The sequence below is a fragment of the Scatophagus argus genome, chromosome 10 (genome assembly GCF_020382885.2).
Source record: "Scatophagus argus isolate fScaArg1 chromosome 10, fScaArg1.pri, whole genome shotgun sequence".
Classification (NCBI taxonomy): domain Eukaryota; kingdom Metazoa; phylum Chordata; class Actinopteri; family Scatophagidae; genus Scatophagus; species Scatophagus argus.
The window spans coordinates 9827798-9969263 of NC_058502.1; the positions used below are offsets into that span (position 1 = coordinate 9827798).

A 141466-nucleotide genomic window follows, 5' to 3' on the forward strand; every position below is an offset into this window, starting at 1 on the left:
TGTGACCTTTTCGGTTAATATGGTAGATTACAGTTAACTATAGACACATCCAGCAAATACAACAACATCATCATTAATTTTTAATCATGTTTCTGACCACTTGGCAAATGTAAGTTCCATATTCAATTCCTGATGGAATACTCGCAACTGCTAAATGCTAATGAAGCATTTAGCAGTTGCTAACTAAATGTTTACTGTGAGATTTGTATGAACAGCAAGATTCAACATGATCTTTTAGCTTTATTGGGTCTAATAAACACCAAAATAAACAACTCTGATAAATGACACAATCATACAATCAAAATAGCCGTCATGGACATAACTCGAAGTGAAAAGGCTAGCCAGCCCGACAGTTGCTGTCCACTGGTGTGAATGTGCAGTGAGCATTTGATTTATTGACTTCTGTTTGGATGAGAGATTATAAGATTATTGTTATTATAAGAGATTTTCACAAATATAACAAAAATGCTTGTGAAATACCACCAACCTGATACTTTTAATGCGAAAATATTGATTACAGCTCATTTTCAGAGCCTACATTATGTGGAATCAGACTTGTCTTGGCTGCCGAAAACATTTCTTTCACAAAATAATCTACAAATACCGTGATAATGTATATTCTGAAATAGTGAATAGTGAGTGAAAAGTGAATAAACATACAAACCATCATAATGTTATCCTACCATCTGTGTGATGTTTTATTCAACAACTGGAAAGATAAACAATGCAATTGTTTTCCTTTCCTGAAGTGAAAAACGTGTATTCTTTCTGCTCAGTTCTTTCTGTAAATCTCCTTACAAATGACACATAAACCCGAGGTTGTGCCAAAGCTTAACATCAATATGGGGGAAAGTGTCATATTATTAATGGTCTCTTGGAAAAACAATCTGCCCTTGCAGCCTGTAGCAGTTCAGTTCTCTCACCGTTTTCCTTGCAAACAGCAGTGGAAGTGCAGTGAGAGGAAAGGTACCACCTGCTTTGTTATTCAAAGCATATTCCGAATATAAATTTGCTTTAATTGGAAAAGAAAAACAACTGTGCAGGCAAAGATTATGCATAATCACAATAATTATTTCCCTGTGTGTATTACTTATTTCGAGGTGAGTATTCTGTGCTGCCTAATGAATGCACCACCTAGGAGGGAATAAAAGGACATGCATATTAACGTCAGAGATGAATCACTTTCAGTGCGAGAGAAAGGAAGAAAAAACTTTCAGTCTGATTTGATTAATTACCAATTTCTCATTCTGACATTGAAGGGAGCAACAGAAAATAATAGCCTATCTGTATTCTAACATGTGGATCTAAAGAGATATTTCAAAATTATGCTGTTTTCTTGTTGGTTGTGCTCATTACAGAAAGTTTTATTGAATTTGTGACTCTGAAATTACAGGGACTTCTGAACTGGATCCTATCGTTTTGCACTTTTCTTTGTCTACATATGGTGTAGAGTATCTTCATTCAAAAGGTCTCTGGTTTCCCTGTTTGCTGCTATCGAAACTTGTCAAAGCAATAACCCAAGCTGCAGTAAGTTTGCTGTTCCTGAAACATCATCACATTGGCAAAAACATTGTTTTGATCTTGAGTTTTAGGTGGCAAAGTACCACATTGTCTGGATTTTATTTTGAGCAGAACCCATTTACTAGCAGCTACCACTCTGTGTCACATAATGGGATGATTTGTCAAAAGCGCAACAGTGATCAGCTAAATGATAGGAGAGGATGCTTTAGAGTTTACAGCAAGTTTGTGGATGAGCAGTTCTCATCTCTGAGGCAAGCATTTACACCCAGCATGTGTTTCAAAATCATGTTGGTGTATGACTGCAGTGGTTTAATTGCCATTGCTAAGTGTATCGTGTGCCCCCTTCCACCATTCCAGAATCAAATACCTCAAACACATTTGCCACTGATGTTAATTTTTCTAATCAAGCCTCCTGAGCTGGACCTAGTCCTACTCACATCACTGCCAACCTTTCCATTTCATATGCTCATTAAGTCTTCAGCAAAGTCAGCCACCTCCAGTCTGATGTCTGAGCTACTATTAGTTTCAGTGGGGCTGTGACGTTTGACGATGCACTGTTTAAAACTGCATGCCTCTTTAAGAGTCTGATGAGACAGCCTGACCTTTAAGGCACAATGGGAAATAATCACCATGTAACTAAGGTCACCGTCACAGACGCTGTTGAACTTGATGTCCTCAATCTGGACATACATGCGCAGCAAAACTGGACGCATTGTAGGGGTCATCCTTGATTGATTTTCCTTTTTGGCAAAAATCTACACCAGGACTACATATGTCAGAAAGAGTTAAATGCTCAACTTCAGCTCATCAGCTTCAGATATGTGCCTGTTTTGCTAAAGTGCCTGTACCTACAAACAGGAGGCAGGCCAAGTGACCTTGGCAGGATATGATGGCACTGGGACTGTGACATGCAAACAGCATAAACAGCATTCACAGCAGTCTCTGTGTGTGGGCTCTGATGCTCTTTCCATTTTAAAAGGACATTAGAGCTAATGGTAATGGTATCTCAGAGGTTTCCAAGCATCTTTCCAGTCCTGTCCTATATGCCGGCAGCCAAAGAGCATAGTCCATTAAGAAAGCAAACAATGGATATTTTTCATAGGCCACAAAGGGCACAGGGTAAACAGGACTGTGCCACAAACAATTAGTGACCTACCATATGCTTTAGCCACTCAGCAATCCTCAAAGTTCCACCATTATAATTTAATAACACAAACAGACAGCCAGGAACGAATGAATGAAAGAGTATTTTCTGAGGAACAGGGTGATAATGAGTAAACATGTCCATGAATCTAAACACAAAGTCTTTAACGCAATCACTTGACATTTAAGCATCAGTTACTGTGAACAAAGGTGACAATGGATACGGAGAAATGCTTTGTTAAAAAAGCAATCTATTGTACTTGTGCATGTGCATTATGCATGCGCATGAGCCTGTTATTCCACGTGGCTCTCTTTCTGATTATGTCCTTCGTACATTAACAGTGTGCACACAAGCTCCAGCTTGGACTCTCATGGAAACATGGGAGTTTGACACCTTTCATCAGAGTCTTAACACAGATGTGAGAACCTGCAGAGCTTGATCCAGTCCTGGATTAACGATGGCCACAGTCTCTTCCTTTCTCAGTAGTTGCCCGACTTGACAGCAGCTAAGTGATAAGCCTGCCATTCTGCCTACTGACTGTGAAGCCAGTAAAGCTAATTAGCAGTTCTGTCCTGTCCTGATTAATTTATTCCGTGTAGCTCCATTTATTTGAGGAAAGCTAATTCATTTGCATATAGTTTCACTGTTTTCAACCCTAGCCAAGTTGTATTAGACATGATTAAAAGCTGTTCACTTCATTATAACCAGTCAACCTTGCAGTGTCTTGCAATACTTGCTTCAACACCCTCACAGGTTCATCATGCCATTGTAAAAACAGGCAGCGGAGCAAATTGTGTAAATAAACCCTGCACTGGCCGCTCCTGGAGGGTCAATAAAACTACAAGCTGAAATGCATTTAGAGATCCTCATTGAGAATCTCATTGTTCATTCTGCCTCTGCAATTTGTGAGGATACCCCAACCAATCAATACAAGGACCATTAGGCTTAACAAACCTGGCTCGTCTATAAACTGCCCACAGCCTCTTTAGAGCAAGAACATGTACTCCAGGACAGCCTGCTCACCTGTTACGGCTCAAAGGCAGGTGATTTGTACAAAATAGGATGTAATTTTATGCCATACTGTATTCTGATGCTCATTTGTCATTCTCAGGTTAATCTACATGCGGTGATGTAGATAACACCTGACCACATGCAGTAATTCCTCTAATGTATGTGTGTGCATGCTCTGTTCGTACCACAGTTTGCCAAGATTTGACATTTAGCAAATGAGTGATACATGACCATTTTTTCCATAATGAGAAGTTCTATTACAGCAATTTTTTATATCACCGTCGGTCATGTCACTCTCTGGCTACAAGCTTTGGGTGGCTGCAAGACTGAGATATGGAACTTTAAAGAAGAGGGACTAAACCTAATAGACGAAGCACGCACGGCCATATGCAGTATGGTGGCACATCAAAATTTGACACTGAAAATGAGTGCTGCTATGCTGGAAGGATAATATGAATAATAATTGAGTAATAATAATTCAATAAAGTTGCTATTCTTAATAACAGCAGAGCAGATATAAAGTTTATTGTTATTAAATCAGTATTCAGTGAATATTATTTATTGAGCTTGAAATGAGCCATTTAAGGCAGTTCTTCCCATTTCTGCAAAATAAAGCCAATTCGATATAAAATATTTTTTCAACAATTTAAATTATGTTGCTTTTTATTTCACTAAACAACATGGGTGTATGGTTGGTGCTGCCAAAGTCACAAAACCAATGCACATAAATGCAAGATTGGTATCATCAGCAGTTTGTTTTATCCAGAAGGCATGGACAGGAAGCACAACACAGAAAATGTTCTTTTATAAAACTCCTCACAGGAACATTTTGCTATGTGTTCGCCCGCATACGTATGTGAGTGGAAACACACAGAAATCCTGCAACACACAGTTTTTTTTTTCAGCACTTAATTGCCTTACTTAACCTCACTGCTTTTGTAATGGGTAATTGGTTGTCATGACAAACACTCAGTCTATTCATAGCTTGGAGATTTGTGCAAAAAAAACCCTCTGCAAAAAACACTGGAAGACAGGATGTAGAAGATTTCTGAGGAAGATTTTCCAAGACTCTCTAAGGACTAGAGGGAATGATAATCTGTTATTCCTCTTTCCCCCAAATAATCTGCTGGCCCGTCATATTTAGATTCCTCAGAACAAAATGAAGCCCACCTTTTGGTTATATACAAGAGAACAGTCATTCGGTATGACTAATAGCCCATACAGCATGCTTTGACACTGAGAGAGGACTAAAGCATCTACTGAGAGAAGCTAAATAACTTCTGCAGAATTTGTATACTGAAAGAAAACAAAGAGATCATTTCATTAGAGTCATGCTGATATAATGCAGCTGAAAAGCATGCCTCCACTGGGACTTCAAGTGTTTTTCTTTTTGAGGTATAACGTCGTGACATGTAAGCATCAAACAAAGCAGACAGCAGACCTCCAGCCATGTCTTACCTAAACACATGCATTATTTATGTTACCAGGCAAGACAGTGATGTATCTGTGACCTCATGCAACTAAAAGTTGATTTTCAATTTTCTATCAAGTTTTTCCATCAAACACCCTAACACTTTTATGAGTGCTTGAAACTGCACCATTTGGAGTGCTTACTCAGATGTATCCATTATGCTTCACTGTGTTAGAAATCTGATAATATATACATCTAATTATTTCAAGGCGGACTGCATCTGTTACACATCATATCAACATTTTTTTAAAAAAAATCTTAAATCCAGATATTTGATCTTACATGATCAACATTTATAAGGGTGCCATTTATCGAGCAACAAGGTGAAATATGTGCTCGTGAGAACACAAAAAATCAAATCACCCATGGAAGGAGTCTGACTGATAGAAAATATGTAATCCACTGATGACTGGCTGATTTCTCTACACCTAGAGACAACAGTCGCTGCCATTTTATCATTAGAGTTGGTCCTTTAATTATGCTTTTATCATTTAATATGTCTGTAACTATTGTGTCAAACTCAGAATGAGGTCTCTTGCCTTTTCTATTTGTTAAAAATGACAAGCTGATGGCTGCACCTAATTTCCTTACGGTATCATTCATTTCCTGCCTTTTTCTTTTAGCTTTATGACCTTTTGACCTGAAAGAACTTCAGTAGCCTGTCAGAGTTTTGGTTAGACGCTTTATATAAATCATGTCTTAGATCATAATTGAAGGTCTTCTGACTCACTGCTAACCCAAACATTCACACCCATTGTCTCTCTCTCTCTCTCTCTCTGTATCTCTCTCTCTCTCACACACACACACACACACACACACACAGAGCGAGTGAGTGAGAGTAACGTTTCCCTGAATATTTTTGGTAACCACAGCGATTGGCAAAACAAAGGGAAAAAGATTATGGAAGGAAGTTGGTTTCCATGGATGGGGAAGGCGAGGAGAGGGTTGTCTTGCAGAAAGGGGTTTATTCAGGTGTGACAGAAATGTAGGTGACCTTTGCAATGAGGAGGAAAAGTGGAACAAAATGAAAATCATCAATACTTCACTCACTTACAATCTGGAAAAGGCTAACTGTTTCACACAGTCTCTCTCCTTCATGCCCGTTGAGCCAATCCTCCTCCACACACACACACATACACACAGACGCACACAAACACACATTAACACTGTCCATTAGTGGAGTGTATAAGTACATTGATTTCCTGAAGAGGTGATTGTACAATGAACAAATGGACTCTCTGTGAAGATTAACTTATTTTACCATTTAACAATTGTTTATTCACTCCAAAAACATAGGTTCATATGCCTTCTCTTTCTTCCTCTTCACCAGAATCGAGCAGTAGATATGAGTCCTGTGTCGTGTGGAGGGTTGAACACACAAGAAATGAAATCAATGGTTTCTTTGTGTAGTTGTGTGACAGAGAAAATGGGTGGAATTACACTAGCTTGTGCAATTACATGAGTCAGAGATATAACACAGTCACACAGTGAGGGGGGAGAGAACAAAACAGTAAGACAGATAAATACTGAAAGAAAGCAAATATTGTTGAGGCTGCACTTTATTCTCAATTGAACACTTCTATTGTCACTTTATCCTTGAAGTATGGCAGCAACACACATGATGTGGCCAGCTGGTGGTGACACGTTCTTGACAGAAAACTAGACTGACAGATGCATTTTTGAATCTGAAGGATATTAATCAAGTGAGAAGGACACCTCTGATCCTGAGGCCTTAGCAGTGATTGATTTGTGCTGACTGACTGATTGGTTTAGTGCAAACAAGCAGTGAGCCGGCATTTTCTGACACTCTTGAGGGAAATCTGTGACGACAAACCCTATCATTCAAGCACCTAGAAGACGCATCTAATTAATTCAGTCACTACAGGCAGTGTTCTCCTCACGTCATGAGTACATATATGCATACATAAAGCACAGAGTGCTTTAGAGGACAGGAAATGAAGTTTCATCAAAAAAACATTCACCTTGAGTCATCCACTGTTTGAAGGCCAGTCTGTTTGCCTGTCAAATGTTCTTCTAACCTCAATCTTTTTTTTCCATTTCCACTTCAATCCAAGGTTCTTTTTTAGAGCTTGACAAACCATTCTACCAGTACAGTGCTCTGGAGCACTTTGTAATGTGTATCCAGGAACTATTCATTAAAAAAAAATGATTGGGCCTTGAAAATTGAAATCTCTTTGTCAGAGCACATTTGTTTCACAGCATCATGACTTGTTCAATCACACAGAGATTTCCAGACATGAGTTTTTGGGATGTAAAAACAAAGAAAAACTCCTGTTTCCCTGCTGTAAAATGTCACACTCAGATGCTAACCTGACCTGAAGCGGTTGATTTCTCAGCTCTACAGGGTGCTGTGCTGCTGATGGGCGTAAACGTGTGGGTGTGACACCAGATGGGAAAAAGCGTATCTACTGTAGCCTGCGTTTGGCAGCTGCTCCTTTAAGCTCACACGCAGGAGACACAAAAGCATGCACATGCATCAATCTCATCTGTCACAGTATCCCTGCCTGTCACCATGGTAACACCCTAAAACTATAGCTGTCTGATGGAAGAGTGACTTTAGACAGGAGTGACTTGCTGTGATTTGCAAAGGCCTACATGTACACACACGCACAAATACAAATACAAAGGACATTCACCTGAAAAGATGCTGAGCTTCTGACCTCTTTGTGACAATTGGCAGTAATAACTACTGGATACAGCATCCACTTTCACTGTACATACTGCGTAATGATGGCAATTTCACTCAAATATGACCACATACATAGAAGGATGCTATTTTCCTCAACTGAGATTATATTCAAAACTGCTCCAGGAAATATTTCAGACTCTTTTTCTTTTGTGAAATTGTCGCCGCTATGACAAAACCCCTCAGACATGCCCGAGGTATGTTTTTGCTGAGTGACATTTTGTGGTAGATGTGCCCGTTTGAAACAGGTTTGTATTGATCTGGGCTAGGAAAGGGAACGGAGATTGATTGTAATGTGTGACAGCCCTATTCCCTAACCTCGTATGCCTGCATTTCTAAGAATGCCTCAGGTCAGGCAGAAATAAACTAATGAAAATGACCTGTTTGTAGTGGCTTCACAAATCAATGCATGCGGCAGTAAGAGACTTCCTCAGATGTTAGAGACATTAACTGGCAACTGAACAACACTGACCAAATCACTGAGGCTTTCTTTCTTTGATTCTGACAATCCGCCTTTGTAAATGGAGAATATTTGATTGAGATGTTTCATTCAGTCATTCAGTACTATATCTGGATGGGTGCTATGATGCATTGAACAGAGATACTGATGATTCAAAACCAATTAAAAAGAGATTCGAATCATCCCTTAGAAAGAGTCTTAACTGTGACTTTAAGTCTCGATGTTTAATCACGGTATCTTGCTGGAAGTTGTGTGAGGTGCGAAGGGAATTTAAGAAACAGACAGACAGGGGTTAACCATAACCCCAACCATTAGACAAGCTAGACAGGATTTAGACTAATTGTGGGTACAAGGTGATGTAATAACACTTAAAAGAAAAATAAAATGACTTTATTACAGGCAAAGTTACAAAGGTCAAATTAATCTTAAGTGGCAGTAAGCAGCCTTTGTGAGCTGTTTTTATAGAGATGTGACGTGGGGCACTGTGATATATTTCAAAGCAACGTCAGAAAGGGCTTTCAGCAAAGCTGACCAGTCACTGTCACTTGTCACTGTGTGGTCAAACACAGAGTTCATCAACAGGGAACAGTTGTCATTGGTCATGCAGTATTATATGTAATAGTATGCATACATGTGATGTTGATAGTTAAATTTAAATATCTTTTTTTATGTTTATTAACGAGAATGAGAATATTATTAATGAGAGTCATTTAATAAAGCGGTTCCCAACCTTGTATCCAGTTACTTGTGCCAGCAGAAATTTACAATAAAATTCACTAATTCTGAAGAACCAAAGTAGCAATCTAGACAACAAATTCTTATCTTTTCAAATAATCAACATTTTGAATAGACATGAAAACTGCTTTATTGAACAATGCATCTTGTCAAGATCAAGCAAGAGAGAAAGGACTAGCTGACCCGACAGCAGGGGTGTCAGACTGTGGGCGATGGAGAACTGAGTGTCTGGGTTTCATTCTGCTATAGAGACAATATCACAGGGTGTAATGGCATATAGTCAGACACAATGGCTTGAGAGAAAAACTGTCAACTCTCCTTTATAAAAATCAGAGTGAGTAAAGACTTGAGCAGAGAGAGCCTTCAGTCTGTCTTCCTTAATCACAATAGAAATCCATTTCCTGCAAAAGACAAAATTAAATAAGAAAATGAATGTTGACCGCCACATTTTGCTGTTTATTTCAGATGGTCAGAAAAGAGGTAAATACTCACAGTTGTGGGGATCTTAACTGTGTCTTGCACAAACTTATATGTCTCCTTCACGACAGTTGCAGGAAAGTATCCGATGATGCCCATCTGGTCCACATACCGTTCACTGTAAACCTGCCAGTGAAAACAACATGGCCTCTCTAATAAATTACCATACACAACATTAGATATGCTGTAGGCATTTAACCATCGGCACCAATTTTGATGTCATTTAAATTTCAAATGCAATGCACTGCAAACCTAATGACATTCTTCACATTTTGCTCAGAAAGGTGAGAAAGTTCACATTTGTTTGCCACAGTTTTGCCTTCTGTAAGTAATTGTAATAAGTATGCACATACGCTTCCAGACCAGAAGACTCCGGCGCCCTCCTCTGGTGCAAGTTTAGAATACACATAAACCATCTGACCCTTCTTGATGTTGATGAATCTACAGTCAGGAGATATGAAGTCATCCAAGGCCGTGGCCATAGAGAGAACATCTAATGAAGCACAGAAAACAAACAAAGAAGAGAAAATATATAAGAAAAGTCTGCCGATTTCAAAAACCTATTAAACACATGCATTCAACTGAATGATTAGAATACGTAATATTTTTCAGGATACACCACGTCACACCTCTTCTCTTTAATGCTCTGACTTACATGAGCATTCTGAATCTCCACAAATCTTGTTGTCTGCTAGTTTATCCATGATGACAGCCCTCACAGTCTGGTGCAGTAGTCCCACACAGAGAAGAATCGCCACTGGGTACTTCATACTGACCGAAAAAGCAGAACCAAGGGAGCTGGTTGTTTGGATGTGCGGGTGTGAATGTGAATGTTTGAAGGAACATAAGCCTATAAAAATCCCAAAACACTTCTCTCAGCCAGGACTGAATGGGCTGAACCCCTGCATCAGAGGTTGTCCGACCAATCAGTGTTGAGTTTCAGAAATGCCACACTCCCTAGAACTATTCATTTTCCCACAGGGGAGTTGGCTGACTTTTCTCAAATCTCAGTCTCCTTGCAGGAACGAGCACACACAATTCATGCCAACTTTGTGTTTTTACCTGTGTTAAAAAAAAAACCCAAAAAAACAAACAAAAAAAAAGTTGTTCATGTGTTAAATTCCAACAGGTCTTTCACTAAGTGCCATATTTTTGATCAAACTAAAATCTTGTGTGAAAAACTTCTAATAACTTTTAAGGTATTTTGTGTAAGTGCGAAAAGATAATCCTGAGTAAAAGAACAACTGATTTAAAATTTAGAAAATGTTTAGCCAGGTTAGCTCTTTGTCTAATTTCCATTCAGCTCTGATTGTAAAATGTTTTTTTGTGTGTGTCTGAGAAGCAGTGAAATACAGGTCAAATTTAATTGCTGCATGGAAAAGAAAAAGTCAATTGGAAAATAAAGAGTCAAAAATAAATTCACTCAGGTCTAGTGAGCTGAATGTAATAAATACACTACTTGAACCTCAACAGCTTAAGAATTATATTACTTCTAGTTACCTATGTAAGTAATTGCAACACCTGGAGCACATGTAATATAATGGAGCTTGCTGGCAACAGCTGGTCCGTCTAACATACTTGTCATTCTTAACTTCCTCTGAATTAGTAACATCTGAGGTCCGTGGAGCTTCAAGTACATGGAGGTGTCATGTTTTCAACCAAACACCTGATGGCACTCTTGTCCGCGAGCAATGCTCAAAAATTTGCGCTTCTCAAGAATCTTTCTGTTTGTTTATTTGTATGCTTTTGCCAGGGGAAAAAAAAAACAATTTCATATCACAGTACTGTAATGCTGCATGACAGAGTGTTATGTGGTATTCACCAGTGTTAAGCTTTACAATTGTAAAGTACAAAATACAATTGTAAAATAGTGAATGCAACCATGTGTATTACTTGTCGTTGGTTGCATTATGGTTTTCCGTTTCTGTTTTTTTATGCGTCTCACCATGTCATTCTTGAATATGAATACACAACAACAAATGCCAACGTATGATCAAATTCAATGCAACAATCTTTATGTCTAAGTTGATGACATTGTCGACCCTGTTTCATCATATTTACAAGCTCTCTGATGTATCTGTAAACAAGTGTAATTGTTTCCTTTTTCGTCTGATGCAAAAGCTCTGCAAAACGTTGTGCGCCTGCGTGCGCATGCTCTTAGAACCGAGGTAGCGAGGCGGGCGGGGTTTAAATGACATATACACTTGCACAAGTCAGGAACCACTCGCTCGCGCTGTCCATGTGTGGAATACCAGTACACCTCTTGACGTTCATGACTGTGACGTACGCCCACTGTAAACTCTAAAGGACGAGCTCGAACTGTGTTGTTATTGTTCGGTTTGAAGAGTGTGGGGGTGGTCGGTGCCTTTGTTTTTATTTTGGGGGCTGTAAGCTACCATTAGCAGGCTAGGACCAGTCAAGTACAAACACCTGCATGTCGGGGTCAAGATCTATTTAATAGTATAGCGTTGTATTTATCCAGGTAGTGGTACGCTGACAAGTCAACTTAAGTTAGGTCCCAAAGTAGCTGATGGATGCGCGGGTATCTGAGTTATTTTGCTCAGGAAATGGACATGGCTCTGGATCTCAGGGTGGTGCGTCCAACGTCAAACCGGGAAATGGCTTTGGGGTAGCCCCTAAAAAAGCTTGTGTTAAGAACAACAAGAAATCCAAGGCTCGATTTTCTCGCAACTTCAAACCAAGTAATAACACCCCGTATCTACCTCCAGAGGTAAGCCCGAAATTACCTCTGTCTTAACTAATAAAGCTAGCGCTGTGTACTACCCACATTAAAGTCTGCTGATCACAACTGTAATGGGGTTTATGTGCATGCTGTGATGTGTAACACCAATAACCGTGCATTTTTGTTTCTCACACCAGTTAGCCATTCTGCCCGGACGTGTCTTTGAACCCGCAGTGACACGTAGATAGTCGGTAACCTTAAGGAAAATGAATGGGATTGTTGTACCCGGCTAACACTATAGTAGCAATCTAAAATTAATATTCTAACGTTACCTTACATTTCGCCACATTGGTTCAACAGCTCTAAGCCAAATGCGTTTTTAATGAAAATCACTTCCTTTAGCCGGCTAGCATTTAGCTAGCTAGCTAGCAGAAGAGGAACAGCTGTGTTTGTAAATATCTAACAGGGGGCGGGTGTGCACTCGAACTATATCTAGCTAATGTTACTATTATAGTCCCTGACATTCACTCAGCCAAGCACTACACAGTAACGAAATATTACTTTAATCATTAGTTTTTAGTTACTTAGCAAGTTGATGTTTGTGACTAGTTGCCATGGTCATAAACTCTCAATGGGGCAAGTCTCAACATATTCCATGGTTTCAGTTGTTGTTACAGCTGAACCCCAGCATGGATCCAACTCCACTGCTCTGCACTGATCATAATTCCTAGTGCGCATTTCAGATATTTGTCCCACATGTAGGGATGTTGACCGGTTAACCTCTAATCTTCCTTCACTTTTTATACATTTGTGTCTTTTGTCTAGTAATTCATTAAGTATCTGTATATTAAGTCTGGCTAAGCAGTTAGTTTGTTTAGCTCTCGTTGACTGCCTATTCACAGTTAGTGCACTGACAGCTCATTCAGTCAAATAGGTTTTTCATTGTGTTTTTTAACAAATCAATAGCCTGTTTGTCTCACTTCTCTACAGTCGTGACAGCTGTTGTTCTTGTTCTGTCTCTGTCCGTCTCTTTTTGTTTCTCTTCCTGTCTCTTAGGCTGAAGAGGGAAATATAGAGTACAAGGTAAGCAAATGGGCTGTCATGCTGTGTTGCGTTCAAAATATTTCCTTCAAAGTGAGCTAGCTGCATCATACAGTCTGCCATGGCAAACTAACACCTCAGTGGATTAGCAAGAGCATTTTTAGTATCTGGACAGCTGCCTTCCCCACCACATCAACACAGACTTTATTTCAGATTTTGATTGCCTCATCCCCAAAGTAATTTGTAATATCAATTTGAATTGTTAAATCACTGAGTGGACCTGTTTGACTTTCCACAGTCTAGGTTTAAGTTCAGCCCTGATTTAGAGTCTTTCCTTTGTGTAGCTGAAGCTGGTGAACCCCACGCAATACCGCTTCGAACACCTGGCAACACAAATGAAATGGCGACTGCAGGAGGGCCGAGGCGAAGCTGTCTATCAAATAGGTGTTGAGGATAATGGCATGCTGGTGGGACTGTCAGAGGAAGATATGAGGGCGTCACTGAAAACGCTTCACAAACTTGCTGAGAAGTAAGTCATTACCTAATTCACTTTTTATTCAAACCATAGTGTATTCACTGTTTGCCATGAAGTTAAAACCCTAACCAAGCAACTGGTAAATAAAATTGTACAATTATAAACAAAGGCATTTTCTAACTAGCATAAATATCTTTTAAATAACAAATGACCATTTTGTAATTATACGATTAAAATACCCTACTTTATTTATTTACATATTTGTTTTTCTTATTTCGGTCAGAGTTGGAGCTGACATCACTGTTCTCAGAGAGCGAGAGGTGGACTACGACTCTGATGTGCCTCATAAGATTGCTGAGGTTCTCATTCGAAAGGTGCCAGATGACCAGCAGGTTAGTAGGGCTACTCTAACGGCATGCTGCTTATTGGTTGTTGTTTATTGTTGCTGATAAATTTATCCTTTTGAATCCCTGCCCCTTCTTTGTGTTTTTGCTGCAGTTTTTGGACCTCAGAGTAGCTGTGCTGGGTAATGTGGACTCTGGCAAGTCCACTCTTTTGGGTGTTTTGACACAGGGTGAGCTGGACAATGGACGGGGAAGAGCGAGGCTCAACCTCTTCAGACATTTGCATGAGATTCAGACTGGACGAACTTCAAGCATCAGCTTTGAGATCCTTGGCTTCAATAGTAAAGGAGAGGTGAGAAGTACCAGACACCAGCACCCAAGAATGAACGATGTGTACCATTATCATTTACATATTTGTCATAAATTGTACCACAAGTTAAATACATTATATTATGGTTATCATGTGGTTTCCTTACTAAGTTGTTCAAATAGTTCAGATAAAACAATATCGTTGTGATTATAGTGATATAAAGAGGAAAGAAAGTTCAGTGTAACATTAATATAGCCATGCATTACTCATCAAACTACTGCTTCTGCAAATTATCTTATTGAACTGACATCTAGCCTGACTGTTTCTATTATTACTACTTTCCCCAGGTTGTGAATTACAGCGAATCTCGGACAGCCGAGGAGATTTGTGAGAATGCCTCTAAAATGATCACATTCATTGATCTGGCGGGTCACCACAAGTACCTGAAGACCACCATCTTTGGCCTCACCAGTTACTGCCCGGATTTCGCTATGCTGGTCGTCAGCGCAAATACTGGCATTGGTGAGTGTCAATTGATTCATCATATTCTTTTAGATAATTTAATTAAACTTGGAGCATCATTGTAAGTGATTTAAAATGCACTTGGGTCTGTCTGTGTGCACGTCACCAGTCACTTTACTATTCAGATAAGTCAAGCTGAAAGTAGATCTGTCACAGGGACACAGGCCGGTAATAGACACTTGCAGGGCCAGTCTGACGGATAGAGTATGTTTGTGTATACCACACCTCAAGACTGTAGTGTTTCCCAGCTGTGGCTTAGCACTTTGCAAACATGTGATATGTGAGCTTATGCAACCGACCACCATTCCTGCACAATCGCTGTACTCCTCGTGTCTGCCTGACATTACTAGTCCCAAAATATCTCAAATGCCACCCATTCATGTCAGAGTCCTCTGACCTATTGGAGGTAGCTCATAACACTTAAAAGTTAGACCCCAAGTACTTTGCTCATCATTTTTGTGATGAAATACATAGATTATTTAAAAGAAATAGATGACTTTAGACTGACCACCTCACATGAAAATGTTGTTGTTTCTTGCCACAAGACACTGATTTGTTTCTGCAGTTGACAAGGTAAACGAGCTCCTCTTATACCAGGCAACAGCTCAGAATATTCTCCTGAATGATTCTTTAGCACATTCATTCTTCGGTAAAATACTGCACCCTTGGTTGTAAAGTTGACAGTTATGTTGTATGTCAGGATGGCCGAGCGGTCTAAGGCGCTGCGTTCAGGTCGCAGTCTCCTCTGGAGGCGTGGGTTCGAATCCCACTTCTGACAACATTAATTTTTTTTATTTATTTAAAGAAATCCAAATGGGGTTTTATTGTTAGCAAGAACTTTCAAATAAAAGTAAAAACTAGTAATATGGACTCTGTTGGGTCTTTACTGTTACTTAACATTACAGTTGAAAAACTAGTTTTATTGATTGATTCTGTAGCAGAGCATTATGTACTTTCAGCACAACAGCAAGTGAGACTGTATACATATTTGAAACTTAAGTTGCCGGAAAAGCCTTTGTAGTTCATTGCCTTTAATTGGGAAGACATGTTTGTTTTGTTTTTTTCTTTTTCGTGTGTTTGTTTTTCTTGCCTTGACAGTAGAACACTCTTTGATTATTAAGTATTTGTTGGTCAAAAAGGACTTACTGTCAGAAGTGGGATTCGAACCCACGCCTCCAGGGGAGACTGCGACCTGAACGCAGCGCCTTAGACCGCTCGGCCATCCTGACACATGTTGGGTTGTGTTAACTCTGCCTCCCAGATGACTGGGAGGAGGAGGGGCTTTGACGGGGACAGCATGTACCCCCAGATAAGAATACTCTGTTTGTGACCATGTGTAAAGACTGTGCTTTTGAAACTGTAAAAAACACAGGGTTATTAAGAAATCTGTTTTGTTTTATTTCAAATGACAATAAAGGTGTAGATGACGACACTCAAAAGCTAGCACTTAAGCTCACAGCCAGCTACAAAAATATATTATTATTATTTTTAATTCAAATGTATTTATGCTTGAATTTCTGTACTTGTTGCACTGTAGGTGTTGATGTGTTTGTATGGGTGTCTGCTTTAAAATAGGGTATGCTGGGGAAATGGGGTCAAGAATGAGGGCCACCTTAGCTATGCAACAGGCAGAAAGAGGACACAGTGTCTGCAACCGAAGAGCTGCAGCTTTAATTATGAAACAGTGTAATTGATCTGTGTAATGCATAGGGTTCGTCTTAGGTTGTATCTGTGCCAAACCAAAAAGCCAATGACGGGGGGGGCATTTAGGGGTGTTTAGGAGTCATCTTATATAATTTCATGATGCTTTACCAGATATTTTGGAAAGTTCACTTTACTCATTACCTTCACATAGGATGAAGAAGTTTGCTTTTTCCTATGCATCTTTACCTTGGATACACTAAAAGTAACACGTCGCTAGCAAAACAACTTGCCGCTCAGCTGACAAGGGGGTCAGTGTATTTTGAGTCTATGTGTCTCTGTCTTTTTAAATATGTGTTACGGGTGAGTATCCTTGAACTCCTCAGTGACGCAGGTGGAATTGAGACCTATATCCAAACTCAGACATAACCTGCTATACATATCCCTTTCTCTCTCATGCCAGCTTTGTTTAAAAGAAACAAGATCCACCCAGCATTCCTCTTGATTCTTCTGCCCACTATTGCTTCTAAAGTTTAAAAAAGTTTGTCTTGGGCTTACAGACAATCAAGACCTTAATCATGCTAACATTACTATATATGGTCAAATATTCCTACACCGTTATTGTGTTTATTAGCTTAGATGGCATAACAGTCATACGTCATGGTAAATTCTACCCATCTTATCACTTTGTACTCGTGATCTCTTGACCGTCAGACTCAGTGCCTCAGATAAGCAGTGTTATCTAAGGTCTCAGCAGTCCTTTCCCTCAAGGATATGAATTTCCTTAGGAGCAAGAGCAAGAGGGCCACCTGAACGAGTAGATTTAGTCTATAACTTAATCCCTTCCTCCTTTTCCTTTTTCTTTCCCAGCTGGAACGACACGGGAGCATCTTGGACTTGCCATGGCCCTGAAGGTTCCCATCTTCATCGTCATCAGTAAGGTGGACCTCTGCACGCGGGCTACAGTGGAGCGCACTGTGCGCCAGTTGGAGCGTGTCCTGAAGCAGCCGGGCTGCAATAAGGTGCCCATGGTCATAGGCAGCAAAGATGATGCGGTCACAGCAGCACAGCAGTTCGCCCATTCACCTAAGTATGAAACGACTACATATAAATAATGCGTACACCATTTAAAATTTACTTTTTAATGTTTTGTTGGTATATGTGTGCTTCTGTTGCTTCAGTCTGTGTTTTCTGATTATGTGATTGTGTTATCCCTGGCAGTATCACACCCATCTTCACCTTGTCCAGCGTGTCTGGAGAGAGTCTAGACTTGCTTAAGGTCTTCTTCAACATCATCCCTCCTCTCAGCAACAGCAAGGAGCAGGAGGAGCTTATGCAACAGCTAACTGAGTTTCAGGTAGGTCTGAGATGAATCAGTCAGCTGGCACATGCGCACAGTATAAACACATGTATATCACATACACGTGATTTTGATGTGATTGACCACAGTGTGCCTCATTACAGGTGGATGAGATCTACACAGTGCCAGAGGTGGGGACTGTGGTGGGGGGTACTCTGTACAGGTCAGTGTGTTCAACACTCATGTTCTTCCATTCCTCTTTGTTTTTGTGTAGCATGGACTGACCCACTCTTCTCTCTGACTATGCAGTGGTATTTGCCGTGAGGGAGATCATCTTGTGGTAGGCCCCACTGACTCTGGCCACTTCCACAAGTTGACCATTGGGAGCATCCAAAGAAATCGCTCGGCGTGCAGAGTACTCAGGGCAGGTCAGGCTGCCACACTCGCCTTGGGCAACTTTGACCGGTCACTGCTGCGCAAGGTCAGGAACTTGATGTTTATGCCAAATTTGTCAGCCTCTCACCCTTTCCCTAAAACTTTTTGTCTGTCTAATCTATCTGTGTATGACATTCATGTATTTTTCACTTACAGGGCATGGTGATGGTTAGTCCAGAGATGGATCCTACCATATGCTGGATGTTTGAGGCTGAGATTGTGCTACTCTTTCATGCCAAGACTTTTCACAAGGGCTTCCAAGTTACTGTGCACATTGGCAATGTGAGACAGACCGCTACTGTGGAAGCTGTGTATGGCAAGGTTAGTTCGTCCACTGACCTGCAGCCGCTTCTGTCTGAATGTTGTCTTCTACTTCTAGAACCTGGGCTTGTTACAGTATGTCTCAGTGTGTTACCTTAAGCAGATGATGTCCGACCAGTCTTACATTTGGTTTATTTGTAATGCCGTCTCTCCTTTCTTCCTGCTGTTGTGATGCATCGATGTACCACAGGAGGAGCTGAGGACTGGGGAAAAAGCAGTGGTTCTCTTCAAGTTCATCAAGCACCCGGAATACCTAAAGGTGGGAGCTAAGGTGCTCTTCAGACAGGGTGTGACTAAAGGTATCGGACACGTCACCAAATTGCAACCCATCGTCCAGTACCGGCCATCCCAAAGCGAGGATGATGAAGCCTAAAATTTTTTGGAGAGCTCCAACAGGAAACACCGTCCCAGCCGAAAACAAGGTGCTTTAAAAACAAGATCCTGCTGTCTCCAAAAGCCTCTGTGCCCCGTTACCTGTGCAGTCAATCCCTTTCACAGGATTTTATTGTTTCATCGCCCTTTTCCAAAGCCTTGTTTTTCACCAACCTTTTTGTTTGTCCTCGTCAACCTTTTAAATAACTGCTGATATTTTAGTTTGCTTTCTGGTGGTGAGGTATAGAGTATTGCTTTTTTGTGCCACTGAAAAGAGAATCCCCTCAGCCACTTCTTTAACATGTTCTCTTAGCTCTACCAAAGTAATATTGACTGCCAAGAACACATTGTTGGAATGCACAAGTCAGTGGCAACTAGGAGATTCTTTTCTCGCACCCACATTGAAGTGCTACTTCCATATTTTACACCTAAATGCACTCCTAACACACACACTTTGGGAAAAAATAAAAGATGCAGACACACACTTGCACTGAAACGTAAATCCCAGTGTTGATATGTCTTTGGAAGATATTCATTTACTTGATTGTTGCTAGTATGAGATGCTTGAACATTAGTGTGTAACCTTTATCACCAGTGTCACTGTTGTCATCGCCCCACATCAACTTGTCTGTGTCACCAACCTCGTGCCTGACTGATAAGGACAAGCGTCTGAGCTCACTGTATTTGAATGTAAAATCACACTCTTTTCTTAGTAACCACTAATGATTAATGTGAGATTTTTGTGAAAGCAGTGAGGTATTTTAGTGATTCTCAGACACAGCTTGTTAGGTGTATATAAGCTAAACCATCTCCAAGCTATATTACTGACAAGGGCACTTTATGGAGGTGAAGGAGAGCATTACGATGTATGCAAAGTCAGAACCTGACCCAGTTTGTATGTCAGTCTGCCAAAATAACTCACACTGGCAACCACCTAGTAACGTCACATATGTCTGTGTGATTTTATTTTATTTTATTTTTTTCGTTCACAAATAATGCCTCACAATAGTGCAGCGAGATGACGATAGTCTTGCTGCCTATCTTTCAAGTGCTTTAGTTACTCAGGTCAGTTTTAGATATCGTAGTAGACAGCATTCCACTCTCACAGAACTACTTCTTTGGAGGTTTCTGTTGCTGACTTTGGGGAGGGGAGGGATGTTGCAAGGAGAAAAAGACAAGAATTGTTTCTCCCAAAGAGATGTGTTTGATTATGGATTCTACAGTATGTGAAGCTGCCTACTGATGCAGCTTTGTTCAGAAGCAATTATGTTTGAGGTACTTGATGTCATCTGTCCACTCAAGTTACTGATGTCACTAACTTTGAAGGGGTTTAACACAGTGCCTGATGGAGCTACTGTTTGAGTAGCTTTCCATTACACCCCAAAGTTTTGCAACTATATCTAAACGAAGTTGGTGCTACTCCTTGAAACAGCTTTTGATATTTAGAAGACGACTTTGGAAATGAATGTTAAATGCTACTCTGATTGAGGCTGCTGCTGGCCTTGTTATCTGTCTTATTATAGCATGTTGATGTGACTTATACATAGGTTGTTGTTCCACTGACTTCAGTGATAGGGGGGACAACTGAAACATATGTCCCATTATGTTGCACCCATGTTGTTGTTGTAATACACAGTTTGTGTGCACTCAAAGAGAAGAAAACTAAAACTGCATTTCTACCAAAATATTTTATAGCCTTTATTAAGAGTTAAATCAGGTGTTTGTTTTAATGTATCGGAGAAGCATTTTATAGATTTCTAATAGTTCCAGATTTTACAGTTCACATTTTCACAGTTTCAATCTTCTTATTGCCACCAACTTATCTTTACTTTTTTGAGATCACATTTAAGGCCTGTTTTCCTTTTAATCAAAATTGTAGTATTTTGATCATTATTTGGGTGAAATGCAATATTTATGTACAGATCCAATTTGTGCATCATGATGTACACAAATAAAAACTTTTATTATCTCTTCAGCAGCTGTTTTGTCATCTTTTAAATGAAACAGAAAATTGCCTCCTGTTGTCAGCTTGTGTTTTGCCTGTTGGATCATATGTCATAGAGCCATGAGTCAGAGAATTGAGTTTTGAAAGGTTTGGTTTCATTTTCCTGGGAGTGCTCTTCTTAATCTGATTCCCCAGCTGATGTAAGACAGTGCAAGAGAAATTTCCTCATTCAACAATGCTCTACAGAACAACAGGTTCAACACTGTAGAACTATGTCAACAAACTGGGATGACTCAGCTCATGGTGCAATTTCTTTGATCTTTATGGTAATCACAATTTCAAATACTGTGTGCATACTCTCTTCTCTGATAAAAGACTTGCATTTCCTGTTCACAAGAAAACTTAGACCCCCAAGTATGGATTCCTGCTTTATATTCAGCTGATTAGTGCCATCTGCTGGCATGTCAGTATACTGCAACATAATGTACACTGGTACAAAATGTAAACCATATCTTTAATATACACTGGCTTTAAAATATTGAAGTATTGCATTTGTCTTTTTAATAAAAAGCAAAATACATTAAAATTTCTGAAATCCGAACATATAAAGCACAACACCACTGACTGATTTGGACATCATGATACAGTTGTGCACCACATCTTCAGTTCCTCTTGAAAAAAGAATCCAGAGTACCCGTGCTTCCACCTTGGGAGCGATGTCTTTTTGGTTGGGGTCCTGACTGGCCTCTGGTTTTTGTCTTGCCCCTGGAGGACTGGGTGACGCCTGCAGCTGCTACTCCAAGAGATGACAGCGAAGAAGAGACAGAGGAAGAGGAGGGGGAGGAGGTGTTTGCTGAACCTGTGGATGAAGAGATTGAATTCTGGAGGTCCAGGGCAAAGTGGTAGTCACTGTGTTCAGGCATTTCCCAAACCAACACATCCTGGCCACAGCGTTCACAGTTTAACAGGTCTTCTCTGGCAACGCTGGGAAGATGGTGACCTACCGCTGGATCGATGTCCAGTTCATCCCTCAACTCTTCACGTGGCGACTGATGAGATGTAAACTCTGAGCTACGTTCTGCTTGCAGGTCAGGCACAGCAGCCACAGTGTCTTCAGAGTCTTCTTTATTGGCAGGTCCAGGCCTCTGTCCCCTATCAGGCTTGTTCAGTGCTGAGGTCTCTAAGCTTCTTTCAAAAGTCTTCTTGTGGAAGAAAGAGGAAATGCCTGAATGAGGGCTCAAGGAACTATTTTCAGAGTGAGAAACTGGTACCTCGCAACTGTTATCTGTCTCTAACTGAGCATCAGCAGCAGAGATTGTGTGAGACGATGAAGATGGGAGGATTCCTGTGGAGCCTATGTTGTCATCTTCCTCATCTTTTGTCACCTTCTGTCTTTGTTTTTCAGCTGCCTTTTGAAAAAAGGACTGGATGGTGCCGGGCTGTTTGCAGGTGGAGTTTTTCAATTCAGAAGGTGCCTTGGTGCAAGACTGAGAGGTGGCGACACTCTGGGTTGAAGTGACATCACTGGAAAGAAAGCCAGCAATCCTCCCCGCTGATGGAGCATCACTGAATTTGCTAGCTGAGAGGTGCAGCAGGGTGAGGGGTGGAGTCCTACGGACACAAAGTAAGAAAATCATCACACAGAATTCCTCTGACCAATGACTTTATTTCAAAGTATAATTTTATTATAAATACCACGTTGTCTGTTGGGTTCCTGCCGTATTGAGACTCTTGATGATAGCAAAGCTGTCACTGGATAGTTTGGATGCTTCATAGCGCACCAGAGCACAACAGCGTGAGAAGCTATTTGGCCTTTTGTCCCCGAGCTGACGTACACCAACTGTCAACAACTTGGCCACTCGTCCATTCTGTCAGGTGGAGAGAAATAACCAGCACTGATGTGAAACCCAGTTATATTTATATAACCACAGTGAAACCCAGTCAAGGAAATAGGTAGTTCTGCTGAAATAAGGGAAAATAAAAATATCTCACCGCTTCTCTGTCCTTGGTCAGCCTTTCCTCCAGCTCAAGGGCCAGCTGATGAAGCCAATACTGTACCTACACAGGGGTTATTAATAATTAACGTAAATCATAAAAAAACAGAAGTGATGAGTATTTGCAAATTTGCAAATTACTTTCGGTCTCAGTCAATCAAGACTAAAAATAAAAGACAGACTTGGCGGTAACTTTCCACTTCCTGGTGTAACACAGTTTAAACAGACACTGATGGGCTCTACCTGCTCTTTAGTAGCCAGCGATGTCTTCCCGGGGAAGTTTTTACTGCAGCCGATGGACTTGGGAAGCTGTCTGGGTTTCACTGCTTCAAACTCAATCCCCCGGCACAAGTCATACAGCCACTGGCTGCGAAGCAGAAAGATTTGCTCCTCAATGCAGTTGGTAATCAAGCATAAATGAAATTTGCAACGTTCACATTCATTTATTTCTTTGTGCACTTTTAATCGAACAGGTCTGTCTGATCTCAGAGAGACTACCTGTTTAAATAAAGGATTAAATAAAAAACAATTCATGGTGTCTGATGTAATAAATGCAAAAACTAAACAAGACTTTTGATCTTTAGTCATCTTGTGACGCTAGACCTTTAATGGAATATCTGGCTTTTCTTACCCCGTCTTTTCTCCAAAGTGCTGTTCCAGATGGGCCCGAGAGAAGCGAGTCACATCTCCCATGTTCTCTATTCCCAGAGTTTCTGCAATGGATGCACCCAGCTTACCCCCCAGGTTACGGCTACATGGAGTAAGCAAATCAAGAGTGCAGCATATTGTTAGTCAGCTGCTACATTCACACCTCTATGTCAGAATATGACTGTAATTTATGATGAGTGTAGTCTTCGTGTTGTAGCACTTTGGACTCACATCTTGCCGATGGGTAGAGATGTGAAGAGTTCTGTCACAGAGTCCAACGGCATAATGGTTTGTCGATTAGGTTTGTTCAGACCACATGCTAGTTTGGCTAATACCTGGAAAATGTAAGCAGTAAACTATGACCACAGCAAAGACTGCTTTTTAAAGTAGTGCAACAGCTTTCCATTTAGAACAATAGAACTTGAGAGGTTTCCTTACCTTATTGTGTGATATCCCTGCTGAACAGCGGTAACCTGTGTGTTTTTCCACAGCTGCCCTCATTTCCTCTACGATGACTGCCCCCACAGTGAGCTGCAAGTCTGCAGAGTTCTGCGCCCCTGATGGGAGGACAGGTAAGGAGGCCAGCCACTGCTGGACACCTCTGGACCTTTGCTCCTCTGGGAACAAACATAACACTATTAGAGGGACATACTCTATCACGGTTTTTGCAGTTTTGCTAAGTGTCACTTTTCAACAACAGCTTTCTGTGCCTAGTGCTGAAACATTTAGCTGAGTACGCATAAGTTTGGTTATAGATTACCTTTGTCCATGGCAACATCCTCTGCAGGTGCTTCCTGTTCAGGTGAATTTTTTGGGTATCCCTGGATGTAGGTTGTCTTCAGCATTTGAGGCTCAATTTGTCCTTTGTCGTTCATGTTTTTCAGCCGTTGCTGGACAGCTGCAGTCAGATCCATGTAGGCCTCATCAATGCTGGCTCTCTCAATCACAGCAAAGCGAGACATTACCTCAATCACCTCCACACTCGCCTCCCTGTAACTACACAAACGTGAGTGGCTTAGCTTGTTTAGTTTATAGCTGCTCACAGAAGGCGAAGTATTTAAATCTCATCAGTTGCCAGGTAAAAAAACCCCAAAAAAACAGCTTATGGCACAATTCCAGGAACTGTGAACAGCTGCAGAGTTTACATAGTGTCACCAGCACTTACTGTGTCAGGTCTGCCTTGCCATGAGACTCACGCACTCTTGCCACCTGGAGATCTGGACACAGTTTCTTTGCATCTTCCACCCACATGTTCCTTGTGACACCATGGGCCCGAGCCTCATAGCTCACAGCTATGATACTAACAGAAGATGACATTTAGTTGAGAATCACATTTTTAAGTCATGTTCAGACCACGAGACAACCCCGATTCCATAAAGGTTGGGACACTCTGTATAGCATGAATAAAACAAGATGTGACAAAGTGATTTTCCTTTTTGACATATGCACAACTGAAAATGGTGCAAAACAATATATTAAATGTTTGACCTCATCAGTTTCATTTATTTTTGGGGATATCCTTAAAAGGCTCAGTGGGTCACAGGATGGGGCTAGGTTCACCACTTTGCAAAACACATGAATATGAATGATATGAATGAATATTATACATGACTGTATAAAGTATATTACCAAAAGGGCTCAGGAAAGCTTCATTAAACTGCTGTCACCAAACAAGTCATGATTACATTCTGTTTTTACATTTTACACAGTATCCCAACTCTTTTGGAATCAAGAGTGTAGTACGGTCCAAGGGAGATGAAGGCGGGTGAGTTTCCAACACAGAGACAGCAATTTAAATGGTCCACACAACTAAGTCAACGCCAGCTGAGTGTGGTGCCCCTCGTGTAAATGCAAAGTGTGCGGTTGGAAAGAAAAAAATGTTCACAGGCACTGTCAAGGCTCATGCTGTCAGGTCACAGCATCGACCCAAAAGGAGGCAAAGTCACCTACCAAAAGTCTGAGGTCATCCAAAGCTTATAAAACTCATCGACATTCTCCTACAACCTTTTAATACAATCAGGTTGCTTTGGTAATATGATGAAGACAGTAAGGCCTCAGTGAACTGGAGATTTGTGTTGTCGTTTGACTCAGCAGCACTGCTGCCTCAAAAAGCATAAAAAAGGCTAACTGGACAACAGCACTGAGGAGGTCTAAACACAGAGATAGCTTTTGCATCATTCAGTGATATTAGGGAATGAGAAATTTTACTAAATGCTGTTATGCAGAAGGCAAAACACTCCAGTTTTGAGAGACAGTCTCCTCGCAAGCAGCCTCAGTTGCACTGATCATGAAAACAAAGTCTCTGTGTCAGAAACTCACCTGCCTCCTTTCCACGTCTTGTACTGGGCAACCACACAGGGAGTGTTCCTCAGAGCTGGATTGAGCCGCTGTTCCACCTGTACGTAAAAGCAATCCATGTCTACTAACGCCACCACCCTCTCTTTTCCGTACTCCATCACTGAAGAGGAGAGTCGGCGAGTGAGGGTGAAATAAGCTTGGTGGAGCTGTTAATGAACAGGGCCCGTCAGCTCCGGCTCTTCACTGAAATCAAAGAAGGCGCCGAAATTCGCTTCTCTTCCTGACTGTCGTTTTGTAATTTGCGGAACCTACCGAAGTTACGTAAATACGTCATCAAAAGGCGACGAAGACAACTAAACGAAAACCACAGAAATCTCTTTGACGAAAGCAAAGAAGGGCTGTGACGAAATAAAATTCATAGACCTAATAAAGAGCGGACGCCGCATCGACCATAGACAAAAAAATAAAAAATATATGTCTATGGGCTGATCCAAGAGCGGATTGGTTTAGAAGTCGACTCGAACAGTATGACGTATTATACATGCTTTCCTTTTTTTGTTGAATAGGAGGGATTTTAACTCCATTAAATGATATCGAAGGTTTATTTTGTGAACATAATACATGTTGGGTGGCTGACGGTAAGATTTATTATACACGCCTGTGCGTACAACTGTGATATATTGTATATAGATTAAAATATGAATGTATTTATTCTCTCTACTACTGCTGACTATATAACATTGGACTAGTTTAACGTTGAAGTGTTTACAAACAGATAAACTTGTGGCACTTGGGGTGTGAGGATGTGAGAAATTGCAAGACAACTGTTTTCATTATTGATTATCTGTCACATATTTAGAGTTTGTGTAATTTGGGAATAAGGTCTGCTCAGCTGGTTTATATACAGGTGCAATATAATATGATTCAGATTTACATATATTCATGTAAAATGGAGGTTAAACCATAAACTTTAATGTCACAGATGGCTCACATAATATTTTAGTAGGCTAGGAGTTGCAGACAATCAAATCAAAAGTACAGTGTTAAAAAATAACTTTTTGAATTACCCACTGTAATGTAGAAAGAGCTCATTCACTGTCCACATTCATGCATAATGCAGTCAGGAATGACATGACTTTTTCACTCAATACTTGCAATTAAGAATACAATTCTTCAAAAGAAAGCTATGCATAAATGATAATCAGTTTTCTAATTAACAGAATATTGCTGGTACTGATGTAGTGACAATGAGCCACCAATATTATTCATTAATAATGTCTTTTCATAAAATTCAGAATAAAGTCACAATATTCACTTGTAACAGATTTGTTATGTTGCTGTGTAACTGACTTATCTGTAACTGATAGAGAAAAACACAATGCATCTGAAGGCACCACTATGAAATAACACTGTTTTTTTTTTTTTGTCAGGAAGTAAAAATGATTACAGTGAGTGAAGTTTCAGTCAAGCCTTAGATTCTGTCTCTATCTCATGTCTCTGTGAGCTCCCCTATAGAAACCATGTAATATAAAAAGGAAACAAAGGAAAAACCTTTTGGCCCTTCGGTCCATATGTAGTCAAAGCAAACCAGCTACAGATGACACAGACAAAAGAATTTCACTGTGACTGATAATCTGATGGATGACGTGGACATTCAATACTGGTGTGCTGTGGGGATTGAAAATAAGGTGGATGTCAGCCGTCAGTCACAACCGTTAAAGGTTTTTAAAGACATCAAAATTCTTTTTGAGAAGTTGTAAGTTGTATTTTTACCTACATTTCCCAGATAATAAAATTAGAGTGTGCTATTTTGTATTGTGCTTTTTTTAAGATGTGCCAAGTCTGTTCATAGACCGACAGGAAATTTCATCATTTGAAGGAGGAAGTATGACTGTTAGCGGTGACCACTGATGTAAGTGTCCCAAAATAAATACATTTTTTGAATGAATGAAATAAATACATTTTTTGAATGAATGAATTTTTTATTTTTCATGAAATGTTCCTTTGATCTGCATTTATCTCCTAGTTCCACTAAGGTGACGATTCTTATCACCACCCTTCCCATGCAGCTGTTGTTTGATCTTGCTGCCTTTTTTGGATGGAGAATGTTGAGTCGTAGTAAGTCTTGTAAACTCTGCTAAAACAAAGTCAGGAATAAGCTATCTGCTATATTAAAATATCTATATAATATGTGTTTCAGGTAAGAAAAGTACTTAGGGGTCTGACATTGCTGTGGTAAGACAGAGCCATGTATCCCCTATTATTAATAAATAAATAATATGGCTATCACTGGCATATTCCATCTATGATTTGTAAATGACAGAGCATTTGAAGCCATTTTTAAGTTATTCAGATCTACACTTTAATGGTAGGATGTTTTTGTACTTCATTTTGGATGAATAAATCAATTCTGCGGTCTGTTTTAAAGACATGCAATTTAGAGAATCTGGGTTACTGGTGTTATTTTGTTCAAAACTTCAAGCAAGAGTGGGAAAGTGGTGTTATTCTGAGCAAGACCAACAGTTGAAATATGGTCCAAAAGCAGCCAAATGGCTTTTTAATTAAAATGGTTTAACTCATTCCATTGATTGTTTCTGCAGCTTCTCCAATCCTGAGCCACTGAATACTATGGGGGAGCACCTTAATTTAATTAATGAGGTTACTACATGCGATTATCTATTTTTAATTAATAGTCTCCGGTGTATGTAGTGTTTGATCTAATAGGGCAACCATGGGCTTAGCTTATAATGTGGTATGATACTGGGCACAATTAAGTAAACAGTGAGACAAATGTGTGTTTTAACGTTCACAGCACACTTCTCAAGTGTTCACAAATTTGAAAGCACACATCATCATGACTGTTATTTTTGCTTAAAGTATTTGTTTGATTTTTGATTTGTAAGGCACTGTAACTTTAAAGGTGCAATAAGCAATTCTGTAGAAAGGAAGTGAATTCTTCAGTCATCTTTCCCCAGACTCATTTACTGCACCTTTACTGAAACTGTCCTAAAAAGAGCAGGAAGAGAAATTTTAACAGTTGGTATTGCAGGTTTAAGAAATCAGGAAGTAGAAATTGCCTCAGTGTATTTGTGTTGCATGATGCTTTATATGACCCTATTCTGTCTGCGACATGGCTGCTTATCTCAAAATCCTCCTCATCCTCACCGGGCTAACAGGTCAGTCTAACGGGTCACTTTATATTTGCAGATGTTTAGTCTTGTGTTTGAGCTGGTTGTGGCGGATGTACAAGGTATGAATTACTAGGTACACAATTCTGTAATTCTTTAAATGTCAGTCAGATCAGTGGGATGAGTAACACCGGTTTTTATATTATATTATACTCCTTTTGGAGACAATTAAGTATGAGCTAAACAGTAACTAATAATTTTCATTGGGCAGGTAAAACAAAAGAAAATATTTTTATTTATATACTCAGTAAAATGTTGTATTTGTTCTTGTTACAGGTATTCGCAGTATAACTACAGTCAGTGAAGTGTCAGTGAAGGCTGGATATTCAGTCTCTATCCCATGTCTCTACGACTCACAATACAGAGACAACGTGAAATACTTGTGTAAAGGATATTACTTTAACTCCTGCTCATATGCGATTAGAACAAATCAACCAAATTCAAGAAAGTTTTCAATCTCTGATGACAAAACCCAAAGAATTTTCACTGTGACTATAAAAGATCTGACATATCAGGACAGTGATTACTGGTGTGCTGTGGAGATTAACGATGGGAAAGATGTCAGAAAATATTTTCACCTGTCAGTCACCAGAGGTAAGAGCCTTTTAGGCATCTTTATTTAAATTCCTTCGTGAAGGTTTAACAATGTGGAAGAAAAACACTATTGCTATGGAGACAAGTGTAAAATACTACCTGAAAATTTCTATTGAAATTGTTTTCCGTTAAGGTTTCCCCAGTCTTCCTGTGGCTCAGCAGGAGATTACAGGATTTAATGGAGAAAACATAAACTTCAATTGTTACCATCACAACCCTGGAGAAATGAAGTGGTGCAGGCTGGGCAGCTCCTGTGTGACGGGGTCGTCTGGATCAATAGATGGAACAACAGTAACCATCAATGCAAGCATCTCAAATGTTTTCACTGTGACTATGAGTGGACTGAGGACACAGAGCAGTGGCTGGTATATGTGTGTCAAAGGAGACTTACAGATGCCAGTGCATTTAACTGTTAGTGAGAGACCTACAACTAGTAAGTACTATATTTATAAATACTTGTCAAGTACAGCCCTTTGGTAGATTGTTAGATACAATATAGAAGGGATATTAGGAATAAATATTGTCATTTTACGTTAATCATTGTCTTGTTTTGGATTCCAGCCACTTCTGAACCTGTGAGTCTCACCACTGCTTCTGAGCCTGGGAATCTCAACACTTCTTTTACAGAAAAAGCACCTAACGTAGCTCATGGTGAACAGCACAGGTCAGATGCCATTGCATGCAGTCTTTTTTAAAACTCTGGACAGTTTAAAGTTTTGCCTATACATATCTGAAAAGACTGATTGGTGATAAAGTACGATAAGATGTAGAGATGTAATTTGTAACATACTGTAGGTCCTGAGTAGAATTTGCCTTACAGAAGTATTCTGTACATCTTAATTGCCTTGCAAGTATTTTATTTTATTTATGTATTTACGCTGCAGAGTTTCAGTTGACCTAAAGAGCTTCATGATCCCTTTGTGCTTGTTGATCCTCATTGTAATGGTAACCTTGTTCATCTGGTTTCGATTGAAAAAGCGCAGTAAGTCTTGATGAATCCAGTTCATGCCAAATATATTTGTGATTTTTTAATATTTATTTGTAATAGAAATTGTTATGTATTTAGAGTAATAGGAGTTCTTACTCTTCCACTTTTAGAGCAGATCAAAGATGTGTCAACACCAGCCAAGACAGAAGTAAGATGCAGTAATTTTTTCACATATAAGGTTATGAGGATGTGAGAGTGTTAACTTGTTTACTGGTCCTTTACACTGCAGTGTAGAGGTGGAAACTGAAGTGTTATCAGAGAACATATTTGGACTTTACAGAAATTATCCAGAACTACACATACTACTTCAGATGGAAATCTAATAAGTGAGATTAAATAGAGATTACATAACCATTATCAGGCACTGTATGTGATCACAAAATGTTACAATTAGGACGAATCCTGTTAACATGATTTTTATTGAAAAGCTATTTGTAAATATGCCTCATTTGAATGAACAAGTGTGGTTGTGCCATAAATTAGAATTGTTGTATTTCTGTTGGTATTGTAAACTGAGTGTTGTTGAAAATGGATGAAAGTAAAACTGGGTGAGAAAAGGAATGACCACATTTTCAGTGATCTGACATTTGATTCCCTCAACACAGGCTGATGAGCAAGCAATGTACAGCACTGTTGACATAAGAAAAAAATCATCGGGGCAGGTAATCCAAAACTGGAGAGATTAAGAAAAAAATATAAATGCGCAAAATGTTTTTTTGTCATTGAATGTCAGGCCAGGTAACCTAAAAAAAACAAAATTTATATGGCACAATACAAATATAGATAGCTAGATACAAAGTGATTGTCTCATTCATAACTGTCTCTCATTCCTCATACAGCCGTCATATACTGAAAGTGATGTGGACATTATTTATAGTTCTGTGGTAACCACAAGGCAAAAACGTGCTCGGAGGGTAAGAGAACCGAATCTCGCTCTGACCGTTGTTGCACAACATGTCACCTTTTCATTTCTCACTCTTTTTTTCCCCAGACAGGCACATTTTATTTCTGTTCTTCCTTCCAAGTTGTAATTTGTTCCGTCTTTTTTCCCTCAACAGGTGGAAGCAAATGATGAGAATGTCACATACAGCACACTGGCTTAGCATCAGCACCGCTGAGCACATGTTATGTCTTTTTGGTTAAGTTTTAATCTGTTTGGTTACTGCTGGAGAACCTTTTTTGTTTATGATAGTGTCATAATGTGTTGTCTGTTGTTTTTGAGCAGGAACTTCTCTCTTTCTTTTACACATTATGCCTACTTTCCTCCTGCGCACTTCAAAGAAGCATTGCCCTGTATGTTTACCAGGTGTTTGACCAACGCACTGCTAACAAAAATCATGGGGTCACTGTCATATTATTTATTAGTCCCAAAGCTTACCTTAGTAACTTAAGTTCACACAAGTTATGTAGTCATGGAGATGAATATACTGTAATGTATCCATTTAGTCATGTTCTCAAACCATGATTGATTGCTTCGCAGATGTTTTTTTAGAGGCAGGTGAAGCACATGCCAGGGCTGCTTGCTGAAGATTTTTATAGGTTTCTGTGGCAAAATGATAGCCATTCATCCCTGGCTTCTTTCCTACTGTCTGTGATAAGGGAATAAAAAGGATAAAGAGGAAATGTTTTAGTTCAGTAAACATGAAGGCTATGCATATTACTGATATAAAAGGTGCAAGAATATTAGCATTTTTGTTTAGCTAAATTGCCAACTTTGTTTTTTATTTTTGTTTTGTTGCAGGCATTCTCTACAGTATTAATATTACTGATATTAAAACAGTAACTCTAATAAATAAACACAAATTAGATTTGCCCCTAAAATTTCAATATAAAATCAATTGACTCATTTTAGTTATATCCTTTAGAAACTGTGTTACAACTAGCTAATAATATTTAGTAAATGATGGTAAAAAACCCACTGGAAGTGGTCAAGTAGCACCATGGAGCCATTTTCAGTATTTTTTCTAATCACCATGGAACTTCCAGGGCAATTACATCCGTATTTGCACAAAATGAAAATTTTACAGATTTCACAATCTCGCCTTTTCAAAGCTGCTTGGTCAGTTCCACATCTCCAGCTTTCCTACAGTGTTGTGAGAGAACAGAAAGTTTATCAGTCACACTTCATGCAGAAAATACACACATTTTGCAACACTGCATAGACCTTATCATTTTCTATTCACCAAGAGCGGTTTAGACCAGATGGAGGAAGTGTTTTTTGTTTTGTTTCGTTTATTTTTGTTTTTTTGCAGTTTTTTTTTTTTTGCAGTTTTTTTTTAGCCAACCACTGGGTTGACATCCTGCTCTTTAAGATGAAGAACCGCAGAACAGCAATGTTCCCATAATGTCAGATAACGTGGAGAAAGCATGCACTTTTTTATTTCATCAAGCAACCTAGGTAATGCGACTGCCTCACTTAGCCAAATTGCACATTGTAACAGATATATTTGCTTTGTTTTTCTTTTAACATTAGAACCTGTCTATGACCCCCTTCACTTTCAGTAACACCACTCACTCCATGTCTCTTTATGAGGTTGATATTTTGTCATTTTTCAGTAAGTTCCCAATTTTTAAACTTTATCGACCAAACACTCAGAAAATAATTTCACTTTGTGAGAATACTCTGATACAGGTGAAGGTCTTACATTCAAGAACAAAATGTATTTGAAGTATTTAAATGTACCTGTTGGGCAGAATGGTCATTTTCAGAGGTTTGTATTATTGAAACATTATTACTGATGCTTATATGTAATGTTTAATGCAGTGTTTAATGTAACAACTGGTGGAGATGGAGCACATTATCTTAATCAATAGCACAATGTCATCTTTTATAAACCGACCATGTCTTGTTTGTAAAATCTAGATGTGTGTTGTAAATTCTAACTTCTGCTGTCACACATGAGTTCCCTATGGACCAAAGACCTTCATTAGTGCATTGACATGGACACTGGGACATAATGTGATCTTCAATTGCTGATACTCCCGACCAGATAATACAGTTCATGCAGTTGATATTTTGGTGTTTCTGCATGCTTGTGCTCCCTTTCACTTTGTTTATTTAATAAAATGTTCTTTTAAAAAAAAACATGTAATTGCATATTAAAAACATTAGGTAAATTAAGTCGAAAATCCATATCAGTGTCTTAGTTCAGACTGAAGGAGTGACACTGTTTAACACAAGAGCAATCCTACAGTAATGAGGAAATAAGAGACTGCTGATCTCCGCTCTGCTTTGAGCCCTTTTACAAAGGTTCTGTAATGTGGTGAGTATTATTCAAATGCTTTTATTGATTCAGTTGACATATTTTAAACTACATTTGTATGATATTGCTACCAGTTTCTGAAATATTTATCCTTAACATTTTGCAGACTGTGTGCTAAAATTGAAAAATATACATAAATAAGACCACAACCCAAGCTAAAATTAATCTAGCAACTAATCTAATTAGTCTAGCAGTAAATCCACCTTCGTGAAAGATTTGATGTTCAGTGTTTGTTAAAACTGTTTTTAGGCATGTTTAGTCTAACCAGGCTGTTCTAAATGGGTTGTACTTAAAATTGGAAATTTATCTCAGTATATCCCAAATTAATTAATATAATTTTTATTACAAACTGAACATTAGAACCTATGTGAAGAAGGATTACTACAGGACTAGTGGATTAAACATGATGTTCATGATGTATCTGAGGGTATTGTGCTGACTTACTGCTTAGCATCAATGATCTCAAAGAACTTATTTACATTAGATGGCCTGAATAAAACTATATTGACTTTTCCCTATAAATGGTCAGACTAAACCAGTTTTGGGCTGCTAGTACCAGAAAATGAGCCAGCATGGCAAGTGTTGGATTTAAAGGATATTGTTGAGTTGTTGATCCTATGCACACTGATGAATCCATCTAAGTCCTTGAAAGCAAAAGAGTGGAGCTCAGACAGAGGTACCAGGAGTTTCTCCCTGGTGTCAGACTCCTACCTAAGCACCATTATCTTGAGCACTATCCTCAGACGATAAGGTGTTGTGGCCCCCTTGTTGCCCTGTGGACAATGCGATTCAAAGCCAAGCAGTGAGTGAGTGGTGAGTATAATTATTAAGTTTCAGAACTTTTAAGTTAGTACTTTTATTTTTTAATATTTTTTGAGCTCTAAAGCTTCCCATCTCATACTTAAGTATTGATTTTTAAGTTTCTGAAATGCACTTGAGCACATTGTGAAGTCTCACAATTTTCTGAAAAACTAGTTATTTTTAGCTGGTCATGAAAGACTGTCACAATAAATGTGACTAAACACATGGAGTGTAAGAAAGGGATGGAAAGGGAAAGTGTACAGGATAAATAATCACTTTTATTACATACCTGCAATACTAAACACTACCAGCCATAACAGAGACAAGACACTTAGCAGATGGAGTGAAGCTGGGCCAACAGGTATCCTGTATCACTTGGATCTGATTAGAACACTGCTTAAGGAGGAGTCAGGCTAAGGGCTGCATTCACCACCACTACATCATACTATTCACCCATAAGGGAACATGTCTCACTATATATGCTATGCTGTTCTTTTTAATTCCATTAACCAGTGCATCCAGTCTACAGTGAATTATGTTCTGAAAGTACACTGTCGTTGCCTAGATATTTATAAACTTTATGAAAATAACCAATGTAAGTCAACTTCCCTACAGTGAGAGGAAATTATTGCAATTTGGAAAACTAGGAAGTACTCTTAAACTACTCTATTTGGTGTTGTTTTCTCTGCTCACTCAGAGACATGGCTGTTCAGCTCAGCTTTCTTATCCTCACTGGACTTACAGGTCAGTCACAAGAATCATTTTATAATTGTGTCTATGTCTTATGCTTCTAAAGGTCCTGTCAGAAGACAATATCCTCCACATTTTATTTCATAGATTTTGACGACTAGAATGAGCTAGTATGTGAAACAACAGTATGAACATCTACAACAGGCAGGTCTATAGAGGAATAATATTTTGAATGTATTTGTTGAAATGTTGTATTTGTTCTTGTTACAGGAATTCACAGTATAACTACAGTCAGTGAAGTGTCGGTGAAAGCTGGAGATTTAATCTCTATCCCATGTCTCTATGACTCACAATACAGAGACAACGTGAAATACTTGTGTAAAGGATATTACTATAACTACTGCTCATATGCGATTAGAACAAACCAACCAAATTCAGAAAAGTTTTCAATCTCTGATGACAAAACCCGAAGAATTTTCACTGTGACTATGAGAAACTGGACGAATCAGGGGAGTGATTACTGGTGTGCTGTGGAGGTTAATGGACGGCCAGATGTCAGAAAATATTTTCACCTGTCAGTCACCGGAGGTAAGAGCCTTTAAAGCATCTTTATTTAAATCCCTAGTGGAGAATGTATCAGTTTGTAGGAAAATCACTGAGGGTATCAGTATTTGATATGAAACGGCTTGTGATCGGAGGGTCACCAGTTCAATTCCCCCACCGGATGGACAGGAAAAATTTGGGTGTGGTTGCCGGCTGAGGTGCCCTTGAGCAAGGCACTTAACCCCCCAATATGCTCCCCGGGCGCTTGATGCTGCCCACTACTGTGTGTTTCACTGCATGTAATTTGTAGGGTGTTGCATGTGTGTTCGACTAAGGATAGGTCAAATGCAGAAGTCAAATTCAGTATGTGTGTATGTAAAAATATATATACTGCCAATAAAGCTGATTCTTCTTCTTCTTCGTGACTTGCATAGCCCTAATGCGTTAACGCGTTAGCGTTTGACTTCCCTACTATTGTTATCAGGTTACCCAGAATTTTGTGTTGAAATTCTTTCCGTTAAGGTTCGCCCAGTCTTTATGTGGATCGTCAAGAGATTACAGGATTTAATGGAGAAAACATAACAATCAGTTGTTACCATCACAACCCTGGCGAAATGAAGTGGTGCAGGCTGGGCAGTTCCTGTGTGACGGGGTCATCTGGATCAATAGATGGAACAACAGTAACCATCAATGCAAGCATCTCAAATGTTTTCACTGTGACTATGAGTGGACTGAGGACACAGAGCAGCGGCTGGTATATGTGTGTCAAAGGAGACTTACAGATGCCAGTGCATTTAACTGTCAGTGAGCGACCAACGACCAGTAAGTACTATAAATAATTATACAATCTAAATATGACATATATTTTATAACAGTAATTATTTGTCAAGTGCAGTCATCTGTAAGTTTTACTTAATATAGATGAGATATTAGGATGCATTGTTGTCTGTATTACTTTAGTAGTCATTGTATTACATTCACAATTTCAGTAGCAGACAATTTAACCGCCTCATCACCCAGTCCCGAGGCCGTGAAACACTCCTTTGGTTTAGCGAGCTTCATCATCCCTTTGAGTCTGCTGGCCCTTGCTCTAGTGGTGATCATGTTCACCTGGTTTAACTTAAAAAGACACAGTAAGTCGTTGCTAAAATTTGATGAATATTATTCATGCCAGAACTGTTTATAAATATTTATAATTAAATTGTAAACTACTCTGCATATTTCATTTTAGATCAAACCAAAAAAGAATCATCAGCTACCACGACAGTAAGATGCTAATTCATTTTCTAGTCCAAAGAAGGAGGGGTGTCATTATGACCACTGGCTCAACTTGTCACTGCAGTTATGAAATAATGTCATAACCTGGTAGAGGGCAGCACGGTGGTGCAGTGGTTAGCACTGTCGCCTCATAGCAAGAGGGTTCCAGGTTCAAATCTGGTCTGGGCCCTTCTGTGTGAAGTTTACATGTTCTCTCTGTGCCTGCGTGGATTTTCTCTGGGTTCTCTGGCTTCCTCCCACAATCCCAAAAAACATGCACATTAGGTTAATTGGCTACTCTACACTGCCCATAGGTGTGAGTGTGTGGCTGTCTGTCTTTGTGTGTCAGTCAGAGTGTACCAGTGCAGGGTGTACCCAAGCCCGAGCTCCCTGCGACCCTGACGAATAAGAGATATAGAAAATGAATGAATGAATGAATGCCTGGTAGAGTCTAGTAAAACATAAATATCGCATTTATGTAAAAGATATTTGGTTTGCTTTTTCATCAGGCTGAAGAGGAAGTAACATACAGTGATGTTCAGCATGTGAGAAAAACTTCCAGCAAGGTAATCCATAACTTGTATTACTCAGTATAATTTCACTGTAAGACCCATGAGTGCACTCAAATTGAATTTAATATTATAGTAGTATTATTATTAGTAGTAGTAGTACACACTTGTAACTGAGCAAAGCAGCGAGCAAACAAAACAGAAACTGTTCAACTGTTCTCTGTATGTCTGTGTTCTCTTGCTGTTCATTCAGAGGTCAGGTCTTGATATAAAGAGCAATGTGGACATCATGTACAGCTCTGTGATTACTGCACAAGTACCAACTGTACAAATGGTAAATGTTAAGAGAAGCCAGCCTCATACTGTTTCTCAGCGTGAAGCTTCTTTCATCTTACTAAATATAGAATTTATCTTCCTTCCTAATTGTCATTTTTTTCTTCTGTTTGCCAACAGGTTGACGCTGAGAATGTAACATATAGCGCATTGGTTCAGGCAGAATAGAATGAGAGACAATAACTGTCTCTGAAAAGAGGCTGTTCAAAGTTAATGTGAGCTTGTTTGGAATGAAATACGACTGAAACAAACAAATATGTTGGTTACATTGTGGAGTTAAAAAAAATTAGATGATGACATGACACAGATGAAGAAAGAAATAAAATAAAGAAAGTATGAATTTGTTTTTATATCAAACCAGATACTGTCCTGATGCCACCTTGGTTTTGTTGTTCTTTGCTTTAGCAATAAAACCTAATCTACACTGAACTCTGAGATGACTCGTCGCATTTATGAAATTGCACCGAAGATCATATGTGGAAGAAAACCTAAACTCTCTGGCCCAAACTAGGTTTTTTCAAATTCCACATCACTAACATATTGGTGACAGAAAGACTTGACCGACATTTTTTCCATTGGTTTTGCAGATGTTGCTACTGCTGTAAGTGAGTACTTCTAGAGGTGTTCTTTTGAAATTTTGGGTCTACTGACTTTACACCCAGTATACATTACATGTACATTTTTTTGCAGTGATTTTCCAGCTACTTTGAAATTGTAGCTGCTTAAGCTGAAAGCTACTCTTCACTGGAAGTAGTTATTGTAAAAAAAAATCCTGCTGAAAGCAGCAAGATATAGCAAACATCTCATAATATGTAACATAAAACATTAAAGCTATTTTAGGAAACAGTTATAGCTGGGTATGATAATGCATTTTATTTAGTGCATGTATTACCACATGAAATAAATTGATAAATGCAGCACGTCACTCTTTAAAGCATCTATTTATTTGACTTAGTGTCATAGGCTCCACAATCGCCTTTCACAAGACTTTTTTTTAAAAGCTAAACAATAAGATAGATATAAGAAAACAAGGCATTACTGGTGTGTGCTCACTACTGCAAATGATGCTGAGTCACAGCACTGTGTTTTTGGCTTACTTAACACCAACCATACCTTATGTGATTACATTTGACCAATCAACATTTAGTCATTGATAAATACAGTTTATGAGGTCGGGTTGATTGTGGTGATACAGCCCAACTGGTAGGCCAAGCTAGGACAAGTTAACAGGGCAGCAGCAGGCTAAGTTAGGTCTCTGAGCCAGCACATTGCAAAGCAACTGTGTCCAATTGTGTGCAAAGAGCCAGAAGGACCTACAGTTAGGTCCGTATAAATTGGATATATTGATGGTGTACAGAGGCCAAAAGCCAAAAAACTTAGACTTGTTCAAATATATACGGACCTAACCATTTCTTTGTAAGTACTTTTTTATGAGCATGTTAATAAAAACACCTTAAATTAGAATGTTTCTATAACTTTCATATTGCCATATGCTTTGCTTTGGGCCACTCACTTGGCCCACACTGTATTTTCACAGTATATCATGACCTGTTGTGAACTATTGCTTAAGTAAGCAAGACAACGTGAATGTTGCAACAGGATGTCTTTTCCTTGTCGATTGTAACTGTAGCCTAAGTTAGATAAATATACACTAAAATACCCTGTTTAGGATATAATTTATAAAGATACACAGGTTTGGCCATGTTTAATGTTAGCTGACACTACTTATTTTCATAGAATCATCTTAAAAATAGCAGAAAATCTCACAAAAACATTGAAATAGTAATAAACACAATGAATACTGATCAATATCATCTATGGCTGAGGAACTCCATATTGTTCAGGCAGATTAATGGAGAATGCAAAGCTCCTCGGTACTGGGCATGGTGTCAATCTCTTTCTAAAAGTCAGGGGAATTAAATTGGTGGTGTCAGTACTTTAATATGACCACTAGATGATGACAAAAGCAACAGACTCCACACATTTCCACCATACTGATTCAGAGTCCAAGAGACAAGTGTGGCTCCTGAAGCATACATGAGAACTTGGCTGAGGTTACTGCTGATCTAAAAGTCATGGTCGAAACAAAACAAAAAAAAAAAACAAAACTGAAATGAATTGTAGGTTTACATTATTTTCTTAAAAGATGAAATGAAATTAGACACACACACAAACCTCATCATGCTCATGTCCATCTTGTTTAACATATTCATTGCATATAGCTGAAATGACACTTTCCTGATGTCATTTTTTTGTCTGTTTTCATGTCTTCTCTTTGCTTTTAATTAATACAGAAATGATAACATTCATGATGGATATCGTGCAAGTCTCTTAAAACACTATTACATTCTTAGATAGACAGTGTTTAATAAGTTCACCGACAACATGAATCCTGGTTTCACTCATGTGTGTATTAAGCCTCACAGTCTAATTAGGACTTAAGTTTTTGGAATGTTTAAGAACTTAGACTGTTATTTTTTCTCTCTGTTATAACTCATTTATTTTTCAATATATGCATCTTCCTATCTGCTTATGCATTTTGTAAATTGTTGTAATTGAAGGATAAAAGAACAAACTTCCTGTGTCCTTCTTTAAGAAAAAAGGAGAAATTTTAACTGTTGCATTTGCATATTGAAGAACAGGAAGTGAAAAATCACAACACCAGCCACACAGCCAACAACCAACCAACACCTTGGTCAACATAGTGCCATCTTACTCTGTCAACATGACTGTTCAACTCAGCTTTCTGCTTATCCTCACTGGTGAGTGGCAAAGCCCATGTTACAATTTGTATATATGATGATTTTTTTATGTTTGTAATGATTATGGCAAATGCTGATTTATATTATTATTTAAAAGTCAGTTGGATAAGCAATACCTGTTTTATATAGTATGAAACATGTGAAACAACAGCTAATATGAATGCCTATATTAGCAACTCAGACGAGGAAAGATTATTGCTAGTGACAATGGCCATTCAAATGCTGTATTTCTTGTTTTTGCAGGAATTCACAGTATAACTACAGTCAGTGACGTGTCAGTGAAGGCTGGAGATTCCATCTCTATCCCATGTCTGTATGACTCACAATACAGAGACAATGTGAAATACTTATGTAAAGGATATTATTGGTTCTCCTGCTCACTTACAGTTAAAGCAAACCAACAAAATTCTGAAAAGTTTTCAATCTCTGATGACAAAACCCAAAGAATCTTCACTGTGACTATAAAAAATCTGACAGATCAGGACAGTGATTACTGGTGTGCTGTGGACGTTACTGGAGCTTTAGATGTTTTAAATTATTTTCACCTGTCAGTCACTGGTGGTAAGAGCCTTTAAAGCATCTTTGTTTTAACTCTTTGTGAAATTATAACAATTTGGAGGAAAGGGAGGATCTTGACATTGTTTTCCATTAAGGTTCACCCGGTCTTTATGTGGATCGTCAAGAGATTACAGGAGTTATTGTAGAAAACATAACAATCAATTGTTACCATCACAACCCTGGAGAAATGAAGTGGTGCAGGCGGGGCAGCTCCTGTGTGACGGGGTCATCTGGATCAATAGATGGAACAACAGTGGCCATCAATGCAAGCATCTCAAATGTTTTCACTGTGACTATGAGTGGACTGAGGACACAGAGCCGCGGCTGGTATATGTGTGTCAAAGGAGACTTTCAGATGCCAGTGCATTTAACTGTCAGTGAACGACCAACGACCAGTAAGTACTATAAATAATTATACAATCTAAATATGACATATATTTTATAACAGTAATTATTTGTCAAGTGCAGTCATCTGTAAGTTTTACTTAATATAGATAGATAGATATAGGAGATATTAGGATGCATTGTTGTCTGTATTACTTTAGTAGTCATTGTATTACATTCACAATTTCAGCAGCAGACAATTTAACCGCTAGTGAGAGACCTACGACTGATTTGAATTCCAAGTACCTGCCAGGTAAAACAATTTCTAAATGTATTAATTAATACAAAAGTGACTTTTATCATATAACTCTGGTAATCATGGGGTGATTTTGAATTATTCACCCACAGCGACAACCACCTCGACAACCACTTCTGACTGGATGAATCAGACCTCCGTCTTTGCAAGTGAAGCACCTACAGCTCAGGGTGGATCGAGGTTAGTGGCCTCTGCTTTAAGATGCAGTAATCAGAAAGTCTGAAACTAATTAGGAATAACATATAGGATTTAGGATTTAGTAAAATTGTAGTAGAGTGTATGGCCAAGATGATGATTACATGTTAGACTATATCATGTGACTAGTTCAATAGCACTGTTGTGTTTCCTCTTCTTCTTTACTTGGTTATTTTTATTAATATGCATCGTGTACTTAATTTCATGCTGCATTTCTTCCAATGCTGTAACAAGTTTCACCATCCGTCTGAGCTTGGTTGTCTCCTTTATAATGGTGACCTTATTCATCTGGTTTATGGTCAAAATACACAGTAAGTATATGGTGAAATTTATATTCATATACTGAAATGTTTAGTTTGAAAAAGCTAAAAAAGTACTGCGTGTTATTGAACATTCAGAGTCAATGATGTTGTTATCTCTTTCAGAACAGACCAAAGACTCATCAGCCATGACAACGGTGAAATATGCTTACTCATTTGCCAATATGATTTTTGCTTGGTTTGCCTGACATTACATGTTTCATGCTGCTGAGAACAGGCCACGTGTTCTACAAAAATACTCTCAGAACTTATTACTACAATGGTGGTCGTGGTGATCGTTTCATTATACAGTGGCCTAGTTGGCTGCAGTGAGGGAGCTGGCAGATAATGCGAATGAAATGACTAATTAATATGTCCCGATAATTGCCATTGGCATGTGCTTTGCCATGCCAGCTCACAGAAAAGGCTGTTTATTAAAGGAGTACCACATAATGTGCCTCCTATGTTGTCAATAAGATACACTTACCACAATCAGAACTCAACCAAGCAGTGAAGTTGGTTGCAGTTGAGTTTATCGCATCAAATAAAGCGGTGCAATCTTCCTGTCAATTACGCTTATTTTTCTCTTTTAACACAGGAACAACAAGAGGAAGTAAGATGCACGAGAAAAACAACAGGACATGTACAATGCGTGACTTTTAAAACCAATAAGTAATATATGCAACAGAATCATATAAAAATGTAAGTATTACAATCCATGCCAGTGACTGAAACAAATCTGAAATTAATAAACAGAAACTTTAATATTTGTCTCACCATCTTTATTCACAGGGACATTGCAGAGAGTGATGTGGAAGAAACGTACATCTCTGTGGTTAAAGCAACAGATATAAACTACATACTGTGGTTCAGTATCTTCTGCAGACCACAGGGTCAAGTCAAAGTGTAGACCTTTAACTGAGTTTTTATCTTTTCCTTTTTTCCAAACTTACATTATGTTTGCATTCCAAAAGTTATGTATTTATATTTATTTTTATCACTAGCATATTATTGACAGAAATAATCAGTCAACAGTGGTTTTTTGTCAGTTGCAGTTGTTGCTACTGATATAGGTCAGTACTTCTAGAGGTGTTCTCTTGAAATTTTGGGTCTACTGACTTTACACCCAGTATACATAACATGCATATTATTTGCAGTGATTTTCAGTTGCAGTTGTTGCAAAATTGATTTTTGAATTTTGGGTCTTCTGACTTTACACACAATACACATAACATGCATATTATTTGCAGTGATTTTCCAGCTACTTTGAAATTGTAGCTGCTTAAGCTGAAAGCTACTCTTCGTTTGGGGAAGTAGTTAAATTTGTGTCGAAAGCAGCAAGCAACACAGAAAGCTTCTAAGAATATGTAACTGAAAACATTATTTTTAATCCAGTTATCGCTGGGTATATGTTTTATTTAGTGCATGTATTGCCATAAAAACAAATGAATAAATGCTATATGTAGCTCTTTAAAGCAGTAGACTATTCATTTGGCTTCGTGCCCTGGACGCCGCAATCGCCTTTCATAAGACTTTTTTAAAAAAAAGGTAAACAATAAGACATGTATATCCGATAAATACATTAAAGGAAAGTAAATAAATAATTGAGGACTAGAGACGACTAGCACTACCACTCAACCCTGTCGTGATGGGAACCATTTCTACTCAGGCATTAATCTGGTCGTCCCGGGTCCTGAGTCGTGATGTGATAGGTCTGGATTTCAGTGCAGTGCAGTCTCCTTCAGCTCGCCCTCCAACCGGTGACGCCTGGCTCGGCCGTGCGTTGTGAGAAACATCTCTGATAAAGTCACTTTATTTTACCGCTAGCCCCATCTCCTACTGGTAAGATGGCCATTTATTCAATGTGTCACGGTTAATGAACTTCATAGCTAGCAAGAATTAGTTTTAAACGTGATCTACTCACACCGGTACGCTGCAGGCTAGCAAAGTTAGCTAAGCTAGCATACTCGGCATGCTCCGTCTGACACATGTCAAGTAGTAACAGGGGAGTTTTGCTTGGTATTACACGTCTTATCCTGTCTATAACGCGCCAGGTGTTCTACAAAAGTACTCTCAGGAAGTGTTCTGACTTAGTGCTACAACGTTAGCGACCGTTTCGTTAGACAGGGAGGTTCCTGTGGCCTAGTTGGCTGCAGTGAGGGAGCTGGCAGATAATGCAAGTGAAATGACTAATTAACACGTCCCGCTAATTGCCACTGGCATGTGCTTTGCCACGCCTAACTGCGCCTGCCAGTTCACGTGGTGGAGTAGTTTAATGAAGGCCAGGCCTGAAGTAGGCACTCCACTACAGCAAAATGGCTCCTCTCTTACTCAGTAACCTTGTCCATCGGCTGTCGGGGACTTGGACTGCTGTGACTACCTGCAGCACTGCAACTGTTCCAAAGGTGTTAAAATCAAAGTGAAACTACCTTTGTGGTTGGTATAGTCAGCAGTTACACCCTTTAACTTAGTAGTGTAAATGTATCTCATCAGAGAGTCTCTGTTAGTGTGCAGCTGAGGCTGTGTATGCCACAGTGTAAGCTGTTCAGTACAATAGATGACAAATCTGGTCATCTGAAAGAAAGTTGTGAGAGGAAGGTTATAAGTGCTCACTAATGCAAGGTGCTTGCTTTCCTCTCAGCAGGTGTGGCAGCAACAGGAAGGGAGTTACTGTAGCAACCAGTCCCAAAGCCCAAATATTGTCCCCCTTTATATAATACAAAGACATTTTCCTGACGACTTGCTACTTAACAGTTTCAGTGACTAGTTATGTACTAGTCATGTGTTTTCATATGTTAAATCAGTCGTGCATATGTCATATTTATTTTTGGGCATGTTAGGTGGAGGTACTAAAGAATTCATTTGAGCTTTGTGTTTTGCTTCTGTCATGCAGATACAATGGCTGTGCCTCCCTGCTATGCTGACCTGGGCAAGTCTGCCAAAGACATCTTCAACAAAGGCTATGGTAATGTACTGTGATGTTAACATCTGTACTGCCATGTCTGGTTGATGTTGGAACTAAGTTTTGAAATGATTTGAACAAAGCAATCGTTTTCCTCAGGCTTTGGCTTGGTGAAGCTCGATGTCAAGACGAAGTCAGCCAGTGGAGTGGTAAGGTCATTTGTTTGTGAATGAAAAATAGAAACCTGGCATAAAGTCACATGGGATAGTGCACTTTTTGCATTGTGGAAGTTAAGTTTGCAATAATGTATGTTTATGACTCTTCTTTGCTCTGTGTATAAGCAGATTTTTTTTCTTTCTTTTTTTTCTATTTAACTGTTAAAATGCATTTCATAACTTCCTAGAATCCAAGGAGAGATCTTCAAATAGTCAGTTTACAGCAACACCAAAAATAAATGCACAGACCCACATTTGATGAAACCTGCAACTTAATGGCTTGAAGTTGCTGTTTCATTTTCTTCCAAAATGAGAGATTATCTCTGCTTTTACGATTATGCACACTTAATTTTGATGTGACACATGGGATCTTTGGTTTTAAAACCCAAAAAATGACTGACTGAGTTTCTTTCCATTAGTAGTCATTTCAAGCGTTTGTTTCTTGCTTTTCTTATAGGAATTCAAAACATCTGGTTCCTCCAATACTGATACCAGCAAAGTTGCAGGCAGTCTGGAAACTAAATACAAGAGGTCAGAATACGGCCTGACGTTCACTGAGAAGTGGAACACTGACAACACCTTGGGAACAGAAATCACTATTGAAGATCAGGTTGGGAAAATATCCAAACATTTTATTATTTTAAAAGGTGTCAAAAGTAAATATCTAGCCAGTGAGAATGACAGGCTGAGATTAATTACGTTTTAATGTCAAGTATTTTCTGTTGTTTCTCACAGATTGCCAAGGGACTGAAGTTGACTTTTGACACCACCTTCTCGCCAAACACTGGGTAAGATTGTGCTTATAGTTTATCACCAATTAATGGGAAAATGAGGTTCACATGGACTTATCTCCAAGTCACTGGTCAACATACTTAACATAGTTTGCTCTGCCTGTTACTTCACTACATGGGTACTTTTGGCAACCTGATCTGTGCCACACATGCTTGTGACAAGTGTCGTTGCCGGCAGTATGACCGTAGTTGCAATACGGAACTGATCTATTGTAACACATCACTTTGTTTGGCTGTCAGGTTAAGCACTTGCCTCAATGATTTTTTTGATAGTTTGTGCTCTGGAGGGATTAAAAGTGTGTCCAAATGCTCAGGCAATCCTTGTTGAGCAAACATGTTTGCTTTCTGTGAGGTGTTAAATCACACGAGGGATATGGCACATGGCCCAGAGGAAGCGTGTCCTGTTTCATGTCAGGTGTTGGAAGGGTTGATGGTGGAGTAATGTGGCTAAGGGGTGGGAAATAAACACCAACACTAAGTCAAATACTAGTTGTAAAAAGGGGGTAGGGACGATGTCATGGCAAACAGCAAACTGGACTTCTAAATCAATTATGACTCAAATGTCCTAATTCAAAGCTGGTATGTGTGTTGAAGAGGTTAATAGCTGTTTTTAACAGTGACCTGAAGAAAAACTATTTTCTTCTTTTCTTTCTACTTGAGGAGGCTGCCAGCAAAATGCATAGGTTTAGAATTATCTCTGGGGGATCATAAGTGTACAGCAGTGGTGTCTGAAGTGGGTTATGCAACACTCTGGGGTGCTTTGTGTTTGAGCCAAATGGGCCACAAGATTTGTTCTTTTTTTTTTTTTTTTTTTTTTTTTTTTTTAAAAACAAGCCCTGTTGGGTCTCAAAACCTGACTGCCTGAACAATTAGCAATCTAGCTCTTGAATGATTAGGTGGATTTCTAGCATGTCAGAAATTTTGGTTGACTGTCTAGCAGTTTGGCAGTTTCATGGTCTGGTTTCTTACATGGCTGTAATGAGCTATTTCAGTATCACAGTGTTTCACGTGATACAGATTGTGGTCTTGTCACTGCTGTGCTATGAAACTGAACTTGCCGCACCACATGCTGTATTTGTCTGGTTTTTCCAGCCATCCATGGCCCCATAATGTTTTCATTCTTTTTCAGTTTGTGTTAACAACTATGCAAGAGTATTTCTTTATATTTGCATCAGGTAAACTGTCAATATTTTAAAGTCCTTGGAGCACCATGTTAAATGTGCTAAAAGCTTACTGCTGGAAAAGTAACCTGACTCTACTCCGGTGCATGCTGCTTTTTTTTTTTTTTTTTTTAAATACCCAGTCTGACATGACGGAGATTTCAGTTGCCGTTAACTAAAGCAGCATTTCTCATCAACAGCAAGAAGAGTGGGAAAGTCAAGACTGCCTACAAGCGTGAGTACGTTAACTTGGGCTGTGATGTTGACTTTGACTTCGCTGGCCCCACCATCCATGGAGCTGCTGTCGTTGGCTATGAGGGGTGGCTCGCCGGTTACCAGATGTCATTTGACACTGCCAAATCCAAGATGACTCAGAATAACTTTGCCATTGGCTACAAGACAGGCGACTTTCAGTTGCATACCAATGTGTAAGTAGAAGACCTTATAAAGATTTTAGAATCTGGTTGCACTTTATTCTCCAATTCTGTATTTACTTAGCTTGATCTAGAATTCATTTTCCCCCTAATCTGTAGGTTAAACATGTTTACACTCAATGGGTGAATGATTGAAAACACTGCTGTGTGTAATTAAGCTGCAGGCGAGGCAATGTGTGCAATAATTTAGCACAGAAGATATTAAATGTCATTTTCCAGCCAAATCTGCACTTAAGATGTGTGGTAGGTGTTTGATTAATCCAAAACAACCTTATGCTATGACTGTCCTGTTGAAAAACTCAACTGTTGCTACACTCATCAAAATAAAACAATGGAATAATTTCACTAAAGCTTGTAGTATCAGTCTCACCCAGTAACGGTTCATTTCCAGCTTAAATGTGCAATGCAAAAAATTACAAAAACTATCACATGAAAGACCGATTTCTTTAATGATTTCATGTACAGCTCAACATTACAGAGATGAACATGTCACAGTTTCTCTCAGGAATACTTGGCTTGGCTAGTTTGCAAATAAAAGAAAGTTTCTAGGGAAAGCAGTGTTTGCGAGCTCTTCCCATTTGTGATGAAACGGTCCGGAACTGGGAAACCGAACGCTAAATCGAAAGCAAAGGAAAGTGTGTGAATGTGCTGAGTGAGACCTCCAACATGGCAAACACCCTTTTTAGTTATAAATACCACATCTTGTTTCCTGTAGCATGAGAATCTCTCCTATGCTTATGATCTTTAAAGCAATGACGGCGCAGAGTTCGGAGGCTCCATCTACCAGAAAGTGAGCGACAAGCTGGAGACGGCAGTCAACCTGGCCTGGACCGCTGGCAGTAACAGCACACGCTTTGGTATTGCAGCTAAATACCAGCTTGACAAGGATGCCTCCATCAGTGTAAGCAGTTCAGCCGAGCCTGTCGGAGTGAGATGAAAGATGCAAAGGAAATGTGACTCTTAATTGACGGCAACTGACTTTTGTGCTTTCTCCCTCCCCCTCACAGGCTAAAGTGAACAACAATAGCCTTGTTGGTGTTGGGTACACCCAGACACTTAGACCAGGTAAGTTGATTTCCTACAGGTGCATGGACAGCTGAAAGATGTTTACACAATGCTTGTCAATAAAATCAAGAAGTTCAGTTCAGTGCCTCCGTTTTTTAAGTACGCACTTTTAGACTTTACACAAGAGTGCTTGCACACAGCACTTCACTTTTAGCAAATGCTCTATAAATGACTTGACCTAGAATAAAGTCAATTAACAGCACCACTTTTGACAGCCTGCTTTTCCCTATTAGCCCTCACTCTAAAAATTCTCAAAATGCAACTTTCGAGGAATAAATTTTGGGTTTGTGCAAGTAATGGCTAATGTTGGTTCCTGTTGCCTGCAGGTGTGAAACTCACCCTGTCCGGTCTGGTTGACGGAAAGAACATCAACGCAGGAGGCCACAAGCTGGGCCTGGGCTTGGAACTGGAAGCCTAAGTTTTCTTCATACTGCAAGGGACTAGGGAATATCAGAAGAATCTGGCCTTAAATGTATGTCCAACTCAAACCAGCAAGGGGGATATCTTTGGAGAGATTGTTTCAAAGGCTACGACAACAAACTCTTAACTTGTTGAGTACCAAGCTTCCAAGTTGGTGCTTCTATCATTGGTATATTTTACCTTTGTTGCTTTTTACTTTGTAGTTGCATCTATTCAAGAGAAAGTTGGTGGCATGTTATTTATAAATTATGTCATTCTGCCTGACCAGTACTGCCATAATAATGAAATCCAATACAATCCCTTTGCTGTCATCATGTCTGTGTGGCTTTGTTGTGTTAATCCCAGACACATTTTTTTTTTCTGTGAGAACCTTCTGATTTTTCAGCCGCAACTATCTGATATTCCTTTGTCATCTACAGTTTCAAAATCATATTAAGTACTCAATGCTTTTTTTTCTGCTATTATTTAAATATTGCTCACCCCTCCTGTTCATGCACACAAGGACATACAAAAGTTCTAATATTTTGTTTTGCGTCAGCCGTCAGGGTTTGTGATGTTCTGTTAAAGCTCCCTTTAAACTGGGCAGTTTTTGGGTTGCTTCAGGTTGGGTCTGGAAGTATGAGAGAAGCCTGTACACTTGGCCGACCAAGCAGAATTACTTTTTGTTCATTCTGTACTAAAATACAGCGGGGTGACACACATAATTAATTTTCATAGTAATGCCAAACTATCATTGTCTGGAAGAGGTGCAACTTGAAGTCGCTTCTGTGTATTCAGAAAGTTCCTCCCTGTACTGTCAGTGACGGAGCCCACAGGAAGTGTTGGAGGTCCTTATGTGTATGTATGAGTTTTCAATAAAGTCTTTGAACTCCACAAATTGTATTTTTAATGTGATCTTGAAGCCACACTAACAGCTCATGAAACAAACTAGTTTGGTTGATTAAAGTATTCAACCGTAGGAACAATAAGAAAAGCACATTTTTTTGAGTGGAGGTGCAGTTTGGTTCTTGCAAACTATTAAAAGCTCTGTCAGATGTACTGAACATCAAAAATGTCTTTCAAGTTTGTCTGAATTATTTTCAACAATGTGCCTTGAAGCCAAGGTCCTTGCTATGTGCTTGAGTGTTAATGGATGTGTTATGCAAGCTGTAAAAGAAACAAAGCTAAATGTGAACCAACGGAGACCATTTCTTACCAAACAGAAATGTTGAAGTTAAGGCACTTGCTTGTTGTAGCAACATTAATTGTTTTAGTCCTTGTTGCACAGGCCTTGAAGTGTTTCATCAGAGTGTGAAGCAACAAGTTGATGAACTGTATTATGCGTGGAATGGCACTGCCTGTCTAATATGATGGTTATTGTGATTAATTCAATTGTCTGATATTGATCAACTGCACCTACAGCAGCCCTTTACAAGTCTTCAGTTGACCTGAACATCTGATGGATAGAAGTTACTTGCATACATGGATACCTTTTGATTTAGATTGCCCAGAGACATAAGTGTGTAATCCGCAACAGCAAAATATTTAGAGGCTTTTTTTTAATATTGCATTTATTTGTGAGCACACACACATTCAAATTAACTTCTTTCTTTTACATTCATGAATACCTAAGTAAGTCAAAAGGTTTGAGTACATCACAAGTTGAGTTATAGTTTAAAGGCAAAGCTGCTGCAAACATTTGAGGAATCATGCTCTCTCCTTTAAAATGGTCATTCTGAAAGGAGATTACAGCTATGAGCTCTGTTCTCTTTGCTTGGCTCAGCCTGTGTCTTAAATTTGCGGTTATCAAGCCATTTTCTGTTTTCAGCTTCGATGTCCCCGATATTTGCCTATGAAGTGAGGGTTCATTCAATCTAAGGTAGAAATGTCCTCCCTTCCTCCTCCCTGGGGTTAGGGTTCAGGTTATATTCCCCTCTGTTTTGCTTGTGGTACGTCGTCTTCTTTCTTCTCAGAATTGCTGCTTTGTCAGTTTTAGCTTGAGGATCATTTACTCTTCTCTGAAAATCTCAGACAGCATTGACTTTTTAACCTGGCTGCTCTCTGGTTCCCCCTGATGTAACCCTTTGATTTCTACATTTCCAGTTGTCTTCTCCTTTGGCAGCTCACTTTGGGCTGTTTGGGTTTTATCACCGCTGTTTGGCTTCTGATCGATTGCATTAGGTTGATGAGTTGACTCTTTATCTTGGTCTTTATTGCTATGATGTTTAGCATCTTGAATGCTTTTTGCTACTTTATCCTGACTTTTCGCGGCTTCAGATTTAAGGATGTCCTTTGGCTCTGTATGACTGCTGTCCTTTTCCTCACTCTTGGTTATTGAACTTGAGGGCACTTGGGGCTTTTGTAAAAGCTTCTCTGTGTCGGCGGACAGAGCACTCTTTGTCTCTGCTGTGAAATCTCTGGATTTCTCAGCACTTTCTGAAGCCACAATGCCGACCTTATTTTGCACTTGAACAACACAGCTTAGCTCCGGAGTTTGGTCTGATTCTTTGGACAGCTGGGATGAGGTCTTGTCAACAGACTCCTTCTCTTGAGCCGAGATGAAGATGTTTTTCTCAGCGTCCCCTTTTTTAGCATCAGATCTTTTCAGATGTTCCTCCACCACAGGAACCTCGGGCTTTAGGTCATCTCCCTTTGAAGGCAGGCTTTTCTGATCTGTTAGAGTTGTCACTGCAGTTTCTTTCTCTGATTTTGTGTTTTTGGCTGTTTTTTTATGTTGCTCATCTTCTTCCTCATCAGGGATCTCACTTAATAAAACTTTACTTTGAGCATCTATACCACTGTCCCCGTCATTGTCAACTCTCTCAGTCTCCTCTGTCTCTTCTTTTCTTTTCTGACCTTTCTCACCATCATCCGTCCCACCTCCAATCACTGAACTTCCTGCCGATGCTACTTGATTCTGCTGACTATGAGACATCTGCTCACCATCTTCCTCTCGACCGTCTTTATGATCCTTCTCTTCCTCACTGCCCCCTCCATCTCTTTTGGTATTCTCATGCTCATCTTCTGCCAACTCTGTCTCCTCCTCTGGTCTTGTCTCCTCAAACTCTGACATCTCAATTTCTCTGGTGGTCTCTGTTATGATCTCCTCTACAAACTTGTATTGGGGCTCAGCTCGCCTGCGGGGGCCTCCGGGGCGGTTGGGGCAAGACAGGGTGTAAACGGGGGACTGGTGGTAGATGTAGGGCAGCGAAATGTGGTTGTCTGACACTGTGGAGAGCCGAGCCTCCTCACCACAGAGGAGTTTCCTGCAAGACAGTAGGCACAGTGACTGATGTACATTACTTATTTTAATCCTGATTAATGAGAAACACAGGTGCAATAGACTACTAAAAGGTACAGGCCTTAAAACCAGTTGGCGATATGAGGGGATGCCCATCAAAATGTCAAAATGTTAACCTGCCATCCACAGACTGTCTGTCATTCTGAAGTAGCGGAGAGATTTCTAATCGTGCCATTTTCTCTTAGTCCCACCCATCTGTCAGTTTCATGTTGGATCTATTATATACTCTTAATTATATACTATAACTACATAATTCTATACTATATGGTAGCCTAAAGAGTAGTAGTAGTAACATGTCATCGTAGCACGTAAAAATTAACATGTCACCAATTGTTAATAATGTGAAAATATGAAATGTAAAATTTAGAGAATTTTGTGTCTTTAAATGTATTTTTTTTTTTTGTATTGTATTTCCTTAAATGTATAGGCAATGCAAGGCAATGATAATATCTGTAATGTTATTAGTGCAACATTGTGACTGTTTGAGTTAAACACTGTACTTCGTTAAACTGTTTTGTACTTAAATGCAGCATTCGTGATAGATGATGAAAGCTGCGGGCAATAAGGAAAAATATGGAAAACTGGAGTCCAAGGTGGATTTAGCACACCTTACCTGTAAGACAGTATCTCCACATCCAAAGCCATCTTCACATTGAGCAGGTCCTGGTATTCCCGCAGGTAACCAGACATGTCAAATTTGCAGTTTATGAGCTCGTTTTCAAGTTCTTTGATTGTGTTCTGGAATGAGAGAACACGTGTTGTTGGACACGATGTGGACGTAAACGCTTAACATGGTTTGACTTTTTAATAAAAAAAAGTCTTACCTGGTAGTGAATCACTTCTTCATTGCGGCGATCTTCCACGTCACGAAGTTGCTTCTCCAGCGCTTCCCTGGTGCCTTTAGCGCAGTCTAGTTCGATGTTTTTGGCCTGCAGGCTCCTCCTGTACTCCTCAATCTCTTGTTGGATCGCTTTTAACGCCTCCCTTTTGGTCTCAGCCTCCTCTGTTAATCTCACAAACTGAGACTGGAAAGTTTCTCCGGCCTGCTGGAAGTCGGACACGGTGTGACCTTCCAGTTGAGCCCTGATGTCCCTGAGTGCCGCAGTGACGCCAGGGTTGCCAAATTCACGCGCCTTGACTCTCACCTGCACATCCTGGATTTGGTCAAACATCTCTGACAGCCCGGCCTCGTGATTTCTCTTCAGGGCGTGGATCTCGTCCGCGAGAGCCTGTGCTTTCATGTCCAGCTGTAGTTTCGCCCGATACGCGTCACTGATGTCCTTCTTGAGGAGCGCGATGTTGCTCTCGGCATCAGATTTGCCACGCGCTTCCTGTTCATACTTTCTTGTCAAGCTGGACAGCTCGTCCTCTAAGTTAGCATGCTCGATTTCAATCTGGTGCTTCTGATGCGTAATTCCCTGAACCAGCTGCCTCAGTTCCCTGAGCTCCGGTCCGTACTCCTCCTCCAAACAGGATGCGGCTTTCGCTTTCCCTCGGATCTCCTCGATCTCTCTCTCTAGCAGATGGTTCTGGTACTCCAGATGGTGCACCTTCTCTATGAATCCCGCAAGACGACCGTTCAGGTCACGCATCAGCTCTTTGTCTTTAAACTTTCCAGGTAACGATTGAGTCAAAATCGCGCCCGAGGACGTCCCCCTAATCTCGACGCCGGTTTCCAATGTCGAACGTTTCGGCTTGCATTGCAAATACTCATCTGGAGTGATTCTGCGTGGAAAGCTGAATCTGTCCTCCATGCTGTAACTCGTGCTGTCGCGGTCAGTCTCCGCTGCAGAGTCGCTCCATACGGGCTTTTATAAGCGTCGCCATCTGCTCGGTATGCAGAATGGAGCTGTCCGCGGTGCTGAAAAGGTGTAGCATCAGCTGCTGCTTAATGAGAGCTTACGCTTCAGTTTGTCGCAGGCTGCAGTGGACCGACAGTAGATGTCAGTCTGAAAACAATCAACCCACTGCCCATCATCATCACCATCATCATTATTAATAGCATCATCAATAACAGGCCGCGGTGTTTCACGATCAAACTGCTTTACTGCATTTAGCAGATGACGTCATTTAAACATTACAGGCCAGTCCACACTTAGTCACACTTATACTCTCATCTCTTATGATGAAAATATAGACTGGAATCAAATGACTGGGTTGCTTCTAGCAGTGCAGGATTGCAGGATTTACCTTTTAAAACATATGCATTGTTCACTTTCATACGCTCAAATTCTCCACTTTGTGACACTTTTGGCTTCAACTCACTTCCACTTCAGTTCTTCATGTTAGAGGGGTGTGTTGTGCTGTTGGACTCCAGTGTGTCTACTTCACATGAATTTTACTTGCCTGCACTTTAACACAAGTAGCATTTAGAATGCAGGGCGTTTACTTGTGACTGAATACTGCTTTACTGCTCCTCCACTTTTTATGACGACTGCAGTGTCTGAATACTGGGCTCAAACTTGCTTTGTTTTCTCTGACAGATGTTCATTGTCACTTTCAGGAGTAACAGAATATTTCTACACAGTTAAACTTTTTGTTTTTCACAGTTAAGAGCTTCTACAGTCCTAACTGTTCCGTGTTAACCTCATTGCATCATAAAGTCATATAAAAACAGCAAATTCAATGCAAAACTCATATGGGGCTCCTGTGTGTTTTTCCATATGCCTAATATACTTACACACTGTGACGGCAGGGAGTCCTGTTTGTACTATAGCAAGAATGTTTTACAGTTGTAGTAAAAATAGGATGTTTTACGATTTTCAACCCAAGGACAAAGAAAATGTAACACAAAAAGTGTCAACAATGTTTAATGTAATGATTGTTGCAGCTGTGCAGATGTGTTGCACTTATGTTCTTTTATATTTTTTGCAGAACTTTTTAACTGCAGCGATTTAGCGTTTGATGGCAATGGTCAGCCCGTCGCCCACAGTGAGCATGCTCAGATCAATCCTCTGGTCTTTGTGTAGCTTCTTATTGAGAGCATCCAGACTCCACGAGGTGACGTCATTGGGAGCAGGATTCACGACCCTTCCGCTCCACAGCACCTACAAATACAGTAACAACTGAGCTGTTTCATTCTGTCTGTGGTCAATAATGCTGTACGACTTTCCAACAGAGGTTCAGTATTTCTTGTGTACTTGATGTACTTACATTGTCAATTGCGATGATACCCCCTTCTCGTATGAGCTGAAGGGACTTCTCATAGTACTTGTCGTAGTTGAATTTGTCAGCATCGATGAACACAAAGTCGTATGTCCCAGCCTCCCCGGCTGCTATCAGTGCGTCTGATGACAGAGAGGTTAAAATGAAATACAAAAAAGATTTTTATCATAAATCATGGCTGAGATTAAAAGCACTTACCCAGTGTCTTCATGGCTATTTGATGCTGTACATCTATCTTATTTTCAACTCCAGCCTGTAGAAAAGGTTAAATTGTAAGAATAGAGATTTGTGCAGCGATTTTAAGTGCTTTCTTTCTTCTTTGTTGAACTGTTTTCTACACAGAATGTCAGGCAAAAAAAGAGAATCATTTCTCCGCTTGACTCTGCATCTTAACGCGACACACTTTCCTGAGCAGACACCCTTTTGCTGACAGCATTTTGTGAAGACATATTGACAGAAGGTAGACATACAGTATGCTGTTTGCTGCACAATCTCACTCTGACTGAAGCAACAATCAATCTTACAAAACTTGCAAAATGCAGCGTTCCAGTATTGCAAAAGTGCAAAGCTACGTAATGCAACCTGTACTATTATGGATTTAAGCCCGAAGCTTTCAAGAGCTAATCCCAATTTTTTTCAGTATCTTCTTTTATCTTGTATAGACAATGTTTTTATGGATGCTGTTTAGAAGCAAATTCTCTCACCTCTTTAAAAAATGGTTTGGCAATGTTCACATAGGTTTCTTCTATTTCACAAGCCACCACAATTCCATTCTCTGGCATGGCCAAAGCCATGCTCAGTGCGTTGTATCCTGTGTACATCCCTGCAGAACAAACACAGTATTAACTCAGTCACTCAAGAATTTGAGTTTTAATTCTTTGAAGACAACTAAAAGATAAGAGAGCAATAAAAGGTCAGGTTTGAATCTCATAAGCAACCAAATACTCAACTTCTCACATGTAATCTATACTTAATGTTGAAATGTGAATACCTATTACAGTAAAAGAGCAGTAAAATGTTAAATAGGACATTTAAGGGAATTACAGGCTGTGGGATTTCAGAAGCTTTTAAAGAATTTGTGTTGGTGTCCAGTCATAAAATACTATACTTGCTCAAGCTTAACTTTTCAGAATTCAGTTTGGCTCATATCACATCTCAGTCCTGTCAGATCATGTAAAAATATTCCAGTGCTTTATCTGGCAAGTTAGCTGTATTTGATTTTCAACCACTTGTACTGATTGCTTTTGAAATTCAGTTTATTATAGCTCTTTTTTTGCTTCCGTAATCTTTTATTTCATCTCACCGATTTCAATAGCTTTAGTTGCATTTATCAGTCTAATGAGATTTGCCATAAACTGGGCTTGTTCACTGGCAACCATCATAATACTCCATGGGTCTTCAAGGGTTCTCTGAAAATAAAATATATTTCAAAAATATTTTTTAAAATGAAAATATAGAATATAAAAGACATCTAATACATACTAATATATTTCCTGACTTCACAGATTCTCTAGTACTCTTATGTGGATTTCATGTAGTGGGTGTAATGAGCTCTGACGCTGTGGCGCCCTCTAATGGTCAATAATTATACTGCTTAGATTCTGAATGATAAAGTTGTGATTATGTATTCGTTCTAAGTTTGATGCAGCTGTATAGAACGTAAAGGTGATCAAATTTAAATGTAAGACAAATTAACAAAATAAATTCTAAGCAGGCGTGTCCTCAGCTGCTTTTTGCAGTTTCCAGAGTGTCCACTGATGTTACATTCAGTGGAAGTGAGATCCAAACTTTAGAAGGGACAACTTCAAAGCCACAGTCATCTTTATTTTTTAGCCTGGAGCAATGGATGACCAACCAGCCTTCATCTGACCTAAATAACCTGCTGGTGGCTTCAGCATGTTGATCACCATTGGAAGGTTCCCGCCCATGTTAAGTTAAACGCGATCAAATGGATCTCTTAAGGAAGAAATTTTAGCTAAACTTGGTGGTAACAAGATCTTTTGGTTGACCTCATCTGAGGCTGAGCAGAATCACACTTAAACACAAGACAAATAACAAGTTAATTACAATAATCAGAGAGCTAACGCTATCATCTCAATATCAGAATGAGATACTGGGGTATGGGGGCTTGCTGGCTGTCTGGTTTTCTTACCAGTCTGAGTTTGGTGAGGACCGGGTGCTCCCTCAGTGAGTTGTTAACAACGTACTGCAGCACAGCATCGTCTTTCCCTCCGCTGTGGCTCTTCCCAATAAAGGCAGACTTTCCCACACCTGAGCAACAAGAAACAGAGCAACAGCCATCATTTCCACAAATCCAAGAAATGTCTGCCACCTGCCAGATTTTAGACAAAACCACCATCTTGTACCTGTTAGTACAACAGCAAATCCAAGGCACAAAAGCATTTTAATATCCATAACGATTGTGTTCTGGGCTCTTTTGTCTTCAAGAGGAGGTTGAACAGCTTAAATTTTGTTCCACTGAATCTCACTGTGTCTGTCCTTTTTGTACACTGAGTTTGTTTGTTTGACCTTTGAGAGGGAAATTCAACATATTGATTAATTCAAATGCAGGGACATTTTTCAAGGACAGACAAAAAAGTCTTTAAAATCAAAAAAGTAAGTAAATGTATAACTAAAAAAAAAAAAACCAAAACATCAATTACATGCATCTTTGTTTTAAAAAGGCACCAGCACTGACCAAATTATTTTCAGTTGACTTTGTTCTTTGTATTTGCTTAAACTGTACAACCCAAAATAACACAGAATAATGACAGACAGTGTGTCACTTGTTTTGCAATCCAAACAAGCACTTTGAGCAGTTTTATCTGTGCTTGCTGTTGTCACAGTCTTCCTGAAAGTGTACTCCTGTAATTCACGAGTGAAATGTATGCATTTGTGAAATGGGAAAAGTAAACTTTCCTCATAGCAGTTTATTGAGAGAATATAAAAACCACAAAATACACTCTTCAAATATACTAAGTGGTAAAAGAAAAGTATAACCTTAGTTTTAAATGTTTTCTAAGTTGAAAAGAAACTTTAAATGGTATTCAAAAAGTGCTCAAAATATGTCTGGACATTTGGATGGCACAGTGTACTTTTCATTATAAAATAATTCAAATGTGTTTCAGAGTCCAGACAGGTCTGATTTTATTTTCAGCACTTTTCAGTCCTTTGCTGGTGCACAATATCGCCTCCTAGTGGTAGAAGGGCGAAAGAGTGTTTGCTTGTTCATTTGTTTATTTTCTGGTGCAGTCTTGCAGTGATTTTCAGACTTGCTCACTCTGAAAGGTTTTTGGGTCTTTGGACATGTGGAGTTCCATAGCAAAGCACAGTGGTAGTTAACACAACAAAGTAGAATACCATCAATTTAATAACTCAAGTAATCCCTGGGCTCCCAGAGATTACAATCTTTCCTCTTTTTTTTGAGTATATAATCAGAGAGAAACCTGCAACAACTTTTACCTTGCTCCGAGCCAAGTTTGAAATTAAATTCTTACATGACTGAAAGGTGAAAGTTGAACCCCGTTTGACTGTACAAACATCTGTTGTCCAGCGTATTGGAGTGCTGCATGTTTGCACACATTGACTGAACCGCACTGCAGAACAAAACGGCAGATTTAAATTCCAGAAATGTGAATTCAGGTGGTCTTTGAGGGAGAGCAAGTCACTTTGTGGCCCCACCAGTATCTCACATTTACTCAACTTGTGCTTTACATAAGTATTTCCATTTTATCACACTTTATACTTTTACTTCACCCCATTTGCTCACAATACATTTATTTGACAGCTTTAGTTTAGTTGCTTTGCAGATTTAGAATATTAAAACAAAATATACACCAACCCAGAAATGATGATTTTTAGATTAAATTATTATAGGCTAAGATGTCCGGTAGTATATAAAATTGATTAAATGCACATATTAATGCATCAATAATTATAGTATAATAATACAATCAATGTGATTCTGAAATGGCTAAGTCTACATAATGAACACTTTTACTGTAGGAAGAGTTTGAATCAGGACTTGTGAAAGGATATTTTTTCAGTGTGGCCTTATTACTTAACTGAAGTAAAAGATTAAAGTATTTCTTCCACTACTGGCAGCAGTGCGATTTCAAAATCCCCAAAAAAGGAGGCCTTAAAGGCTGACTGTGGTGTGATAAGAGGAGTAATGTAGCTCTGCACCGGTGCTCAGTACATTCTGTCATTCTTGTACTCACAGGTAGAACAAACTTTGACTATTTGTGCGGTTTTGCTGGCAGCTCATCACTGCAGATGTCCTTCGGTTCAATGTGACGTATGATTGGTCCACCACAGTGTGGTGAGTGCGGTGTATTTGATGAAGCTGATGGTTTAGCATTACGAAATATCAAATGAAGTACTCTAATGCTATGAGTACTACTTTAAGGGTACTAATTTTAATACAGTAATAAAAAAATTAAATGGCACCCAGCCCTATAGCATAATGTGGCTAAATTTAACTAGGAGGCTTTAGATAAATACTAAAACTGACGCCATGTGTAACTGACAGCTCTAAAGACAAGTGACGACTTTTTTTTTCCAAAACCGATTCTTTAATATTTGAAACCAGATTTTCAGGTGCTTTAAATTAATTATATGTACAGTTATCTTTGTCCAGACATTTAACATTTGTGCTTATCTGTGAAGTTTTAATGAGCGTTGTTTTGTAGAGCGAGACTGGTAGAGTGTTTTCATGAGCCACACTTTAGATCAACTCGTATTGCAACTTCAAAAAAACAGGAACTGGGAAGATGGTAGCCAGGAATGTTCAAAAAGGAATTTTGGGGATGTGAGTGGGATGTGAGGTCTCTCCAAGGACGCAGAGCTTCCTCTGTCTATTCCCTAATTAAGAATGCACAGATACAAACAAAAGCACGACGCCGGCAAGAACACATCAATTAAATGAGCCATGACATGAACTCTGAAAAAAAAATGTTTGAGTTGTGATGAGGAAAGGAAGGGGATGTCTCAGAGTGTGCTCGCAGTTCTACTAAGGTCCTCTCGGTGAAAATGAGATGCTGTGTTTTTCCACCATGCCTTCTCTCTCTCTCTCTCTCTCTCTCCAGCTGCTTCAGGCCTCTGCTTATGTGACGCTAATTGTTTCTGCTACTTGTGCCAAGTACCTACTCTTCCCCAGCACATTCTACAGACAGGCCCTGGTCCCTCAGCTGCTTTTTGTGTCTGTTTAAGGAATGAAAAAAATGTGTGCTGCCATCTGCAGCGAGCGCACCACTGTTCCTCCTCCCGGCCGTGACTGTCAGAGTGCCACAATGATACACATTCACACACACTCTCTCAGAGGTAGGAAAAAAAAACTATGTGCTGGAGAAACAAGAAAACAAAACTGACACATACAACTGCTAATATGAAACAAAATAATTCAAGAGGTTCCTGTTTTGATGCATTTAGCGTGTGGGAGGAAAGACACTGTACTTCTGAAAAAGGCTTTTAAATTTTGCAAACCGCGCAAAGAAGAAATGTAGTAGATTTAAAACCAGGTCTGTCTAAACGTATGTGCTGGTCTGTATTTCATTTATGAGCATTAACTTACGGATGCAACACTCCTGGAATAAGTCCACAAGAAAAAAAAAATCTACTTCTCGTTTTCAGGCCTTTCAGCATTGTGAGTTCATTCAAGCTGCACTTTCCCCTTCATTTTGGTGTTCAGTACCTAAATCTGAACAGCAAGTGGCAGTGTTGTTTAGCTAATCCACAGTCTTCACTATGCAAACAGAGGCTCACGGGCACAAAAGACAGCCGGGCCTTCACTCCCATGTCTGGGAAACTAATCTGACTTTCCTCTTGTTGAATTGACCTGTGACACCATCACAGAGTACGCACGGGACGACACATATTGACATGCTTGTAATGCCACATGGCTGTTACATCATCTGTGTTTTTATCACAGGGAGACTGCTTTTCGATGCACTCTAATAGCGGCCGTCAGTTTGGCATCGTCTCAGCAGGCAGATAAGCATGCATGAATATTAAGTGATGCTAATCACAATGGAGAGACCAACGTCAAGACGACTGACAGACATTTCTCGGAATTCAATTGACAACCTCAGATTTGTCCCCCGTTTGACAGCAGCGTCTCCCGACATGACAAGTCTGTTTAAAGCTTTCAGAAGAGGCTCGTACACGCGCGCACGCACCAGCACGCACGATTGGAGATGCACTGATACTGAATTTACGCAAACTGGGCCACTGCACTGCAGTACAAGACCCAAACGAGTGGTTCTCGACGCACAAAGAGCATCAGTTTATGTAGGCCACTTTGAAGAGCTGCAGAATGTAGATGAGGATGTGACAAAAATATTCCCCAAAAACTGCTTTTCAATCACGGAAATCTGGATTTATCGTTGCTGTGTTAACCTACGGTGTATTTTGGAGTGTGAATGTCGAGGATTAGCCATTCAATTTATTATCATCCTCTTTTTGTGCATTCAAGCCGCACGCAGCAAAACAGAGGGTCTGCTTTAGGGGGAAAAGAAGTGGCAGAAATGAATGGCAGGTGTGGTTGTTTGACTTTCAAATCACCGAGGCATCTATACTATTAACCTGGCGTGTGAATAAATACAGAATTCAATTTCCATGGAGTCACGCGATAAGTTGACAGTCCTCAAAAAGATCAAACAGGCTGCTTCAGGGCACGTGAGCCACAGTGAAGAAAAAGCCTTGAGTATATGAAAGGTGTTGACACCTAGACACAAATGTCATATCCACAGAAACAATTACTGGATGAACCAATGGTTTTAAAGCCACCAGGTATCCCCGCTACCGTTCTGTATAGAGCAGAGCTGCTCCCTCAACACCTCACTGTGGTTGTCACAGGAAAGACGCTCTGTCTTTGTAGCAACACTGAATACTTGTATTTTAATTGCCCTGTTAGCTTTTCTCACAATGAACTTCCTGTAAAGTTTTATCTGCAGTTAGTCACATTTTTATTTGCTCCTCTCCACAAAGACAAACTCAGCCTCTTCCTCAGTTCTTGTCCAGAGTCACTGCACCCTCCCTTCCTCTCATCTGGCTGCCGTGTCCCGTTGTGACCGCACTTGAGGCACTAATGATAATGTTATAACCCAGACCAATTTGCCATGGCAATCAGACCCACTTAATTGACTTGATTATGAGCCCTCTGTCTGAGATGACCCCTCTGGACTTGAAAAAAAAACGGAAGAGCGAGACATGACGGGTGTGGATGCAGGAATAGCTTTCTTCAGGCATTCATCACTGTGCAGGATTCACATGGGATATGACTGTTTGGAGGCATCAGCAGATGTGTGTGTGTGTGTGTGTGTGTGTGCTGGAGGGAGGAGGTGGCGTGTGGGGAGAGCAGACCTTCGGGGAGGTGTAAAGAAAGAGATGGGTGGGACAGTGGTTGGAGGAAGGGGGGGCTCGAGGCAGGGGGTTGGGGTTTGAAATCACAACACACTCTCTGTAATAGACCCGGACACACACCGCATCTGAAGTTAATCCAATCAAGACAAGACACACAAACATAAGGTCAAGAGCAGTTTGTATTAGGGAGAAGTGGTGCTGTTAATTGACTTTCAGGATATTTTGAAAAAAAAAAAAAGTTGCAAGAGCAAGAGTGATTTTGTAATGAAATGTAATGAAACTGTTTTTGTACCTGTTTTCTTTATATGACTAAAAATTAGCACAATAATTCAGCTTTTAACTGAAAATTAACTGCAATTATCCATCCAGTGTCATTTTGCTGAGAATATTTTGGTTCTTCGCAGTTCTGCAAAAACCTTGTACATCCTCTAACTCTGCCGCACGACATACTGCTTTTGCAGAACTGCGTGAACGCAGTTATACGGATCTAAATGTATAAAATGTAGAAACATTTGTTCACATTATAACAATGGGGGACAAGCATGGCAGGGCTGTGCTGAGAACTGCACTGTTTCATTTACTGTAAAAAAAAAAAATAAAGAAAATAAACAGGACACACTAATAAGGGACACAGAGCACAGTGCCGTAATATCTGGGGATGGAAAGCAAATGTGCTTTTGAAAGCCAAGTATACTGGTCCCTTTCATAGGCGACTTGGTTCCACCCATGATCGAATGCAACATTCTAAAAGGACTATTTACTCTTTTCATTTCCTCTTGTGTATTACAGAAGAAGGAGCGTGTGGCTTGCTGTATGAAAACAGGGCCTGGCCTAATGTTGCATGAAGACCATGGTGAATTCATATTGATGGGAAAGCAGCCTCTGAAGCCCAGCAGCCATGATTTTTTCATAAGCCACCGGGAACAAGAAGTCAGTCAGCTGACAGGTGCTAACGCCGCCAATTGTGCCGTGGATAAGAGATGGGACGTGGAGAAAAGAGGAAGAAAGAGAGAGAGAAAGGAAAGGCAACAACTGGCTCCTCTTTTCTAAGCACTTCTGTGTGCAGATTGTGTACGTGCTGCGTTGTGTGTGCTCCCTGCACCCTGTTCCCTTCTATAGCTGGAGAGGATTTTACGGAGGAGACTGTGTAAACACCAGAATGCATGTCAAATATGATGAGTCTTGATAGCTGTAAAACATACCCAAGGACTGCTCCTCACTTATTATCTACAACCAGAGCCCTGGAGCTATGTCTGCATCCTTCTGCCTTCCCTCCACGCATGTCGCGCCACAAGTCCCTCTCTGGAAAGCATTGATTATTTTGGCATGAGCCAGGGAGAAAGAGAGGTGTGATTTCTTTTGTGTTTCCTCAAGAAAAAAAAAAAAAAAAAAATCAGCAAAAATAAATATTTTTGTGAGCGTGGTGCAGCCACAAGAAAAATATGAGCACATTGGGAAAGAAATAAAGATGATGGATTTGCTAGCTGACGTGTGGGTATGCTTGTGCGCCTTGTGTGTGTTTGTGTCTGGGCTCTGCAGAGTTTTCTGCTGCTATAATTGGTGCATTGTTTTTGTTCACGTGCATGTCATTTTCCGAACTGTACATCTAAAATAGCATTATCTGTCTGTAATTGTGCGCCTCTGTTTGCTGTGTCTCTGAATGTGTGGCGTGTATGTAAAAGACACAGAAAGAGCGCACGCCGGAGAAAGCAACCGAACCTGCAGGCAGTGTGAGGCTCCAGGGAACCACTTGAGATTGCAGGCACAGGGACTGATAAGGCAGCTAGCCATTCATCAGGCCAAATGAAGGCAGTAAAGTTGACTGGAGGAACCCAGGCATCGCCCCAGGATGGCAGTCGGTGTCTCAGCGGAGACCTGTGACTAACACGTGCGAGCAGGCATGCATGCATGTACATACACACAGCACTTGCTGAAGAATAAGGGAAAAGAAAGCAGGATGAATGGACCAAGAGGAGGTATGGGATACAGGACTGAGGCTCTGGAGAGCAGGGGGATGGAAGTATAACGGACCTCCAAGAGCAGAGGCCCCGTCTCCTCAGAGCTACACCCAGTGCTCAACCTCCTGTCTGGGGTGCACGTGGCCCCCTCCATTCAGAAAACATCCATCATATAGATATTATTCTAATCCAGAGGTGATACATTAGCTTAGGTACAAGGGGGACAGTATGTGCCTGTGATGGAGCTCCCTGCTCGTCACGAGGGCCTCTCAGAGAGAGTGAACTGGTGCTCGGCTCAGCGGGGCTAACGCTTTTCTGCTTCATGTCATTGTTTGAATTTATTCCACAGTAATGCTCTTTGTATTTTATTCTTAATCACACTACCGAGAGGATGGAGACATATTTCAGCCGAAGAAAGTGCTACGAAGTTGCACACTTATGAAAGCAATACATTACTTAAGCACTTAGGCCCGACAAAGAGGAGAGATGAAGCTACTTTAGAGCATTGCTGGTGTGTTTATAAGACCATATTAGTGTCTCACTGGTGCTTTGATAGAGCTTGTACCATCAATTTGCACAAAGACTCTATCTTTGCTTACAAAATCCCACCTCGGGGTTATTATGAATCTGATTTATTTGCTCCGTTTATGTTTATTATTGTGTTTTATGGTTTATATTCTGCGTTAAACACCATCAATAGGACTTTGGAGCATGTGCGTCTCATCCTGCAAGGGATGAAAATGGTTTATGGAGCTGTGAGTGCCAATAAACAGGCAGTCACAGCCTTTTGTATGTACATCTTTAATGTTTTATGCATGATGAACTCAATAGTTTAGCACAGGTTCAAGGCCAAATGGTAAGCGCTGACAGGACTTCCCGAAGGCAGCTACACACTACGTTCACAGGACGGAGATTGAGTTGTGTGCTTGAGTGGGGATCCTGTCATATTTCATTGTTCTATCTGTATGTGTACCTGCCAAGTGAACAAAGTGAAGCAAAAGCACAAGCCAAACATAACGTAAAGTTTTGGCAGGAGAGGCCAACAGCTCTTCATCCACCTTCTGCGTCCAGTTGTGATCTGGTCATCTGGACACAGTCGTCCTTTTGTTGTCTGAGGTGTGGTGTGGGAACTGTAGGCAGTCTAGGTGATCTGTCTTGAGCTATGGAAAAGCAGACAGTCCACCAAGGACAGCAGGACAGATTGATGTTATCACCAAAGCAGCGCACAGTGACACACTCTCTTCAAGGTGTTCTGTTGGAGGCAATAAGAAGAAAATAAAGGCAACCAGTGTGGGACTTTCTTTTAATAGATCACTGCCCAATCGATCATGATATCGACCATTGGAAATATGGGCCTGTGCTGCTCTCTATTGAAACGTTTCCCCTGCTGAGGTGCTTTGGATGCACGACTAACCAACCAAACGTGTACTGTAGAATGATTTTGTCACTTGGAGCTGCTAAAATTGACCAAAAGAAAGCAAACAAAGCAGATCATTAGAACCATTTTATTTATTTTTACTGGAAACAGTCCTATGGTGTTCCATGACTCTATGCTATCTCCATTAATTTCACAATAACTAAAGCCATTAGTTACAGCTTAGAATTTTTTTTGATACATTATCACAGTGTAATCAAATGCACTAAAACTGACAAATTTGAACTTTTTCTTTCTTTCTCTTTTTTTTTTTTTGGTTTTCAAGGCCAGGTGAGAATGATCGGCTCCTTCATAATTCACAGACCCAGATTTCACAAAGTTTATATGATGATATGCCAGGTGTAAATGAGAGAATGTGTGGATTTGCTCATGTTTCCACCCTAGCGCCTGTCTTTACTGTGAGTGAATCTTTGATAGCTGTTACACTGTGAGACAGACAGCCCTGTGCCAAGACGATGGCATCAAAAAGCTGACGATTGACAGCTACTGACAGCCATCTTCCTCCTAAACACACTTCAGGTCCCCTGCGCCTCCTCTCTCTCCCCCCCTCTCTGTCTTTTCTCTCTCTCTGTCGGGGGAAATTGAGGAGACTCAGAGATAAAGAGAAGGATGTCGTAAACTGGCACCTGTCATCGTGTTTTGTTTTGGTCAGGGCATAGAGAACATTCGTAAAGTTTTAAAAGACATCTTGAAGGATTTTGTACTTTCACAGCTACAATTTGAATCTCCAGGTGATGCACTCACTGGTTTATGCTGCTTTTGGTCATAAGGTGATGTTTAAATAGAAATATTTGTGTGTAAGATTTCACATGAATTTGAAGGCTGACAATTTTAAATATGAACAATCAAACAGTAATTAATTTTTGACATCAAATTTGGCTGAACATGCTGAGACAAAGTATTTACTGGAGATATTTAGCCCTCTTAGCTTTGTTTTCCAAGACACGCCACCTCGATGTGAAATGCTGTCACTGAGACCGAGATGCCTGACAAGAAGCACAAAGAAAGTGAGATCTTTGGCAAACACATATGCACGTGTATGCACGCACTGCTCAGAACACACACACACACACACAAAAGCACTGCATTCTTGCGGGCACGTGCACACATTCAGATTGAATGATGCGTTCAAGCTCACGTCTCCACACACGCATAGATAAACACGCATGCACCTGGATTTCTCAAGTTGTTGCTGTGTTTCATCAGCTTCAGCTGGAGCCAGTGTTTCTTCACCATGTTCAACCTGTGGAGCCATTATCTTCTGACACACTTATCCTCCTCTAAATGATTTCTCTTCATCTCCTGCGAGTCACCTAATCAAAGTTGAAAGCTTAATGCCATTCAGAGATCCCACTGCTTTCAACTGCTTTCACTGTCATTACGAAAATGAATGGCGGCAGCTGAGAGCTCAGATGTTCTTTCACATCATGACGGAGAGTCTCTTAATGTGTCTTGTGATCTTTACTGTTGCTGTCTTTGACTGAAGGCCTTGGTCGGGGACTCGACTAATCACGTTACATATCTCACACATTGCATTTGGTTCATATATCTGCTCTGCGTCTCCCTTTCTCACCCACTCTCTGTCTCACAAGCGTATGTGTTGCTCATCGAGATCATTAGTGCACGTTGAAAAGAGCACAGACAGGAGGGAAATATAAAGTTTCACTCAACTTGAAGCCGGTGGTCCCTTTGGCTAATGACAGAACATTGGCTGCAAGGAGTCTAATAAGACGGGAATTGTCAGGTTGCTCATTGGACAGAGGAGGTGGAGGACTTGAAGTAAATGTCTTTCTACTTTGAAAATCTGACAGGGATTTTCACAAATGTTGCTGTACATGTCAACAACACAAAAACAAAAACCATCGCCAGCAGTATTTCAAACTGTTGAACGAGGATTATCTTCCTTGTTTCTACAGTGTTCCACAAATAAGATCATATTACAGTGAAGCCAGTGAAATTATCCCGATACTAAGTCACCGTGACACGTAATTAGTTTTTTCGAGGTTGTTATTTTTTTTTTCAGAAGAGGTGTTGATGTTTCTCGGTATAACCCTGTGAGTTTGTCTTTGGGTTGTCACTGCTGTAGTAACTTTGCACAGTGGAAATTTAGACTTTTTTTTTTTCTTCAAAAGAAGCTATCACCAACTGACTTATCTTCCAGATGTGCCATTGCGAGGACGGGATGACATCTCCATCTCACCCCTAATCCGCAGCCGTCTGCTGGGTGTGTTTGCTCAGGTTTTATATGTGTTTACAGAAAATGTAATTACCTCTTTTAGACATGCAGCTGTTAGAAAAACTGATTTTATGGCTTATGGCCATTGCCAAAAAATGTAAGCACCCTTGGCTCAATTTGTCAACTATTAAATCATTAATGCATTTTCTCTGAAGCCATTTGCTACAGGGGGTTTAACAATCATTTTACTTTTCTCTGCTTTTCCACAAAAAAAAAAAAAATTAAATCTCAATGATGTGTCTGCATTCTTTCCCCCAATTTAGCTAACAAAGTGCAGAAATGATTCATGGCAGATGAAGGCATACTTCATAATTAGATCACAGCTTGATGGGCTAGAATTTATTAATTATGAAGATGCAGAGCATTTGATGCAATGTTCCTCCACACTTTTTCCTTTCCCTCCGACTTCATAGACACATTGCTCGCTCATCTGTAGGCAGCTGCTGGCTCGAGTTACCCAAGTTGTGGTAACACATTGTTACAGCAAATTATGCACGAGCACGGACAGGCCAGCCTCTAAGTGATTGCCACAATATGCATTTGCCTTTAAAACTTAAAGGGGAGTTTAATTTATTGAGGGTGTCACATGGCAGGGGTGAGTAATTATTCCCAACACCCTTGTAGACCACAGTGGTTAATGTATTCCAGGGCCCTAGGGGGAGCTGTCAGAAAGAGGACACCCTCACTGCTGCTCTGCTCACTGACCATGTTGGATGGCTCAGGATTCAGGATTCTCAATACACAACCACAAAATCACTCTCTCGGGGTATGTAATCATGCTTTCAACCCGCTCTAAACTTCTTCCCTGGCTTTCAATTTCTGTTGCCTTGTGTCGCAAGTGCTGTGCAGATTTTATGTTGTTTGGGATTTTCTCGCTGAAGTTTGCTAGAGATAGTTACACCTGTATGAGGAGCACAACCAGCAACTGCTGAATGGCTCTACACCCCCATTTGCTGAAGAGATAGTCAGAAAAGTTTTAGTAGGTTTGTTTTTTGTTCACCTGCTTTTTCAGGAAGGGAAGCCATTATAGATTTGTTGTTGGTTTTGAAGTCTGAGCCATCAAACATTTGTGTTTATCACTTGTGAAGACCATTGTTTTGTTGACTTCCTGTCTGCTGTTCAGTGTGAGGTTGTGGAAAACAGTCATTTCTTGTCTGAGCAGCTGTTGACAATAAGTTATCAAGCAGGAGAATACAAACCCTCCCTTTGATCTCAGCTTTGTTTGGGGGACAAGGGTTACTAACTGGGTCAAACTGTTTTTACAGTTAGGTCTGCTCCTGCTGAAAAGGTGGAGTTTAATGCTCAACATGGAGTTTCAGCAATGTGTCGTATGATGTTTTTGTTTGCTTTACTACAGCACACCTATAATTTATAATAACCGTGCATTCTGTAATGTGGCATTCACAATGTTAAAGTCGCTATGATAGGTATTTTAATTATAAATGGATCAATTTGAATGTGGAAGGTGTCGAATCCATGGGTTTTCAGGTCCACAGTGTCACTGTCTTGGTTCTTCCCCACTGCAGACAGACTGTTAGCGACTAGCAGGTGATCATAGTGAAGCATGTAGCTGTTTAAGAGGCAGATATTTCTCTCTGGCTTTGACAACAACACAGAGCAAACATTAGACTTAGATTCGTCATGTGATCAGGACACAGTTTCAAATGAAAGGTAATGTTGTTCTGTATTCGCTTGATGCATAAATAGACAAAGTTTGCATGCTGTATAATCGTCCGATAATATGTCAGTGTGGTGTTGACAGAAAGTGTTGTGCTAGCTCCAAGCAGTTGAACAAAAATACAGAATATTCCACGATCATGAAAATACAGTATGTTATTTTAAAGAGATTACAAAAACATTTTTAGAAATGCTTTACCTGCTTCTGGACTGAGATGTGCATTAACATACAGTCCACATAGACAGTGACTGACAGTCTTTGCAGTACTTAAAAGTGCCGAATGTCTTTGTTCATGTAAGTATTGTAGTTCATAAGAAAAAAGTCCTCCACCTCTACCAAAAGTAAATGACTTTCAGACTTCAGCCTGACCTAATTTTTTTTTCTGATCTTCACTGAAAAGGTTTAGCAATTAGCAACGTTAACAACCTGAAACGTTACTTCCTTTGTAAAGGGGGCAGCTAATGCTAGTAAAAAAGTCACTAAGAAACCGGACGTAAATCACAATTCTTCATGAGTGCTGCTGCTTTAGAGCTTTTTCTTTGTTTGTTTTGTTTTCAGTTCACGCAGTAATAATCAGGTTTTGCTCATTAAGTTGCTGAACGTCAGTCATTTAGGAGTTGACCCAGTTAAAAACATGGTATCCGGGCCGTTTGTCTGGAAAACCTGCTCTCACAGGGTTCAAACAAAGTGTAACTTTTATTTCTAGCCCTCACACTAGCCGTAGGTGTAGCTTGAAGACAAATAAGAGGCCTCGCTCTTTAAAACACAACCGATAATAAAAGTTCCTTTTGCATTCATGAGAAATCTCCTATTATCTATTGATTCAGTCTCACCCTGCGTCTCGGTGACTTACGCCTCCCTCTAATTCCCATTACCGGGAACACTGTACCCTTATCAAGGGAAACAATAAGCCACTTGTCAGCGTAGCCAGAAAATATGAGGAAGCATCTGCCCAGTCCAGAGGAACTCATGACTCTGTGGTGAAAAAACGCTCCACCTCCCTCCTTCTGTCTGCCTTCCCTCACTTCAACCCTCCCCCTTTGTCAGTCCTCCCTGTGACCTCCAGGAGGGCGTGGTGGCAGGGTGGTAGCAGTGGTGTTGAGGTAACTGAGCAGCCCAGTCAATCTGATCATCAGGGGATGAGTCGGATATTGAACCCTGCCTCCCCCACAGGGGTTACGTGCTGCAGTTCGGGGACACGTGTGAGATGCACAGCTGGCTGGAGTGGGACACCTACTCTTTCTAGTCTTCCACCCCAAAATAGAAGCCCTGGTCCTGAGCCTTAAACCTGTCACAGAGATATGTCTCTGTCAATGATGGCATCCGACTTTTTTTTTTTATTTTTTCCCCCAACCACCCCTGTGCTGGGCTGTTATCTCCTTCCTCCTTGCTGTGTCTCCCTGCTCTTTAAGACAAAGGGTAATAAAGCTATAAATTGTGTGGTCTGCGGAAGGTATGGACATTCTGTCTGGGAGACGCTGTAAGAACTGCCATAAAGCACCCTCAAAGTCATAGCTGAAGATTTACAGTTATTTAACATCCTCCTCTTCCCCTAAATCACAGTGATAAGAGAATTAAGTGATGGCTATAGGTTCTTTGTCCTTAGTCTATTGATTTTCTTCACCCCTCAGAAGGATCCTGAACATTATAATTATTGAGCCCTGCAGTTTGATGCAGGTTTACAGAGTAAGAGAGGCACCCTCAGTTCGATTCTAACACGGTTAAAACAAAAGGCACCCGTTTTTCAATTTGGTAATGGGCTTCCAATTATGCTTCATTTACCTTGTTTGGCCAGAGAATGGTTTTCTGTGGTCCCTGTGCTATAAACAGCTTCTTTGTGCTGTGACAAAACCTCAGTAACAGCTCTATTTATCTTGAATCCAGGGCCCTACTTCTTCAGCAATTATTCAGCTGTGTGGATGGAAGGATTTTCTTCATTAACAACATGTCTCCCATTGTTAGTCATTCTCTCGATACAGCGATCTGAGACATCACAAAAGCATCTCCGTTAGATAAAAATCAAGATCAACTGATGTGTGTCACTGTTTATCCACACACGAAAGGTTGGTCTTTGCTATGAACTGTTGAACCAACAGAGAGAACATGGTGTCCTTCTGCCTGTGCTTGTGTGTGTGTTTTCAGTTGCTTTGTCTCCAAAATCATGGCAGCAGAAAAGCTCTCATCTCACGTAAACAAGGCTTATGAAACAGTAGGTCATCAATATGCTACGGCCGACTTCTGGGAGAGAAAGAAAATTCAGCTGCTGAATTATTTCTCCTTTGGTAAATAAACAAGACTTTTGTACATGTAATATGTCTCCATTTCAGGAGAGGTATGTGTGTGGTCAGAGGTTTTGTTTGTTCAGTGTGTGAGCATGTACTTCAGCTACTGTAAATGCATAAGTATATAAGCCCACTTTAAAATAATATTCTACTGTTTCTTGATTTCTTCCAACATTTTTTTTTGTGACGAAGAAAAGTAACATGATGGTGAGAAACAAATATAAAAGTTTAAGTTTAAAACCTTTCCCTAAAGATGCCTTCGCTCCCCGCAGATAATATTCCACATCACCTAAAAGAGCGTAATGTTAAGCCACTGTGGAGACGAGTTGCAGCTTATTAAAAAGTAAAGGAAAACACTCTTATATAGTAACTTTTGGATGTGATTTAGCAAAGCAACAGTCAGACAAATAAGTATTCCAGCCAACAAATCCTCCCACCAAAAAATACAAGATATATTAGTTGTCATTGCCTTCTAAAACATCCATGTGACCATTACAAAAACAACTTGCGTGACCATTTTCTGATCCATCATCTCTATGACTAAAGCTGCACTAATCAGTTTCCCCAGCAGTTCAGGCAGCTGTTTTCAGCAAAGAGGCCCCGATAAACTGACTGTGTAGTACCTACCCGGCACCAAACCGTAGACAGGCAAAGTTAGCAAAAAGTTGGTGCATTTAGGTGCTAAAACGCCAGATATTTCCCTCATGAATTGATGGAGACTGTAGCAGAGCTAAAAGGAGGGTAAATACTGGACTTACAGAAACTTGACTCCAAATGATATCTGTATCTGTGGGATGTATAAATAGGCAACCAGTCCTAGCATGTTCACTGTATTCACTTTATAAAATCATATGTTGTAAATGTTGTGTTTGCAGCTTGCTGCACTGCCCCAAATTACTAAAATACTCTTAATGGTTAATGGTTGTGTGTTTAAGGTTAAGGAAAGACTGCGATCATGGTTAAAGGAAGTCAATGTTCACTGTTGGAAAGAAAGGAGATGTGCAGCCTCTTGTGTGATTGTCAGACCTCTTGTACACCCAAGCTTCACTTAAGAGGTTTAGTGCTGTAATAATGTCATGCTACTTTAGTCTTTTTGACCCTGACAGATGAGAGTCTGTAGATTTTCTGGTGAAGACAGTCTAAAGCCAGCATATACATTACTACATTTACAGTCTATAAAATATATACAGTGTCCCTCTCCTTTTTCAGCTTCTTTCTTTCTTCTTGATGTAAAAGCACACACACACAGCAACACAAAAATGCAGACGCACACACACACACACGCACACATGCACACACATGCACACACATGCACACACATGCACACATATCCCTCAGGCACCACAGAGGGCCACAGCCCCACTTACCACCGCCTGACAGTTGGCTTCTTAACAAAGACGCAGGGAATATAATTAAATCATTTACCTTTGATGCCCAGCCAGCTTTGAAATTAATTAATTCACCCAGGGTGTGCAGGAATTGCATTCACCAAGAGACGAGGGAGGAAGAAAAACGCTGTTCCGCATACTTTAGGGACAAAACCCAACACCGTGCCCTCCCTTTGTTTCCTCGTCGTACCTTGCTGCAGCAGTGTCCTCAGAGACAGGGAGTGAAGAAGTTAAGTGCTTCTCTAGTTGAAATAATGACCCTGTGCTGATGTTCAGGCCTCATCAGCCAAAGTGCCTGAGGCCAGATCGGGCTTTTGCAAGAGGACAGGCCTTGCTTACACTTCCCTTTCATTTGGTCTGACCTTTGCGGCGGCTGTGATGTGGGGAGGCGATTGCTGTCAACATCATCAGTGTCACACGACACCAGAAATAGCCTCCGTGGAGATCAGCAGTGACTTTGGAAGAGCAGATCATAATGAGCACTTGCACTGATACAGGTTATGATGTCAAAATCCAAATAAAATGTCAAATGTTTCAGGTATCAGACACAAACATCAGTGACACTATGTCCGTATGGCCTGACAGTCAGTAAAACATAAATTATTGTTAGTTCTCGAGTGGAAAGCTGTTGTGTTCAGTGTCTGCTAGTGTGTTTTGTTTGCAGGTGGATTACGGGTGGCATGAATAGGTAGGATTTTTTGTGTGTTCTTTGTGTTGTCTGTCAGTTGTTTGCCTTGGGTGTGTTTTTGCTGAAATGATTATTAAATTTCCACACTGGATCTGAGTCAGAGTATCTCTATAGCACTCTGGATGTAAGATGCTCAGAAGGCAGCCTGGAGCAAATTCCTCAGTGTCATCATTTTGCCTTTCCAAGAACATCAAGCATTTGAATCAATGAGCCTTCATCAGCTATCTAATTTTTTACTCCTCCACATCGCTTAGCTACTGCACTGCCAGTCAAATAGAAAAAATACAGCAGTGTTGTTTTCTTTTCTTTTTTTTTTTCCCGCTTTCGGTTTGTAAATTACAGCCGCTCCAAAGTTAAAAGCATCTGAAAACCACTTCTGTAAATTATTGGAGATAAATTGTAATGAATCACATGGACCTGCAAGAAGTTTGATTTATAATTTGGGACTGACAGCATGAGGATATATTTCCCTGAGAGCTGCTAGGAGGATTTGGTGGGCTACACAGGCTCATTCATCATTCTATACTGAAGCCATTTTTTAGTGTGTACCACTATTAGGTCTTGTACTGTTCTGCCTATAATAGGACCATATACTGCCTCCTGATGGTCAGCCATAGCTTCTATTGCATGGGTTCCGTTGAAATCTGTCAACAACAAAACCTAAAACTGCCTAATATTATGCATTGTTTTGATTCTGTTATTGTTTTACATTAACTGAAGATATACATCAGTGCATATGCAATAACTACCACATGTTTTTTGATAAAATAATTTTAACTCTACCCACTATTTTTCAAGATCTTTCAAAATCTTTGACTTTATGTTCTTTGTCTGATTACAGCTGAACTGTAAGAGCTACAAGCATTTGTTTCTTAGTCCTCTGCCCAAGCCTCCAGGTCGTGATATTGCATGTATCGGATGGTTAAGTATGAGGGCTTTCATGTCCTGTGGCCATGAGCAGAACGAGGACAGTCATGTGGTGATAGTGTTTGCATCCCTCTGAGATCTAAAGAGCATTTACCAAACCATATGCTGCCTTCATAATGGTTAGTGATATTTGTGTGAACGCAACCAACAATTAACGCGGGAGAAATGGGGCTGGCGTTAACCTCCGGGCATTCCTTGTATGTTAACACACCTCTCCTTGAACCTCAGTCCCTCTCTCTGCCTGCCCTTCTCCCTACTCCTCCCCTCATGTCGCCATCCTCTCATCCCCCACCTCCTGCCCCTTCCCCGTGCTTGGGGTCCAGTGGAAGTGATTTATCTTAGCGTGAAAAGACTTGTGATGACGCTGAGACAGGAGGCCCCGGGCTCCTGGCACTGAATGCTTCGATGGCGTTTGCATGAAGTTCACGGCCCCGGAGCCACGATAAATGTCAAGTGCAACAAACGTCCTGTAAATAAGATAGAGCACTGCCAAAGCCGCAGTCTGCTTATTGACTGCTAGAGCAGAAGTTAGTCTCTATGTGTGTGTGTGTGTGTGTGTGTGTGCTGCAGTGTATAAACCCAACCTTATTCTCCCTCACGATAAAAAGCAACAAATCTTGGATTTCATAGACACAGGCTATACTCTCAGAGCGGTTATGAGCTTTCCTCTGCAGGGGATTTGTTCGACAGCTATGCAAAAGTGAAAAAAAAACGTTGGAGGATAAGACCGTTATAAACGAGTCGTTAAAAGACAGCGTGTTAGGCACATTTTTCTCCACAAAATCTGCCCTGCTTCAATGTACATCCACAGAATGGCGTTTTATTGTGATTCACATATGACAGAAGCTGCTGCAAGACATGTTTTCTCTTTCTTTGTCAGGGATAGCTAGTGGCTACTTAAAGTGTAAATTTCCACTTTCTTTCACATTTGATTTGTAACAACTGTACAGGTCTTTGCATCAAAACGTTTTATAAAAACATCCCTGATTTTAGGTTGTGCTCAGTGCTGCCACCCAATGGTCCCCAAATGAATTAAATGTAACTCAGTAGATAAAAAAATTAAATAGAAGGCCCCTGACTTGCATTAAATTAAGATACTACAGTGACATAAATAAAGAAACCCCTAAGATGTGGTATTTCTTTTTTTATGACTGCATGATATTTCCAACCCAGAACACGATGCAAACAGTATGAGCCGCATCTGCTTCTGTATAGTAGAGGATGCACATACTTCTGCTATGTGCTCATCTGTCCTCCACAAGCACTCATGGCCTAAAGCCAGCAGCCATATGTTGGCCTTGGCTCTAACACACACTATTGCTGTTGTTTCTTTTATTAAGCAACGGATAATGTCAGTTCACACTTCCCCAGCTTACTTGTGTGTGTGTGTGTGTGTGTGTGTGTGTGTGTATGTGGTAGGCTACATCTTCAATTATAAAACTACAAAATGAAAAAACATCTAAAAATTGAAGACACCTACCAGAGAAAAAGGCTGCACCCCACCTGTTTTTTTACTGAGATGACAAGGTGCTTTTATTTAATTCTGAGATGTCATTTGAGGACTTGGCGAAGTCATCGTGGGACTCAAGCGTGTACTTCAAAGTATCACTTCATCTGATCAACCTCTCCTACTTCAGGAATTTCCCCGTCTTTGAAAGCTCTGTTCCTTGAAAACAAGGAACAGAGCTTCATGCTATTAGAGTTATCTGGGGAAGTACAATCCCGCATATATCACCTCCGTCTGTGTCATCTCCAGTTGATAAACTGCATTTCCTGTCAGTGGAGGACACTGAAGGTTACAGCTGAGATTAAAAAGAACAAAGCAACCTCCCAACTGGAGCGGTGACACAATCTACCTGCTCATTTTGATAATTAAGAAGAGCAGAAGGGTATCAACCTTTGATGAATCATCCACTGGTCCCTAAATATGGATGTAATGACAGCTTTTAACATATTTAAGACTTTCCACATGAGTGAGGGCATCTAAGCATGGGGACATGCGCTCACACACTCGCATCTGACATAAAACATGCAGCAATATGCAAACATTTGCCTACATGCACTCAGCTGATTAAACAGGAGCATAAATTATTGTTCCTTGTCATTTTTTTGAATATAAACTCACTGGGTTGTTCAGCTATTGACTCACAGACATCACCAGCAGCACTCAGAGTTGGTCCTACCCAGAGAGCATGGCCTGCTGTATATCCAACCCTCAGCACTGACCATAAGCTGGGTTTGTTCAACAGCCCCAGACACACTGGGGCAATTTATGAGCTTCTGGCTGCAGACTGATCAGAGCAGTGCTTGTAAAATGTATTTTGGCATGTATGCAGGGTTTTACTGGAGCTCTCCCTGTCACACATCAGCCATACATCAGCACTGAAAGAGAGAGAGAGGTGAAATAAGAGCAGCAAAGGGAGGGTAGTGGTGGTTTCAGTGTCGAGGGAGAGCACTGTTTGATTCTCAAAAGCCTCCATTTTGGAAATGGTTTTCCTCGAATTGTCAGCGCTTCCCATATCTTAAGCATGAACGGTAGATGAGATTTCGTAATTATCCGTTACCATCACTTAGTTTTAATTACTGTACTAATGCTTAATGTTAACATGACTTCTGATCAGGTGATTTTGGAACTTGTCTCTTTAAACATCACGGATCTTCACAAAATCTGTGTTTTCTATTCTCAATAAAACCCTATCCTTGAAATCTCATCTCTTCCTCTACCTCAACAACTACCTCTACTTGATTTTCAACCAGACAAAACAACAGCATGTGCAGCCATGCCCTGGCCTCTATCCAAAACTTGTCTGAGCTTCTCAGGAAGTAACCATGAGCTCTGCTACCTGTCACCCAACTTTCAGCATGATTTGTGACAGCACCGTCTGACCAGAACAATTGCATTAACAAGCGCCGGAAGGCCCTGGCTGTCAGGCTCCACTGATACCATGTGAGATCTTTATTAAATTACAATTATGAGACGACAAATCCTCTCATTGTTCCACCTTATGGACTGTGCTTGGACACGTGCCACTGTCACATGAACACAGGGTGAGTCATTTCTCAGGGACTGGTCTTTACCCTTCTGGCGTCCCGTCCTCCATAGCAACAGAGCTGCTTGAAGAAATATGAAGTGAGAACGCTCTGTGTCAAAGACAATTAGATTTGTAAGTGAAGGAAATTAATTTCTTAGACAAAAACATATTTCCGTGATACCATTGTCTTGTCTTTAGGCTACTTATTTTCATCAGTGATAGTTTTACTTTCAGCCCTCCTCTGAGGTTAGCTTGGTAAATGTCAATGCCATTGCCACATTTTTTCACAACAAACATTCTGACTGGTTAAAGCAGGAAAAGCAAGTATATTTAAAAAGCATCAATGAGAGCTGTGTTCCACTTAGGTGAAGTAATTCCAGGGTGGTTAGCTACAAGCTGACTCACCGTCTTAGTGGATACTTGATATCAGGTTAACAGAACTGCTATCATCAACTGAAATGTTTATCACTGAGCCTTATTTTGAAAGTCTAACCAGACATGATACAATAGACCAGAGCGCTTACTAAGCTGTGTACACCTTGGCCCAAGTCATACGAATATGACTTGGGCAAACACATACAAGAGAAGTTCTCAGAATCACTGTGAAGAAATTCCAAACTAGACTTAAAGTGTTCATTAGCAATATTGTCAAGCAAGTCCACTAGGAAGCAAAGAAAGAGTTACTCTGACCAAACTACCTTGGTGCATTAACATTATTTATGACCCTCGTGTAAATATAAATTGAGGTGAATAGGAAATGAAGTCCTCTCTGGGGTGTCATTCAAGTCGTGCTGGCGAGCAGTAATTCTCAGATGCAGAAAACAATACAGTCCGCATATGATAATGCTTCTGGTGGATGAAATATGCCTGACACTTGGAGTGTGTGTGGGCTGCAGCAAGCAGAGATGCAGCAAGCGCTCCGGAAGGATCAATAAAGTGCATAGGATTTGGGATTTATGATGACGTCCTATCGATCAATTAGCCGCTGACTGTTTGAGGCACTCAGAGGTGCCAGTGGGTATTATAACTAAATCAGAGCTTAGACAGAATTACAGCATAACAGAAGATAAACTTCAGCATTTCACGGTGACAATTACTGTCGCACCTTTTCCGGAGCTCATGAGTGCAGACAAAGCGAGTGTGATCCATTTCTGTCTGCTGATGGAGGAAGTCACTTTGTTTTGTCTTCACAAGTCAAAAATTGTTAGCTTAGTAAAATTGGTTTAAATGTTATGAGTCAAAGCTGGATCTAAAGGCATGCATAAACCATCAAAGCTGAAAAGAAAACTCTCTGTCTCTCTCTTTGGTAATCTCTTAAACATTAAACACATGTCAAATATGCAATAAGAGGCTTATGTTGCATAATATGCACAACTTGATTTCTGCTCTCTGATGCTTTGTAGATTTTTTTTCTTTTTTTTTTCTGAAGCATTTCCACTCATCTTCAAGAACACACCTACAAATGTCTGAGAGATGGCCAGAATGAGATAGACAGAGATAAAAACCCTCCTCCTGTGACTTCTCAGGGGGAATGGAGTCATTTAGTAGATTTCTCTCCATGTGCCCATCACTCAACCCGAGCTGCTTTCACCACACAGCTGATAATCATACATATTCTATGTGCCGGTGCACCATAAATCTCTGTCCCTGTTTCATCCCACCGTCATTCATCAATCACGCAGGGAGCAGGATGAAACACCGCCTGCTTGAAAATATATCATATTAGTACCAGGGATGTTTACCAAGATAATGTGAGACAACAGCAGAGGGTGAAATATAGCACCACTGCATTCCTTAAATTAAAACCACTCCTCCTCTCCTTCAGACCACCCTCTGCTGTGGGAGTCTGATGTCTATAAGGAGTCCTGTAGACTCTGCCCATGTGTCCTTACCCTTCTCTCACCTTGATACATGACTAACTTTTGAGAAGATACTTTCACAAAAAAAAAAAAAAATGGAGCAATTTATCGTAGTGTTCAACACAGGTACAAAATATGCAAATTATGCTCGAGAGCATTAGGTTTATATTTTAAAACAACTGTAACCATTATGGTGGTGGATACATGACTGACTTTAAGATTTAAAAGAGAAATTTCATTTAAAATACTTAGGTTCAAATCAAAGTCATTGTGTTTAACCACTTTGTGGCCCCATGCCAGACACCCACTCCAGAGCACAATGGGTTACAGCGAGACTCTTTGATACTGGACGTCCATATTTCATTTTCCTTTCCTGTCTTCCATTTTCAATATTGCTCCCTTGAGGAGAATCTTTTTCATTATCAAATATGTTCAATCTACAGTTTCATAGAACTTTGGCTTGCCGCCATGTTATCACTGAAAAAGGCAGTCTGTCAATGTTGAACCGCAGTTCAGTTACCTCCCCATGTGTGACCTGTAGTAGCTCCAGTGTTGCCACTGTGTGTGTTAAAACTGAGTATGTATTAACAAAGCTGAATACAGTGTGTTAGAGTTTGCTGTAAAGTTTCCCAGTTGCCAAGTGTGGCAAAGAGTGGGAATCTGTAACACTGTCAAAACTAGACTTTGATTGACTCAAAATACAAATATTTATTGTTTTATTCATTTTCAAATGACGTTATTATTTGTAAAATGTATTCAGAGTCTGTTTCGTGCTCGAGATCATCGTGCACACCATTTTTTTCCCTGATTCATTCTTAGTAAAAACCAGAAACTCAAAGTTTTGTTCAAGAAAGAGACACAAGAGAACAAATGTTTGAATAAAGGCTGGAGTACGCTCAAAAACAAGTTTGTACAACATGTCCTGGGGACCATGTCAGTAGCTGTGTGGAGCATTCACACTCTAAGGCAAAGGAAAAACAACAACCACCATAGACAGGGGCAAGACATGATAAACATGGCTACAATGGCATAACTTTTTGGGGAATATCTTCTGGAAGACATTCATGTTGTTTCACAGAGAAAAATTCCAAAAAAGGTTTGGACAAAATGAAATAGACCATTTGAGATAAGTTCAAATCCTACTTAGTTTCTCACTTCTGCGGATCTGTGTGAAGAGGGAGTGCTTGTCAGGTTGTTTGTTTAAGAAACTAAGACTAATAATGGGACGCAGGACTTTCACACAATTGTTTGACCGTCAGGCACTTCAGTTGGAGCTTACCAATGCCCTTTCTGTAACACCTAACACCACATTTGTGTGGGGCAGAGAATATAATAAAACATTGTTCAGGTTGTCGCTGTTAAACATGACAAACGCTGCTACTAAAGTTGTCTTCTTCCATCTGTCTTCTTCCCTTTTACATTCTTACAAGAAGTGGTCATTGTTCAGTTGGTGTATTGTGACGATCGAGCGAGGAGGAGTGCTTACTTTCACTGTGCTCACATGGCAAGGAGCTAAGAGACAGAAACACACCAATCCTTAAGGTTGGTGCCACTGTCGAGGTAGCCAATGAGACCCTTCACAGTATTCATATAGTGATACAGGCGCTGTGAGCCGTCCTTTATTTCTGTCTCTATGATATCTAACATGTTGACATTAAATAATTCTATTGTAATAGACTACATGGCCTCTTAGGACAGACTGGACGTACTGTCTGTCCCACTTGGAATTTCTCTATATCTGTTAGCATTATTTTTTCAGTTGACAAATAAGTCAATGAACCTAACATTACGCTGTATCTTCTCTCACATTAACAACACTTATACTATTGAATTTCCATTGGCATATGTTGATGGCATGTATCATTCTGAAAGTCATGGGCAATTACCTCAGGCTAATATCTCTTATATATTATTCATCAATGGGGAAAAAAGATAATTTTGCTTTGCATAGTTACCAAAAGGTTTAATGTGTGTGTGTTTGTGTGTGAACAATATCTATATAATTTCTATATCAAAATCTAATTAGTGTGTCTTGTTTCATTGGTTCTTTAGATTTGGGAAAATATTGGATTCTTTAGTTATGTGTGTGCACTAAAGCTTACCCAGGACAGTAAGCTACAGGCTGTGTATAGTACTCCACTCACATTGAAGGTTCTTTCCCTCTCTAATATATTCCCTTGTAGATTAGAAATGTAATTTGGGGAGATGAATGCATTCTATTCCAGCTTGCTGTGATCAGGAGTACTGCTGCGTGGAAAACAGCATTGCTTCCCGATTATTGAATTTTTATGGCCAGGTAATTAATTGCAGATTCCCTGTTTTGTTCTATTTCTTCCTCTCTGACATTTTAATTTCGACAAAAAGCCACGGTCTCTACGCGGCCCTTCTCTGGAGATCCTAATGGTCTATAAAACATGATGACTTATAGATATGGCAGAGACTTCACTTCGCCAATGATTGTTTGAAACCTTGCTGATCACACAGAATTTAGTCCCCCTCTTGCTTCCTCCCTCCTGCCATCTCATCCCTGCCTTTCCTTCCCAACCTCCTGAATTCATTTCTTGTCAATTAAACTGCAGCTACAGTGTCCCATTTGAAGAATAGGAATCTATCAATGTGTCATCGACCGGGAGTTCATTATTGGATGCGGCCTGGTAACTTTTCAAAAGCAGCGTTTGGGCCATTATTCCTTAAAGATGATTGTCATTACTTGACCAGGCAGGCGAGTGTCCTTGGCTTGCATTGCAAGCACTGCATTTAAGGGCAAGGGGGAATCAATCGTAGCGTAGGCTGACAGACGCCATATCTCAAAGCAGACAGGTTTGAATGCTTATATCAAATCAGAATCCTTTGCTGGCACAGAGAGCATTAGTTACTCTGGTGTCAGGAGCACATGTAGGCCATAGCCAGCGTTCCAGGAGGAAACAAGGGGAAGGCAGTTTGTTATTTTGTGCAGGTCTGCTAAAATGTCCTAAGATATTGATGAGTTAGTGTAAAATATCATTCCCCTCTTTGCATAATAAAATTATATATTTAATGCCTTGGCTTTTGCAGTTTCTGTTTTAGTTCATTCTTTGACAACAAAGATGTGGTTTTATTTTTAGTATTATGTAGTGGTTAGAATCAGCTTGCAAATTAAAACATCTTTCATAATAAATTGGTCAAATACTGCGTGTTATAGTGCAAATTCAGCAAAATTATGCTAAAGGCTAGGGCTCATTAGGTTAGGCACTGAAAAGATCATATTACAATAGAATCCCTATTACACTAAGATTTGGAAGAAAGGTTGATAAGTGCAAGTCTTGTCCCTGGCCAAAACAATAATCTTTCTTGTGTTCCCCACCATTATAACATCTATTCAGGAGTGTTTATTTATCATCCCTCCTTTGCCTCTTGCTTTTTTCTGCTGTCCCCTTGTCACGGTGCATTTTTCTGCTGTGTAAGCATAAGTCCACACAACATATCACTCCTGAAGCACACCCACCCACCCCCTAACCTTCAAGAGTTCTCCCAGCACAATCTCTACAGCTCTGTAATGGCTGATGCAGTTACCATATTTCAGCCCTAATTGGGTGGAAGCTACAGAGCCAATTTGGGAGGGTACTTTGGAAGAGAGTTCCTCTGCGACATTGTTAGGCATTGGGATGTCTTCTGTGTTGCCAGGTGTGGATTGTAATTGCCGCTGAATGAAAAGAGCACCTCAGAAGTGGAGGGCCGTTGCGGTTTGTGGGGAATATGTGGGTGCTTCATCCGCAGCAGTGTTTTCCCCTGCTTCGACTCAATAAGTCAATACAGACAAGATGAGATTGGGTGACTTGTCTTGTTTACATCTTTTAGGTTTGTTTTTGGGGAGTTCTGTTGCCCTGAGAGGACAGCAATTGTTCTATGCAACCAAGTTACGCACTCATCAAAATGACATATTACTTAACAAGCAACCGCTCTATTCTATTTTCTGCCTACATCCTATTTTCTTCTGAGAAGCAAATGTGCTATCTCGTCCATGAAGCATTGCTCAGAGTTGAAGATGCGTCTCACTGTATGACCTTACGTACAGCTCCTCAGAGCCAGGATCTATGGCAGCCATTTTCTCTCTAGCCAGTCATGAAGAAGCAAGAGATGTAAATGTCAGTCTGTGTCTCCTTAACACTCAATAAAGGCCTGGGATTGGGCCCTCCGCTCCGCCAGTCGATTGGCCATCTAATGAGGAGAGGCCTTACCATAACTCTACAAGATTCACTACTGTTTGTGTTTCACCAGAGGCCCTAGCACAGTAATAATTCCAAGTGGATAAATGTTTTCCCGATAACAAGCTGAAATAACCTGTCGGGCTGAAGTTGATGTAGAAAAGAAGAATCACACAATTAGCGATCAGTGGAAATTTATCCTGGTAGCAGGAGACAGAAGGCTGGAGAAGCTTAGCCCTTCTCTCTGTCTGGCAAATATCAAGACTACCTTGTTCAGATGTGCCCTTTCTTCTGTATTTCTTCAACTTGTGTGTCATTAGTCACCGGCTTTGCCTTTTGTAGCAGCCCTCTGTGTTCTTACCTAAATGCCCCCCTTACACTAGCATTTAACTTGCTAATGTAATTGAAGTCACTCTGAGGAAAGGCGTTATAGATGATGCTCTTGCAATGAGACAATGCTCCCTAATCTCCGTTTATCTAGAGGCTACCTCCCGCCTTGAAAAAGCGAAGTAGTATGGAAATCCATTTAGATTTGTTGAAAAAGATAATAATAAAGAAGGTTTTAAATTAAAGACATCCGTTATTTGAAATTATATTGGCGATTCAATCTACAACCACTTTTATCTGCAATAATCATGCAAAAAAAAACACCAGAGAAACTGTCTTTCACAGCAACTTATTTGAAATTTTGCTTTCGTTTGTTAATTGGCACTTTCTCTGCAATAATTTTCAAATAAAGGCCTTATTTAAGTGTCCTAAAAAGACAGAGATTACATTGTGTCAGATCATTATGCCTTTCCACACCTTATAATGTTACAAGGCACTCTAAAGTTGATTAATAGCAACCAATTTCGTCATAAAGAGGTAGGACTACTGTAGCTATTGTAATTAACCTTTAAGTGTGATGGACTTTACCATATATTGCCCATTTCTATTACTGACCCACATATATCACACCAGAATGTGCAGCCCTTTTCTTGCATCCGAGGCCTCCCAGGAGCCTCAGCATACACTATGTGTCCGATGACATCATATCCCCGTGGGAGTGTGAATTATCTTGTTTTCGTCAGATCCCTCATATGTATTTTCTGGGCTGTTCTTGCACAAATGTATCATTTAAACCATTAGCGGCACCTAGCTCTTTCATTAGAATGAACTATATCATCCCCTCCCCAGAGGCACCCGCAAGCCACCGGACTGTGAGAATACATTTCACTGAGAAGGAATATTGAAGGCGGTAACATGCCTAGGTAAAGTATTACTTAATTTATACTGCTAATGTATAACATTGATTCTCTGTGGGGAAAATAAAGGACAACATATTTTCAGAGCCCACATCATTAAGGTTTAATAATTTAGACCCAGTTAGCGTGATAATAAATATACTGGGAGAACTTAAGAGAGGGTTTTGGTGATGAATGCAATTAGAAAACGTTGCACTTACATAGGAGAGTAATATGAATGGGGTGTAGAAATTAATTGGAGTTGGAGAAATGGCGTGGCCTGCGGTGTTTCACAGGAGGAATAAAAAACAGACTATTATTCCAAGAGCCCTATACAGAATACTAACTATCTGCTGTACGCTAAGTTTGCTTATTGATATCTACATAACTAACAAATGACTGGCCTGAAAAATGGGCTCCTGCTTCTTCTCTTTCTCCATTGCAGGTTGCCACTCTGAAATTAAAAGACATGATAATACTCATTAGGGTTTCTTGCAAAGTGTTCTATTTTATTGCTGTTTGGCTCTATACATGACCCAGCTTGCTTCTAATGTATCATTAGATGAGGAATAATGGGATAACATTCACTGCTGCATATGCAGATGCTGAGATTAATTCACTACATATCAGGACGACCGAGATAGCTCTTCAAAACAATTTATTACATTGCACGATTTTAACTGCATATACAGTAATGAAGGTGCATAAAAAATGCGAAGCAATGATTAAAAGTCAAAGAAAAAATTAAATGCAAAGGGTTTTACTTCTGTTGTCTTTTAAAAATGGTTATTTCTTCACTTTGAAACAACTCATTAGAGTTCCAGTCCATAGAATTACTACTACTTCCCATACCCATCAATTTATATTTATCATTCACAGCATTTGTAATACAAATGTTACTATGTTGAATGAAACTTTAAATCAAATGCTGCCTCAGATGATAAAACAAAATTATGATTAAGTTTGTGAATTTTTTTTTTCTAATGAGAATGCAAAAATACCCTTTACAGTTACACAAAGCCTTTTCCAAACTGCATGCATTGTGTGAACTCATTCCAAACAATCCTCTGATGTTGCTGCCTGGGTTTTCCAGATGTAAATTACTCAAAACATTTCTTGTAAAATATAAATCAAAAGAGCAATGTCACTGCCAAAAATAATACACAAACTATCCAAGGCAATTGCTCCAACTTCAGACAGTTATGCTAAGTGGCATCAATTAACAGTGCTAGTGTAAGTCTACAAAGTTTGTGTACCGCTTTGTTAAAGGTTTAACTTATAAAGGGTTTAAATGTTGTATCAAATAAACTTGATGACTGATGCTACTAAATAAGTAATACACAATTTACAGGTCAGTATTAAGTTTTCTTTTGTCAGGTTGTGAATAGTCTTTTTGACTGGTGTATAGCCTCCTACTCTGTTCTAACTTCTAACTAACAGGAATAACAAGGACCATGATGCAGTACTGTCACTGTCACTGGGCAAACAGTAAAGGAACATCCCAGAATTCAGTGTAGTTCAGCTTCTTGGAGGCACTTTTGTCACTGTGTATACAAAAAGATTGAATTACCTTCATGTTATCCAACAAAGCACTGTGGATTAGCAATGCTGACATTTTAGAAAATATTGCAGATTATAATGTATATATATATAATGTATATAATGTATCTGGTAAACAAAGCTACATGCCCGCCCTCAAAATTATTTGTTTATTCTCTAACTAGCTCACACCAAATTCCTTTCCAAGGAGACTGAGGTATGAGGAGGATGCAAGTGTGCATTTTATCAATAACATTCCAGTCAAAGACCTTGCCCCTCAGCAGAGAACTTGCAGGTTTCTGAAGAGCTTTCCCATAGCTAGTTTTTACACCCAACCAAAAGATTAATAGTATGCCGCCCTTGAAAAATGAAAATCAAAGGTATCAAAAATCTCCCAGGGATTAGAGCCGAGGAGTCTGATATCAAGCCCAGTTTACTCTTTATGATGTCATTTCTTTATGGAGGAAGCAGGGGGTGAAAGCTCAAGGCAGATATGGGATCCAGGTTTGGGGGTAATCTCCCATATACCACAGCGCATTAATCTGCTGCATTGATCTCTTGAATCATGCTTCTATTGACAAGAGCGAGTCTTTTCTTTTTGAAAAGTGATAACTGTGCAGGGTAGTCCCACTAAACATTTATGGATATCATTCCTGCCTTGTTCTGGGCCCCTGCTCTGTAATAGCTTTTAGCGTCATGTAACACTCCTACGTGTGAGTGAATGCACAAATGTGTCTGAGACCCTGCTGAGTAAGTTTACGCTAGCCGTTAATCATTGTCTGGGCCAGCTGGCTGTAGCCTCTGGGCAGGTGGGTCTGTCAGGTTGGCAGCCTCCATCATGCAGCACTGAAACCAGAGCCCTCAGAGACGCCCATGCCTCTGGTGTATCTAAAGTCCCACGTCAACTGGTGCTTACCAAGTGCTATTTTGACTGATACTTTAGATTTCAGTCCAGAGTGTTGAACTTACCCGAGAGTGGTAATTAAATCCCAATAAACAGACACATAAAAATGAAAAGGAAGACATGATGTTTTCATTTTGTCTCTGGTCTCTTAACAGTAAAACGCTAGTTGGATTCATTCACGAGCCCATGGAATTGGATATCTTTCCCCTACACGACATGTTCTCACAGCTTTTCAGAAGAAATAATTCATCAGGAATCATCTAAAGACAAATGTCTCTGAATGTGGCTGAAAACAAAACAAAGAACAGGAAACACAGGAAAATCCTGTTGCGGTTGCAGTAACCTGCCTGACATAGCAGATCTACTTCCTGGTCACGTTGCCAGTTGGCTTACCTGCTGTTTTCACGAGTGCATATCTGTGTGAGGTTGTGGTTGCTCTGAGGTTAGTGTGTATAAGTACTGTATAAGTGTGTAAGTAAAGAAGTTGTAGAAAAGAGAAGTCAGAGGTTTGTGGTCAAATTGCAAAAGCAAAATAATAAGGACAACATAGCATTTATTGACTGCCACTCAGCAAACAAGGTGTGGTTTGTTGTTTTACTATACAACTGTGATGCAGTTTGCCAGAAACATTACAGGGATTTCAAAGGGACTATCTTTTGTTCGTGCATACAGTCAGAGTCAAAGTGTCTGAGACAACTCCCGGAAAGTTACGAAAGTTACAAGAAGCTTTGTTCAGCATTGTTCTTTCCAAAGTCAGCCTTTCCCAAATCTCGAAAATTAAGGTGATGGGTTAAGATTACATCATGATAAATAATCATTATGGAGATAAAAAAAAAAAAAAAGTACCCAGCTTAAAAATACTATAATTTTCCATTAGACATTAAGTTGCTAATTAGTTTGTTCAAAGTTTGTTCTTGCTGTAATTTAGTGCAGTACGAATGTTAACCACCATGGCATAACTGTAAACCATCAACTCCTCACGCACCTAAATATTCCTTTTGTGAAGGTCTTGTGCACGAACCTCCCTGACATCCAACTAGCTCACTGACGGACAGAGGGTCAGAAGTATTTTCCACTGTAAGTTAACACTGAACAGAGGGAGAGCACTGTGCGGCCTGTTCTTCCATCCATCGCCCTGAAGTGGCTCTGATAGACAAGTATCTGTGGCCCCAGGAGCTGACAAGTCTCCTGTGAACTTAACAGGAATGCTGGGACCCCGGATTAGCACTATGGTCCATGATAAGGATGTTCTGTGGGCTGTGAACTTGAGGACAGTTTGGAGCATTGTGGGTTAAAAACGGTCAAGACCTCTTAAGGGTATTTGTCTGCTTTTTAGATGGATATATGCATTCTTTTTTGTCAATCATTGAGGAACTGTTATGTGCACAAGCCTCATTTCCAGTCCAACAGTTAGCCATAAATGGACAGAGAAACATCCTTAAACACCAGTTCATATTGATATTGGTGCCTGCTATCGTTAGACCTGTCTGTGAGAAGAACGCCAACTAACATAAGCGATTTCACTGGCTGTTGCATCGGTGAAGTTCTCCAAAAGCACCACAACAGCTGTCATTTACGCACATTCATTACACATGGCAGTGGCTATTTATAGCAGCCATAGCACTAGTTCATCACAGGTACCTAAACCATCAATGTGGTGATAGCAGTTATATGGAGCTTGATTTTGTATTTGGTTGGATTTCCTCCGTAGCATTTTTTCTTTCAGCATTTATTGAATCTTATTGAACGAGAGTTTGTCAAGTGCTGTAAAGTTTAATTAGTGTTTTTTAGAGGTGCTGGTCAGTGGATGTTTAGAACTTCGGGCAGAGCTAGGGCATCTGATCATCATGCTAAGCTATGCTAATTGCTATGTTCAAGGAAAAATATGAGAGTGCTATTGATGTTCTCATCCACTACTCTTGGCAAGAATGAGAATTAGAATTTCACAAAGTGTCAAACTATACCTTTAAACCATCCGAGTGAATTTGTGTGCCACCTTACACAATGCTACCTGGCACATTCACTAGACACATGCATTTAAAGTACACAATGCTTGTAAAATGTATGAAAACTCACTACTGTGCTGTAATGCGAGCCATCACAAGATGAGCCATTAAAGTCAGCAATGAATTAGCATCTCCAGTGTGCTGGAAGCACGTTGGTAGAGTTTATAAACGGCTTGAAAACAAACCAGCTTGGCCTTTCTTGAGTTTCACACGACCATCAAACTGTCAGATCCAGGAGCAGGCATCTACCCTATAGTGTCTACTCATCCCTTGCTGTGCCAGTAAATTCTCTAAAGAGCAAAGAGTTCTTTACTGCAATCCTTTAGTGCTTTACTGACAAGTACCACTGCCCTCGTCTTTCTCTCAACATACATGCATATAATAACTTTTCTTGTAAATCTTTAAGAGACATATTAATTAAACGCTCTGGAATGATGTGACACTTTTGGAACTTGATGTAATTTTGGTTGAGAACATTCGATGGACACATAGTAGTACATATTTCTCTGCCCAAAGCTTGTTCCTTCACCCTCATTTCAGCGTGGATTCTCTGCAGTTCACAGCAGCGATAACTCACCCTGGTCTTGATATTGTCTCCTGAGTCCAGTTTCTCTGCGAGAGTTACAGTGAAATTTGTGATCCTGTGTAATGAGAGTTGAGGGTGCCACAAGAAATCACAGTCATAAAGCAAGGAGCAGTAGATTACATTGACAGCATACACACATGCACATTGCACACATATTCACATTACTCACTGCTCCGTTTCCAGTCTCCTGTTTAGAGCTGCGTTCCTGTGGGCAAGATTTATAAAAACACCGGTGACAACATGTCCTACTTGGCCTTTAAGACCTACATAAGTGGTGCTGTGCTAGGGCCAGCTGAGTATTAATAGTTGGTGAGGGAAAATATAAATTACTGCTCTTTTACCAAAAATGTCATTCAATCCCTACCTCTACTTGTCAGACTTGTCCTCTTGAACTGCTCAGTAAATCAAACCATATGTTCCACCCCAGGAAATACTCCAAATCTACAGGCTCAGCAAATGCCAAATCTACTTATCAATCAAACCCCATGTCTATCAATTTGAGGAGGAGAGTAATTGTCTCTCTGAAGGCGCCCGTGTCCTCCAAGCTGCCCTCTATTCTGTATCCACTTTTCCAACTGTTTAATTAAGACACTTTATGTCTTTAAGGCATTAATTAGCTGCCACATCCTGTTGTCCAGCTTGTCACAACACCAAAGTTAAAAACGAACACCCTGGGCCTATTTCGAGCAGCGATGACCTGGCTGGTCAAACGGGAACGAGGGCTAAATGCGAAGGAAAGGGCTGACATTGTGTGAACACGAGATCACCATGCAGCTAGCATGGCCTCAGCAGGAGTTCACACAGTCGGAACAGCAGGGATTACAGTAGCCAAAAACTGAATGCTGAAGGTGTAGTTGAACTTGAATCAGCCAGTTTGTATATTTTTATAAAGCCGAACTGTAATTAGATGCATTACAGAAAGGAAGATACTTTGTCTACTTGTAGCATGCAGCATAACATTATATTGTGTGTTATTTTTCAACCTTTTGAAGTACAAATTCAGTGTCAGACTGAGTAGAATTTAACATTTTAATTCAGTAATAGAGTTTAAAGTGGAATGTTTTTATTTTCCATGCACAGACTTTCATTACTATGTGCAGCAAATGTATCAGTAATCAACAGTAATCACAGCATGTAAAGTATACAATCATAACATATGTTATGTTATGTCATATTGGACACACACAAAATTCTAAAAACAAAATATAATTTCAGTGTTTACTCTAAAGGGAGGATAGACAAGAATATAAGGCCTTTAACGATTATGTAAAATAAAATATTAAAAAATACATGGGACACATTATTATGATCTTGTTGCAGGTTATATGAACTCTTAAAATCATCAAGATCAACTCTTTCATAAGAGCCAAGCATAATCATTTCCCTGGGAAATGAGGGGGTCATTTTAAATACAGTTAGCACTGATGACACCCTGTGGAATTGTTTACCTAAATATGATTTAGTGATAAATGAACTCAAACGTGTCATCGTCCTCCACTCCATGTATAAATCCTCTCGGCATCACTGCTGAAGCGGTCACAAGGATGGGAACAGATTCCCTTGTTGGCCTGTGAACATCTGCTGGGCCATTTAGCCAGCTAATAGATCAGACTGGAAAGAGAAAGAGAGGCAGAGCAAAGGAGGTGCAGGTGTTCCTGGCTGGAGCCAGAAGACATCAAACCGAAAAGCCAGGCCAAATCCACCAGAGCACAAGCTGAATGACTCACAGCCTCTCACAGATAATAAAACAAGCATAAAGTTTGCTTAAGGTACAGGTGGGGGTATTTTGCACCATACTCAGGAGAGACCAGGCACTGGCCCGGTACAGGGAGAAAGATAATTGGATGCATATGGGAGGAGGTAAATGAAAGAATTTTGAGAATATCTCCATGGAATACCTAATGGGGACAGGACAGAAAAGGAAATTAAAAATTATTTGAAGCAGATGGACCGTTCTTTGAGTTTTTCAGTGAAATTTATTAGTGCCGTGAAAGAAATGTGTCTGTTTATTTTGTGCTGCCATGAAATGAATGACCTGCTGAGCCGTGCTTGTGTTAGTTTATGACTGCCTGGCCATTATTCATAATTTAGAATGCATTTGTTATCGATTCATGATTTAGTGTGATTTATTGGTGCTTGTCAGGTTTCATTCAGAACTCCACCAGTTTTATTTCAGCAGCAGACCCAGAGTTTATGAAAAATATAAACAAAGTTGGGCGATGTGCGGATACAGTTTCATTTGTACCTTATTACATAACGGCCTTGGCTGGATTCAAATGGTGCCTCACTGTAATTCATTTGTTCCTTTTATTTCCTTATTGCCAACAACAATAAAATGAACTGTTCTAGAATACAGTATCAGTCAAGAAACACTTTGTAATGGAAATGTTGATGGGAAAACGTCAAAATCCCTCCAAGTTCAGACAGTGTTTAAAGTTCAGTGTGGTCAGGTAGGAACATAATATTAACAATTGATCAAGAACAGCAGTTATGTATTATGTGCCTATCTCAAGAGGATTTGTTAGGAAGCTGTGTTGTTCCTACAGCAGGCATCATTAAATCTACTGCCTCTGGGCGTCTGGGAACATAAAGGTTAGCACTGATATTAACCCAACATATGGTTCAAATTTGGAAGAAATATCTCAAGATTAAAAGTGTAACAATATAAAAGTGTAGGTCTAACTGTTGCAATCCTAAAAAAAAATAGCTAACTTTTAAGTTTTAATTTTTCAATTAGAACAGGTTTTATTTTTTTTTATTTTTTTTTCTAATTTTCACTGTCACATCACAAGGCTCAACCAGTATCATCAAACTGCAGAGCGAGGAGTTTCAGACTTGTGTGTGTGAAATAACATGTTAGCAGTACAGAGTTTTTGCTTATTGTTAATGCCATCTGCTTTTCTCGTTTCATTTAAGGTGCAATTGTTATAGAAAACAAAATGTCAGGTGATGTAGTATAAAGTGCAGGAAAGTCATGGAGTCCACAAGGACTAAAAATAAACTGAAAGTAAATGTTGATTTTGACTAAAGTCCATAAGTTAAGTTTTTTTAACTTACATGACATGCATATTGTAAGTAAACTTAAGGTTGTAATCTTTATGTATAAACCTGTATAAATGAAATGCATGCAAAAAACTTAAAATGGTTGAATTGACAAATGAAACGTCCTCAAAAGTGGTGTGCTGTTTACATGTCATCCCATGAGAAAACCTTGCTTCAAACCTGTGCTGCTACTGCTGTGACATGTCAAAATGCCATAGCATGAGGTGCTCTGCTTCCAAAACCAAATCAAAGAATAAGCAGCGCACAGCCTCACTGTAAACATACCTGAACTGTGCATTGTGTTGCAAGTTACGGTAGAGTTTGTGTTGTGCTACCCTTTACTTTAATGTTATATAAGAAAGGAGGACTCTGAGGTAAAGATTATACCTAGAATTCAGGATGAGTGGTGAGCCAAAAGTAAACTATATACCTTTGTTAGGTCCAGATGAACTATTGGACACATGAGACCCTAAAAGAGTTTTCATTTCTTCCAAAAAAAAAAAAAATAAAATAAATAAAAGCACGCACATAGAAACAAAAGACAGACAAAGAATCATATGAATCATCCGCCTCCTCTTCATATGTGCCCCTCGGAGCTGCAGGCCAAGAAGGTAGATGTGTTGTGAGAATTGTGAGAACAAAAACAATTCTCACCTTGAGATAAACAAGAGGCATCATGGAGGCCTGCTCCCTTCCTGCTGTGCTGGGCGAACAGTTCCATCCAGGACAAGGAGGAATTCAACCAACAGTGGAGTTCACCCACTGTCAGCACAAATAAAAAAAAATCAGATTCAATGAGTTCTGACAAACCAGTGCGTAATGGGATTTGATGTCTGTGGGCATAGATGGGGAGACAAAGTTGGAATCAATAGAACAAATAAAACAGATACTTGAAGTAAAAATCAAAGAAAGAAAGAAGTCATAAACTCGCTCGCATAGTCGAAGAAAGGCTTTGTTCTCCTGTAACACACAAAATCAACCAAGGTTTAAATGTCACACAGCCTAAAATAGTTATACTCTTAGGAACAATTACTGTTTCACTTAACACAAAATTTTATCAAAACCAAATTAATTTAGGCGAACGTAGGAGTGAGCACAGCCCGGTGGTTTGACTTGTGCGAGTATCTCTCGAGCAGTAAGCAGACACATCCTCACATCACTGGACTCTGCCTGTTTCATCTGGATATAAACCGAGCAGTGAGCTGTTTTCAAGTCTCAGATCGGCACAACTGACGGAAATAAACAAAACTCTCCCTGACAGCTCAAAAGCCTTTCTATGTCTGTCTGAGGTTAGTGAAGTTCTGCGAGCCGACACATGCTAGAGGAAACAATTGCTTCATTAGTTAGAGGTGAAATAGTTTCAAAAGACCTCGTTCGTTGCACTGCGAGGGAATTAATGGGCTCCAGATTGCTACTTCAAGTGAAGTAAATTAAGTTCATGGCTGACAAAATCATTTGGTGATAGAGCTGCTTCTCTGTATTTTATAGGTCTTTGGCATTGCTGACGAAAAGGGCAGCGACTGTTATGTGTGGATTGACCCCCATTAGAAAATAAAATGATGGAAATTAGTTTAATTGAGGGCAAAGCTCTGGGGAGGTGTCACATCAAAAAGTATACATCTGATCAAATAGACCACATTTTACTACACTGACTCTAACAGTACAATGATTGTAATAATGTTGCATTTACAATAATCAGTTACTAATGCAAAGAAAGGTTCAAACCTGGAACTGTCGCAACATACAGATGTAATAAATTTTTTTAAAAAAATGATGCAATCTCAATCACAGACTTCAGTACCAGTGTGTCAGGTGACATTGTTGACAGACTTCTTTGAGCTTTTCTTATTGAAACACTGTGACGTGATGGATCCAGAATTTGTTTGGATCCACTGTAATCAGATACACAAGTTCTTCTGTTGCATGTCTGACGGAGCAGCTGCTCAAGGAGTGGTCAAGACCCCTGGGATCCGAATTACCGAAATCCGCTTGCCGTTACCACCAGTAACCTCAAGTGGTGGTATTGGACGGGTGGTAGGATGTGCCATAAAAACTTAACAAGATGATAATATGTTAGTGTTGTGTTGGCAGCTTGTTTTGCAGCTCTCAAGTAACAAAAAACTCAATTAATGCAGATTCATGGATTATGATTTAAACTTGATATGGCAGCTAAAAACAATCTTCTCAATGATGCATCTTGTCATTGGTATATCATTTCATTGGTCACTTGAACAGAACTTTTCATTCGCATTTTAAAGCTTGCAGCTCTCCACACTTGAGCTAACGCAGATGTAAAAAAAAGTTACATCCTATTGAGAGAATCCCTATTATCAAGTCAAGAGTTCCATCAGGAAATTAGTTCCAGGGTGTCCCACCCTTCATGTACAAGCACAACCATCGCTACCCAACCCTCCCACTATCCTATAATGAGCGAAAGGCTTGCTTCTTGAATTGAATTGGCATGTCAGCAGGAGAGCAGGGCTTTGTTGTTGTAATGGATGGCAACATGCTTAACCTCACATTTTAGACATTAGCTTCCACCACTAGAACTCCTGATAGGGCTGTTTCTGGAAACACTTTTCATACCCAGTTCGCTTATAGCCTCCCCCCGCCATCTCCCCCACCCCAAACACTTGGCAGAGAGGAAGATTTTATGATTACACCAGCTTTTGTTTTCATCCTCATCGTGCCTGGATGGGTGTGGATTTCTAATAAGTTCAAGATGTGGCATACGGGGACACGGAGAGATGCAGTTAAGGTGAAAGGGAAAAGAAAGCAGAGCAGAGAACAAGATTGTCTGAACTGAGAGTGTAATGTAGTCAGGGTGGAATCTGTCACTCAGCTTATTGCATGTTGATGACTCAGGGTAGTTTCAGCTGTAAGCAGCCCTTGATTTATGGACAGTCGGTGAACTCCTGTGGGCAGCGAGGTAGGGAGGAGAGGAAGATCACAGCCTCACAACTGCAACAGGGCCTCCTTTTTTCAACAGAGTAACAGAGAGAGAGAGAGAGAGAGAGAGACTTAAAGAGAGAGAGGCAGGGCCTGCATTTTTCCCCATCATGCCAGACTGCTTTGCACGGCAATTAGCTGTGTCCTCATTTAGTTTGCCCCGTCCCAAAGGGTAATGAAAGTCATACATCATCTTCAGGGCCTGCTAATTATCCAGCTCAGTTGCAGGTAAGCTTTGTAACCATGAGAAGGCCCTGTCGCCCAGATATTTATTGCTCTTCCAATAAGCGGGTAAAAAATACTCTCTTGAAAGGTTGCCTGTACCAGGCACCTCACATCCTTGACATACCTTTTCGCAAATGTGCTAGTCAAAGGGGAAATGTCTTCATTCCACATAAATCATCTCTTCTGGTTTGGCAACAAAATGTTTGGCCACAGCAGTGCACAAGTGCTGGAAACCGGAGAATGTAAACATCTTGGGGGTCAGCTTGTCTGTGTTGATTTACATGTTGATGGCTAATGGGGGACGCATAAGTGAAATACTGGACTCAGCAGTGGTGTGGCTGTGGAAGTTAGCCTCTTTCTACTGTTTCGATAACTATTATTGGGGGATACATGCATGATTGGATTGTGCAGCTCAGCTGTGGTATACAGTTTCTTTGTCACACTAAATACATTTACTTGGATAACAATAACAAACGTGCACATGATCTTGACTCAGTAATAATGAAGACAAAATACTACAGAATATATTTAATCCTTAGTTAGGTTAAATAGTTAACCCGGTTTGATTTATTTGATTCATTTTCTCCTATTGTGTTCAGAAGTAATAGGCAAAGTGAAATATTGTCACTGTTTGATTAGGCCCAAGGTGGCTTAAACGATCACAGTCCTTAGTCACAACAAAACCAAAAACTTCTAAAATATTTTTAGTGACTCCACACTCTGAAATGCTAAAGTTACAGTCTTAAGTCTATCCACAGAAAAAAAAAAAGATCATGCATGGATTTTGTTCAGTCAAACAATGTAGTATTTGTGAAAATGAGAATTGGTATGACTAAGAAAGACAAGCAGGAGACGGTGAATGAAAAGTGAGCAGAAGGCAGAGTTTTCACTGCTATCCTGGCTGAGACGACACTATAAATTCAATGTGATGACCTGACATGTTTGGATGTTTGGGCCCACATCGGCTGTCACCTACATATACAGATAGGGGATCTGTCTTGGTCCACTGATTGTGGCCCTCATTCCTCTGTGCCTTCCTGCTGTCATCTTCACCCCACCATCCCTATCCGCTTTGAGCCTGGCAGCTAGTGCAGTCTGGGTATTGGAGTCTGGAGAGCACGGGGTGAGAGCTGGAGGCAGAGAGGAGACTAATTGTCAAGGTTATGCCTTGGAAGATGATTGATGCCAGGCTGGGCTTTCCTGTCAGCCTGTCAGGAGGCAGGAATGTTTAATGTTCTCATTATTGGTTACGCTGTTGTGTATATTTCTCTGTCAGCGCCGCCGAGCCATCTGAACTGCCAAAGCACTTCAAAGGCCTGCAGGTCATTTATCTTCCCCTGACGCTCCCAATGCTCAGCCTCAGCTGAGTGCCAGTGATTTGTTATGACTTGAGAGCTGGCTGACAGACAGGTCCTCTGTAAGGAGGGAGAAAAAAGGAATCCTTTTTGTCACACTGTGAAAACATCAATGTTCCCGTAATGGGCTACAACTGTCAGTGGAGGCCAGCACCTGACAGTTGTGTGGCCTCACTAATTTGCAGTCCCGGTGACTTGCACTCTTCCCAGTTTAGATTTGGTTGTGGTGTCACATACAAACAGGCCCGCCATCTGTTGTTCGCCGCCATAGGGAGGGCAGAGGAGAAGAGGGAAGGCTATGCTAATTGAAGATGCCTCGTCATCTCAGATTCATCATCAAGCCCACGTACCCCTTCTTTTGAAGTCGGGGCCGAGCGATGAAGAGAAAAATAACTCTGTCGCACACAATGACAGGGAGGAAGATATGGCTCAGGAACGCTGTCCAGAACATGGGTGAAAATAGACCGAAGGGGAGGCAGAGGATAAGAGATACAGGAAGGGGGTGGGAGAGGAGGGAGGTCTTTCAGAGGGGATGAGAGGAGGCTCGAGGGGAAGAAAAGGAAGAGGTGAGGAAAGGGGAGGGGCGAGGGTGCAGTGAGAGCGAGAGAGGGAAAGAGGAAAATCAGATCTTTGTTTCCTTTCCCAGGCCATGACATGATTAATCGTTTTCTTCTGATCTAATTTTGGAACATGAAAAACAGCACATTTGTCTTGAAGAAAAATGATGTGCCGCGCGGTGCAGATGGAAATTTCAAACCCTGAAAAAGATTAAAGTGAAATTCCACTCCTTAGACCTAATCATGAGTTGTAGATTATACTGTCGCCTTAACCAGATGGTAGGTTTGATTCCCCGGACCCTTCCTCATATTAATGAATACTAGACTGTTATATTTGACTTTGGTAAGTGAAATGTCTATCAGGCCTAATGGACTGCCAGCCAAACTAACACACGTTGCACCTCTTTCTGCTCTTCCTGCATTTTTCATGCCTTAGACTGGTGCCCTATGTAGAACATTGTGCTTCCCCTTCCATTTCTCACAGTGTTGTCACTCGCCTTGCCTGCTAAATATTTTCACACACACGGTGGAGAACAAGAACAAACTTGTGTCCACAGCTAATTTCCTCCCATAGGTTAGGGCCATAACTCTGGTCTTACAAGCGTCACCTGGGGCGAGCAGGGACGGGAGCTCAATACTAATATGATTAAGCTTCCAGTCAATATGACTGCATACGCGGCAGTATGTTAACCAACCTAATTATGAGAGGGGTGATAAAAGAAGAGGAGTGGGTGGCCAGGCATTTCATCTCAGCACACATACAGCTGCCCTGTGGCACTGTCCTTTCCCTTCCAGAGACCCTCACACACACACACACACACACACACACACAATGTCCTGTATTTCATTTAAAGAAGATCCCATTTCTCACTTGCCACAGACAAATTGGGTTGCACGATTAGCTGCAGCAAACTATCTACTGCAAAACTGGCTCCTGTCTCTACATTTTCAGAGGAAAAGTGGATACATGTGTTTCGTAACATCTTGTTGATATTACATTCCCATCAGAGCAGGATGATGACAGTGCAGTGTATTTATTGAGTAACACTGATGCTAATTTCAGTATCTGCAGGAATCTCTATGCTCAACTGCAAAACAACTGACATCAGCTTTATTTAATGTTGCTATCCATTATTCTTTAGCTCCATCTGTTTACTTTAGGGGAATAGTCCCACCTCATGAAAATACAAAAACAAGACTTTGGACAGTCGTGTTGGTCGTTTTGGCTGCTAGTGAAGTACTTGGAGTTTTTTTTCATCCTTTTCATGCCTAAGCTAGCTCTGCTTACATTTTGTCTCATAAGGTAAATCCAGAGTTGTGCTGTCCACTTTCTGGCCCAGCGTAAGCTCTCCTGGCTGTGGTTTCTGGACAGCCAGAAGTGTAAAATCTGGTAGCAGGCAGGCTGCCACTCTTCATGTTCGCTAATATAGAAAATGCAAAGGTTTGGAGGAAAATCTATGAACAGGGAAAAGATCTGGGGGGAGCAAAGGGAGAGAGCCAGCACAAAACTTTATTCAGGAAAATGCCAGGCACAGACTCAAAACAACAGCCCCCTAAAACTTGGACGCAGTCGCAAACCACGAACATGAACGGAGGGAGACAGAGAGAGCACAATGCCAATATGTCACACGCTAAATAGTTTTAAATTAGAGCCTGTATACGCCTGTTGGAGACTACATTCATCATACTCAATGTTGGTCTGTTTCTTGCAACCCTGGCAGTAAGAGCTTCCACATGCCAGTGTCGGCGCTGGGGAGAAACAGAATCGGGTTATCAGCAGAAGTTTACTTGTCTTTAATCAGCCTGTAGCTAATTACCAGGCTTCCACACAGCGTGGCCATAAGTCATTAATCATACAGGGCGTCTGGGAGCTCTCAGCTTTGTCCTGGACCGCTGCAGCAGACAGGAGCTCCCTTGCATGATGGAGCTCTTTCCCTCCCTCCCTCTCTCTCTCTCTCTCTCTTTCTCTGGCTCCCTCAGAGCTACGATGCCTCTAGTGGCAATGGCGTCGCCTATTAGGGTGTAAATTACAGGCTTCATCGTAGATATTGAAACAAAGGCCGTCTGTTGTACTTCCCGTTTCCCTTCCCAGCAACAGTCTCCATGCCTGTTTTACAAAAGATGACTTCAGCCTTACTTAAACAAAACTCACTCTGAAAAGCATGTGCGCACGCCAGAATGTGCTACGTTGGTCTGTGCTTCTTGGCAAGTATTGTCACTCAACAAATCAACGCTAGAGGATGATGTCAGTGCTTTAGTGGCAAACTCACTCGCTAGTTAACTTGACTGACATTAGGCTCAATTGAAAGTTGCTGTGGAGAAAAGTGTGCTGGTAATATTTCGCAGCGAAAGTGGAGGTGAGAAATAAAATTGTCATTTAGCTGGACCAGGTGATACATCATTCTGTCTGCGCTGCAACGCCCTCGCTCACCAGTGACTAAATGGGCCTGGGCGGTTTTCAAATTACAACACAGAGGTGCTGAGGTCTCCACAAGGATCCATCCACAGCGCTCTGACGGCAACATTTTTAATCTGCCGTCCATACAGCTAAAGGGTTCATCTACGTCAGTCAGAGATAGATTATTCTGTTGAAATGTTTCCAGTGGGCACATGCAACCAGTCAACGTCATGTGCAAAATATCAGGACAACAGGAATGAGAGGGAGAAGGAGCTGAAGGACAGCAGAGAGGATGTCTTCTTCCATCACTCTGATCCCTCGGACAGCTCCATTCACCGTCCTCCATCACTCTTTGACAGGGGGTATTTCCTGCAACCCAACTCTGTTTCCGTGCTACTGAAATTCCATGCTGAAACGTACACATTCGAACACCATTCCAAAGTTTAAAAAAAATCTGTAAAAGTGCTGGCAACTGCAAAGTGAAGCTTTCAGCTGCTTTTCATGCTACTGCATGACTTGGCTGAACGTCAAAAACATCCCTTTGTGCACCTTGGAGGTCAACACACACACAAAATATATGTTTGTAAGTAAAAATCTTTATGTTGGATGTGCACTTTTGTCAGGAAGAAAAGGGAAGGTTGCCATTTCCTCCTCGCTCTTCAACTGTTTGAGCACAAGGTTGTGAAGACAGACGGTGCATCATGTAAAAGTAAAAGACTGGCATCAAATGAAAGATTGTTTAAAGTCAGAACTGCCAGAGCTTTATGCCCATCATTTATCTTGTTACCAATAGATCAAATACACTTCATGGCAGAATCATAAAAATGTATGAGGATGTAAATGGCTGAGTGACCCATTCATCTTGTTTAAAGTGGCAAATGTAACATGCTTCTCATCCTGGGTGATAAACTCATACTTCACTCTTTTATGAAGGATTCATTGTTGATGGTGAAATGTCTTGAATTTCATTACGGCAGAAGGTAGAGAGGCTCTGCCAATGTACAGTATGTGTAAATCGCTCAAGTTGTCTTATCCTAAGGACAAACCAACCAGGATGCTTTTATTTATTTATTTTTTTCAGCATTTTCAACTGCCATTTTGTCAAACCTCACAGTGCTAGTGTTGAGTGCTAAAGTCGAACTAAACGCTTGCCATTTTTTAAAGCCAGTTTGCTCTTTCAGGAAAACAAAAAGATAGTATGTGACATTTTCACTTCATGTGTTTTTCTTTGATGGTGTTTCCTGAAAAATAACATCAATCATTCTAATTTCCCGTTGAGAAGAAAAAGTACATGTGAGTGACTCCCATTTGGTTTCCCTGGCCTGAAAAGTTGTATTTCAAAAAAATCTCAGCGGACCAAAAAAAAAAATGCAATCATGCCACTAAAACTCAATATTTCTGCTGGACACAGTGAGTGGTGAGTGAATCAAAGGGTAGGTTTTTCCCTTCACACCGACCCACCCACGCAAACACATTCAAAGTGCTCACATACACACAAATAGACGCACGCACACACGTGCACGTGCTCCTAGACAGAAACATACACACATTAGTCGACAGGGCAGTACACTGAGGTGGTTTATGCTTCTTGTCAGTTGGAGGGCGTGATGAAGTAATGATTAATATGGGGGATGTTTGGAAATGTAAATCTGTGCTGCAGCACAAATAAACCAGGGGGGTTTCTGGGGATGATTAAATGGACATTTCACAGTTGATTGAGCATGCAAAAAGTCATCTATTTCCCCCCCTAACTCTGTAAACAGCAACAGCTACCTCCTTTTCCTGTGAAGTATATGATGGTCGTTGTGGTTTTATATGCACACGCAGGCCATTGAAGACGAATGAGTGGCTCAATTTATATAACTACTGGGATCTACTGATTAGGTAATTTATATGGAGGACAGGTTTATAACTGCTAACTCACCGTGATGTCCCGCAACAATTACTCCTGAAATCCGGCTGTAAAAGCAGACAGTAAATTCTGCATTTTTCTTTCGCTGTCATCAAGGCCCATAACCTGAGATCTGATTTTCCATAAATCTTTTTTTTTTTTTTTTTTTTATGAAATGGAGTGCAATTACATCAAGAGAGAGAAAGACTTTCAAAATTGATCCAAGCAGTGAAGAGTGGCATGTATAGTGTCTAAGATTGCCCTCTGTGGCTTTAGTGAATCTAAAAAGCTTCCAATTTACAGTGTGTGCCCTGCATATTTGAGAAAATGGACTATCATCTCTTAATGGGTCAGGAACCCATCTACTGAGGGGGGGCGTAACAAAGCAAGTCCACACAGAGTGACATACATTCATGTTAGTGCTTGATGATGACTAAAGCCTCAATAATCCTATCAATAAATGCTAAACAGAGTGTAAGAATGACAAACAACTCAAACTGTCAGGGTAAAGAAAACCAAGATTGAACTGCCATCATGTGCCTGTAAACTCCTGCCACCTCAGTTTGCACATACCAGTAAACATTACACTGCAGCTGTAGGCTACAACACTGCACTGCAACACTACAACACACACAAAGCCAAATATAATCACTGTAAGTGCTCCTAATTGTACGGTAGTTTCAAGTTTCAAGACATTCAAGATTGTTTTACTGTCATCATTTCTGAAAAGGAAATAGCAGTTGCAACTCCAGTCAGGCACAGAGTTATCAAGAGAATTAATTATTACAAATAATTAATAGAAGACATTTGAGGTATATGCTGGTACCATAGAACAAATATAGTGAGTTGGGAAACTTAGAAATAGATAAGGAAGTATGGAAAATACACAAACCGTTGACACAAAATTACTGCAGTTAAAAATGACAAATCAAAAGGTCATCCATGACTGTGATTGTTTTTATAGCTGACATGAAAACACATTGGACATTTGGCTGTAAGTAAATAGTGAAGTCAGCTCTCTTGGGTCAGGGTCTTTAAAACCCAGGGGTTTTTGGCTGAAGCACAAAGTAAGATTTCCTGGACTTAAAATTTTATGTTTTTGGCACGGCAAAGTAAAACTCCAGGAGCAAGCTAGTCAGGTTGATCATATTAAAATATATATATATTAGAAAGGAAGATTATATTTTAAAAGATGTTGTTTGCTACTTTGTATGTTTTTGTTTATTGTTTAAAGCACTGTATTTAAACAAGAATTTAATTATTATTACTAAAACTGACTTACAGTGAGGTAATAAATTGTTGTAGTTTTTTTGTCTTTTAAGTAGTAAATAATTATGCCAAAAGCAATTTAGGCAAAAATTACATGGCACTTCTCAGCTACTTTCTATTTTACTGTATGATGACACCAGATGAAAGAAGGGGAAAAAAGCATGCAAAAGTTACATTAAAACTCCTTAAAAAGTTTAATACTGTGATCCGGCATTCATCGAAAATTGGATTCGACGTCTCTCTCAGTATATGTTGGTTTGCTCTGGACAGCATCTGGTGCGAAGTGGATGTGTGCTATTAACAAGTCCTCTGGTTGGGGTCCCACCCCAGCATGGCTGCTTGTAAATGGAACTCTCTTATGGAGACAAATCGCCCGCTGGTTAGAGTTTCAATGAAAGGGGATACAGTTAGAGTACATAAATATAGCCGTAGGAAACACCACTAACCATGTGATACTCAAACGATAGACTTTCTGTGGCCAAGAGCCAAGTTTCACTCCAAAGAGACTCAGCTACCAGAACAGCTAAAAGCTCACAGTATACAGTGTGTGGGGAAATTAAATCTGCAGCAGGGCCCAGGCCCAGATAGTTTTCAACAAGCACATTTAGCTGAACAGATGAGGTGGATGAACCATTAAATAGCACACAGAAAATACGGGGACAACTATGTGTTGACTCTCTCCAAAGGCTGCAGCTTTCACTTGGATTATAGTGTGTATTTCAACCAAATATAGTCAAAGAGAGACCAAGTAGAGGAAGTAGGAAGTAATCTAGAGAGATAGGACAAGAGAGATATACCCCTGTGAGTGCTTATTAAAAGCTTGACATGCAGAGTCGTATGTGTGTGTCTGTGAGCGGAGTGTGAACGTGCAAAACATGTAGAATTAATAACTGATACAGCGACACAAAACAATTTGCCAGGAAGTTTTTTTCATAGAGGGATTCAACTCACAGTTAACAACAAAGCTTTTTTTTTAGAAACAATTACTGTATATTAACATTCATATTCAGGATGCTCCAATCAGGAATTTAAGGGACGGATCACCTATTGCTGGAAGTTGTATCGGCCGATGCCAATACGACCAATCATGTTCGTATTATAAAAACACCATTAAAATGTTGAATAAATAATTGCATTTATTCTACCTGGATCAAATGGATTTGTTTAAAACAAAATGAAAATTTAAATAGCAATGCAATTTTTTTTTTTTTTTAAATTCTGTCTCTCAGTCTTTGCACTGAGGTCTTTATGCCCTGTAGCCACTTCTCCACCACTTGGTCATTGCTTGGATCTGGTATTTCATCTCAGACAGAAGTTTGGTAAAATGCACACTGGTATGATGTGTCTGTGACTCCAAACTCAAAATACTTGTACCTCCTAGCTGTGCCCAGATGAAGTAGACATTACATTAGGCAGCAGTAGACAGTACATTTGTTTACTGTTAACTGTTTTGTTCTCATATGAAACTGCTAACAGCTAAGAGCTAACTAGCTCTCCTCCAGCTGATTTCAATACAAATGCGCCCTCTTGATTTAACCAGCGCAACATATTTGCAAGATCCTGCCATCGACAAATCCGTGACTGGGGGGATAGATGAACCTACACCGTGAGAACATTTCAGATTCTTCATATTTTTCATTGGCTTCTAACTGAGTAGCAAGCTGTTGATAGTAACTACTGTATATGAAAAGATGCTCTTCCCACTCAGTTCAGTTTGGCATTTGCTAAAGAGAGAGTCTGTTTGTCCAAACACATTTTCTCTAGCCCTGTTGGCTAAGGATTACATGGGGAGCGACAGGACACCGTTCAAGCTCTGCAGTACGCTGTGGCATTGAGAAAATGCCTAGAATGAAGTCAGTACAATGTGTGACATAGACTTCGTCCTGAAATGTGATCATGTTGAACTCCTCACAGATAGAAGGACAGCCAATTTACCATTAGACACTTTATCACACACCTCACGGATCAAATTAGCAATTACAACCATGAGATTTAAGAAAAAAAGCATTTTGCATCTCGCATGGCTGACTTCCCCATCATCTTCATATTTGTTCACAGCTGTCACATTGATTCTTTTTCTTTTTTTGCCAGGAACAAGGGTATATTGTTCTATTGCTTCAGAGTGAAAGCATGCAGGCACTCAACCTGTCGAAATCATGCTGGGTTGTGTTGAGCTCTGAACTAGAAAATGCTGGCTGCCTCCCTGCAGTTTTGGACTGTCGACAGCAGTGGTTCTCAAAAATTTTCATGTCAAAAAACACTGAATGGACACACATTAGGCCACAGATGCTGCAGCCAGTAATATTTCCTCTTCTTGACTGCAATATGGTAAAATGTTTTCCATTGATTTAATACAAATGTAATTAATTGCAGTTAGTGTACTACAATTATGAGATAATTTGTTCCCAAGGCACCTGCTTTCCCATAAAATCCCTAGAACGTTCTATTAAACTAGTCACTGGTCTAAAGGTAAATGGAATTAATGCCATTTGAAACTGCGAGTTGAGCCAGTGTACATTCATCAAAAGAATGGGTGGCTCAATTGTTATCGGAGGGCATAATCAACAGGTGCTCAAAAGTACACAGTTGTATGATTAATTGTTTGCATATCAAGTCTATTTTTCCCTAAAGAATATGCTCAAAATTCAATGAACTGCCAGAGACATTAAACATTAACAGAGAATATTATTTTAAAGAACAATGCCCTTTGATTGGCGGCATCCATGAAATGGAGTTTGAAAGACATAATGAATAGTATTCTTTGGCTTTGTTTGCAGACCAATTGAACGGCCTCCCACAAAGAACTAACAGTGTGTTTCTTTGAACTAGCCCTCAGACCGACAAACACAAACATTTGCCAAAACAACAGATGCATTCATATTTCAGAATAAGGCTCCCATGTGAGCACCGAGGGTAAATCACACATCAAAATTTAAAACTGATCTATTTTTTATACACGCTACATCAGATCACTCTTATTACCTGTGGAGCTCTGGACTGGGGCCTATTCACAAATGCATGTAAAAGCACACAACGCACTGAGCTGCACCTCGGCTGCTTCTGGTTATGCAGTGTTTCATGATGCCCTGTTTGCAGTGAAGTACCAAGCTGCTTATTAATCAGTGCTGAGAGGTCTCCCATCCATCCAGACATATGGCCGCTTGCCTGTGGAACATTTTAAAGGCAAGCAGGTCTATACAACAACCATTAAAAGCACAGAGAGCCATATCCCTGTAAATTATTTAGCTGGGAGAGGGTTGTAAATCAGTGTGAGTGTCATACACTGAACATGGCACATGCTGGAGTGAAAAATGCATACAGAGCGACTATTCACACATGGCGCTGAGCGTGGCATTTAAAACCCCGTGTCGTCCGCCATCTCTCCACAGCCCTGTCAACTTCAGTCACAACTAATTCATTGAAGTTGATTATGAATGATCCATTTTGGGAATTGGTACAATTGCACTCTGCTGAGTATTGAGCTTATGTACACTGGAAGTAGTGGCTTATGTTATGTTTCAGATCAATGCTTTTCTGCATTGTTATTTCATAGAATGAGGCAAGCAGAAAAGCTCTCCTGTGCATCATAAATGAAAAAAATATGTTCAGTCTGAACATATGAACAGAAGACTGACTTGAAGTATTTTGTGGCGTTAATGGTTATGTGCTGAAATTTGTATTTTCAGAAAGCCCAAACACCCCAACCTAAACATTTTGTAGTTTAGCCATAATCAGTCTGTCTTCACACAGCTATTCAAATATTCCATTTGTAATTTTTGAGGCAAGAGTTATTCCTGAATGTCAGTGCTTGAGATCTGGCTTGTCGACAGGCTTCACTGTGACTGACACACTCATCAAAATGAGAATCCTTCTTGCCTGGGGGAACTGTGATACCTGTCAAATGGTGGATATCTTTTAATGTTCCTGTCTCAAATGCATGTCAGAGCAAATGCCAAGTCCTAACATCAGTTATTACCTGGATGTTCAACGCCTGATTCCTCTTATTTACCTAAGGTTTCAAAAGATCCCCTCCTTGTCTTCCCCAGTTTCTTTGTGGTAAGGATCATCCCAGTGACAGTTTTTCTATCTTCAAATTTTGAGTAGATTTCATCTGTTTATTTTTTGATTGACTCCTTGGGTGTGTGCCAAGTGTGCATGTGTAAATGTGTGCTTCTTCTCATAATATTTAAAGCCGTAAAGGTTGATAGCTTGCATTTGCCAGCATCTTCAGGGAAATGTTTAACTATAACAGACCTCATAAGTAACACTCCACATTCTCCTGTGTGTTGTGTGACCTCATCTTATACTGTGTATAGGAGGAGCAGTTCAGCATATGACTGTCACAATGCTCCTGGCTCTCAAAAAGCTCTAACATTAATTCACAGAGAGAGAGAGAGAGAAACCTGTTTCTTGTCACATAAAACAACTGCATTTACTCCAAACTGCAGGCCATGATCTCTGTTGTTTAAATACTGTTTGTTGCATAAGTGATTTTTACATTCTCTGTAGTCACCTACAACTTCATATAGTCAAATGTACAGAACTGAAACTAGTGAAGAGGAGTCATCCTGAGAAGACATTGCAACAGTTTTGCTCAAACTCAGCACGGTGTTATATGTCCACTGTCTCAGACAACAAAGGTAGCATCTTACAGGCTGACACTGTACCATGTGGCCTGCAGCTGAGATGGACCGTCTGTCTGATTCTTTGAATATATGTTTGACTGGCCACAGGAAATGAAGATAGACAGCACAGGTTTCCCTTATCTGTCACGGAACATGGCACATTTGGACAGATGTACTGTAGGTGGACATTTTTCCACACACAGTCTTGTCACCAACTTGACACTCCAAAACATGGGGCTTGGATGTGTAAGCACATCTACATAACTTGTATTGTATGGCACTATCTGTAAAACCTGTGGAGAAATGTATATTAACCAGAGCAGTTAGCATCTAAAGAAAAGATAAGGTCACTAAATCGAGAAGAATTAATACATTATTTATAGCCACTTTACATTGTCCTCTTTTTCTTTTATTTTCTTGTAAATGTAATCACCTTTAAAAATGTGCAGTGGTTATATTGTTTAGTATGTTACATTTCTCCTTTTCTTAATGGGATAATGGCCTTATAACAATATTATTTGAAAGAAAATACAAAAGAGCCTTTCTTGATGTTTTTAATCCTGAACTTTTTACACAATAATACATACACTATTTTAAATAACCAACTTATTTCAAAACAGAGACACTTGCTTGTTCAGCATTTATGGCCTATAATATTACTACACTTTCTGCAGAGGACAACAAAAAAATGGGAAAAAACAAATGGATTGTAGGTAATTTGAGGTTCAATTTCTCAGTTAACACTAAAATGCATTAAAGCAATAAAAGTGATGTGAGCCTCCATATTTCCTGGGGCTGTGTTGCTGTATGTCTGGCCCAATTTGTCTCCCAGTCAGGCCCATTAGTCTACTGCGCTCCCTTCTTAATACGCTCGGCTCCCCCCAAATGCCTCAGATCAATGTGTGATACATCGCAGCACCATCACTTATTGCATGAGGATGAGTTGAGAAATGTCCCCCTCTCCTCTTATTTCCTTGGAGAAGTCTCTATTGAAAGTCATATGGGCATAGGCAGGGAGAAGTAGCTTGGTTTGGGTTGGTGGTGTAGAGGGGAGGGAATTGTTTGGTCCACTGACATGAATGAATTGCTGGAGTAATGTGGAGGCTGGTAATCTTTGAATAGTTTATATCAACGTGATAAATATAGCTCTCATAAATCACATAAGTGTTATATATTGCTGTTTTTTCACACTTGGCTGCGACCAGGAAACTCTGGAGAATATCATAGTGGAGTGTACACTTCCTTTTTTATCTTTATACAGAAAGTTTTGGGTCTTCAGTGGTTCCTTAAATTGGATAATAGTCCAATGGTGTACCACCATTATAAAGAGAACTATTAATGTCCCCACATGGTTCTTTACAGGTTGATTTTGTTTCTGCAAAAATATCTGCTGGGGTGGGAAATGGAGGCAAACACGAGTGTGTGTGTTTGTTCACTCAGTACCTGTTTTTAACTGTCAGAACTCTGATAACAGAAGATGTTAATTTAAGTATTATTTTACATGGTTAAATGTAGTCACAATTTGAATTGGCCAAATCTTCCAATAGCAGCACAGATATTGGCTGTTTCAGAAAAGGTGGTATTAGCTGGAAAACATGCTAACCTTGAATAATAATGGCACTCTTTTTGTGACAGTTTAATAGTGATAATTGCTTGGGACTGACGCCACACTATATTAATTTTGTTCATTACTATACGTTTCTTTGTTATTTGTTTTAATGAATAAACCAAATGCTATACTTTGTGAGGACCCATCAGGCTCAAATCTGGCAGCAAAACTTCAATTAGCTGTTATTAATTTTCGACTAAATTGGTATCATATAGCTCACTTATGACCAGATGTTGCATTGGAGTTTTGATCAGAATGTTTTGACTTGTAAATTAAAGAGGGAACACTTTGGAAACATAAAACAGACATATGTAATCCACAACCTCTCGTCACAGACAATCAGCCAAATCCTATGGGTAACATTGCCAGTAATGTGATTTTGTTTTTATTTTATTTTTTATTTTTTGTAATGTAAATTCTGGTTGTATCCACCTTTCTTCAACTTGACTCAATCTACACCCACTTTAGTTTGTGATTTTCTTTGAAAATTCCTTTGAGAATGTGCCTGAGTTTGCTGCATCCCGCCATTAGTTCATATGTGTAGGTGGATCCAGCAAAGATGACTTCCCTGACTTTCCACTGAAAAAAAAAGGAAACATGTCAGAAAGCCAAATCCAACACATATTGCAGTTCACTGTTGGTGGTACAGATGGTGTCTATGAGGTATCCCTTACTGGAAAAAAAAAAAATCCTTGATAAAAATGCACCCAGCAACACATGGTAAATCTGGCATATTATGTAGCCATTCTGTCACACAAATAACAATAACTCCAAAATCAAAAGTCAAAGATGAACCAGTTTTTGAAGCCTATAGTAACCACCAAGCTGCAGACAGTCATCCAGTAACATAAACAACTTTAAATTGGAAATATCAAGTGTTGACCAATCATTATTTTCATCCAGTACAGCAGACAATGGGTTTATGTAGTTAGTAAGCATGTGAGTCATGGTAATTGGTGGCCCACGCCCATGGAAATGACATCATGTACTCATTGCTGTCATGTAAGGCCGGTGACACACCATCAGGATTTACTCATAGAAAGGAGAGAACAGCAGAAGACAGCAATTATGTGGCAGACTGAAACCTCAACCTGTCAAAAAAACTTGGAAAGCAAATGCCTTTATCTCAAATTAAGCTGGATAAGTCTGTCTTTGATAGTCCACTGGGTGGCTACATACAAAGAGGGATGCTGTCTTCACACAGCTTCAAACAATTAGAATAACCGTGTGATTGTGTGCCGTAACGCCCTTAAGATACAGTGCTTAGCATTGCTGATTTCAAATGAAGCTGAGCCCATCCCTGACATTTTCTCTGCTTTTTACATTTATCAGTGACAGACAACAACCTCATCAGCTCGCATACTACTCCAACATACTCCATTAAGGTGCCTGGAATAAGGGTGCATTTCCATAAAATATTCTTTGTCGGAATCAGAAAATGGGCAAATTATCTGAACACTAAAACCCCCGAGCGCACCGTAGATCCCAAAATCAGACAGAAATGACCTCATTTAGGCTGTCTAAGTACGAGGAAGTGTCTCATGGATTGAGATCTGAGTGGCATGGATAGATCAACACATCCACTTCCCTCACATCACCTGGAAGAGCACTTTACATTTATAAATCAGTGAGGAGGGTATAACCACATGTAGAAGAGCTGGGAGGGATTCCTGTCTGCCTTGGCACAGATTTTGAGAACCAAATTACCTCTAGTACGGCTCTCAGTTGGAGACTACATTCCAGGATCAAGCTGTCAGAAAAAAAGTGCTTTAGCATTGATGTGACCGATATGACATGTGACCAACAACAATTTTGATTTTTTTTCTTTTTAATCTCCTGGATAATAGGCAGGTTTAGCACAGATTTGCCCGAAGCAATGGCTCTGTTTGCAAGCTGAATCCCCGCTTTGTTTCATGTGGCTCGCCGCGTGGCTTCATTACTACAATAGCAAGGTGCGGACACCTCAATAGTCTGTATCTCCATAAATCACACGCTGAGATAATGACAGTTGGGTGATCCAGCTAAGATGTCACCTTTTGCTACAATTGGAGTGCAAAGGCTCTGTGCAGATAAATGTTCATGTACCATAGTAGATACAAACAGACAAAGACCATTCTCTCATCTCTAGTCTCTCTGTACTTGTAAAATATAATTGCAAGTAAGAAATATCAAGGGTCCCTATAAATAAACAGTGCAAACAAAGCCATTATTGATGGGTTTCTTTTTTCCCATCACTGAGAGCTTTTGCATTGTGATCGCAACCTGATAAAACAACAACACATACATAAAAGATAATAATCGCTTTTTGACTTATGCCTGGCATGGGATTGAACATTATAGCAGCTTCCCCTTATTGACACAGCTGTTACCCAAACTATAGACTTGCCACTGCAGACGACGACATGTCTTTATGTCGTGCCACACACCCACTAATGACAGCTTTAGTGGAGGTAATTCAGTAGGGTTGAATATGGGGTTAGGTGTGTGAGTCACGTCCTGGACTCCCCCCTCTTGCCAGATGTCCTTCCAGGTTTCCTGTAGTGTCTCTTACTCTCCCTCTGTGGATGCAAGAATGTCCCAGGAATCTAAAATGGCTGCTTTACATCTCGACCAGAAATCTGAAAAAGCAGTAAGCACAGTATGTTTTGGGAGGGAGTGGAATGAGTGGTTGTCTTCATTAAGGAATGGAAAATTTTCTTTTTATAATCTTTAGAAAATATGTAACCAAATGTGTTTTTTAATAGCATTGTTACTTAGAACCTCAGATTCAGAACAGTTTTCTTTTGGCGAAGCCTGATCCTGTGTGAAATCCTTTGACCTAATACTGTTAATGTTTACTGAGTCAGATTAGAAACTACACCTTCCTGAAACTTCAGCTTTGACCCTCACCAGACTATTAATTTGGTTAACAAGATTTCTATTAAAAATTATATCCACCAGATAAGTAATAAAGCCCAAAATCCATTTAATTTCACTGTTTGAGAAATCTTTTTTTTTTATCAGATTTAAATGACTAAATCTCAAAATTTACTATTATGCTGTGGTTTGATGTCTGCTTTTGTTCTTCTGAGCTACATGCACACCTAAGCGCTGTTAGGCCTTGATGGACAAAGTGAATATGCACTTTAATAGTTTTGCATACCCTAATCCCCTACGTTCTCTCTCCTCTGTGTCAAATCTGCACAGTGAGGGAGGGAGGGAGTTGGGTGGGGGGGGTGCTGGGTAGGTGGGAGGGTTGGTAATTCATGCACACATGTGCCTGCCTGTTCCTCCAGTGACAGGGCCAGGGGGAGGGCCACATGATAAATTGCCTTCCACCGGGACCCTCCGAGCACAGCCACCATGATGTGGGTAGAAATGGAAATTGCTCCCTTTCACCGTCATTACATCAGTTTAGGACGCGTGTGGGCCTTATGCACACTATGAGAGGAGTTTGTTTCGTCTGACTAACCGCTGTGATATTGACAGGGGACAGCATAGCTGACGAGGTCCTCTAAATAAATAGTAATAACAGAAATACAGCTGGGTCAACAGTATGCCTGAAAGCGGTTGTTTAAAGTTGAGGATAGCATGTATATGTCAAATACATACGGGGAAATTATATAGGTCCTTTGTACACTATGGGTAATTAATTGTTGCTATGTGAATTCAATTATGTGCCCGTGCGCCGATTTTGATTTGTAAAGTTTCCTGTATATTAAAATAAAGCTCATGTTGCTATATGCATCTTTTCTTACTTGTGAATGACAAAACCAAAATCAGCCGTAACAACACGTTCATTTCCGTTTTCCCTGCAAGAGAAATCGAAAAATAAACCACAGCATAATAGGAAAAAAAATTAATTGCTCGTGGGATTCGTAATTTATAAAAACAGGGATTAAGCAGCCCATATTCCAAACACGATCTGTGAGCGTTTGTAGCCGAACGAAAATCCCGAAAACGTTACACAAGTCACATGTTTGTCTGATTTAATAACAAATTTAGTGCTGTGTACATTGGAATCACAGGTGGGTGAGATTATTAATGCAAATTAAATAGTTGCATCATCTCAGTGATAATCCAGTCCAGAATAACCTACATCAGTTTAATATGCAAACCAGCTTCATGCTGAACTATCAAACGTGGTGGAGCAACAGGGTTGCTGTTAGCCCAGCTGCTTCATCACGAATAAGAAAAAGACAAAGTTGAACACGCTTGTAAAATTTCTAGTGCATTAAAACCGAAATCCATCGTTGACTTTCTCTTAAGAATGTAAAATTGATTTTTTTTATTATTTAAATTTAACTATTTATATTACATGTCAAGCTGTGCTCGAAAATTTAAAAGCCACATAAGAATTAGCTGTCCTCGCCAAACTTTTTTTTGTTACTTCTTACGCAAGTAAAGTAGTGCGCAAGTCTGCAGAATTTGGAAAAAAATAAGGATCATTTTCAAAAAACTTACTACCAGCAAATTAAATTCTCTCACACACATTCTCTTTACATAGACCGTTTAACACACACACACACACACACACACAATTCCCAATCTCATTCAGCATTTAATCTTAACTTTATAACAGTGTGCTTTGATAAAAGTAAACGTTTAAAGCTTTGGAGCTCGGTTATTTGGCACACAAACTAATGTGAAAGAAAGAAAGAAAGAAAGAAAGAAAGAAAGAAAGAAAGAAAGAAAGAAAAGATGGACATCAGCAAATGCTCAAAATGACTTCTGGTGAATTGTTTTGCTAAGTATGACAGCTTGAAAATCTATAGGCTTTAATGTCGCGCAAATGGTCGAATGGGGTTTTTCACCCCATTCATTTGGCAGCGCAATTTAAAAAAAAAAAAGTACGTGGAATATGACTTTAACTATTATCTTAAACTGAATATATATACTTCAGAAAATGAGGCACACGGAGATATGGAACAGAATTGTTTCTTATTTTTTCCAGAATACATACAAAAAAATACCAATTCTCTTTCCAAGGTGTACACCTGAAAAATAACGGCAATTTAAAATGTGGACAATTTTTGAAATTTAAGAAACAAACATGCATGTAAATTATTTTCTTCTCAATGAGACATTAAATAAGAACAAATACAATCATAGCAATTTCAAATTAACATCGAAATGAGGACCCCTACTTGAATTAGTACTCTAACAATGTGTGTGTTTTCACTTTACCTATAGAGTTCAGTTTCAACATAATGCACTTTTTGAGTTGCTCAAATATTTTCCATTTGCAGCTATTATCGCCTGCTTTGAAGCCGACATATAAATAAATACAGTTGAAGTCCACGGTTCCCGCCCATAAGTTTAGCGCTGTTAATATAAAAGTCTTTATATTTGCATTCTTAGTACTATAAACTTTTCAAAGTCATTTTTCCCCCTCACTGGTACCCAAGCGCTGATGCTGTGGTGAGTCTCTGGCCATACAGTGCATATGGGGAGTAGTAAGGGCCGGTGGCGGCGGGGACGGGCACAGGGGCACCAGGGGTTGGCAGGGGACTTTTGGAGTAGGGATGGTAGCGGCTGCTGAGTCCTAACGCGTGATGTGGGCTCCTTAGAGCCAAAGTTCCGGGGCTCCCGGGGGTTCCTGACGGTGGCATGTGCATATGACAGGCCATGGCCGCCGCTGCAGCGCTGGCCAGTGATGAAGACCCGGGATAACCAGATATCAACTTCTCCGCTCCAGTAAAAGCAGTGTGTGTCCTCAGGTGATTCAGGAGCTCTTCTGAAGTGGAGAAACGCTTGTCGCACGGTCCATTTGCCGACACCCAATTACAAACATGAGGGAGAGGGTCGTTGGGGAGCATGAAACCGTATGGGTACAGGGGGTGTCCGCTAAATGATGGCGCCGAGGAATGAACGCCATGTATGGGATGGGTCGGGTACATTAGTGGGTAGCTGGATTTGAGGGCGTTAGCGGCCGCTGCAGCTGCAGAGTCGTGCGTGCAGGAAGCACTGGCTGCGCCCGCTAAGTGACTGGCACAATGGTAACTGAGGCAGTAAGGGTCTCTGCACAGACTGGCTGACATGATGGACGGTGGAGAAGCCCCAGCCAAAGGGCTGGATCCAGCCTTACTGCAGCCCAGTGAACTAGCCAGCTGTGCGTTTACCAAGCTCCCTCCGTGGGGCAGGAAGTGTTGAGGGTAACCAGCATAGGCCCCAGCCAAGCTACCTGGGTAGGTCATACCAGCAGGAGGCAAAGGGAAAACTGTCTGTCCTGGTTTATAAGGAGAAACCGGCGCCACAAGTCCTGACCCGAGAACGGATGCGGAGGATACGGAAGTTACAGACGGGGACTCCGAAGAGGAGGTGACTTTAGTGCCAGGCGTCGTCTCCTGGTGTTGGTTGACCTCCACGTTAATTCCACCACAACTCACGCTTATCCTGCTGTGGCTAGTGGTGCCAGACCCGTCCGTAGTGCCATTTTTATTACAATCAGACTCTTTCTTTTCATCTCTATCCCCACATTTCCCCTCTGATGGCATAGGAGAGGCTGAAGTGCTGGAGTGAGGGCTGCCTGTCCGCGGCGTAAACGGCTGGCAGGTGGCGCTCGGCACTCGGAAACCAGACTTCTCTCCGCTTGAGACGCCCGAAGACGAGTCCTTCTTATCTGAAGGTTTAGAATAAGGTTTGAAGCTGGATTTGTCATCCACACCGATGTCACTCAATTTCAAAGGACCAGATTTAGATTCCTTCTCACTAGATCCATTTGGTGTTACAGAGGATAATTTGGAGGAGGGTGGTGGGTCCGGTTTGCCGATCTGAGAGCAAGTCTGAGCCAGCAGCGCCAACGGACTTTTCTTGGCATCTAGCTGCAAAAAACATTAAACAGACGTTGATGAGTTCTTCTAAAACGAACATCGAATGTTTTATTTTATGACTTAACAATGTACACTTTGAGAACAAGGCTTGTAATTGTGTATTCAGACATTCCCAAACGGACGCGTCTACGTAGTAATTACGCACCGTAGTTACACGAACACAACTATAACATTATAAAATGTTACAAGCAAATTGTGAGGCTTTATACTACATGTTATTGTTTTAAACCCCAGAAACAGAGTTTGACCGGATAAATTACGTGATAGCAGCAATAGGAACTCAAAACGTTTCACTCGAAGCACCGCAAACTAAAAAAATCCTAACATCGCAATTACACTGACATTAAGTGTTCAAAAATCTTCTTCTTACCTCTATAGGACTAACTGGGGTAGAAGGCAAAGGCTGCAGATACTCCGGGTGCAAAATGTGTCCCGACCGTGCGGTAAGCATTTTCAAAACCTTGATGGGAAGTCGGTTTGCTTGCCGTAGTGGATCAGACGGAGGTGCGGAGTGGAGAAAAGGCTTGTTGATGCTCGCTGAGCTGCTATTCCGAGAACTGCTGCTTTCCCAGGCTACACAAATATCACTATTTTTCAGGGCAGACGCCGAGGGCGACGTGATCATGTCCCAATTGTCAGGAAATGAAACGGCGATGCTTTCGTCAGATTCATTAAGAAAATCAAAAAAGGATCGAGCTTCTCTCTCGGTGAAAAAAAAAAGAATCGTAAAATGGTTCAATAATAGGTAATCCTGGTAGTAAATGAGCAAGGCGCGGCAGCTGCGAGGAGACTGTGCGAGGTTATCGCAGATCCGTAGCTGCGTCTTGCACCATGAGCGCTGCGCCTTGTGTGCGTCTGTCTGCAGGTCCTCGCTCTGTACTCCCGAAGTACGAACTGGTAGAAATTTTCACTTCAAAAGCAGCTGAATTAGTCCGAGATTAAAGCCTTTGCCGCCTTCCAATCAAATGGGACCCTGAGGTGATTGGAGGGTCAAGGGGATGTGACGTTCTCCTCTTTGTAAGCGCCTCTATTTCGACAGCTCGGGGGAGGAGATAGCTTCAATATTTTGGTTACTGTGAACGCTTACGCTATTTTAGATGTGGGGCAAGTAGTTCTATGCGCGCCCGGAAACGGAACAGTGGGCTGAATAATACAAGGAATGAACGATCCTCCCCATTCTTAGAATTATGAAACACAGTTTTGGTCTGCTCACCATTTCAGCCTAATATGACATTTATTAGCGAGTTTTGTGTGTGAAAGCAAAAGCTATCTATTCACGCTGAGAAGATTTAAATCACGTGCCTGTCATGTCTAACAGCACATCAGTTTCCATCTTTGTCTCATATTAAACGAGTGTAAGTTCTGATGGCACGATCTGTTGCTGATTTGTGTGGAAATCGGCACAAATTACCGAACCTTTCACTGCTGCACTACCGTTAAATAAATTAGGCCGCGAGGATAGTCTTTCATAAAGTTGTGTGATATGCTGTATATGTATATGCTATTCAGAACGCGCTCGTTATCCTAACATTAAGTGTTTTGTTTATTGACAGTGTTTATTTACTGCAAATATCTGTAACCGGAGAGACGCACAAAGTGTGCGCGTATTACGCACGCCGACCAGTGAGACTTTCTTTCCACCGGCAAACATAAAACCAACCACTTCAGTTTGAATTCCCTAAGCAGACAAGCGTTGACAGGAATAGACCGATGTAGTGATGGAGGGATGTGAATGTCACATGTTTTCAGTATAATATACACCGCCCTTCTATTTCTATCTCCACCCCTCCGTCAAGTGTCAATTCTGCTCCACCGCAATCAATCAGTTATTTGTCAGACGCTGTCAATCCACCGCTTGATTTATGTCAGCTATTGTGGCTGATTACATGCCAGTGTGACTGCGGGAAAAGAACAAATGGGGAGAGAGACATTCTGCAAGAGACACCAAGTTTTCACAGGAAATAAATCGATTGTCGAGTTAAGATTTAATTTTCAAATGCATCGACAGATAGCCGACAACTGCAGCCCGAACAAACAACGTGGGGAACAAGCGGCAAAGCTGAGGGGGAAACTGCGTTGTGTCGGTAAATCGACAAAGCCTGTAACTTTTGGAGTTCTTCATCAAACACTTCGGAGGTGGCACACATGATGAAACTTTAATAACTTGCAGACAGTCCTACTCACATGTTCTGTGGGGTAGCTGTTGGTTGATTTAAGGTGCTAAAGTGCTTTGGCTTTAATCGGCCGATTATGGTGTTAACAAGAAGCCTTAGGAACAAAAAGAAAAAGGCACAGCTGCGATGAAAACAACGCGTGGAGTTAAGACATAAAAACATCTTAAATAAATAAATACTTAAATGTCACACGATTAACAAAATATAAAGTTATACGGGCTGAATTAATAATTCGTGTTTTCATTGTGTAGAGTTTTATATGGATCCTGTCCTTCCGAGATTAGTTGAAATAATCTGTAAGAGTAAACATTCATTCAAAAATGATGATGTGTAACAAGCCGGTGAAACATTCACGGTCCCTCAGAACAGAGCCCTGTCCATTACGGCTAAACGCATCTGCTATTGTGTTGTTAAAACCTGTCATCTGCCTCGGGCACCCTGTCATCTGCAACAAGAATAACAAAGACAGGGAACAAAAAAGAAATCCAGACATTTTATATTGATGTCAGCTCGATTTTATTTACATACAATGAAAATGATTTATTTTCTTTAAGAGGTAGAAAAGCGGACAGGGAGAAAGAAAAGAAGAGAAATGGTCTGTCAGCCCGTTGAGAAAAGAAGTTTAAAATGCCCTGAACTATTCACCGCTGAGATGGCTAATCAGTATTGAGGCTCCAGGGCAATCGGGCAGCTTTTCAATGCGGTTTTCCTTTCATCTCAATCGGGATGGAGGCGCTCAATTAAAAGCCTATCAGTTTGTAAGTAAATCAACGCCTATCAAAGTTGTCACATCAAACAAAACGATTATTATTGCAACCCGCCTCTGCCATTAATCTCTTTCTGTGGTAATCTGCTTGACAGGTCAACTTGGAGAGCAAGAAAACCTGGAGTGGACAGAAATATGTTTCATAATGTGAATTTTAAAAAAGCGATATCATATATAAATAAATCACACTATATATTTGAGTTTACGATCCGCTGCATATGTAATTTGGAATGAAGAGTACGGCAAAATAAACCAAAACAGACCCCTTTTCCGTATGGTAAAAAAAAAAAGTGGAATATACTGCAGTAATTTGGAAATAAAACTGACTGATACTCGGAGGGAAAATTTTAAGCCATTTTAAGCACACAGTTGAAAAAGACTGGCTTCAGTTTCTAGGCCCACACTGTTCTGCATGGCTGACTACAGCTTTGTAAACTGTGTACTGCGAATAAATAAAAACAAGCAATAATTGTCTTCTCCGTGAATAGCCTACTTAAGTCATAATTTTGAAATCATGTGGAATATAAATAAACCGCAGCTCCAAAACAGACCGACGTTTATTCTCAATTTAATATGAGTTTGTAAGAAGGTGGGAAAAAGTCCAAATGAGCGCACGCAGCTCTTCACATGTTTCCAGTGTTTTCGTCTGGCAGAAAACACGGGACGTTTCACAATATGCAAAGATGTGTGATTGATAACAGGCTTGCTGTTTTCTGCAAGGGCTGTCAGTCCGTGACACAATATGTGAGTTATTAGGGCAAAGAAGGGCAACCATAAATTTTCACTGTCAGGCGAAAACCCTCTTTATTGTCCGTATGACGAATGGCTTTCTGCACCAGACACCAAAATACTCGGCATTCCCCTTAAATGGGAACACATTTTTGCGACCATAATTCATGATATTTAAATAGAAAGTTTTAATATTCCCATATGTTTTATAACACTGACATGTTTATGAATCACTCTCCGCATGCAAATACAACAATTTACATCTCGGGAACTCGTGAGGAAATATGCTGAACTTGCAGGATCACTGGGAACTAGTCTTACGTGCTGGGCTGATTGCTGGCTATGAAGCGAGGACCAACACATTTCAGTCTTGATTTAGAAATATATCTAGAGCTCCATAAAACTGAAAAATACACAATTCAAACAACTTTCCCAGCAAGCTATCAAATCTTAACTCTATTTATAATTTTAAAAAAGTCTTTTATTTTTCTCAAGCTGTTTTGGAGCTCTTCCCAAAGTAAAACTTCTATTATTTTATCTCAGTCCGTTTATTAACACTACTATTTACTTTAACGCGATATTTCAGCCATAACCTAAAAGTCAGTGTTTCAACGAGAGCGCGTATTCTCCAAATGTCAGTATGGGCTAACAAATAAATGCGGATACAGGCTTACAGGAGAGGATTAAACCCATGAACATGCATGCACGAAGAAGAAAAGATCTTTTTTTTTTTTCTTTCTAAAACTCCGAAGAGGAAGGACAGGCTGACAGGAAAGTCTGTGACACGACATTACCTGGAATCACTGCCTACAAAGCTCCGATGTAAAACGTCAGAGAGGTAACAGGATAAAAAAAAAATAACACAGTGACAACATTAAGTAGTCCTTGTGTCTAAACGAAACAGTTTTGCATTGCACAAACACACCAAACATGACATTATGTCAAACGTGAAGCACCGCAAGGAGCTCAGTGCAGACTGAAGCCATGCAGACTCTCTCTCTCTCTCTCTCTCTCTCTCTCCCCGTCCGCAGCAAGAAAGCGAGCGTTTCCGCGTGTGGGAGGTCCCGCGTGACGTCACACAGCAGGCACCAAGACATAGGAGCAATATGGTGCCCCCCAAACTTTGTGACACTCTCAAGCAAGTGGTGCCACCGTCGCCCCGAAATAGGCTGTTCTGCCCCAGCACATTTCACCAAAGTACTTTTTTATAAACTTAATAAGCACATCCTCAGTTACAGTTAAGGATAAACAGCAGTGAGGTGAGCTGCTGTGGCTGTTTGGCTGCAATGCATGTATGCTTGTATGCAATGCATGCTCTCAGGCTCTACGGCACAGATAATGATAAAATAAAAAGAGATAATTTGGTAATTTAGGAACACTTAAAACATTAAATTATTAGGAAGTAATAATTTTGTCTTTTCGTCATTTTGTCAGCATGGCAGTAGTTTGGTTTGGACGCACTCCCATCCAAAATCATCATCAGTAAATTATAATCATGATTTAATAAATTGCCATTATTGTTACAGGCGACAGTATTATGGTGTACTGCAGTCCTGAATGGTGTTTGTCCCAATGGTGTTGCCATACCCCAGTAGAAGTTGTTGCTCCACTACCGTTGGGCGGGTACAATCAATGTCAAACACTACTGTCACTTTCTTTTGTCGCTTTCAAATGTATTAAAAAGTGGGGAAAGTATAATGCAATATGATGCTATGTCAAAATAAGTTTTCAAATTTGCCTGTTCTTTTTTTCTGAATGGGGACTGGTCTCCAAGTCCCCAGATTTGGTCCCCGTCCCTTCATGTTGAGCCAGTGGTTATGGCCTCGCTGTAATGTAATGTTCACACAAAGTCACAGTAAAAACTGCTTTTATTGTGTGCTTGACCTGTACAGCTACATATTTTATCGATACATTTTTGACTCTAAGTTAGTGTGTTGTGTGTTTTATGTTTTTTTTTGTCCTACAGGTCAGGTGACAGACACTTCACATCCAAAGCCAACATATGTGAACATTTCTTTTGCTCATCCTCTGTGGTGAGAGGGCCAAAATATGAATATAAAAATAAGCGAGAATCAAATAGAAGTGATAATACTACAATTTCAGTGTTGCCACAGCTCTAAGAACCATCAAGGCAATTTAATGATCACAAAGTGACATTATGTCTTTATCCAAGTTTTGTAGAGTCAGGAAATTCAGAGATACATAATCCATTCGAACTTGGGTCATTTAGGATCCATTTTTTTGTGGAATTACTAGCAAAAGGTTGCACACACAAACCCAGTCTTTTCTAACAATGGCTATTTAATCCTAGAATTTGACCAAAGCATACAAGTTGGGGCACAACTACTTTCACTTACATGAAAGTGTAAGTAGTGTACACATATTACTAATAATATCAAGAGATCAGTATCGAACGTTGACCTGCAGTAGTTACATGCTACCACCCACCCATTCACCACCCACCCACACGTGGGCTATAGATTAAAATGGGTTAATCCTCCCTGTTTAACAATATCTAGTGACATACAATCTTGTGCCAAGAGCAAAGCTCATCGCACTCCTAATTACTTCCACTGTGTAAAGACGCAGTTTGTTCCTCTGTTTGTTACGTGCTGCCATTTAATTTTGGTTTTGTGTTCCCAAATTTAGCATATATGCAATCAAACAGTGAATACAGTAAGAGTTTTTCTCCCACTTCCACAGTTCACCGCACTGCAGATATTGTTTTGTTTTGAACCGTTGCATTGCAACATCAAAACCAAAATTATTCCAGTTATTGGTTTTGTGATGTGGTCTGAGCCAAAAACAACCACAAACATAATGTCAGAAACTTTTGGTATTGTGTTTAGTCTTAGAACTAATATGAAAAATACTTCCAGTAATGATAAATGTGGCTGGATCAGCCATAGAGCAAACATAGCTATTAGGGTCAACTTCCCATCAAGTATACTGCAAATAGCAGACCATAAGTCAGCTTCATTATTTGCTCACAGACTCACAGATCAACCTGCAAACCTCTGCTGGATACCACCTGGTCCCAGGGTTTTTTTGTGTCAGTAATTAGGGTCATAAGACTATTTTTTGACACCATCCATGCCCTTCCACAATGTCTTATCACAAATCATGAAGAATAAGGAACTTTATTGGTGCAAATTCCTAAACAAATGTGAAATTATTTAAATGAAAAACCTGGGGCTATTGCTTGGCTTCAAGCCCCAGGGTAGCCGTCCACTTTGTTGGTCGTCCATCCGTTCTGGGGTAGTTTGTCTAAGATCTAGATCTATGCCTTGACCTTGTGATACAGTACAGGTGAATTTTGTTTGTTGTGTTCACAGGAGGCTGCTAAACAATTATATAAAAAAAAAACTCAACAGAGTATATTTTTTTCTCAGAAACAGCACTCCAGTTACATTGAATGACCAACAGTTTTCATTTTTCATTTTTGGTACAAAATAGTTCCAGTGAGCAAATAAAGCCAAAATTAACAACATTTTATGACTAGCTATACCACCGGGGTAAGTGGAATATGTGTTGAAGATGATGAAGATGCTATCTCTGAAAATATGACCTTAGCCAGGCTTACATGAAGAAGCCACACAAAAGGGACATACTGCATATGATTTATTGTATGTATTCCTGAGCAGTGTGTTTTGATTTTACAAGACAAACTCCTTCAAGAATGGAGATTAATAGACAGGGCAAGTGGGCCTATATCTCAGGCAAACCCACAATAAAACTGGAACTAGACTAGCTTCCCAAGCTAACAAATTTTGTTTAAAGAGAACTTTTTAATATAATGATAAAAAATATTTAACTCATTAGTCCTGTCCTATAGTTACTGAAAACGTGTATTTAAGGATGCTTTGCACGAGGTACTGGTGCTCTTATCTGGCTTTGAACAGTCTATTACAGCCTACCAAAGTTAATTCCCCACAGACCTCCTTGCTCTATAAACGTAAAGTTGTTTTAATTAAATCTCACACATGTAAAGGGGAATCTGATCCTGTCTTTGCACCAGGAAACAGCACAACCCTTAGCCTCAGCACTGCCATTTTATGAGTGTCAAACTGCGTCCGCGTGCTTCCGCAACGCAGCTGGTCAGCTGATTGAAACGGCACGCGGAAACTGTAAAGTCGCTCGGAAAGCGTCAGTAGTTCTCCAAAGTAGCCGGACTTCAGCCAAAAAAAACATTAACGCTATCATTTACTGTTGACAGCTGCGGGTTTGTTACGTGAGCAGGACTTCGGATATCAACTCGGCTTATCTAAAAAGTGACCCCGTGGCCGCTCTGTCATTCCCAGGACAAAGTTATGGCACAGAACGAGTCATTGGTCGCATTGAATGGAACTCAGGTAAGTTTGTTTTGGAAAGTGTGTGATTCTGACTTTGCCGCCCGCATTTCTAGACGCTGACGTGTTGATGACTGCTTTTACAAAGTGGAGTTTACTGTTGCTAAATGTATACCGGTTGTCGTGTATTTCTTCGATCACTGTTGTCATGTGACACGCCGTTGCTAAAGTTACAGTCTTGACTTTCCGGTCTGCAGTTCCTCCTGCAGCTTCACCACAGAGAGTAGTGAATCCAGCAATATCATGTCACTAAGTGCACTTAGTTCGTGGTAGTATCTTGCGACTGTTTAAGTATTATGTAGAAAGTTATGTATACTACATTTACTCAAACAGCGTGCTAAAGAACCTCCTTGAGGTACTTTTACTTAACTTGAGTTTTCCCATTGCCTACATTTCAAAATAAAATATTGTACTTTTTACTGCATTCTAATTGTCTGGCAGCTTTAGTCATTATTTCCTTTTCAGATTCAGATTACAAAATAAAATCAACTTATAAATTATGTCGATTATTATTATAGGTTAAGATGCCCAGCCATATATAAAACAGCCTAGTTGAAATTAGCTCCAATTTTACCAGCTGCAACATGGTGACTCTTATACCTAAAAGCATTAATCATTATAATCCTGTGATGTATTATTCTGAAAGTATACCATTCTGTGTAATGACTACTTTTACTTTTTATTTTTGGTAAATGTTGATCCAAAGTATTGTTTTAAAGATGGGGTATTCTTTTTGTGCTCATGATATCATTATGACTTTGACAATCTCAGAGTTACTGCTGTGTTTTTTTTTTTTTTTTGTCTTTTTTTTTTGTTTTTCTTTGTTTTCAATTTTTAAAGATTTCCTTCATCGGACATGACTGTACGGACCTTCCAGACTTCCTCGGAGTCACATATGGCCAGTTTGCAAGAAGGCTGGATCTGAGCTTCAATCAACTCAGGTAGATGACAGATGCACAGTCCACAAACATGCAATCACCTGGATGCATGTACTTTCTGTCTGTCTCTGTCTGTCTCTCTCCCTCCCAGTCTGTTACAGGGAAATGTGCATCTTTACATCAGGTGCAACTGAATTTATGCCCTTGGTCTATAGGTGGTCACAGTGTCATCAGAACATCAAAGAGCTGAATGAGCGTTAGCGCTGGGTTGATGCCCTGCTGGGGCAGGATAAAAGGCGCGATCGATAAATGTGACATGCTAATTCGGGGGCAAATAGAAGAAAAGATTCCTCTGTCAGGACATGAAGGAACACCTCATGGCAGCTGCTTCAGAGGGGGCTGCCATTTCAACAGCAGGACTAGCACAGTTGATCTGGCAAGCAAAAGAAAGGAGATGATGGTTATGAGGTGCCTTTGTTTTTGAACCCTTTTCATGACTGTCAGGCCATGAAGCCGTCTGAATAGAGGCAATTTTTTGTTGAAAATTGTTGTCTTGAGGCAGTTGTCTGTGCTGGAGACGAGAAGTCCTCAATTTAACTGACTGACAGTGTGTCACATTGCAGAATCCGTCATTTGCACACAGTTTTCAGACCAGCTGGAAAAATCTGTTTTGGGGTTAAGGATAAATGAACGAATGAAGCCATTGTTGAAGTGCCACTGAGCAAGGCACTGTGAATCCATAACAGATATTGCTGGAAAATAAAATTAAAACAGTCCCAAGACATATGCAACCTGTGACCCACTGACCTAATATTAAGTGTATTCATGTGTTGACACAGCTTTACCACACAGTATGAGCCTCACCTTTACATAAGGTGTTCTGTCACTGCAAATGAGCTACAGTTGATAACTATTTAGACTGGCTTCCCTTGGTTAACTGAGCCTGAATACACATATACTGTACATTTGATGTGTAGGTATAAAGAAACAAGGTGAGCATGAAAATTTAGAAAGATTTTTTTTTGTTTGTTTTGTTTTTGCTTTTTTCTTCCTTTATGTTGCTTGTTAACGTACCTGATAAAAGTTGAGTAGACTGACAGTGTTTTAAAATTTGCTAGTAGCGAAAGAGATGATGTTAATGTCATACAGCCTCAGGTGTGCGGAAATATTTTTCACTTGAAACTGTGCAATTGGAAAAACCAACAATTACAGCCTGGAATTGCGTTCTATTTTTCCTTGGTTGCCAAAAGCATTACACTTTCCTTATGGTTACATTAATATAGTAATAAGCCACGTAAGTGACTAGCACATGTTAACATTATTAATGTTTTAGTGTTACACAGCTAACAACACGATGTTGTTAACTTGCAGTAACTGGTTGACTTTTGCATAATCACCCAAAATCTGGTTTTCATTTTCAAAGGAAATAAAACTAATATCTAAACATGTGCTTTGGTAAATTGTTTTTCTTTACTTTGAATGACTGAATGATACGTAAAACACCGGGACACTGACATAGTAGATGTTTTGGTGTTACCTCAGAGGAAGTGAAAGTCTGTTACGCCTCACAAACAGCTTTATGAAATCTGACTGAAACAACCCTTGTATGTGTTGCTCTTAAAGAGATCAAGGCTGACATTATGTTTCTCGTTGCCTTGAACCTGTCACATTAAGAACTTGATGTTTAGAATCAAATATTTATGACTCAGATATTACTAATTCATTAATAATTTTCAGTTTGGCTAATCTCACATGTCAGATATCATTACCAAGCTTCAAAGGGTGGTCTGGGCAGGGAAACGGTGCAGAAGTAATGGAGTGGTACTCGAGCCATTTGGGGCTCATATCGGTGGACTCCTGATTGATGGTTTGCTGTTGGGCAAAGTGATCTGTTACGTAGCGCTTCGACTTTTTCTCCTATAGACAGTGTGTTGGAGTGATTCACATCGCAATCCTCACAGCAAACTAACATAAAATGTGTCTAGTAAGACAGTTTTCCTTTTTTGTTAATTTTTCATCTCTTGCTGACTTCCTAAACCTTCTGTGTGTTGTGAAGATATTTTTACTGACGTTTTTTGAAATGCCTTAGAGCTGATTCCCACAAGTGAGTTGTCTTGACACGGTAACTCAGTGTAGGTTGTCTGAACACTGTATCTCTATCTATAGCTATGAAGTATACATTATTGTCCTAGTAGTGCAGTTAGACCCATAGAACTACTATTCCTTCTTAAACTCTGCTGCAATTGGTGTCTGTAAGTGCTGGGAGGTCATGGGTGGGTGGAGCTGTGAAATTCAATAAGCAGCTCAACATGTGATGAAGTTTTATGCTCACTAAGCAACCTCCTCAGTAGTTTTGATCTCCATAAAAATGCATGTAATAGGTCCGTGACTTTTCCTGTTGGAAAAAAAAAAAAAAAAAATCAGCTGTAAAGAAAGATTTCTACCAATATCTAATGACCAGTAATTTCCGTGGTAATTTCAGTCTGTACTGAAGTGTAACAGATTCCATTTCATTACCAAACCACCATGTGTTTTGCGTCGTTTTCACCAGTGGGGCTGATCTATAACTTTGATGCTTAGTGCAGACAAGATGAAATGTTGCTTCACGAGTATCAGCACTAATCACTACTCTGCGTATCTGTGATCATGCAAGGAAATTAGCTCAAATCAAATCACGTATTCCACATTTATTTGGTGGAACATTTTCAAACATCTTTGTTCTTGGGTTTCAACTGGTGAGTTTTTCTCTGAAAGATGACCCTAATGTAAAAAGTTAATTGGTGATCCACTTTTTCTTTAGAAATAAACAGAAATCTAGATATTGACTTTATCCATTTAAGATTGCTTACACAAGACGTAGAACTCATTAATATGGCTAAAATGACCTTTGTACTAAAGAAAAGGATCATCCACATATCTAATACTGAAAGTCTAACAAGTGTATGGTATCGCAAAACCATATTTTTTGTGTTTCCCCTGATAATGTATTTCCTGGATACTGATAACATGACTGATATTGCTCCCTATAATGCCTTAAATATCAAGAAAAGATGACATTTGGACTTCATTGCCCAATAGTACAGTATCCAAAATTGTAGATTATGGCAAACTTTATATCACATTATCATATAATTATTTATCTACTTGCTTCAACACTCAGTAACCTACTATCTGACGTCACATGTCAGATAGTAGAGACATTTGTGTATTGACACGGTGACCTCATTTCTGTGTCAGCTCAAGCAAACCAGGTGTAAACAGATGCACATGCTAGTGAAACTCAGTGGACTGCCTTCAGCACCGTGCACTTCTTCATGCTGCTTGACTCAAATCGAGAGAGAGACATTGCCAGAGTTTGTTGTAGCTAATATGCTTATTTCTGTCAGCTCAATTGACAACACTCATCCAGCAACCTGACAATGAGTCACAGCGAGAAGCAATGTACTGGCACCTCCTCTAACGGAGTCCTGTGTGTTTAGGTGTGTGTTGCACGCACGTTTATGTTTGTGTGAATGCCTGTGCATGTTTGCTTGCATGCGGTGTTTGTGCATCTGTCTCTGTGAGCGTAACCGTGAGTGGCTGTGCAGGTAATGGCAGGATGAAATTATGGTAGCGAGCTGTCACACCCACATATCTCCCTCTGTTTGCTGCATTGTCAGCCTGTCTCATCAGTGTGTTGAGGAGTGTGGCTCACAGTGAGATTTCTGTTTCAGGATGGACTTGGATAGTATTGTGTCGTCCACTTTGTTCCAGGTCAGGCGTGTACACAATGCAGTGAGTGGGAATGTACTGTCAAGACATGATTCCTTTCTGTAACTGGGGTGCACTTTGGGTCCCTGCATCTGTTACATGCAGTGTGACTGCCTTTGGACAGATGAAGTTTTGGGGAGGACACATGTCTGTGAGTCACAGGATGACACCATAACAGTGTTAGAGCTGTGATAATGCTTTTTCTTGAATCTGAAGTGACATCTTGATAAACAAATCACGTTTGGGCAATGAAAACATTTGTGAAATAGTCCTAATCTTAAGTTAAATCTGCTTTGTATATCTGTTTTAACTGATTATATGTGCCTGGTCCTCGTCATCTCGACACATTACTGCACTGCATGTAAATAGTTGAACCTAATGCTTGCCATCCCTGTCAGTCTGTATCTTACAGACCATCCTATCTGTTATACACATGCCACAGCAGCAAAACTTCATGAAAGTATGGTGCATGTTGAACACTTGTACAAACGAAGTATAACCTCTGGTGCGTTGTTTCTTATTTATTTAAAAAAAAAAACCCCTGCTTAATTCTCCATTTTATTTTATTGTTTACCCACAAGTTACTTAAATATGGTCACCTTGCTTTTCCCTTCAGTTCTCTTTTACACACAAACCCGTACACCTCTGGCCTCTGACTGCACACACAGCAGCTTGCCCTGCTTCACCTCGCTTCTTTCTGTTTTTCTATCTGGCTGTTTCTGCTCTGTTGACTTCCTTCGTCAGCAGGATATTTTATAAAGCCCCCCCCCAAAAAACACAACTCATGTTTTGGATTTCTTTCACCAACTATCTTGTTTTCACAGCAGCAGGAGCAGGTGAGCCATGTGTGGAGAAGGCTGGTTGTTAAGCCTATCAAAATGATCCAAAGCAACGTGGTATCAACCAGATACACTCATAAAGCTTAAAACAATGGCATAAGTCAATGTATTTAGGGTAGGGATGTAATACCAGAGAATTTCAGTGTTTCTATGCAGAGTAATGCTTGCGGTGGTGGCTGTAGTATTCTGTTCACTATGGCAAAAAGTTGGAGAAACAAGTCTGAAGCTCCAGATTGATCTTTTGGCCTCTTCTGGCCTACAGATCATATTCTCCACACGAGAATAAGGAACATGCTTGTTTGTAACAGTACGCAGCAAAAACAAAAAAAACTCACATCATCATCATTTTTCTTTTTCTTTTTTTCTGTGAAAGTCAAATTCAGAAATTACCAATGATAACTAAAATCATGACACATATTGTAATTGGAATATCTGTCAACATAATCGCAATATGATTCTTTTGCATATTGTTCAGCCAGGTAGCTCTATGACCTGTACTGTATATTCACTTTACACACTCACTCATACACACACCGAAAATGAAAAGAAGTCTGGTGGTAAACTGGATTAGTCGTTTGATTAGAAATCAGTTTCTGACCACATAGATCTCCATCATTCATACTTCTGGACTCCTGATATTAGACTGTGAAGTTGAAATTCAGCCTGCCATTAAGAAATAGGGATCCATATTGAACTTCTGCATTGCAGATGAACTTCAGCTACCTGTGTGTGTATACAGTATGCGTGTGTGTGTGTGTGTGTGTCTGAGGGGGTATGTGCTCACCCGGGCTATGTTGGTGATGGCAGGCGTTTTGCATTTTAATGACAAATCAAGTATGCTAACTCGCATTTTAAAACGAAAGTGCTCTAAATGTCGCCCGGCTGTCAAAATGAGATGTAAGCGGTCTGATGAAAAGAGAACAAAGAAGACAAAGTAGGGAGGCCTGGTACACTGAGAAATGAAATAAAACCTTGTATGGCCTGTCAGCTGTGTCATTTTATATTCATATCTAAAGAACATTATAGTATTACTCCGCCGCTCACGCCTCACTCATCTGTCTCTCTTAATTCGTCACAGGCAGCGCCCTGTCTTTCAAGTTCCTGTGTGTCAACATGGGAAGGGGCTTGCTAATTGACAAATGAGTGTCACAGACATCAAGTGATCCTTTTCTATCCAAGCTAGGTAGACTCTGGTTGTTTGATGGTGGAGGGGAGGAGGAGGGAGGGGTCTGTTATTGGCAGAAGCCCAGTAAGAGGCATTAGACTGGTCCTAGAATGAGAAGTGACAACGGCAAGAGAGCCTGTCATTGTCTTGCCTAAGTGTTCAATCTTCAGAGATGCCGGTATGCAGATAAAGTGTCAGTTAGGAGGAGAGGATATGAAACATTGGCAGTATGAAGTCCTCAAATCACTTAACTGGGAGCGGAGAGTGTGTGCGCATCTGGTAATAGTGGTGGTGTACTCTGTCCTGCAGATGAAATATATTCCATATCCGATCTATCAGGCCTGTTTAGGCCCATATTCTAGGATAACCTGATCTGTGTCTCATAAATTAAGGAGGATGCAGAGATCTCCCAGCCCTAACAGATTTATACCAGATAGATGAGAGGGACAACGTCTGGCAGGAAATAACTTATTCATATCAAAGACATTGATATTTTGTATCATTCTATGGTTTGAAAAAAATGAAAATAAACCTTTAATTTTCACCGTTTTTTTTACATCATGTACTACTCTTGGGAAAGTGATGAGATGACACAGAGCTAAGGATGTTAGGCATAATGGATGTCTTGTCTTGTTCCTCCATCTCTCCAATTTGAGGTTATATCAGAATTTTCTTTCATGTGATTGCTGCCCGAGACACTGAGTCCTATAGTGAAGAAGTAAAGAGTAAATTGTTCTGTTTATTGAAGTTGCATGAAATGGTTCAGTTCATTTAAATTAGATTATATTTTGGACAGACTCAATTTTTACGACTTTGGATTGATCTTTAAAAGGCTGGACGAGAATCATTGGACACAAAACTTCTTGTTGCATCAAGTCAATTAAGACAACAATCTTGTAGTGAAACTAGAAGTAAGCTAAAATCAGTTCCTCTTCTTGGACCAAAATGGTCAACTGGTATATGGTTGAAAACTCTCCCACAAATCAGAACTAAACTGCAATGTGGTCCTCATTATGTTTTGTTTTTGTGTTTTCTGTGTCTTGAAATGTATTTTCACTTAAGCTAAATTTGCTTTAATATAAATTTGCCTGAAGGGCATATGAAGTTTGCAGATGGTGAACTGCATATTTTATCCTCATATCCTCTCACCAATGGATCTCATTAAATCTGGTAAATATGCTCTCCGGCCAAGTAATTGTTTGAATGTACTGTTAGTTTTTGGATGCCAGTGGAGGTCTACAGCACAGAGGAGTCAGCTCTATTGGACTCAGGCTACACAGTAATACTTGCTAGTAAGATTAAATCATTGTTGATACTGTGGTGTTTTGTGTTTTTTTTTTTGGTTGTTGCGATACAAATATCTCTGTCAGAAATGCCTTTGATATTTCCAAAAATGCTGGAGTATGCAGGTTTATGCACCGATCTGGGTGTACACCAGCAATGCGTGAAGTATGCAAGGCTTTAGCTTCAAGGGTTGGCACTAATATGGCCAGTTTCATCACCATCAGTATTAAAAAACATCTGAAGACACATCAAGTGAAACAGCACAATGAGTTCGCCAAGGCAAAGGGGAAGGAAAGGGCGACCTCGACTGACAGACCGACTGAAGTTCTGTGGTACCCATTCTCTGCATGTCTCTGCATGTTGTTGATGTTTTACAAAAGATTTAACCTGAGCCAGGCCATTCAACAATGATAGCAATCATATGACAATCATACAGGGCTACTAGTGTGTTGCTGTTGAAACAAACCTTTATTGGGTTTGTGCTCGGTATCGGACAAAACAGAGTTCGGGCATCGGAATCAATATCAGGAAGGAAGAAATGGTATCTTTAGTTGACAGTAAAAAGAAATTTGTCGTCCTTATTCTCGAGCAGCCAGTCTATCGGCTTTCGGCTGCACAGCTGTTCAGCTGTTCCTTTACCCTCAGTACAACATACATAGTGCTAAATCTTTATCTGTCTGTTAAAACACAACAAAAGCCCACTGATGGCAGGGGAACCATCTGTTAATCACTGTCAGGAGCTGCCATCAGCCTTCTAGTGCATTCCTCCTCTCCTCCTCAATATAAGACCATCTCGTGGTTTTGGATTCTGAATTGAATGGAACATCTTTATGTTCCTTTTGTTCACATTATATATACTGGGCAGTGATGCCATTCCTTTTATGACTGCGTCACATTTTTTATTGTATATCCCAAGACGGATGGCGTGCCACTGACACAGAGATTTACAGGCCTTCAGCTTGCAGTGGCAGAGCTTTAGAAGGGTCTGCTGACATCTAGCCAACACTTTGGAGGAGGAGAATAAAAGCTGACATTTTATTGGCTCTAAGAGACAGAGTGAGAGGAGAGTCGGGGGGTGGGATAGAGGAAAGAAAGGAAAAGAGATTCTGTTTCTCTACTTTATATTTTTCAGCACTGCCAGCTGTCATGGGGACCCTGCTAAAAAGAGTGGATTTATTGGGTATTATTTAGAAACTTGTCAGTGGTAATGACTACAGCTATGATTTCAATTATCACCCACTAAATATAGCTTAATTCACTGCCTTGCTGGCCATAATGAGCCCTGACATCATTTTTCAAAAATTCGATACCATGCTATTTTAATATTTTATGTTGACCACCGATTTAAATTTCCTCCCTTGTGCTTGGCATGTGGCAAAGTCCCACTCCCTCATGTGCAGTTGGATAGTCAGAGCTATTGAGTTCAAAGCTGTCCCAGGGATATATTTTTTCCATTGACAGAAATCCAATTAGTTTTAGTACACAGTCTGGCTGAATAAAAAGGGTCTTAAAATCTACAATATGTTTCCTTGGCGTTTTAGCCGAGTGCAAAGCCAGTGATGGATCTTTATGATTTGACCTGATGGGGCCCAAGTGGACATACTCCCTTTTCTGTTTTGGCAAGTGAAAAACAAACCCTCCATATGTCTTACTCATTTTGATAGACATAGCAGAGCCTTTTGAAATTGCGTAAACATCTACTGACTCACTAAGATCTTGACTCTCGTACATATTTAAACACTTATTAAATACTTTACAACAAATTCTGTCGAAACACCATGTAAATATGAGAGAGGGAAAAAGTCAGATGTATAATTCATTAGTGACATGTTTAGTAAGTAGCCGATTTGGGGAGTGTTAATGTGTACTCAGGTTTTGACACGAGGGTGTGCATTTTTAAGCAAACATTAAAAGGGAGATGATTAGGACTGGCACTAGGCTGTCAATAACAAGCTCACTGCTCGAAGCTGATGATGTAGGTGAATTTCAATATTGTAAAGCGGCCTCCTTGTCAGGCCTCTTCCTCTGTGGCACTGGCTTTTAAGTACATAACAGATGAAAAGTCATTTAGGATGCCCGCCAGCGATTAGGACCTCTCTGTTTGAGCATTTTCTCATAAAAAAAAAAGGGAAGAGGGCGCCAACTTATGTTTGAGACACAGCCTGTGTCTCTTTTAGTCCATAACTCAAGTACTGTTTATGTTCACCCCATCACACTTAGCCATCTCCCAGATTGATGATGTAAGCAACTGGAAGGCATGGAACATATTAGAGCAGAGCATTGAGAGGGGCAGCCATACTTCTACTTTCCTCGGCTAGGTCCCAAATGAAAAAAAAAGGAAAAAAAGAAAGGTTTGGAGCCTGTTTTGGAAGAGGAACAAAGGAGCTTCCTCTGGTATGGTCTGGGCAGTTTTGGTCGCTTCATGGCTTTCAATCTCCCACAGTCTTTCCTAGAGGGCCCAGGGGTGAAAAGTGAAGACAGATACATGGGTGATTTGTGCCAAGATTCTGGCGGATGACTGCAGTTTTTGCCATGTTTTGAATTTTAGGGGTTGATTTTTTTAAGAGGGCTGCATGATAAATGTTGTCAGTAGATGAATAAATCCTGTGACCATAAAATCCCGTTGGAAGCTGTTATTACAGATAGCAAAGGGCCTCATGATTATGAAAAGAATTTGCTGCTACATCTCGGTGAAGACGGGGGACTAATATAATCTTTTAACCTCTGTTATTTCAGTCGGGTTTAATAATGCTTTGCCACTCTTGAAGCGATAAACTACAGTACATGCAGGACATCTTATTTGCTTGCTCTGCAATTTTAGGCCCCTAACATCTTTCGTGGGTAAGTGTCCACGTTTTTTTTTTTTTCCTGCACTCCTGTAGAACGCTTAAACCATCTCTGGCTCTGGACAGCTGTGCCACATTCTCGGCACAGCTGTAACTCATTTCCTGTTTCCATTTCAGATAAACTTACTCACATCTTTCACAGCTTTCACTTATAAAAACCACTGACTGTCCTTCCAAGCCGCCATCCAGAGAACTTGATATTGGTCGGACAGGAAGATTTGTGGGAGATAACAGCCCCTGTGCTCTTGCCCAGCTGCACTCTTGTTCTCCTCTTTCCTCTATTATTTTAACCTGTTTATATTCCACATTTCCTTGTTCCATTTGCAAAGCATGAAGAATAAGTTTAGAAAACTAGTTGGGAATGAGCTAAAAAATCAAGGACAAGCTGTATATATATATATATATTCGACTCTACATCTGACATCCATCAGCATGGAAATATGTTTTAATGGTCAGGCAGGCTGCAAGACATCAGTAAGCTGTTGCCTCACTTTTCCACCCAGGGACATATTGAGATAAGAAACAGTGACGGCATGTTTCATGTCCATGCTGCTGACACATCTTTGCTGGAAAACTACAAGGAACAACCCTTCTATTTTGGGGCCAGCAGTCTGTGTAGTACAGTATTCTTATTCTCTGTTTTCCCTCATAAAACACTGTCTATCCATTAGGATAAATGCATTGACTCCCATCATAGCAGTTCCACTGTGAGCTGCTGACTGCACCATTAGCTGACAGTGTGATTATGTGAAAAACAAACCAAACAGTCTTCTGATCTTTTCTGCCTGTCCAGACGTTTGGTGATGTTTAAGAGTTTCTCCCCAGTGGTAATGGTGAGATAGCTTTTGCACCCTGGGCACTGTAGAGTTTCTTTATTTTCTCCCTCTGTCTGGATCTCAGGCCCCTGGGTGTTCCAAAGCTCAGAACATGTCTGTACTCAGATGTTTCAAAACACCAAACAGCAGAGGAAGAGGAGTAGAAGGAGGAGGCAGAGGAGGAGGAGGAAGAAGGGATAAAGGAAAGACGAAGGGAAATGGGAGGAGGGCAAGGAATCCTCATAGGGACGAAGTGTTACATGAACAAGCAGACCAGGCAGAGAGGCCCAACAGGGTCTGTAGACTTGTGATCTGAGGGCCGTTTGTGTGTCAGTCAGATCAAAGTCGTCTGAAGAGAAGGAGAAATCCTTTTACCTTCTCTGACTATGGCAACCCTTATTGGCAGCTAGGTAAGGGGGTGGGGAGGGTGGATAACAGAGAGCTACAGTGAAATGCTTCAACTTGTGAAGGTTTTCATTGTTTTTGTTTCACTTCAAGTAAAACACACATCTGACCTAAGACATTCTTATTCATTCAGCTTTAGGCTCAAAGTTTAGGCCAATACCGATGTTATCAGCTCAGCATCAGTGTCGGCCGATATTCGCCTTGTCTACTGTTCTGTCGGCAAATAGGATGACATTTGTCGATAATAGTGGCTGATGTGACGCATCAATTTTGTGCTGGCATATTCATGAGATACTGACTCGTCATATCCCTGCCACCATCGTGTCACGGTTTGAAAGTAGTGAGAAATTGAGTTGGTGGTTGTAAATGGGCTAAGAAGGCTAATGAAGAAGTTTTCAGAAAAAAAAAATCGTTTCACGTGATATCAAAAGTTGTTTTTTGAATTTTTTTTTTTTGAATAAAAAGTTGCGCTTTTTCATAGAGAGTGTAATGAGGGGCTGAGTGACTGAAAAAAATCTAAAGGAATAAATGACAACAAAAGCAAAATAAACGACAAAAGTCATTACCATCAGCTATCAGCCAGTCGGTACTAAGTATACATGGGCTTTGTAATATCAGTTAATATTACCATATTAATTTTAAGACATTTGGAAACATAAATACCAAATACCAAAATGTAAACAAAAAGGACCATTGCCAAGGAGTCTAAAAAAACAGCTGTGTTGCTTTACGGCACAAATATATATGGAAACTACACAAAACTGATATTTTGGTGGTTTGATAGCTTGGTTGATTGTTTTTATCAAAGGAGATATGAGTGAAAGGAATCAACAATAGTGAATTTGAGGATTTTAGTTTAGATATTAAGGTCTGTATCAATGATATGAGATATATTTCTTTGTCATCACATAAATGTACCAGCACGCCACATCCACTGATACAGATGTTGTTTTTTAAATTTATTCCATCAGTTATTATAAAGTTGTTTTTTTTTTTTTAAGCTAACTGCAAATATGTCAAATCTATTAGTTACAAGGAAATATGTGCAAAGAGACATGAGACTGAGACCAGGATTTCATATTTTTGCACATCAAAATGTTGCAGTTTTTTCTTTTGTAAGAATATATTACAGTGAACAAAGTCCTCTTAAAGTGATATCTGCTCAAAATACGAAGGATTTTTGTTATTTGTTGTTGTGTTTTTATCTGTGTCGTGCTGTGTGGTGGTGATAGATAAACACGGCTGTTGTCTTTGTTCTATGTCTTATAACTGTTAGCTAGCTAGTGATGTGATTGCCCCAGTGGAGAACTGCTTCATTTGTAGAGACAGTTTTTGTTTGAAAGGTTATAGTCAATTAAATTTGACATTTTCTAATTTTCGCATTTTCTAGATTATCCTTCCTGTTGTCCTCATGCTGCCTGAAAAGGGACAGCATGGTTGCTGTCTTTTGCAGATATTTGTGGCTATTAGTGAGTACAGACTATATTTCTGACCTTTTGTTTTGATTTCAGAATGGTGTGAGTGTAGGAGTATGCATTTTTGTCATAATGAGCTTATCATCTGTATGCCTCTTTGTCAATCTTGGTTGGCTTCTCATAAGTTTAATGTAAGTCATTAAACCAATCCAAAGGGCTAAATTTTACTAATTAAAACTGCATATTAATTTGTAGCATAAACTTTTATAGATGTGTAATGGTAGCCAACGGGTACTGCTACAAAGGCAATCATCCAAACCAATTTGAACATACAGTAGGTCTGTACTGTATATACACACAGCTGTTCTTTTCAGGCCGTGCCAGACAGTCCGTCACTCATACTCACCCCCTCATGCGGGGAACATGTAGTGAGTGTATCCTTCCATGGGCCTGGCTGTTTAAATTAATTATTAGTTTTATAGCGAACCCCGAGGCCTTGCACAGGCAGCTAATCCCTGTAGAGGGCTAATCCGACCCCGCGTTACAGAAAATCAATGCTGGTCTTTGGTGTTGGCATGCCATCAGGGCACAGGGACACATGTCAGACAGGCCTCCTGATTTTTTCATGAGGTGTGTTTTTGAAGTGGTAGATCCAGTGGAGGATGCTCGAGGTACCCAGAATTGAAAAGAATATCCGGAAGCGAGAAGAGGCTTGTATGACCAAATTTCTCATGGGGTGTTGGTGATGCAAGTGTGTGTGGGTTTTGTGCGTTATTTTAATGGAAAATATATGAGTTCCTGGAGAGAAGTCGTGCCGTAACAAATGTAAGTTGAATAAATTTTGGGTGAACGAGCACATAGAAAGCTTGGCATTATAATGTCTGCCATTCAAATAATAGTAAAATAATAAAATAACTGAACGTTGTATTTTTCAAAGCACAGTAACACTGCTGGATGTTGAATAGTCTGTTATATCGTGACCTTCTGGGAACCTCTGTGATGATGGACATGTGTGGTAGATGAGTGTCCTGCAGTCATCAAGGATTTAAAGGGATTTTGTTTGCAGTGACTGACTGCAGATCAAGTAGTTTGAGTTATGTCCTGCTTGTTATTTTCACTGGTTTGGTGGCTGCAGGATCGCTGCCATTTGAGCCTTGCTGTAAACATCAGGCCACACTTTTTTTTTTGCCTTATACTTGATGAAAGGAAGGGACTGAAACAGTCATTTTGAAAATGTCAATTGGTGTCTTTTTATTAATAAATCTCTCTCTCTTTTTTTTTCTTTTTTTTTTAAACACAAGATGAGAACATCCTATTTGGTCTTGCAAATGATACAGACAGTCTGTGTTTTCAGATTAGTTTAATGTCTTGTCAGGTTCAATATATTGTCAAAATTGAACCCACAATCCATTTCTCTTTACTTTGTCAGGTTTTAATACCATTCAGAGAAAATATGAATATTTCTCATTCCTCAGTCTCATTTCATATTCTCAACTGTCTGTCAGTAATTGGAGGAGAGAGAGAGAGAGAGAGAGAAGATCTGACCCAGTCCCCTACTTTTTTACACCTCTCACTCTGCCTATTAGTTTTGGATTACTGGCTTTCTCTCTCTCTCTCTCACTGAGACTGGCAGCTGAAGATAATAGCTTTCATAATGTGTGGAGTTTTCATTCTGAGCTCTTCTGTGTTTCTCTTTATGAGAGAACAAAAAAGTCTATTCATTTCCTCTATTGGTAGATTAATGAGAGGAACAGTGCTGTCTCAAGTCTTTTGTGACAGGCATCAAAGTCTCTGTAGAGGAGGGCTTGTGTCTGTGGAGTTCATGCAGACAGGCAGGCAGTCATTTGTGCTCACATTGTAATGGTTCATTAGAGAGGCTAGCACATGATCAAAACTATATGCTACAATTATCTAAACATTTGTCGCCCATTTTGTTTAACCCTGGTGAAGTGATCAAATATGATACTGCAGATAAGAGCTTATTCAGGCCACCGTGGGATTTGAATCACTTGCTAAGTGATCTAAGTGTTTGCAACAGCTGACCTAAATGCTAAATGTTGTTTGATGGGAGTGGGACACCATCAAGTGAAACCTTTGTGGTCTGACTGTGGCTGTGGTTGGGATT

General features: G+C 40.1%; 11 protein-coding genes, 1 long non-coding RNA gene and 2 other non-coding genes across 37 annotated transcripts in view; 8 read left to right on the forward strand and 6 right to left on the reverse strand.

Moving 5' to 3' along the window:
* Positions 1-9007: 9007 nt before the first annotated feature.
* LOC124066037 (otoraplin-like) lies at positions 9008-10398 on the reverse strand. Its single transcript, XM_046402092.1, has 4 exons — positions 10182-10398; positions 9880-10019; positions 9542-9652; positions 9008-9450 (listed from the first exon to the last, which is right to left on the reverse strand). Exons 1-4 carry the CDS (start codon positions 10294-10296, stop codon positions 9427-9429), a joined length of 390 nt encoding a protein of 129 aa, XP_046258048.1. The 5' UTR covers positions 10297-10398; the 3' UTR covers positions 9008-9426.
* Positions 10399-11767: 1369 nt separating this feature from the next.
* On the forward strand, positions 11768-20945 carry gtpbp2a (GTP binding protein 2a). Its single transcript, XM_046401461.1, has 12 exons — positions 11768-12257; positions 13266-13292; positions 13595-13779; positions 14009-14117; positions 14224-14421; positions 14727-14901; positions 17413-17632; positions 17764-17899; positions 18007-18065; positions 18152-18323; positions 18434-18598; positions 18789-20945. Exons 1-12 carry the CDS (start codon positions 12057-12059, stop codon positions 18969-18971), a joined length of 1830 nt encoding a protein of 609 aa, XP_046257417.1. The 5' UTR covers positions 11768-12056; the 3' UTR covers positions 18972-20945.
* Positions 15597-15679, forward strand: trnal-cag. Its single transcript has one exon. It is a non-coding gene; the product is annotated as a tRNA-Leu (tRNA).
* Positions 16048-16130, reverse strand: trnal-cag. Its single transcript has one exon. It is a non-coding gene; the product is annotated as a tRNA-Leu (tRNA).
* A 455-nt stretch (positions 20946-21400) lies between the features above and the next one.
* Positions 21401-26199, reverse strand: polh (polymerase (DNA directed), eta). Its single transcript, XM_046401460.1, has 10 exons — positions 25877-26199; positions 24723-24857; positions 24318-24553; positions 23996-24174; positions 23789-23892; positions 23541-23660; positions 23153-23276; positions 22908-22973; positions 22611-22783; positions 21401-22526 (listed from the first exon to the last, which is right to left on the reverse strand). The coding sequence occupies exons 1-10, from the start codon at positions 26011-26013 to the stop codon at positions 21578-21580; spliced, it is 2223 nt and encodes a 740-aa protein (XP_046257416.1). The 5' UTR covers positions 26014-26199; the 3' UTR covers positions 21401-21577.
* Positions 26200-26295: 96 nt separating this feature from the next.
* Positions 26296-33460, forward strand: LOC124065760. 5 transcript variants are annotated; one of them, XM_046401467.1, is made up of 11 exons: positions 26296-26493; positions 27687-27767; positions 29063-29105; positions 29320-29637; positions 29771-30070; positions 30199-30301; positions 30522-30619; positions 30736-30773; positions 31231-31287; positions 31465-31539; positions 31684-33460. In XM_046401467.1, the coding sequence occupies exons 3-11, from the start codon at positions 29063-29065 to the stop codon at positions 31726-31728; spliced, it is 1077 nt and encodes a 358-aa protein (XP_046257423.1). In that variant the 5' UTR covers positions 26296-26493; positions 27687-27767; the 3' UTR covers positions 31729-33460. The 5 variants fall into 5 exon arrangements, with proteins under 5 accessions (XP_046257423.1, XP_046257420.1, XP_046257422.1 ...); XM_046401463.1 differs by lacking the exon at positions 29063-29105 and adding an exon at positions 27882-29031 and having other exon boundaries at positions 26298-26493; XM_046401464.1 differs by having other exon boundaries at positions 26296-27767; positions 27882-29105.
* Positions 33461-34483: 1023 nt separating this feature from the next.
* LOC124066453 lies at positions 34484-40672 on the forward strand. Its single transcript, XM_046402836.1, has 9 exons — positions 34484-34701; positions 35387-35433; positions 35650-35967; positions 36445-36744; positions 36912-37055; positions 37154-37188; positions 37689-37745; positions 37942-38022; positions 38142-40672. The coding sequence occupies exons 2-9, from the start codon at positions 35391-35393 to the stop codon at positions 38187-38189; spliced, it is 1026 nt and encodes a 341-aa protein (XP_046258792.1). The 5' UTR covers positions 34484-34701; positions 35387-35390; the 3' UTR covers positions 38190-40672.
* A 39-nt stretch (positions 40673-40711) lies between these two features.
* Positions 40712-41810, forward strand: LOC124066454. The gene is made up of 3 exons (XM_046402837.1): positions 40712-40783; positions 41027-41344; positions 41437-41810. The coding sequence occupies exons 1-3, from the start codon at positions 40747-40749 to the stop codon at positions 41751-41753; spliced, it is 672 nt and encodes a 223-aa protein (XP_046258793.1). The 5' UTR covers positions 40712-40746; the 3' UTR covers positions 41754-41810.
* A 45-nt stretch (positions 41811-41855) lies between these two features.
* Positions 41856-43878, forward strand: LOC124065882. The gene is made up of 6 exons (XR_006844505.1): positions 41856-41978; positions 42074-42161; positions 42411-42487; positions 42602-42633; positions 43074-43177; positions 43268-43878. It is a non-coding gene; the product is annotated as an uncharacterized LOC124065882 (long non-coding RNA).
* A 285-nt stretch (positions 43879-44163) lies between these two features.
* On the forward strand, positions 44164-50335 carry vdac2 (voltage-dependent anion channel 2). Its single transcript, XM_046401751.1, has 9 exons — positions 44164-44317; positions 45369-45440; positions 45537-45586; positions 46050-46202; positions 46328-46380; positions 47744-47971; positions 48728-48878; positions 48985-49042; positions 49369-50335. The coding sequence occupies exons 2-9, from the start codon at positions 45374-45376 to the stop codon at positions 49458-49460; spliced, it is 852 nt and encodes a 283-aa protein (XP_046257707.1). The 5' UTR covers positions 44164-44317; positions 45369-45373; the 3' UTR covers positions 49461-50335.
* A 659-nt stretch (positions 50336-50994) lies between these two features.
* On the reverse strand, positions 50995-54787 carry LOC124065878 (neurofilament light polypeptide). The gene is made up of 3 exons (XM_046401750.1): positions 53567-54787; positions 53356-53480; positions 50995-52707 (listed from the first exon to the last, which is right to left on the reverse strand). Exons 1-3 carry the CDS (start codon positions 54494-54496, stop codon positions 51450-51452), a joined length of 2313 nt encoding a protein of 770 aa, XP_046257706.1. The 5' UTR covers positions 54497-54787; the 3' UTR covers positions 50995-51449.
* A 749-nt stretch (positions 54788-55536) lies between these two features.
* comtd1 (catechol-O-methyltransferase domain containing 1) lies at positions 55537-58420 on the reverse strand. The gene is made up of 7 exons (XM_046401752.1): positions 58274-58420; positions 58060-58178; positions 57211-57316; positions 56612-56730; positions 56106-56160; positions 55896-56029; positions 55537-55789 (listed from the first exon to the last, which is right to left on the reverse strand). Exons 1-7 carry the CDS (start codon positions 58320-58322, stop codon positions 55637-55639), a joined length of 735 nt encoding a protein of 244 aa, XP_046257708.1. The 5' UTR covers positions 58323-58420; the 3' UTR covers positions 55537-55636.
* A 57595-nt stretch (positions 58421-116015) lies between these two features.
* Positions 116016-118928, reverse strand: znf503 (zinc finger protein 503). The gene is made up of 2 exons (XM_046402532.1): positions 118297-118928; positions 116016-117917 (listed from the first exon to the last, which is right to left on the reverse strand). The coding sequence occupies exons 1-2, from the start codon at positions 118549-118551 to the stop codon at positions 116487-116489; spliced, it is 1686 nt and encodes a 561-aa protein (XP_046258488.1). The 5' UTR covers positions 118552-118928; the 3' UTR covers positions 116016-116486.
* Positions 118929-125657: 6729 nt separating this feature from the next.
* lrmda (leucine rich melanocyte differentiation associated) overlaps positions 125658-141466 on the forward strand; it is a 210859-nt gene continuing 195050 nt past the window's right edge. For 12 of the 20 annotated variants that reach the window (XR_006844464.1, XR_006844467.1, XR_006844465.1 and 9 more), the window contains exons 1-2: positions 125661-125947; positions 126785-126885. Coding sequence is in view for 8 of the 20 variants with exons in the window: in XM_046401229.1 (XP_046257185.1) it covers positions 125906-125947; positions 126785-126885 (143 nt within the window). In the remaining 12 variants the exon portion in view is untranslated. Of the gene's footprint in view, positions 125948-126784; positions 126886-141466 lie in introns of all 20 variants that reach the window. The other 8 variants (XR_006844474.1, XM_046401233.1, XM_046401234.1 and 5 more) reach the window with 3 other exon arrangements.

What these genes read in the sequence shown, in the direction of transcription:
- comtd1 (XM_046401752.1), bottom strand. Translation starts at nt 58,322, where the DNA reads ATGGATATTAAAATGCTTTTGTGCCTTGGATTTGCTGTTGTACTAACA. An exon ending in CCAAACCATTTTTTAAAGAG is followed by an intron (nt 56,161 to 56,611) that starts GTGAGAGAATTT and finishes CCTTTTCTACAG; the next exon opens with GCTGGAGTTGAAAATAAGAT. An exon ending in AATAGCCATGAAGACACTGG is followed by an intron (nt 56,030 to 56,105) that starts GTAAGTGCTTTT and finishes CTCTGTCATCAG; the next exon opens with ACGCACTGATAGCAGCCGGG.
- gtpbp2a (XM_046401461.1), top strand. Translation starts at nt 12,057, where the DNA reads ATGGATGCGCGGGTATCTGAGTTATTTTGCTCAGGAAATGGACATGGC. An exon ending in CTTCACAAACTTGCTGAGAA is followed by an intron (nt 13,780 to 14,008) that starts GTAAGTCATTAC and finishes TATTTCGGTCAG; the next exon opens with AGTTGGAGCTGACATCACTG. An exon ending in ACCGGTCACTGCTGCGCAAG is followed by an intron (nt 18,324 to 18,433) that starts GTCAGGAACTTG and finishes TTTCACTTACAG; the next exon opens with GGCATGGTGATGGTTAGTCC.
- LOC124065760 (XM_046401463.1), top strand. Translation starts at nt 28,986, where the DNA reads ATGGCTGCTTATCTCAAAATCCTCCTCATCCTCACCGGGCTAACAG. An exon ending in TAGTGAGAGACCTACAACTA is followed by an intron (nt 30,071 to 30,198) that starts GTAAGTACTATA and finishes TTTGGATTCCAG; the next exon opens with CCACTTCTGAACCTGTGAGT. An exon ending in CAACACCAGCCAAGACAGAA is followed by an intron (nt 30,774 to 31,230) that starts GTAAGATGCAGT and finishes CCCTCAACACAG; the next exon opens with GCTGATGAGCAAGCAATGTA.
- vdac2 (XM_046401751.1), top strand. Translation starts at nt 45,374, where the DNA reads ATGGCTGTGCCTCCCTGCTATGCTGACCTGGGCAAGTCTGCCAAAGAC. An exon ending in AAATCACTATTGAAGATCAG is followed by an intron (nt 46,203 to 46,327) that starts GTTGGGAAAATA and finishes TGTTTCTCACAG; the next exon opens with ATTGCCAAGGGACTGAAGTT. An exon ending in ACAAGGATGCCTCCATCAGT is followed by an intron (nt 48,879 to 48,984) that starts GTAAGCAGTTCA and finishes TCCCCCTCACAG; the next exon opens with GCTAAAGTGAACAACAATAG.
- LOC124066454 (XM_046402837.1), top strand. Translation starts at nt 40,747, where the DNA reads ATGACTGTTCAACTCAGCTTTCTGCTTATCCTCACTG. An exon ending in CTTTCTGCTTATCCTCACTG is followed by an intron (nt 40,784 to 41,026) that starts GTGAGTGGCAAA and finishes TTGTTTTTGCAG; the next exon opens with GAATTCACAGTATAACTACA. An exon ending in TCACCTGTCAGTCACTGGTG is followed by an intron (nt 41,345 to 41,436) that starts GTAAGAGCCTTT and finishes TTTTCCATTAAG; the next exon opens with GTTCACCCGGTCTTTATGTG.
- LOC124065878 (XM_046401750.1), bottom strand. Translation starts at nt 54,496, where the DNA reads ATGGAGGACAGATTCAGCTTTCCACGCAGAATCACTCCAGATGAGTAT. An exon ending in AAGAAGTGATTCACTACCAG is followed by an intron (nt 53,481 to 53,566) that starts GTAAGACTTTTT and finishes CTCTCATTCCAG; the next exon opens with AACACAATCAAAGAACTTGA. An exon ending in GTGGAGATACTGTCTTACAG is followed by an intron (nt 52,708 to 53,355) that starts GTAAGGTGTGCT and finishes ACTGTCTTGCAG; the next exon opens with GAAACTCCTCTGTGGTGAGG.
- polh (XM_046401460.1), bottom strand. Translation starts at nt 26,013, where the DNA reads ATGGAGTACGGAAAAGAGAGGGTGGTGGCGTTAGTAGACATGGATTGC. An exon ending in CACTTTGGAGAAAAGACGGG is followed by an intron (nt 23,277 to 23,540) that starts GTAAGAAAAGCC and finishes TCTGCTTCGCAG; the next exon opens with CCAGTGGCTGTATGACTTGT. An exon ending in GGAACCCAACAGACAACGTG is followed by an intron (nt 22,527 to 22,610) that starts GTATTTATAATA and finishes TTGTGTCCGTAG; the next exon opens with GACTCCACCCCTCACCCTGC.
- LOC124066453 (XM_046402836.1), top strand. Translation starts at nt 35,391, where the DNA reads ATGGCTGTTCAGCTCAGCTTTCTTATCCTCACTGGACTTACAG. An exon ending in TCACCTGTCAGTCACCGGAG is followed by an intron (nt 35,968 to 36,444) that starts GTAAGAGCCTTT and finishes CTTTCCGTTAAG; the next exon opens with GTTCGCCCAGTCTTTATGTG. An exon ending in AAGTACCAACTGTACAAATG is followed by an intron (nt 38,023 to 38,141) that starts GTAAATGTTAAG and finishes GTTTGCCAACAG; the next exon opens with GTTGACGCTGAGAATGTAAC.
- znf503 (XM_046402532.1), bottom strand. Translation starts at nt 118,551, where the DNA reads ATGATCACGTCGCCCTCGGCGTCTGCCCTGAAAAATAGTGATATTTGT. An exon ending in CCCCAGTTAGTCCTATAGAG is followed by an intron (nt 117,918 to 118,296) that starts GTAAGAAGAAGA and finishes TGTTTTTTGCAG; the next exon opens with CTAGATGCCAAGAAAAGTCC.
- LOC124066037 (XM_046402092.1), bottom strand. Translation starts at nt 10,296, where the DNA reads ATGAAGTACCCAGTGGCGATTCTTCTCTGTGTGGGACTACTGCACCAG. An exon ending in GAGTCTTCTGGTCTGGAAGC is followed by an intron (nt 9,653 to 9,879) that starts GTATGTGCATAC and finishes TTTCACTGGCAG; the next exon opens with GTTTACAGTGAACGGTATGT. An exon ending in CAGTTAAGATCCCCACAACT is followed by an intron (nt 9,451 to 9,541) that starts GTGAGTATTTAC and finishes TGTCTTTTGCAG; the next exon opens with GAAATGGATTTCTATTGTGA.